This window comes from Molossus molossus, unplaced genomic scaffold (assembly GCF_014108415.1).
Source record: "Molossus molossus isolate mMolMol1 unplaced genomic scaffold, mMolMol1.p scaffold_m16_p_1, whole genome shotgun sequence".
In the NCBI taxonomy this organism is placed as follows: Eukaryota; Metazoa; Chordata; class Mammalia; order Chiroptera; family Molossidae; genus Molossus; species Molossus molossus.
The window spans coordinates 49,090,374-49,197,545 of NW_023425344.1; the positions used below are offsets into that span (position 1 = coordinate 49,090,374).

General features: G+C 36.9%; 1 protein-coding gene across 1 annotated transcript; it reads right to left on the minus strand.

Annotated features, from left to right (window-relative positions):
* Positions 1-11,763: 11,763 nt before the first annotated feature.
* Positions 11,764-88,745, minus strand: LOC118624523 (transmembrane protease serine 11C-like). Its single transcript, XM_036252895.1, has 10 exons — positions 88,690-88,745; positions 79,766-79,881; positions 55,038-55,156; positions 51,107-51,174; positions 45,104-45,267; positions 27,261-27,299; positions 22,187-22,358; positions 19,731-19,990; positions 18,065-18,207; positions 11,764-11,925 (listed from the first exon to the last, which is right to left on the minus strand). Exons 1-10 carry the CDS (start codon positions 88,743-88,745, stop codon positions 11,764-11,766), a joined length of 1,299 nt encoding a protein of 432 aa, XP_036108788.1.
* Positions 88,746-107,172: the final 18,427 nt, after the last annotated feature.

Genomic DNA, 107,172 nt, shown 5'->3' on the forward strand with positions numbered 1-107,172 from the left:
TTGTTCAGATAGAGTGGGAGGGAGAGAGAGGAAGAATGAGAGAGAGAGAAACATCAACGTGGAAGGGACACATCGAGTGGCTGCCTCCTACATGATCAAACCAGGGCTGGGGACAAACTGCAACCGAGGTACGTGCCCTTAGCAGGAACCAAACCTGGGTCTCTCTGGACCACAGGCCAACACTCTAACTGCTGAGCCAAACTGGCCAGGGAGGTATTATTTATTTCTATCTAAATTAAGTTTTATTAAGACTGTGTTCACATGAAATTAACTTACATCCTATTAATTTTTATATAACATACCATTATTTCATTCATATTCTTTCTTTTTTACATTTAAAAGTGTTTATATAGGAAGCTTCCGGTCAAGATGGCAGTGTAAGTAAACGCAGTATCGCGTCCTCCCACAACCACATCAAAGTTACAACTAAACTACAGAACAACCATCATTCAAAACCGCCTGTAATCCAGCTGAATGGAAGTTCTACAACTATGGAATTAAAGCAGCAGCCACATCGAGACTGGTAGGAGGGGCGGAGGCGTGACAGGCTGGTCCCACACCCACGTGTGGTGGATACAAATCAGGAGGACACCTGGCTGGGAAAGTCCTCCCTGAGGTCTGAGGGGGTCCCGATCCCACACCAGGTACCCAGCTCAGGGTTCCAGTGCCCGGAATAGAAGTCCCCATAACCTCAGGCTGGAAAAACCAGCGGGAACTGAGGCTCAGGGAGGCTGAGGCATCTGGAGCCTCAGGCAGTTCCTTAAAGGGCCCACACACAGACTTACTTGGACTTGCTCCCTCTAAGCTTGGAGGGGAGGCAGCTTGAGGGGCGCCAGGGAAGAACTGAGCTGTTTGGCATTGGAGCAAGGGCTGGAGAGGCAGCCTTCTCCAGGACAGACGTGCTGTCAGAGGCCTTTGTTCCTTTGGTGAGCCCTTCCCTGGGACAGCAGACAGCCGCCATAACTGGGACTCCAGCAACCTGGCTCATACTGGTTGCCCCGCCCTGATGATTCTCTGAGGCCCCGCCCCACCCAACTTTCAGGCCCACCCAAGCTGTTGCCAGTTGCTTAACCATAGGATTGGCCTGTCTTGGATCCCGCTTCAGGTTTTCCTAAATTCCTTCAAATGAGTAGCATCTGGTCTCAGATAGCCCCATACCTCTCGTTAAGTAATACATAAAAACAAACACAGAGAGGCAGCCAAAATGAGGAGATAAAGAAACAGGTCCCAAATGAAAGAACAGAACAAAATTCCAGGAAAAGAACTAAGTGAAATGGAGATAAGCAACCTAACAGATGCTGAGTTCAAAACACTGCTTATAAGGATGCTCAATGAACTTAGTGAGGGCCTCAAGAGCATTAAAAAAGACCAGTCAGAAATGGAGGCACTAACTGAAATAAAGAATAATTTACACAGATTCAATAGTAGAGTAGGTAAAGCCAAGAAGCAAACCATTGATTTGGAATACAAAGAAGTAAAAAACACCCAATCAGAACAGCAAAAAGAAAACAGAATCAGAAAAATTGTGGATAGTGTATGGAGCCTCTGGGACAACTTCAAGTGTGCCAACATTCACATCTTGGGGTTGCCAGAAGGAGAAGAGCGATTTGAAAACCTATTGAAACAATAATGGCAGAAAACTTCCCTAAATTGGTGAAGGAAACAGACATACAAGTCCAGGAAGCACAGAGAGTCCCAAACAAGATGAACCCCAAGAGGCCCACACCAAGACACATCATCATCAAAATGCAAAAGGTTCAAGACAAAGAGATAATCTTAAAAGCATCAAGAGAAAGGCAGCTTGTTACCTACAAGGGAGTTCCCATTAGGCTGTCAGCTGATTTCTCAAAAGAAACTTTGCAGGCCAGAAGGGAGTGGCAAGAAATATTTAGAGTGATGAAAAGCAAGAACCAAGATTACTCTATCCTGCAAACCTGTCATTTAGAATCGATGGCCATATAAAGACTTTCCCAGACAAGAAAAAGTTAAAGGAGTTCATCACCACCAAACCGTTATTATATGAAATGTTGAAGGGTCTTTTTGAAGAAAAAGATAAAATATAGGAACAAAATGGCAATTGAATCTACAAACAAAATGAACAGGCAGAACAGAAACATTTTTATAGATACAGAGAACATTTTGTTGGTTGCCAGATGGGAGGGGGTTTTGGAGAAATGGGTGAAAAAATTGAAAGGATTAAGAAGTACAAATTCGTTGCTAGACTGACAAACCTTAAAGAGAAGGGGGTTGGGGGGTGGGAAGAAATAAACCAAGGAACTTATATGCATAACCAATGGACACAGACAACAGTGTGGGAAAAGGCGGGAGGGAGGTGGGAGTGGGGAGGAGGGGGTCAATGGGAGAAAAATGAGGAACATCTGTAATACATTCAACAATAAATATAAAAAAAGAAAAAATAAATTAAACAAATTAATTAAAGTGTTTATATAAAGTCTCTATTGTTTCTTTCTTTTTTTTTTTTTATCCTCACCTGAGGACATTTTTCCATTTTTTGTTCAGGTAGAGTGGGAGGGAGAGAGAGAAACATCGACGCGAAGGGACACATCGAGTGGTTGCCACCCGCGCGACCAACCAGGGCCGGGGACAAACTGCAACCAAGGTACGCGCCCTTAGCGGAAACCGAACCCGGGTCTCTCCAGACCGCCGGCCGACGCTCTAACCGCTGAGCCAAACCGGCCAGGGCTAGTCTCTGTTGTTTCTTAGAGTGGTTCATTTACTTTTATAATCTTTGATGCTTCTTTTAATAAGCATTTATAAAACATAATCAGTACTAGTTCCTTTAAATTCTGGTATGTCCCCATAAAATCTAGCATGTTAAGGTTTAACATTATTCTTAGCAGAGTTAAATAGATTCCAATTTGATGTTTTCTGTAACAGAGAAAGGCATACCAACATGGTACCTTAGAGCACCACTGAAGTTAGCTTATAAATAAACAGTGTAATGTGATAAATATTTAAATATGTATTATTTTTTCTGAGAAAAGAGTAAAGAAATATTTTCAAAATTTATTTTACTACCCATGCTCCTTTTAGAAAGAGCACAGAAAATTTCTCTGTATTTATAAGATTGAACTATTTCCTAATTTTTACTTAGTAAACTGAAGGGAATAGTGTACCACAAATCTATACTGAATATTCCACCAGGATAAGAATACAGTGACTTACACAATTCTCATTTCGGTACATTTTTTTGTTTTCCCAATTCACATTCTTTTAAGGTAATGTGAAACAAATGGTTACCCCTGTTCTGTAAGTATGTTAAACTTTTGTAAATAAATATTTTGTTTAACAAATACCAATATAGAAATTTTGTGCCAGGAACTATTCTAAGTACTTTGCAGATGTTTAGTCTTTTAATGCTCATAACTACCTTCTGAGGTAAATATTATTATTATCTTTATTCTAGAAATGTGGAAACAGAAGCACAGAAATGTTAAGTAACTTGCCCAAGATCACACAGCTATTAGGTAGCAGACCGAGGGTTTGAATTTAGGTAATTTGGCTTTTAACTTTATGTTTTGCCACTTTATATAAATCTACTCTTCAACATTTCTGGCCCTATAAAACATAAATATTTATTTCAGAGTTAATGAAAATGACAATAATTTTTTAAGACAATTTCTTTTTTAAAGAGAGTTTTAAAAATTGATTTAAAAAAAATTAATATTGTGTCTCAAAATCTTTAGGACTTAAGGTTCAAATAGGGTTGACACCCAGAGATGCTTAAGTTATTTACAAAGTCTTTGAAAAATATTTTTAGTCAAGTAAATGATGTCTACTGTCTTTTATTTGAAATTTTTTCATTGATTGTTTTGCTAGAATGTATAATTTTGAAGTTTATTAGTATTATTTTTCAAAGATAGCAGTGACAATAAGAAGCTTATAACTCTTCTCTTTATATATTTTAAAAATCTTTCCAACCTGCACTTTATATATTTATTTATTTTGTGGTTAGATAATTATATAATTTACAAAGTGATTCCCCCAACAATTCTAGTACTCACCTGGCACCATATATAATATTACAATATTATTGACTATATCCCTATTTTGTAACTACCAATTTGTATTTCTTAATCCCTTCACTTTTTTTCACCCAGTCCCTCAACCCTCCTCTCTTCTGGCAACCATCAGTTTTCTCTCTGTATCTATGAGTCTGTTTCAATTTTGTTTGTTCATTTATTTTGTTCTTTCAATTCCACATATAAGGGAAATCATATGGTATTTGTCTTTCTCTGACTTATTTCACTTAGAATAACACCCTCTAGATCCATCCATGTTGTTGCAAATGGTAAGATTTCATTCTTTTTTATGGCCAAGTAATATACCATTGTATGTACATACCACTTCATCTTTATTGAAGTTGATGGACATTTAGGTTGTTTCCTTATCTTGGTTATTGTAAATAATGCTGCAGTGAGTATAGGGGTGCATATATGTTTTCAAATTAGTGTTTTGGATTTTTTTGTGTATATATGCACCAGTGGAATTTCTAGGTCATAAGGCGGTTCTATTTTTTTTTTTTTTTGAGAAATCTCCGTTCTGATTTCTTTTTTTAAACTTATTTTTATTGTTGAATGTATTACAGATGTCCCCCCCTTTTCCCCTATTGACCCCCTCCTCCTTGCTCCCACCCCCTCCTACCTTTCCCCACACTGTTGTCTGTGTCCATTGGTTATGCATATATGCATTTAAGTTCTTTGGTTTATTTCTTCCCACGCTCCAACCCCCTTCCCTTTGAGGTTTGTCAGTCTAACAACCAATTTGTACTTCTTAACCCCTTCAGCTTTTTCACCCATTTGTTCTGTTTGTTCATTTCATTTGTAGATTCAATTGTCAATAGATATGTATTCATTGCTATTTTGTTTGTTCATGTTTTTATCTTTTTCTTCAAGAAGACCCTTCGACATTTCATATAATAATGGTTTGGTGGTGATGAACTCCTTTAGCTTTTCCTTATCTGGGAAAGTCTTTATATGGCCATCGATTCTAAATGACAGGTTTGTAGGATAGAGTAATCTTGGTTGTAGGTTCTTGCTTTTCATCACTCTGAATATTTCTTGCCACTCCCTTCTGGCCTGCAAAGTTTCTTTTGAGAAATCAGCTGACAGTCTTATGGGAACTCCCTGTAGGTTACTAACTACTTTTCTCATGCTGCTTTTAGGATTCTCTCTTTGTATTTAACTTTTTGCATTTTGATGATGATGTGTCTTGGTGTGGGCCTCTTGAGGTTCATCTTGTTTGGGACTCTCTGTGTTATCTGGACTTGTAGAGTTGGCCCTCGTTTATCACAGTCAATCAGTTCCAGACTCTACTGCAATAAATGAATTTCTGCAAAGTAGGATTTTTTATATATACACAGTGGTACCTAGCCACTTTGTGCTTTGACTTTTGAGGCTATACTATACTATATTAAAGAAAATGCGATAGAATGAAGCTGCGAAAGTTGAAGCACGAAGTGGTGAGGGACAACTGTATGTCTTTTTCCTTCACCAAGATAGGGAAGTTTTCTACCATTATTGTTTCAAATAGGTTTTTGATTTCTTGTTCTCTCTCTTCTCCTTCTGGCACCCCCAACATGTGAATGTTGGCACGCTTGAAGTTGTCCCAGAGGCTCCTTACACTATCCTCATTCTTTTGGGTTTTTTTTTCTTTTTTTCTTTTCTGATTGGGTGTTTTTTGCTTCCTTATATTCCAGTTTGATGGTTTGCTTCTTGGCTGTACCTACTCTACTATTGAATCTGTGTAAATTATTCTTTATTTCAGTTAGTGCCTCCTTCATTTCTGACTGTGGATCCATCATTTCTGACTGGTCCTTTTTTATGCTCTTGAGGCCCTCACTAAGTTCACTGAAGTTCTCACTAAGTTCATTGAGCATCCTTATAAGCAGTATTTTGAACTTAGCATCTGTTAGGTTGCTTATCTCCATTTTGCTTACTTCTTTTTTTGGAGTTTTGTTCTGTTCTTTCATTTGGGACTTGTTTCTTTGTCTCCTCATTTTGGCTGCCTCCCTGTGTTTGTTTCTGTGTATTAGGTAGAGTTGCTATGGCTCCTGTGCTTCCTAGGGTGGCCTGTTGTAGTAGGTGTCCTGTAGGGTTCACTGGCATAGCCTCCCTGATCTCCCGCTGGGCCCTCGAGGTGCACTCCTAGTGTGGACTTTACACCCTTCTGTTGTAATTGAGTCTTGATTGCTGTTGGCACATCAATGAGAGGGATTTACTCAGCTGATCAGCTGCAATGATGGCTGTGCCCACTATTCACTGACCTCTGACTACCTTGGAGGATCAGCTGTGCGAGGGCCCACCACACTGAGCAAGACTTACTTCAGCAAGGCTCTGGTACCCATCTAGTTCATTTCTTGAGCATGTCACTTGTGGAGGTGGTCGGGTGGTGGTGATTCACAGTGTTCTGAAGCTGTCCACTGGGTGTGCTGGCTCTGGGGCAAGGTCAGCTACGGCCTGTGTTCTACTCAGGGCCACCAGGCATAAGCTACAAAGTTATCTGCAGATTGCTGCTTTTTGTGCTGGGCTTGGAGCTACCCAGGAAAAGTCAAGCTGTGAACCAAGACTGGCTGCTTCTAGTGTCAGGCCTGGGGCTACTTAACAAGAAGTATGGGGCTCACTGAGACCAGATGCTGCTTGTTTGAAAGAATTTAGGAAAACCTGAAGTAGGATCCACGAGAGGCCAATCCTATGGTAAAGCAACTGGCAACAGCTTGGGTGGGTCTGAAAGTTGGGTGGGGCAGGGCCTCAGAGAATCACCAGGGTGGGCAAATGTGTGAGCCAGGTTGCTGGAGTCCTAGATATGGCAGCTGTTTGCGGACTTGTGGTGGAAGGGCTCACCAAAGGAACAAAGGCCTTTGACAGCAGGTCTGTCCAGGAGAAAGCTGCCTCTCCAGCCCTTGCCCTAATACCAAACAACTCAGTTCATCCCCATATGTCTCTGGTGTCTTTCAAGCTGCCTCCTCTTTGCTGGAGCCTGGAGGGAGCAAGTCTGAGCGAGTCCATGCGCGGGCCCTTTAAGAGGAGCTGCCTGGGGCTCCAGAAGCCTCAGCCTCCCTCTGCCTCAGTTCCCGCTGGTTTTTCCAGCCAGAAGTCATGGGGACTTCTCTTCCTGGCACTGGAACCCTGAGCTGGGCGCCTGGTGTGAGACAGAGACTCCTCACTCCTCAGAGAGGACCTTCCCAGCCAAGGTACCCTCCTCATTTTTATCCACCACATGTGGGTGTGGGACCAGCCAGTCTGCGCCTCCGTCCCTCCTCCGTCCCTCCTACCAGTTTCAATGTGGCTTCTTCTTTAATTCCGTAGTTGTAGGACTTCTTGATGCTTGATTTTAGGCATTTTTGAATAATGGTTGTTCTGTAGTTTAGTTGTAACTTTGATGTGGTTGTGGGAGGACCCGATACTGCGTTTACCTACGCTGCCATCTTGACGGGAATTCACCTCCATACTGCTTTCTATAGTGGTTGCAACAATTTGCAATCCAAGCAATAGTGCACAGGGGTTCCCTTTTGTTTTTGACATCCTCACCCACACTTGTTTATTAATTTGTTGAGGCTAGCCATTCTGAGAGGTGAGGTAACATCTAATTGTGGTTTTAATTTGCATTTCTCTGGTTAGTGATGTTGAACATTTTCTCATATTTCTCTTAGCCATCTGTATACTTTCTTTGGAGAAATATTTATTCAGATTCTCTGCCCATTTTTTAATTAGATTGTTTTCTTGGTGTTGAGGTGTATCAGTCCTTTATAAATTTTGAATATTAACTTCTTATTGGATATATTATTGGCAAATATCTTCATTCAGTAGGTTGTCTTGTTTTTTGATGGGGTTTCTCCTGTTTATTTCTCCTAGTTTATAACACATTTATCACATATGCAAGGCCTTTATTACAAAGAGTAATTTTATAAATAAGGGTTTGTATCTGTGAAATAGCTGATATAATATTATTTGTCATATAGAATTTTTGTTTGCTAGATTATCAAAAAATCAATAAGGATGAATAAAACTCTATTAAAGCAAATGTCTTTGAATAGCAAAACTTGATTAACTGGTATTCTACAACCAGTTTATGGTTAGATCCCTAGAAATTTTGTTGCATTACACTTCCATGAAAAAGAGACAAATAAAAGAACAAAATAAAGTGATAACATAGGTTTAGTTAAACACAGATTTTATGTCTTAATATCAGTATAGTTACATTTAAATGCTTAAATTACCTGCATCTAACTTTGTAGTATAATACAAGGAAACTTCATGTTTATAATGATGAATTTTGGCAAGATATTCTGAAACAATAAAGTACTAATTGGTTTTACTGTACTGGATTTATTAAATTAGAAAAATACATCATGTATTCTAGGAAAAATACAAGAAAACGGTTTTTCCTAATAATCAGCTAACCTGAAAAGTAAATCAACCAATATATTAAATAGAACTCCATAGAATCAGAGCTGGAAGCAGGGATTCTTTTGCAAGTGATTTCAGAGAGCGCTCCAAGATTAAATTTTCTAATGAGCGAGGTAACACAAGTTAGGACAGACGAAGAAGTGAGGCAAGTGTGACTTCAGCTGAATCCAGTCTTAGCTTGATCCTACAGGGAACACTGGGTGCAAATGGCACCACAGTTGTCTTAAGCTTTTGTGCTGGTGAATAAGTTACCCATTGGCTAAGGACCACCTGTTGGGTGGGAGATGTATAACCTCAGGATCATTGGGGTGGTATTTCCCATAACCTGAGGGCAGTCCTCAGTAGAAGAGGGTAGCTCAACAACGAATGAAGGAATGTCCATGTCTGATAGAAGGGTCTAGGTGGAGGACCAGTAATGTTCATTACAACCTGTATAATCTATTCAAAGAACATTCTAAGAAATAAATGTTTGAGGGCAATGAGTGTTATTTCATGGCATTTAAACTATGTTTTCATTATGAATATATTATAGAAGAGAGAGTACTATGTATTGGGAATCAAGAGATTCCTGTTTTCTTGAATGACCCTCAAGCTTCCTGGGTCTAACTATTATCTGCAAAATTCATAACACAGGTTTTCTTCTTTTGTTTTTTAAAATCCTCACCCAAAGATATATTTATTGATTTTTAGAGACAGAGGAAGAGAGAGAGAGAAAGAGAGAGAAACATTAATGTGAACGAGAAACATCGATTGGTTGCCTCTCGTATGCACCCAAATTGGGGTTTGAATCCGCAACCTAGGCATGTGCCCTGACCAAGAATCAAACCCACGATTTTTTTGGTGTACGGGATTAGGTTCCAACCAACCGAGCTGCCTGGCCAGGGCCATGATACAGTTTTTAAGTTTTCTGTCAGCTTCAAAATCATTTTCTATTATTATGCACAGATTCCTACTCATAAAAATGATATATTTTCATTTGTGGGCTATGCTTTATTTAATACAGTTATAGAAACTATAGTTTCCAAGCTCTTCTCATTCATTTAAAAAATATTTTTATGTGCCAGACAGAGTTCTAGGTGTTGAGAATATAGAACAGGACAGAGACTGTAATATTAAGGAGTTTACATTTTTTTTCTACAATGCAAAATTTTAAGACATGTTATTTGAAATATATGAAAGGGAAGACATTTTTCTTTTAGAAAAATAGTTAATTTAAATCTATATTAAAGCGTCCTCACAGTGAAAAGTTAAAAGAGAATGTGATAATGTTATCCTTTTCTCTAGCACTGAAAATGACATAGCATGCTCTTTTTTTTTTTTTAAACGAGGATCCATGAAAACAAAAATGAATAAACTCTCTAGAAAGATGTGTGTGTTTGTTTTGCATTGTTTACTTAGTAAAAAGTCTTGTTAGTGAAAATCGCTGAGGAAACCAGTCATTTGGGCTTAGTCTCTGAGATCTTCTGAGGGGAACTCAGCAAATTATGCCAGAAAGAGTCTGAACAATGTTAAATGTATTTTCAGGTGGCATAACAAATATAGCAGACTAAGCAAAAGAATTCTGAAAAGCAGCAGTAAGAGGAAAAATGAGAGAAATAATAGATCAAAGTGAAACTATTAATCTGTAGTAAGCAATCTAATAAAACTAGGTTTTACCTTACAAAGGAGTCTCTATAAGACACAGATGAGTGAAATCACAAAGATGCTGAAAGAGATGCCAGGTAATTCAGATGGTAGCAGTCACAAAGGCATGGGGTTTAAACAGGTAAAAGAAGAAACCAACTGAGATATGAACCTTATAACTTTATTAAAACTTACTGTTTTACCAGTAAGGAGGGATTAACTGAAAAAGTAGACTTGAATATACACTACTTGTAGTGTTATTTGTATCATATTTAACTTACCTATTTAATAAACTTAGTAATAACTTATTTATATTCAATGTATTGAGTTTTCTCTATTATTTGAAAGTTCTCATCATGAAATCTTGCCAATACTATTAAAGCAGAAATCCCTGAATCTGAAGAGCCTCAGTAGTCATGACACTGTTGTTGGGTGGAGGGTGGGGAGGGCACCATTATAATAGACATTACCTATTGTTTTGTCTCTCTCTTTAGAGAAGAAAAGGCAGTCTATCATTATATAATATATCGTTATGCAGGTTGGTTGACTTAAACCAGCCCTATTTGGAAGTGGCCTACTTCGTAAATGTGCTTACCAAACTAATACCTGTCTTTCATGTCAAATTATTTTTTAAAATAAAAGTTAAGTGTTTGTACTTTTTTCCATAGGAATTTTATACATTTTCTGTACACAAAGAAATTAGGTAAAGAAGAGGACTGGTGGCTTAAATCATTAGTCCATCATGCTTTTCCCCCAAGATACTAAAATATACCTAGTATGACATTGCTTTATGCAAGAAACTGCAATTAAGACAATAAATACATGAAGGTCTAGAATCTTTGTTGTGAAGTAATATAATTTTGAATAAAATGGTATTGATTTAGAAGATAGCTAGGATGTTTCTGAGTAGGAAAGTGAAGTGGAGGCAAAATTTCCATATTATTTATTTTGGCTGATAGTTTGCATTCTTGAGGAATTTTCAGAGTTTGGAGACATGGAATCGGGCATTATTTGCATAGTCTATTTAAGACTACATAATGCCTGAGGATAATTTTACTGTTATGTGTGTCTATGTGAGAACCATCTTCTGGCCTCATTTCCATATGAAAGAAAATTAGGGACAAATCCACAAGCATCAAGATCTATTCAATGTACCCCATGGGATTATCGTGCTGTTTTGTGTCGCTCAAGGTGAGGAAGCCATAAATAGGAACCAGGTTAGCACTGGCACAGACTAGAAAGAAAATAGGTAGATTTTTCTGGGAAGTTTTTATCGGCAGTATCACTGCAACTCACTAGGCTACACCCTACCAATGGTTTATCTTGTGGAATCCACGCGCTTGTCAGCAGGGCATTATTTGTACACTCAGGAGGAAGTTTATTGTGAACACCTGTTCTATGATTTCTCAAAGGAACTGGATCTGCAAATCAGCAGTGGAGACCTCCTTAGCAAACTGCAATCCTTATTTACTCATAAATTGTCTCCAGTCTGGAAAGGGGTGAAAGAGAAAATTGTATGTCTGTGCCATTACTTTCACTAAACCTTTGTCAAAATCTAATACACAAAAGTTTTCATAGTTCTAAAATGGAATATTTTAAAATTTGCAATATTAAATATGCATAAAGTTATTCATAATTAAATACAGTTTGGGAATTACAAGCACTTACAAGTATATAATCATCAAGCTTTCATCTACAAAGAACTTATATACTAGATGCCAGTTTTGGACATGATCCAGTCTCGATAGTATGCCACTTGAGTGTAGACACCAGGCTTGTTTGGAAGAGCACATTCATCTCCCCAGCTTACTATACCAACAAGGAACCAAATGCCGTTATGATCTGCATGAACCAGAGGTCCACCAGAGTCACCCTAGAAAGAAAAAGAATATATACAATTATATAATTTAAGGATGAGTACTGCTTATTTCAATATTAAACTGATTCTAATCTTAAATATTTCTGTGTTCTGTAATCATTTATTTAAATCAAATATATCAGTCTATGTCTTTGGATATAAAATACAAGAAGGGAAAACAAGTGTGATCAATTTTATCTCAGTTATTACCTAAAAGAGATATTGAAGATATTGTTGCTTATACAATCATCAGTATGCTGAGGAGTTCTCTGATTATCTCCCAAAACTCTCCTATTTTTAGGCAGATGCTAGGGAAAAGGAAGGTTTTTATTTACTCACCACCAGCACTAGGCTATTGCTTTTCTATTTCTGTGTAAACATCCCTCCAATTTTCAGAATTGTTTAATTTGGCTAAATTACCCTCTATACTCCTTATGGTTTTATCTACTGATATTTAGGTAGTTTTCCCAGAATGATCGACACATTTGCATTTGGATTTTCCTTTGCTCTAATCCTTCACATCATCCTGGAAAATTTCAACATCTCTTGGATGAAACCACGGTCTCTTGGTTTCCTTAATTCTGATCATCTAAAGATACTTATTAAACATTTCCATGTCACTTCTGGACAGGGGTGGAAAGGGGGAAAGGGTAAAATTTTCATCACCTGGAACTGCTCTACTTTTGAAATACCATTTTTCAGCATTATGATTGCATGTACCTGCCCCTTCACTGTTCTCATTCCACTACTTTTCACGCTACATCTGCTCTTCAACACCATTACAAATGCTAATTCTTTTTTTTTTTAATCCTCACCTGAGGACATTTTTCCATTTTTTGTTCAGATAGAGTGGGAGGGAGAGAGAGAGAGAGAGAAACATCAACGTGAAAAGGACACATCAAGTGGCTGTCACCCGCACAACCCAATCAGGGCTGGGGACAAACTGCAATGGAGGTACGTGCCCTTAGCGGGAACTGAACCCGGGTCTCTCCGGACCACAGGCCAACGCTCTAACCACTGAGCCAAACCGGCCAGGGCAACAATGCTGATTCTTTACTGGCAGACCACCAATCAAGATGTCCAGCTCTGATACACTAGTAGAATCCAGGCCATTTGCTGATATCTTATATAGTTACTAAGAATGTAAGAGTAACAGCACATGAGCAAATAAATTACCCAGCATATCTGATCTAAGATAGACTAAAACTGACTATTCATATTTTTACCAATCTGTCATTTGCTATAATTTTCAGAGGCAATATATTAAAAATACTTGTGTTTATTATGAAGTATAATTAAATAAATGTTCCCTAGAGAATCTGTAAATCCTAGTTAAGTTTACACTAGCTTGCTGCTTTTTTTATCCTCTCCCGAGGACATTTTTTGTTCAGAAAGAGCGGGAGGGAGAGAGAGGAAGAGAGAGAGAGAGAGAAACATCGAAATGAAGGGACACATCGAGTGGCTGCCACCCGCACGACCAACCAGGGCTGGGGACAAACTGTAACCGAGATACGTGCCCTTAGCGGGAACCGAACCCGGGTCTCTCTGTACCGCAGGCCTACGCTCCAACCGCTGAGCCAAACCGGCCAGGGCTACACTAGCTTCTTAAGGGCCAATCACAGATACCTATGAGCCTAGGGCAAGACACATAGAGGTGTTCAGTAAATGTATTAGTAAATGAATAAAGGGACTTAAAATAACTGAGTTCAGCTATCAAGCCAGGAAAAAGAATGAATCTCATGTTTACAAGTGATATGAAATAATAAAATTCTAATATAAGCAAGTTGAAATCCCCCTATTCACACTGAAATTATTATTAAAATGGAAATTAAAAGAATAAAAAAAAAGAATGCCAATTCTTGACTCCTTCCTTTTCTCCATTTTTTTTTCATGTGACTATATTCCACAATTTACCCATTCCAGTTTTTTTCAGCAGATTCTCAGTTTCTTACCTTCCCATCACAACCAGGGCCAAACAATACACTGTGAATGAAAACTGCAATACAAATGTACATCCTCGAACCAGGACCTCACCTCAGTATTTATGTGTCCCTAGCCACATTCCCTTTTCATTTTTTAAGAGCAGCCAATTCAAACATTTTTCATTTCACATATTAAAAAATCATTATTTATTTTTTAATTATGAAAAATATACCTAACATAAAAGTTACCATTCTAACCATATTTAAGTATATAGTTCTATGGCATTAAGTACATTGATATTGTTGTGTGGTCATTGTCACCATCCATCTCCAGAGCTTTCTTCACCTTGAGAAATTAAAATTCTATGCCCGTTGACCTGTATAACTCTCCACTGTTCCCTTTCCCCAGCTCCTGGCAACTACCGTTCTACTTTCTGTCTCTATGAATTTGACTACTTCAAGTACCTCATATGAATGAAGGAACACAGTATTTATCCTTTTGTGACTGGCTTATTTCACTTAGCATAATGTCTTCAAGCTTCATTCATGTTGTAACACTTTCCTTCTTTTTAATGTTAAATAACATTCCATTATATGTATGTAAACCATGGTATTTTTTGCATGGTGTGTGTGTGTATGTGTAAACATACAATGTTTTGTTGACACTTTTCTGCATCAGTGGACATTTGGATTGCTCCCATCTTTTGGTTATTGTGAATGTTTCTGCGAACATGGATGTACAAGTATCTATTTGTGTCCCTGCTTTTAATTCTTTTGGGTATATACTCAGAAATGAAATATTTGGATTGTATGATAATCTATTTTTAATGTTTTTGAGAAACCACCATGTTGTTTTCCACAGAGGTTGTGGCATTTTACATTCCTACCAGCAGTGCACAAGGTTCATTTCACAATTTTTAAAAATTTAGTTCCCTGACTCTGAATCTAATGTCTTAGTCAAATTCATAGAGTAAGTGGAGTCACAGGTAGGAATCTTTCCATGTCTAGTCTTTGTCCCTTTTGACTTCCCAGATCACCTACATCAGCCCACATCTGTATCTAATCTCTTTAGAGTAATAGATGTATTTAATTCTTTCCAAGACTAATCTCCCTATCTTGTTCTATAAATAATCTTTTCTTGTTTTTTTTTGTCTTGCCTTCCTGAAATATGACAATCTTTTTTGGATCTTAAGACCCCCTCGATTGCCCTAATTGTCTCCCTTTTATAGCTAAGCAATTTAAAGTAGTTATATTTAAGTTTCCATATTCTCATCTCACTCTTAATTTAATTCTAAATGGCTTTTATTCCCACCAATGCACCTTCCCAAACTTTACTGATAAACAATTGTTGAATTTGATGGGTTCTTTCCAGAATTTACCTCATTTGACTTTTCTATGGCATGTGTCACTATAAACTATTCTCCTTTTTCTGGTTCCTAGACTCCTGTAACATCAATTTCTTCTTGTTTTTCTGATCTTTATTTTCTTTTAGTGTCAGCCCATTAAAAGCAAGTATAACTGAATTCTATTACTTAGGTGTTTCTTATTTTGCACACTTTACCTGATCAATTGAATTTATGCTCACAAATTTAACTACCTCCCAGATGACAATGACTTTTCCATATGTATCTCCAGCCAGAAGTCTTTCCTGAGCTCAAGGTTTTTATTTTCATTGGTATACTGGACATATGTACCTGGATATTCCAAAGGCACCTTAAATTTAGTGCACTCCAAACTGAACGTTCACCCTCCTCAAACCTGTTCTTTCTCCTGTACACCTCTCCAGTTGCTTAGGGAGAAATATGGAAGTCAGCATTATATTGCTCCTTTTCTTTCTTCCTCACCTATAATCCATCCCACCATCTTGTCTACTCAACTGTTACTGTCACATTGGCTCTCCATTTCTACTGTGTCTTAGTTGAAGCCCTCACTACCTTTCTCAGACAAAATATTTGAATAGATCACACTATCTCTAGCTCACTGATATTCAGTCTGTCTTCCACTCTGCATATATTGAATTTGGCAAGTGGACAATCATTAGTAATCTTTTTTTAAAAAGTAAAACCTGTATGTATTCTCATTGTTAAAAGTCAGTCAATACAGATAATAATTTAATGACTACAAGCCTATAGGATAGGTACTATTGTACAGTCAAGGGATAGCTACTCAAGACAACTAAGTACAGCTATCATGGCTAGTATGTGGTTGTAACAAGAGTAATAGCCCTTGATATTTTTTCTTAAGCAAAATATTATAATCAATAGTCATATTAGGTACAGCAAATATTTATTGATAACATCTAATTGATAACATCTCAGTAATATCAAATAGCCTAAGAGAGACTATTAGAAGCTATAGTATTTTGTTTGTTTAAGTTGGATTTTTTTTGCAATTTTTTATTAATTTATTTTTGTTACAGGTGTTTCTCCCTTTTTCCCCATTGACACCCTCCTCCCATCATCAGTAATCTTGACTAGAGTACTGTCAATGGACTGGTAGGGCAAAAGTCTGCAAGCAGCTGGTCAGAAAGTGAGTAAACTGAGAATGTGGAAGAATGATGCTAAAATGTTCTTTAGAAATTTGACCAAGAAGGGGAAAAGAAAGATTGAGTAGGATATATCGACGGAGAAACCTAATAATGTGTGCAAAATCTGTGGAAGAGTTCACTAGGGTGGGGCAGTTTGATGGAAGAACTTTCAAACTAATAAAAAGTTCAAATATCTGTGTAGATAGAGAGTGGATTAAGAACACAGGTAAGGAATGAGCTTCAAACAGTAGAAGAAACTTGTTTATTGTAAGCCTAGAAGGTGAAGATAAGTGCAAATATACATCTATCAGGTAAAAAAAGATATTAAAGGAGTTCTCATGTGATTGCTTTCCTTTTTTTTTCTTTCTAGTTAGTAGGAGGAAATGTCATAAATTAAAGAATATAAGGGCATGAATATAAGATACATTCAAACAATGTAATGACATTTTGACATAGCACTAAGAAATATGCATTAAAGAATTCTACAGTGTGTTAAAGATCCAGCTGTGATTATATGGCACCAATTTACAAGGCTACAAAATTTTTTCTAGCTGTGCTAAGTAGCCCACATATAAAAGCAAATAAAGTAGATAGACAGCCCAGTGGTTAGAGATTATTAGGATGGGGTGGAGGAAGTAGAATATGGGGACGCCACTGAGGATGGTGTCAAGGGAATGGTTAAAATAATAAAACATGGATTCTAGAATGCGTAAAGTTAGAAGAGAGTCATGGGGCTGAGAGTGCTGAACCGAGAGAAAACGGAGAGAAACAGAGATTTAAGCTTGTCATGACTTGGAAGAATAGGTTTAGTGGGATAGTAGGAAAGCTGGTAATCTGTAATTAGAGATGATAATTATGTATTGCAAATACTTGTTTGCATGTCTTCTCACTCCTAGAGGTCAGGAATAAAGCTCTATTCACTTTTAACTTTCCTGAGCCTAGCACATGGTCTGGTATATAGTTAGTAGTCAATAAAGCATCGTTACACGAAAGAATGAGTTAATGAAATAAGGGTCTTCCTGGATTTATCACTGACGCTGCCTGCCTAAAGAACTAGCACTTTTGTTAGCTCTATGACTATTGCTTATAAATAGCATCAGGAGGTTTGAATCATATAGAGCATAAGAAAAGGCAGCTTAATGTAGCATTCAGAGTATAGGTTGTAGATCCCAATTTCCTGGGTTTAAATCTCAGTTCTGCCACTTACTGCCTGTGTGAGTTTAGACAAGTTACTTGCTCTCTTTGTCATAGTTTCTATCTGAGAAGTAAGGTTTATAATAGTATAAACATACATAACAGAACTGTCATAACTTGAATAAATTAATATTTGTAAAAATCTTAAGACAGTGGCTGGCACACCCCAAATTAAGAAAGTTCCATGATTTGGTTTTGGACTCACTTGCTTCTCAGTAAAAGAAGACAATTGAACTAAAGTCACCAATATATTCCATGTCATCTCTTTATTGTTATTCTAAGTTGAGTCTCTTCCCCATTCCCACTCAGCTTCTCATAATAGTAAAGGCGGTTTAGTACTTTAGTACTTTAATGGGACCTATCAGAAATCAATATCCTTTTAATTAACTACTCTGGCTATAAAACATACTTAAGCTTTTAATAATTGTCAATCTTCTGGGAAAATTGAACTGGTTAATTGCAAATTAAAAACGACAAGAAAAAATCTTGACAATAGAATAGGCAGATTTACCTGGCAGGCATCCACTTTTCCCTTCAGAAACCCAGCACACAGCATTCCAGGTGTGATCACACCACTATATATCTCTTCCTTGTTGCAGGTCTTATTATCTATAATCTTCACTACTGCTTTTTGGAGTATATTAGGAATTGTTCCTAAAGGAAGAAGAGATTATATAATTTTTGCTAAAGTCAATATTAGTTTCTCTGGCTAAGTTATTAGTATCTAACACTATATACAATTTTCAAATAAATGTAAAACATACATTTTAATTAATTTTTTGTTTGTCCCCTTTCTTAGTAAGAAAGACGTAATGTTAAGAACACAGCAAGCTATTGTTAAAATGATTATATTTTGAAATAGCGTGTCCATCATATATGATGGGATTTTTTTTTCCTTTTGAATTGTTTTGGAATTTTATATGTATTATATGTATGCCTTATAAAACAAAATAAAAAATTCATATTTCAGAAACACACTTTTGATAATCTTTTTTAGATTTTCTGCTATTACTATAATTATGAATCTTAGAATTAATTTTAGGTTCATTTGCTTCTGCTTTCAAATGCATTTATGAATATAACTAGCCACAAAATATTTACATTACTAGGGTTATCAGGATGCACATGTTTAAATGGTCTTTGCCTAGCTTGGCTGGTGTGGCTCAGTGATTGTGCATCGACCCATGTACCAAGAGGTTGCCAGTTTGATTCCTGGTCAGGGCACATGCCCAAGTTGTGGGCCTGAACCCCAGTCGGGGACATGCAGGAGGCAGCCAATTGATGTTCTTTTTCATTGATGTTTCTATCTCTCTCCCTCTTCCTTCTTCTCTCTCTAAAATCAATAAAGAAAAAAAAATTAAAAAATAAATAAATAAAAGGTCTTTGCTTAGTTGTTGCCTTATCACAGAGGGCTACTTATTTCACCCCATCAAAAATGCCCAATCCTCTGTAGTCCTTACTTTTTCTATGATACTTACCTGCACAAAACATGCTGCATAATCTACTTATTAATTATTTTTCATGATTATTATCTATTTTTCTTTGCTTTATGAGGGCAAGAATATTTGTTTATTTTATTTATTAATATATCCAAACCACCTAGGACAGTACTTGAAACAAAGCTGATAATCAATATAAATGTTTATTGAATAAAGGCAATGGAGGAAAATGAATTACTTATTCAAGTAATATATTTGTAAATATATATGTAAATATATGTGTAAATAAATGCTATTGTTAAGGGAAATTATGGTAAATAGCTCTATGAAATTGTAGTTTTTATATGAATGTTGTTGAGGATAATTTTCAATTTATTGCACTTTATCCTTTTTAAAATGATCCAGAGAAAGTATTTCTCAGGTATATTTGTGATTCTGGGTATTGCTTTTTCTTTCTTTCTTTTATAAAAATATGTTTTTTATTGATTTTAGAGAGAGAGGAAGGAAGAGGAAGAGAGAAAAACATACATGGGAGAGAGAAACTCCATTAGCTCCCATATGCCCTCTACCAGGTATCGGGTTGGGAACCTGGGCATGTGCCCTGACCAGGTATTAACTGATGACCTCTTGCTGCATGGGGCAATGCTCAGTCACCTGAGCCACACTGGCCAGGGCCTGGGTATTGTTTTTGAATTTCTAAAACTCAAGGCATGTAATGGAGGAAGGTAAGGAACTTACCATCAGACTTTGATGTTCCCCATCCAGTAACCACCACATCCGAACCAGGTGAGACTGTATAATTAGCTTCTGGAAGACATACTCTTCGAATGTCACTTGTGTATAATATTGGTGAAGACAGATTCACAACAGCAATGTCATGTTCATGTGCAGGGTAATGGTAGTCTTCATGAATTATAATATTCTTGATTTTTTTCTGTGTTTGTGGATCATTTAAAAGAAGCCCAAAACTAACATTCCATCCTCTGGGATTATTGTCCCTAAAGAAAATAGATTTATTTATTAAAAGTTGGAGATGTAGGAGTTAATATCTTATGCATTTTTTTTATTAATTAATTTTTGTTACAGATGTTTCTCCTTTTCCCCCCACTGATTCCCCCCTCCCCCTCCCTCCCTGCCCTGTCCCCAGTTTGTTGTCCATATTCATTGTTCATGCATACATGCATATAAATTCTGTGGTTTATCTCTCCACCACCACCCCCTTTTTTGGGGGATTGTCAGTCTGTATCCCACTTCCGCGTCATTGGGACTACCCCATTCCTGAGACTGTTATGTTCATTATATTCCACAAATAAGTGAGATCATATGAAACTTGTCTTTCTCTGTTTGGCTTGTTTCACTTAGGATGATACCTTCCAGGTTCCTCCATGTCGTCTCAAAAGATAAGAGATCTTTCTTTCTTACAACTGCATAGTACTCCATTGTGTATATGTACCACTGCTTTTTTATCCATTCGTCTACTGATGAACACTTGGGCTGTTTCCAGATCTTAGCTATTGTAAATAGTGCTGCTACAAACATGGGGGTACATATATTCTTTCTGATTGGTGTTTCAGGCTTCTTAGGGTATATTCCTAGAAGTGGGATCACTGGGTCAAATGGAAGTTCAATTTTTAATTTTTTGACGTAACACTATATTGTTTTCCATAGTGGTTGCACCAGTCTGCATTCCCACCAGCAGTGTACTAGAGTCCCCTTTTCTCCACACCCTCGCCAGCACTTGTTGTTTGATGATTTGTTGATGGCAGCCATTCTGACAGGTGTGAGGTGATACCTCATTGTTGTTTTGATTTGCATCTCTTTGATGATTAGTGATGATGAGCATTTCTTCATAAGTCTCTTATGCTTTTAAAAACAATTAGATATGTTTTGAATTTCTATAGTGCATGTAAGCATACAAAAGTGAAGCTATATAAAAACTTAAAAATAATAACATGAATAGAATTTAAATAACTCTGTAAGCTATATTTTCAAAGATAATCCATGGAAACTACATTTTCTTCTTATTTTATTCAGAAAAGACCCAGGTGATTTAGAAAGATCACTATGATAACACAAGATAAAAAGATTAAATATAAAGTGGGAAAGCATATGGGACAGAGTAAACATAGAAATTAAGGAACTATCTAAATACACTTATATAATCACTAAAAATATAAATAGGAAGATATTTCTTACTTTTGCTATTTGTTAAGAGTTTGTATATTATGCACTGAAAAATAGTACTCTGGAACATTTTCAAACTCTCAAGTTTGAGAGGGATTTTTGTTTAAAAATAAAACCAACAAATGCTATATAAAACCAATAGAAATTATTGAAATGAACCATCAAACAAAAGAAAGGAAAAGAAAGGGCAAACTTTTGGTGTTATAATATATCCTTTAAAGAAATAATTATTTAAAATAGGGCTATAATATATATGGGAGGCTACAGGATGAATTCAAATACTTATGATTAAATAAGACCAAATGTAATAATGATGAGGAATAGAAGACCTGTGTTTAATTTGGGATTTAGAGTTTCTTTATAAAATTAAATTAAGTGAATCTAGCATAGTGATTTGCAGCTGAGGGCTATTTTATCTTCCAGGACCCATTTGGTAATATCTGGAGACATTTTTCAATGCTGTGGGAATACTATTGGCATTTGATATGTTCATGGCAGGAATTCTGCCAAATATATTCTTTAAAATTTTTTTTTTCTTTATTGATTTTAGAGATAGAGGAAGGGAGAGGGAGAGAGAGATAGAAACATCGATGAGAGAGAACATGGATTGGCTGCCTCCTGCATGTCCCCCACTGGGGATTGGGCCCACAACCTGGGCATGTGCCCTGTCTGGAAATCAAACCGGCGACCTCTTGGTGCATGGGTTGACGCTCAACCACTGAGTCATACTGCTTGGGCTGCTAAATATCTTTTAATGAATAGAAGAGCCCCCCCCACCCCCCGCCACAACAAAGCATTATTTTATTTAAAATGTTAATAATGCCACTGCTGAAAAATCTGCGTTAACCTGAATATATCTATTTTTAAAAAACTTGATCATTCATTGAGTCATTTTAAGGCTATACTCCATAATATTGAACAGTTGAAGGTGTAGTTGTGTGGTCATATTCTTGAAAGATATGTATCAAACTTTTAGGTACTTGAATGCCTTTATGTAGCCCAGAGCTTACTTTATGAAACAGTGAGCAGCAGTGACAAGCCAGTTGTTACTAATCAGAGTGGCTCCACATCGGTGGACATTGTTCTGTTGAAGGCTAGCTTGCCAGGGCCATTCCCCTTTCTCTGCATCTGTGCCCCCTGCTATCTTGTTGCCAGAGAAAGTTATCGTACGATGTCCACAACCTGCTCAAAATAGAGTTCATTAGCAAATTATGATATTCATATTGCTTATGCATGCATTGCTACAGTAAACAAATTCCCCACAATATATTTCACTGTTAACTATTAATTGAGGAAAAACTCAGACAATCTTGGAGAAGTGAGGACTAACTTACTACTAACTTGAGATTTCCTGAGCATTCAAAATAAATTGACATTTTCCTCCCCCATCCTCATCACTCACATGCACTCTTTCTGGATCTGTGTGACCTTGCCTATTGGAAGAGGTAGGTGAAATTAAATGTTTGAATTTGGAAGATAATAACTGTATAACCAGTTACATTGCTGCATAGGGAGATGTGTGCTTTTTAATTTTATGAGCAGTTGTTTAGAGTAATGATTGCTATGAAACATTCATAAGAAAGTGTGAATGAATGTGAATATGAATGAGATATTTATGAGAGACAGAGTAGACAGAAATGTGTTCATACTCAAGTTACAATACACAATACCTGGGTAAAAGAAATAACACATGAAGATAGTGAACCTTTTTTAGAGTTGTATGTTTCTCTGAACCAGGACTACTTTTATGTCAATTTAGATCCAGAGAAACTGCTAGACTCTTTCCAATAATTGTTTATAATGTATTTATTTATTTTTATTTTTGACAATATCACAGATGTCCCCATTCCTCACCTTTGCCAGCCTCCACCTAGCCCTGCCTATTCCTCTCTCCTTCTGGCCATCACCACACTGTTGTTCGTATCTATGGGGTATGCATATATATTATTTGGCTAATCACTTCACCTTCTTTCATCCAGTCCCCACTCACCCCTCCCCTCTGACAGCTGTCAGTCTGTTCCAGGTAACCATGTCTCTGTATTTTGGTTGTCAGTTTGTTTTTTTCATTGGATTCCACATATAGGTAAGATCATATGGTATTTGTCTTTCTCTGACTGACTTACTTCACTTGGCATAGATTCTTAAGTCTTTAAAGTAAATCTGCAGTAATAGTATGACTTCACTGTTATTTTATTTGTCTGATTCTCTCTGATTCTTTTGACTACCTCATGTTACTCCAAATGGAGCACTGAGTTTATACCTTAACAGTTGATGGTATCTTTTACTAAATATTGTTAGCCTCATTAATACATATTTTTAGAGGGCAGGAACTATATCTTAAAAAAAAAAAAAGTATCTCCATAAGCTACCCAGAGAATCTACTACATAAAAGGAGCTCAACAAATGTTTGTAGAAATGAAGTCTATATAGTTTACTAATCCACGAGACATCTTGGAATAAGCTTGATATTTGACTGCAAAACCCTTCTCTGTAATGTGTTATTTTCCTAAAGCATTTAGAGAGTGCTGAAAACTTGCCATAATCAATGCAGTGGGCACAAATTAAAATAGTGGCTCTTAATCAGGGACACTTTTTCATACCACCCTCTATTCCCAGGAGAAATTTGGCAGTATCTGGAGACATTTTTGATTGTAATAATTGGGGTAGGGGTATTGGTATCTAGTGGGTAGAGGATAGGGATATTGCTATAATATACAGGACTGTCCCTGAAACAAAGAATTATGTGGTCCACAGTGTCAACAGTGTTCACGTTGTGAACCTCTGAGATAGAGAAAGGAATTTGTATCAAGAAGGAGATTTAAATTAATTGGAAAGGTTAGTCTGCTTTACAGAGATGTTATTAATTATATATGACAAGATGTATCTTGAGATAGTCTTTCCTGAGGGTAGAAAGGAATTAGAAGCACAGGGAGGGACATCTAGGCTTTTAAAAGGGCCTTTACTAGCCTTCTGAAGTCCTCAAGTTTGTGTATTGCTTCAGATTCCAGATTGTTCTCTTTGTTGCAACCGGAACCTCATTTGTTAAGGCATCCTCTTCATAAACATCATTTAGCTGAAACAGAGCCTTTGTGGTTGCTATTTTTGATGGGAGAGCTCTAACATTGACTCATTGGATATAACTCCCTTTTCTTTTCCTCTTTCTTTTCACTCCCTAATCATGGTCCCTAGAGAGGATAAAACCAACAATCCAGAACTCAAAGGGTATAATGGTTCCTCCCTATCCTCCTTTCTGTTTGGACAACTCCTACAGGAAGTTGGCTTTTATTCAGCTTCCTCCAGAGGAATATAAAAACAATGATGCTTCTCTGCGAGCTAGGAGAACCTCCCATGGACAACTCTAACTTCCGTGTTTCTGCTGTTACTCAGAAGTTTAATCTAATTTATAATTATATATCAACTGCCACTCAGTTCTCTGTTAAACTTTCAGTTGCCACCTCTGCAATATTATGTTGTTATTATCTTGCTGAAATCTTACAGGGCACCTTGTTGCTTTTGTTAGGTCAAAAGAGGTCATATAGTACATTTCAAGGATTTTGGAATATAATGAAGAGTCTCTGGCTGATACTTTCAGAAACACCAGAGAATCTACCAAGTTCTTACAGCCTTCCTACCCTTCTAATTTTTATTTCAGTACCTATTGCTGCACTTTAAAGACTTTGTCATATACCAAAACTTTAGTTTTTCTTTAACCTTGTTTGGTTTTGCTTGCCAGCCTCTTCCTTCTCCTTTTTTATTTAAGGTACAATCAAAATCTCAGACAGGCCAAGTCAAATTCAGAACACAGGTCTGGATGGTTGTTCAGTGTTGCAGCTGGGAGGACTCTAGCTGCTCTCTTTCTTACCACTGCCTTTATTCATGTCCTAACTGCCTCTCGTCTATCAACATGACAAATTCCTAGTTGTAGATTTTGATTGCATCAGTACTAAATTTTTCATGGGAATAAGTTGTAATAACCTGCTCCTATCACTTTGTCCTGATTAAATAAACAAAAGGCCAACTATGAAGCTTTCAGAGGCAACCTGAAGAAGTACCAGCTGGCCTGGTACTCCTCTAAATGAATGTGTCCTCTAAGCGAATTTGTTAGTTTTTAAAACTTAGATAATAGAATGAATAGCAGGATAGATGTGTGCTGACCCAGTTCACCCAGTTCCCTCTCGCCTCAGCTCCCTCCCACCTCCGTTCCCTCCTGCTTATCGCTAACTGCCTCCGCTTCTGTACACGCAGCTTGCTTGCTCTGCTAAACTCTTGAATGACCCCTGCCCTATATAAGCAACCCTCCCCCTGAGCTCCAGGCTGCAGTTCTCCTCTGTGTAGGTTGGCTGCAGTCCCTGCGCAGGTAATAAAGCTCCTAATATTCAAAACTACTTTGTGTCCGAGTGAGGTTGATTCTCCTGGGTTACAACATAAGTGACTTAAGATGTCTTATTAAGTCACTTGAGGATTGTTCAGTCGAATATATCAGAGAGAAAAGTAATCTAATACAGCTTTGTGTTTATTTTTTGCACAGAAATAATTATGCTGTGACTGAAGGATAGTAAGAGCCACCCAGGTCAGTGTCACCTGGCTCTGCAGGGACACTCCTCTAATCCAGCCTCCCAATCAGTCTCACTCTCCAGATAAGAGCAGTGTTTCTTCTGACAGCCAGGTTGCAGCAATCTGGGGGATCATGTTCCCAGGGCAGCTACTAGAATAAAAGCAGAATGCCTTGGCCAGCAAGGAAGCTGCTTGAATTAAGGCAGCCTACTCCTCAGCACACTAAGCTTGGCTGGTAGGATCAGAATTCCACAGTGAGTTCCTAAACCTGAAGTTTTCATAGGCAGAGTAGGAAATCAAACAGCTGGCATTTATCGAGTGCTTATTATGAGCTCTCTACTCCTTTTTTAAAAAGCATAAATTAGACATTTTATTTTAAAAAAAACTATATTTTCAAAACAATATAACTTAGGGAAAAAGATTAGCATTGTATTATATTTTACAAGTCTGTCTTAATAAAAGATGGCTGAATTCTTCTATCTGCTTCTTGTTTCAATCTATTGTGATATGTTGTTTTGGTCAAACTATATGAAGAAAACCTGGCCTCACACAGATATACAGTTGGAAAAGGGAGGAGCATTTTAATTCTTATAAGTACTTTCCTTGTATTATATTCTTTTCTCTTCACAACAACTTGGAAATAAAGACTTGAGAGGTTGAATTACCTGTATAAATTCATCCAGTGATAAATGGCAGATCAGGGTCTCAAAATGAATGTGTAGCTGACTTTAAATTCTAACTTCTTAATTATCCCTAGATCTCCTTTGCCATTATGGCATGTGATAATGTGGTCCTTGTTTTATTTACTTAAAAAATATTTTTATTTATTTTTAGAGAGAGAGAGAGACAGAAACATTGATGTAACCAAAGATACTCTGTTTACAAAGTACCAAAATTCCACATCCCTGAAACACTGAAGGGCTGCCTCCCACACACCTCCTACTGGGGATGGAGTCTGCTACCTGGGCATGTGCCCTGCCCAGGAATTGAATTGGCAACCTTTTGGTGCATGAGACAATGACCAACCAACTGAGCCACATGGCCGTCACTCTTTTTGTCTGAGTCACCATGTTTCCTTCCTTTTAAGTCCCTTGGCTGACACTCAAACGCTGGAACCCCTATGGATTTACCTCTGAATCAAGGAGTCAATGCTGTAATCAAAGATACTCTGTTTACAAAGTACCAAAATTCCACATCCCTGAAACATTGAAGGGTTGCCCCACACACACCTCCTACTGGGGATTGAGCCTGCTACCTGGGCATGTGCCCTGATTGGGAATTGAACTGGCAACGTTTTGGTGCATGAGACAATGACCAACCAACTGAGCCACATGGCCAGCACGTGTTTCTCATTTTAAATCCATGATGTCAGTTCTTTTAAGGCCAACTACAGTAATCATGACACAAGTTTCTAAAAGCAGGCTTCCCATTACACATTTATGAATACCACATTGATTCTCAAGTGGAGGTCTTTTTGCCATCCAAGGAATTAAGATTCATTAGAAAAAAAATCCTTGTTGATGAACTTACAGGTATTGAGAAGATTTTCTGCTGTTGTCATTTTCATGTCTAAAAGTCAAAGGAAAAGAAAATGGAAATATTCGCATTTATAAACACATTATTTTAATATTAATTAACATGAATTATTTTACTATTGGGAATACATTTTTATGTAGGCATAATTATTCAATCTTGACTATGGAATTTCTGTTTATAGATTAGCATTAAGAATAAAATCTTATTATTCATTTTTCTGTTTCTAAAAAATTCTCAAGTTCCCCATAATAAGTAATTTGATATATTTTGATCCTTTTAAAATTACTAGTCTTTGTGTAATGTTTCAATTATTCTGAACATTTAATTAAGTGTGGCATTTTTCATTCATTTTAGATAACAAAAAATTATTTTTATGTTAATAATAAGGCAGACTTAACATTGTGTACTCATTTCTAGCATCTAGGGAATATTACAGGATGAGATTTACTCCAGACGATTCTGCAAAATTGTGTGCAAAATTCCACATCCCTGCAAAATTGTAAACCTGTTCAATTTATGAGGGAGGTTTTTGAGGAGAGGGTGAACATGTGAACCACGATAATGTCCAAATTTCAGATGTAGAGAACTGTAAGTCCTAGCCATTTCTCTTAGAAAAAAATCTCTAGTTGGTCTATAAATTAAATATTATAAATGATAATGTAGGTTCATTTTATTATGCTCTTGGGTTTCTATAAATCCAGGAAGTAGTATCCAGTTTCATATGTCAATTATAGTTACATACTCTTACATTAGGTTGCAAAACAAAACAGGGAAACAGAATAATCCTTTACCAGAAAGTCAACCTGTCTGAACAAAAAGTCAGGAGCAATTCAGCAGACTATGAGTAGATATGCACCACACCTACTAAAACAGAAAGGTAGCATATTCCCATCTAATCCTTCATAACTGACTTCCAGAGGCTAATTTTTGTTCAGCATGGTACCTTTAGAGTTTAATTTTGAGCCTTTTGTGGTTGGCAAATATATCAAGTAACATTAAGATTTTGGGTAATAAACTCATTTAACTTGACTAGAAAAATGTTAATTCCTATAATTTAAGAACAAATTATTTAGGAACCCTTTTATATTTGCAGAGCATTCCTCTTTCTTTGAGGTTTTATTTATCTATTAAAGGAAAGAAATGTTTCTGACTTATAATTTACTTTTAATAGTTGTTATTATCCCAGAAATTAATAGAATAACTATCACTTGGGTTGGTAGAAGACAGACAGGTACAATGAATGGGGAAGTGATTTAAACTGTCACTCCTTTTGTCTGAGTCACTATGTTTCCTTCCTTTTAAGTCCCTTGGCTGACACTCAAAGGCTGGAACCCCTATGGATTTACCTCTGAATCAAGGAGTCAATGCTGTAACCAAAGATACTCTGTTTACAAAATACCATATAAAGAAAGTGACCAAGAAAAAAAAATAGCATTGCCCCTGCCAAAAAGGAGATGACATCAATGGATAAAACAAAGTAGTTTTAAAAAACAGCTCAGCAAATGTGCATTGGTCTTCTCCCATGGGCCAGGAATCAAAGAAGAATAGACATGGCCCTGCCCTCAATAAACTTATAGTGGAAAAGTTATACAACTAAGTAGACAATTTAATATTATGTGATAAGTGTCATGGAAGATGTCTGTGTAGAAAATAGTGCACCAAGAAAAATCACTAAGCATAGAGTGGTGATAGGTGAATAGAAACAGTTGATGACAGAATTAATCAAGAAATTAATTTTACTGGAGGAAAAATAAACATAATTCACTTACTGTTGAAGATTAGATTTAAAAGTATGCTTAAATGCTCTCTAAATGGGCTTTTGGATCTGTAACTATTTCATATTATGTGCCTTTCTGGGGTTAGGAAGGAAAAAAATGCAACTCTTGTGCACTAGAAAGAATGAGCACTTCCTAAAAGTCTGATATCCAGTGAATATTTTACTCCTTGAAAAAAGAAGTCTGGCTTGGCTGATGTGGTTCAGTGGATTGAGTGTTGCCCATGGACTGAGAGGTCCTGGTTGGATTCCCAGTCAGGGTACATGCCCACGGTTGGGGTTAAATCCCCTGTGGGGGGGCGTGCAGGAGGCAGCCGATCAATGTATCTCTCTCACATCAATGTTTCTATCTCTTTCTCCCTTCCTCTCTCTAAAAAAAGTATAAAAAAAATAGAAGTCTAAAACAAGAATAAACTAAGCTATGTGATTCTGAAGTATAAAGAAGAGTTCGATAGTAGTAGTAGATCCATTTATGATATAAATTTTACATACACTGTGGGTATTAACTCAGGTCAATTTATTACTTTTCATGAGTCCAAATGCTAAATTAGTTAATTATTACTAATTTTCAGATACTTTTCCTAGGGTTCTAGCATTAAAAATATAGAGAAGATCAGCTGAATTCTTATATGAAGTGTATTTTATGGGATATTTTTAAATGTTCATGTGGTAGACCTCTGACAGCTTTAAAACTATAAATGTACATGCATTTACTGAGCCAAAGTAACTATGATAAAATTGTTTTATGACACATAAATGATAACTTTCCATTATGGAAATTCATGTATAATATTTTCACTGAAAAAACAAAACAAAACTCACAACAAAACAAAAAAGCTACTTTAGACTATTAATGTGACTTTTCTGTATTAAAAGGCAAAGGGATAGAGTGTGGACCTTGATTCTGGTTGATCAAAATCTGAATCCTTCACTCACTGTAGGCATTAATTAGTCACCTGGCTGCATATTTAGCAATAAATGGTTTTCCTTAAGCTTCTAATTAGACTGAAATTATATCTATGATTAGATATTAAATTTCATTTGTTGTTCCTCAGAATGATGTACATATCTTCAATATGTTCATCATTTTGACTTTGAAGATAAAATTAAAAAAATATTTTAAGATTTAATTAATTAAAATTTTATGTTGACTTCCGGTCAAGATGGTGGTGTAGGTAAATGCAGTATTGCGTCCACCCACAACCACAACAAAGTTACAACTAAACTACAGAACAACCATCATTCAAAACCGCCTGAAATCAAGCTGAATGGAAGTCCTACAACTACGGAATTAAATCAGCAGCCACATCCAGACTGGTAGGAGGGGTGGTGGTGGGGCGGCGGTGGCAGCGCAACGGGTGGGTCCCACACCCAAGTGCGGCGGATAAAAATCAGGAAGCTCCCGCGGCTGGGAAGGTCCTTCCTGAGGACTGAGGGGTCCCTGTCCCACACCAGGTGCCCCGCTCAGGTTTCCAGTGCCAGGAAGAGAAGTCCCCATAACTTCTGGCTGGAAAAACCAGCGGAAACTGAGGCTCAGGGAAGCTGAAGTGGCTGGAGCCCCAGGCAGCTCCCTAAACGGCCCGCGCACGGACTTATCGGACTCTCTCCCTCTAAGCTTGGAGGGGAGGCAGCTCGAGGGGTGCCAGAGACATACAGGGAAGAACTGAGCTGTTTGGCACTGGAGTTAGGGCTGGAGAGGGGGCTTTCTCAGGGACAAACGTGCTGTCAGAAGCCTTTGTTTCTTTGGTGAGCCCTTCCCGGGGGCGGCAGACAGAAGCCTTACCTGGGACTCCAGCAACCTGGCTCACACTGGTAGCCCCGCCCTTCTGACTCCCTGAGGCCCCGCCCCACCCAACTTTCAAGCCCACCCAAGCTGTTGCCACTTGCTTAACCATAGGATTGGCCGGTCTTGGATCCTGCTTCAGGTTTTTCCTAAATTCTTTCAAATGAGCAGCATCTGGTCTCAGCGAGCCCCATACCTCTCATTAAGTAATACACTGAAACAAACACAGGGAGGCAGCCAAAATGAGGAGACAGAGAAACAGGTCCCAAATGAAACAACAGAACAAAACCCCAAGAAAAGAACTAAGCGAAATGGAGATAAGCAACCTAACAGATACTGAGTTCAAAATACTGCTTATAAGGATGCTCAATGAACTTAGTGAGAACCTCAGTGAACTTAGGGAGGGCCTCAAGAGCATAAAAAAGGACCAGTTAGAAATCAGGGATACAGTTAGAATTGAAGGAGGCATTAACTGAAATAAAGAATAATTTACACAGCTTCAATAATAGAGTATGTAAATCCAAGGAGCAAACCATCGATTTGGAATATAAGGAAGCAAAAAAAATCCCCAATCAGAACAGCAAAAAGAAAAAAGAATCCCCAAAAATGAGGATAGTGTAAGGAGCCTCTGGGACAACTTCAAGCGTGCCAACATTCGCATCTTGGGGGTGCCAGAAGGAGAAGAGCGAGAACAAGAAATCGAAAACCTGTTTGAAACAATAATGGCAGAAAACTTTCCTAACTTGGTGAAGGAAACAGACATACAAGTCCAGGAAGCACAGAGAGTCCCAAACAAGATGAACCCCAAGAGGCCCACACCAAGACACATCATCATCAAAATGCAAAAGGTTCAAGACAAAGAGAGAATCTTAAAAGCAGCAAGAGAAAGGCAGCTAGTTACCTACAAGGGAATTCCCATTAGGCTGTCAGCTGATTTCTCAATAGAAACTTTGCAGGCCAGAAGGGAGTGGCAAGAAATATTCAGAGTGATGAAAACCAAGAACCTACAACCAAGATTACTCTATCCTGCAAAGCTGTCATTTAGAATCGATGGACATATAAAAACTTTCCCAGACAAGAAAAAGTTAAAGGAGTTCATCACTACCAAACCGTTATTATATGAAATGATGAAGGGTCTTTTTGAAGAAAAAGATAAAATGTATGAACAAACAAAATGGCAATGAATACATATCTATCAACAATGGAATCTACAAACAAAATGAACAGGTAGAACAGAAACATTCTCATAGATGCAGAGAACATTTTGTTGGTTGCCAGTTGGGAGGGGGGTTGGGGGAATGGGTGAAAAAGGTGAAGGGATTAAGAAACACAAATTCATTGCTAGACTGACACACCTCAAAGGGAAAGGAGTTGGGGGGGTGGGAAGAAATAAACCAAAGTTTTCGATTTCTTGTTCTCTCTCTTCTCCTTCTGGCACCCCCAAGATGCGAATGTTGGCACGCTTGAAGTTGTCCCATGCTTATATGCATAACCAATGGACACAGACAATAGTGTGGGAAAAGGTGGGAGGGGGGTGGAAGTGGGGAGGAGGGGGTCAATGGGGGAAAAATGTGGAACATCTGTAATACATTTTACATCCAACAATAAAGATTTGAAAAAAAAAAAAAGGAAAAAAAGAAAAATTTTATGTTGATTAAACTTAACCACTTGTATATGCAGTTAGTAGTTTTTAAGGTAGAGCTGTGCTCTGACTTATTTTTACCTTTATGCAGATTTTAAGAAACATGAAAAATCAGAAATAAATAAATAAATAAATGAATAAATAGAGACAGATAGATAGATATAGATATATCTATATATATATTTTAATCCTCACCCAAGGACATTTTTTCCATATTTTGTTCAGATAGAGTGGGAGGGAGGGAGAGAGGGAGAGAAACACACATCGAAAGGGACACATCGAGTGGTTGCCACCTGCACAACCCAACCAGGGCCAGGGACAAACTGCAACAGAGGTACATTCCCTTAGTGGGAACCGAACCTGGGTCTCTTTGGACTGCAGGCCAATGCTCTAACCACTGAGCCAAAGTGGCCAGGGCAGAAATATTTATTTTTATTTGGTAATATATATGCATGTCCTATGACTTAGCCATTGTTGATCTTAAGTTTTGGAAGCAGTACACAAGACTACTGTAATAAAGAGAGGACAAGATGAGTACTGAGGAATATATTTAGATAGCTATGTTGATATAGTGAGCAGTGGACAATGTAAGTGTCTTATTTTTTTGAAATATAATCCTTATGTTTCTAAGAGGCCCTTTTGAGAACACACGTTAGACAGGAAGTTAATATTTAGGATTAGCACTTTCAGTTTGGGAAGTTTCTAGTTTGGCACTCCTGGGTACTTTGTGAAGGTCAGCATTTTGATGACATGGCTCTGGTGTTTCATCCAGCAAAGAATACTTTGTATTCCTTTCAGTTCATGCCCATTGCTTTCTCTGAGACCCAGCTGAAGAGGTAGCTTCTCCAAGAAATTTTTTTCTTATCTCCCTTTTCTCAGTAAATACCTTAGCTTCATGTTCCCTTGCCAATTAGCATTTAGTAGTTTTTAAAGCAACAGTGACTATTACCTGGTAATATTCACTTGTTCATTCTGAACAAATTAAAATTTTTTTTGGAACTTAATTCAAGATGCTTGTTTTAAATGTTTCTTTCCTATCATTGAAAAAAAGGATTTCTTCTGGGAACTATACTATTTAAAAAACTGCATACAATTAAAAATATTTAGGTAGTGGTTAATAGACACAATTACAACTCTAACTGAATTTATAGACTTATTATGACAATTATATTGTTTTTGAAGTTGCACAAGGAAGCTGTCATTAAATGCAAACCAGAGCTATTCTTTTCTTACTCAGAACACACAGAATTCTTTTGTATTTCTTTCTTCTTCTTCTTTTTTTTTTTTTTTGCATTTTTATCTTCAGATAGAGCCAGAGGGAGAGAGAGGACAAAAGAGAGAGAAACATTGATGCAAGAGAGACACATCCACTGGCTGCCACTCATATGACCCCAACTGGGGGAGGGGACAAACTGCAACTGAGGTACGTGCCCTTAGCAGGACACGAACCTGGGACTGTCTGGTCCATGGGCGCCGCTCTAACCGCTGAACCAAACCGGCCAGGGAGAATTCTTTTGTATTTCTTCAGAAATTCTACATAAGAGACAGATGTAGAGGGTGCAAAGAAAGGAAAAGCTGGTTTGGAGGAAATTTCTAAGTTCTTTAAGTTTAAATTTTTATCTAGCCTGAGTTGACAGACATGGTAGAAATATTTCTTTCTTTTTAACATTGAACTATTAATATTTTGAATACATTTTCTTGCTGTTAGTGACTTTTATGAGCTTTAATAGAAGCTCTTGGGTGTGTATCTTATCAGAAAAATAAATCATCTTAAGAGGAAAAAATTAAAATTGACATTTATTATATGGTACTATTTAACATGTATTGCAGAGAATCAGGAAAGAAGTAGTCATGTAAAAGAAGAATCAGTGTTTTTTTTCCTAATAGCTTTAGTACCCTCACAATCTTATATAAAGTGTTGATGAGTGTCAAAAGATTTCAGGCTGTTGAAATGGAAGATGAAATACCAATATGTTTTAGTAGGAGTAACTCTATACTGCTATAGTTAAGAATCATAAAAAGATTTCCATATTTCTCCAAGCCATTAAAAAAACTCACACTGTGACTCATTTACATAATATTTGTGAGGACAGTAACCAGAGATCTAGGAACATGAGAGATAAGGAGCCAAATTCATCAGGACATTAAAGATTTAATCCTAAAATTTTGTGTGTATGTTTTTTGTAAGGTAATTAAAAATGTCAACATTTAGTTAGAGGTAATAGTAGATTTAGATGCAGTTGTAATAAATAATTTTTATGTACCCTTTACCTATTTTTACCCAAAGGTAATATCTTGGAAAGATGCTATAAAGGCAATATCTTCAAAACTCTGGTACAGTATCATAATTAGGATATCAACATGGATGCCGTTAAAAAACAACATTCCCATCACCATAAGGATCTGTCAAGTTGCCCTTTTATAGCCATATCTGCTTCCTCCCATCCTATTCACTCTTTAATCACTGACAACCACTAACCTGTTCTCCCATTCTATATATTTTTAAATTCCAAGAATGTCATATGTTCCTATGAATAATATAATTCAGTATGTAACTTTTTGGATTGGCTTCTTACACTCAGCGTAGGTTTCTAGAGATTCATCCAAGTTCTTTCTATTGCTGAGTAGTATTCCATTGTATGATATAACTGAATTTGTCTAACCATTTGTTAAAGGATATCTGGGTTGTCAGCATGGCTATTAGGTATAAAGCTGCTATAAAAATTCATGTGTAAGTTTTTGTTTTTACTCAAGTCATCATTTGTCTAGGTTAATGTCCAGGAATGTAGTTGCTTGGTTGTATGATAGTTGCCTGTTTAAGTTCCTAAGAATCTACCAAATTTTCTAGAGTGGATGTACCATTTCACATTTCCATAGGCATTGTATGAATGACTCAATTTCTCCACATCGTTGCCAGCATTTGGTTTTATCATCATTTGGACTCTCCCTTTCCTCATCTTTCTCTCTCTCTCTATTTTTTTATTTATTTATAATTTTCACCTTCATTATCACTTCCTGGGAATGACTATCATATTTATGGTTTTAGACCCAAGCTTCCCCTAAAGGACCAATCCTTTATTTCCAAATGCTTGATAGATAACTTTTCCTGGAGATATATATTCTAATACTCAAACTTTAAGCTAGTCATATATATTTGACTCTTCCATTGCTTCCTATTTCGCTATGAAGTTATCACCCTGCTAATCACTCAGTCTTAAAATTTGGTCGTTATACTCAGTTTCTTTCAGTATTGTGGTTGCTAAATTCTGTCAGTTCTGCAAGTATAATCTCTTTGACCTATGTCCATTATTTCTAATATTATTTTTACTATGATATTTCAGGTTTTCAGTTGTTCATATTTGGACCATTGCAATTTCTTCCTAACTGATCTCTCTGTTTAAAGACTACCCTCTGTTCCTTTTACACTATACTATTTTTTAGGTAAAATTTTAGAAAACAAAGATTTGACTATGCGTCTTTCATGATTTAATAGATTTTATTGAACCCTTTATTCCTACCAAAGTGTAAATTTTTTAAAAAAAAACCTCACCTGAGGATATATTTCTATTTATCTTTAGACAGAGTGGGAGGGAGAGAGAGAGAGAAAAAGAGAGAGAGAGAGAAACTGATGTGAGAGAGACACATCAACTGGTTGCCTCCCCCACGACCCTCACCAGGGCTGAGAGGAACCACAACTGAGGTACGTGCCCTTGGCCTGAATGAACCGCAGTCGAACCCATGACTCATTGGTCCGAGGGCTGCCACTCTACAACTGAGCCAAACAGCCCAGGGCCAAAGTGTAAACTTTTTAACCTAAAACTCATCACTCTTAATTTTGATTATGTCGTAATTGTGGCTTCAAAAACTTAGGTCCCTGGGAAATGAAAGGAAGCTAGGACATATTTGAAAGGAGGCAGAGAAATTGGTTTTGCTGTATGTACAGTTGACCTTTTAGGAGTATGAGAGGCAAGTGAGGTTTCCAAAAACCCATAGCAAATTTGAACTTGCATGAGCTGGTTGCTGATTGGCAGTGCACTCTGGCAGGTTGTGTTAGGCTGTGTTCTCTAGAGAAACAGAACCTATTATTTATTCACTTATTATGAGGAATTGGCTCACAAGCAATTATAGAGGCTGAGAATTATGATCTGCCATCTGAGAGCTGGAGTCCCAGAAATGCCAGTGGTGTAATTCCAGTCCAAGTCTAAAGTCCTCAGAATTGGACTTCCAATGGTGCAAATCCCAGTTCGAAGACAAGAGAAAACCAACCTTCCAGCTTAGTCAGCCGGAGAGAAAGAATTCACTCTTGGTCTGTCTGTTTGTTCTATTAAAGACTGTCACCGGATTGGTTAATTCCCAAGGCAATCAGCTCTACTCACTCACCAATTCAAATGCTAATGATGTCTGGAAACATCCTCACAGACACATCCAGCAATCCTGTGGCCCAGTCAAGTTGACACATAAAATTATCTATCACACAGCCCTGGCAAGTCTTCTCAGTGGTTAGAGCGAGGGCCCACTGTCCACAGAGTCCCAGGTTCAGTTCTCAATAAGGGCAGGTACCTTGGTTGCGGTTCGTTTCCGCCCCAGTTGGAGTCTCGTGGGTGGCAACCAATTGATGTGTCTCTCTCACATCGATGTTTCTTTCTCTTTCCCTCCTGCTCTATCTGAAAATAAATGCAAAAAAATGTCCTCAGGTGAGGATAAAAAAAATTCTATCATACAGATGTATCTGAACCCAAGATGGGTGATGCTGCATATCAATCAAGACAGTAGTATCTGAGATCCAGGTGTTCAATTTCATGGGTACAAGACCCAAAACATTTTATGGGGAGGTGGCAAAAAATAGCTAGCCTAGCTATTCAGACCCCAGCCCTCAGGGATAAATTTCTAAGAACAACAGTTTTAGCAAAATATGCAAATGCACAACCACAAATAGCCGAAATAACGGTAGTTGTACAAAACCATTTAAATTGGAGAACAAGACTGGGAATTTAGTCAAGAAGTATCAATAAAAGAATATGACACAGAGAGCATATGGCAGAACTTAAGGACTCATCCTAGGTATACTGAATTTAAATTGACAAGATCATTTTAGAACTCCACTGAATAAAATCTGTTGGTGTCTGGTCTATTAATAGCCTGCCTATTTTGGTCTGCAGTCCCAGATACTTTTTGTATGTTTAGAACTTAGTCAACTCCAGATGGATCTAAGCAAGTAGCTGAGGCAATTAACTGAATTAGCCCACTGTATAGAGTATTTTAGTATTAATAATTTAAAATTAATGCCTGACTATAAAAAATAACTATTATAGCCCTGGCCAGTTTGGTTCAGCGGTTAGAGCATTGGCCCATGGACCAGAGAGTCCTGGGTTCGCTTCTCGCTAAGGGCACGTACCTCGGTTGTAGTTTGTCCCCGGCCCCAGTTGGGGTTGTGTAGGTGGCAATCACTCGGTGTGTCTCTCTCACATGGATGTTTCTTTCTCTCTCTTCCTCCCTCTCTCCCTCCTGCTCTGTCTGAAGATAAATGCAAAAAAAAAAATTAAATAAATAAATAACTATTATAAAATTATAATTTCTTTTCTCTCACACAGGTTAGAAAATTAAAATGATTAGCTTAAAAGATGATTCTTAGTTCACTGATATTTTTGTGGCTATGTCTTGTGTACCGTATTGATAGTGAGTCCTTTAATGCAAGGACTATCTACTAATATTAAACTCTCTTAAAGTATCTGAACAGTGGCTAATATGTAGTTGTATGATTCAATATTTTATAATTCAAACTCTAACTCAAGGTTGTATTTGAAAAATACATAAAGAAATATTATTTTAAATAAATTTCTGGCTTTATTGAAAGATAGTTTGAAATATCAATATTTCAAATAGTGCTCCACATCTCTAAGGAGACTGGGCAACATTTTCTCTGAAATAAAGCCAAGAATCAGGAAGCAAGGGCATCTGAGTAGGCAAAAGATATATATATATATATATATATATATATATATATATATATATTCAACTCACTAAAGCTTATACAATTAAATAAGAAGGCCCGACACAGGCTAATTTGAAGGCTATTTTCTAATTTTTTATATGTTATTATAAAATGTTTAGAATGAACTTGCATTTGAGGAAGGTAGAAGAAGATAGAGAAAATAGAAGTGACAGCAAGAACTCTGCTTGACGTTGAAGTATGAGAAAGAAATAAAATATAAGAAAGAATATGAGAGCTCAAAACCCCAAACATTGGGGACGTTTAGTGAAGACACCGATAACCCTACATTTCCCTAAATGCCCTGGGGTACTACAATATCTACTATATACTGATGGATGTCCAAAGTAATATCAGAAAAGTAGGTGGTAAGTTTGAGAAAGATTCTTGTAAAAATATAATTTTAAAGGAAATTTTTATATTTTATTAAAAAGAAAATATAAAGTATTCAAAAATTTGCCTGTTTATAAAGAATTATTTATAATGAATCATCAGTAGTCAAGGTCTTATACTACTTAGACTATTTTAAGAAACATTTTGCTAATAAAATAGGTTTATAGAGCTGAAGATTGGTTCTTGGTTAAGAAAGGACACTCTGGGCAATAATATCCTTTAAAAAATTGTCCTCTGGGATTTATCAAAGAGTAATTGGTTAGTCAATTGCTTAAAGCATGGGACAAATGCAGCCATGCATTTTCTCAGAGTCAAGCCACATGAAAAAGGTGCATTCATCCCTATGTCAGTGTTGGCCAGCTGGCTGCTCCCAAATGAGTGCTAGGCCAGAGCTTTATTCTTCTTCTTGTAAAACTCTTAATGGTGGGTCAGTACAGTCATCTGTGTATGAAGTTCTATGTTATTCTTCTTTCTATTACTTCAACATAATTTGAGTTTTTACTTTAATCAATTATAATTTAGCATAAGTATTTAAAATATTTTTTCATACCTATTCAATAGATGGTTAAGTATACCAGTAAATATAGGCATTGTTAAGGAAATGATGATTATTAAAACAAATTACAGTCATACCCTTAAATATGCCCATTAAAGTTATGAACATGCAATTTATAAGGCATGTTATTTAAAACCCTCGCTTTAGCTTGTGAGGTATTTATTTACTTTTATAAGGAATGACTTATATTTTTCCTTCTAGAGCTTCCAGAAGAGAGCCACCCTGTGGTCATCTTTGCAGTGGTGCAGTTTGTACATGTATCTAGTGTTAAATTTTCTTCTTAGCCTTTGGCTTGAGAGTTTATGGCAGTAATGGTCAAGTGCATCATGCTGTGAGGTAAACTTCTTTGGTGAAATATCACTTGAATTGTTTAACTTGTCCTCTCTCTCTCTCTCTCTCTCTCTCTCTCTCTCTCTCTCTCTCTCTCTCTCTCTCACATCCTTTTAGCATTATAGTTTGAATTACATAAACATTAAGCATCATATGTATGTTTTGGTTTGATTGTTAAGCTATAAAATAGCAAGATCATGTAAGCAGTTATATTATAAAATAAAGGAAAATTGTGTTAACTAATTTTAATCATCTCTATTTTAAAGGACTGATATTATTTAAGCATATGTAAATATAAATTTGGGGGTTTGGAAATACATAAAAAGTTTCCCCATTTACACCAATGGTATTAGGTTGAGAAATTCTCTTTTTGAGAGATTTTTTTCCCCAGGAAACTATTCTTTCATGGGCAAGAAAACCTACACTATTAATGGTTTTTCTAGGTTTATGCTAACTAGTAAATTTGAAAATCTTCTGATCTAGTGAGTTTAGAATTGATGGAGAAAACATTGCTTTCTCACTGATTGTTAGCACATTGGAACATAGTGGCAGTGCCATTTTTCATGGAATTCAGGAGTGAGTGGAAAATTTAATTGCACATTTTGTTCATGGGTCTTAATAAGCAAAGCACTCTTTATATTCTAAATCTGGGGTAGCAATGTCCACTAGTAGTATATGTGTAGCACACTTGCCATCAGCTTCCTCAATTGGTATTCTGGAAAAAAATTAAACTCTAAACAGCTAGAGGGCTTATTTTTATGAAATGAATGAGCTTCTCATTTATGCATCTGGAATAGTATTAACTATATATCATCCTTGGGGGAACTGAAAACATCCACACACACCATTTTTATATAAATATGCTGTCCTTTTCTGGTTTTCAGTTGCAGTTTTGACATTATGGAATTCATTACTTCACCCAACAATCATTCACTGTTGCATGCTAGCCTCTGTGTTAGGCTCTAAAAACATAGTGGTGAGCAAAAATGGAGATGACTTCTGCTCTTATGGAGATTATGATCTGCTGGGAGAGACAGTAAACCAAGAGAGTGCTCTGAAGGAAAAGAATGGGCTTCTCTGGAACTGGCAAAGGAATACAACCTGTACTGGAATTATTGGCCAAATGTGGTGACAAGGATGCAGAGGCCGGTGGACTGAAAAACATTGGGTTTTGGATATGTTTTTGACAAAAAACAGTTTTCAACTGTTCTCATCTAGTAACTGGCAGTCACTGTTCTCTTACTAACTGATAACAGCATTAGGTCCAATCCACATCACACTGTTTATACTGGATAAGCTGAGAAAATATTTGTGAAATAATGGTGCTAATTGTGCCTTTTATTTCATACACTATCTCAGTGTGAGCTTTTTGCCGAGAGGGACAATATTATTTTCCTCTTTGAATTCCCCACAGTGCCTAGCAAAGTGTATAAGTACCTCATAATTATTTATTAAGAAAAAAAAATTTTATAATTGATTTTAACTCTTTTCAGCAATTCTTTAAGTTACATATAGATTTACATCCTTTCTTCATTTATTTAAAACCAAGGACAGAGTATAGAAGATTTGAATTTAGAATGATTGACTACATATTTGGAAAAAGAAGGCAGCTTTTTTTCCCCCACTAAGAACTTTAAATCTGTAGCTAAATTAGATTTTTAGCACAGCTCTCAGTTTTAAATTGATTCATAAAATAGTGTAGAGAATGCACAGAGCACTTAGAATCAGAAGACATGGGTTCAAATATTGGGTCTGCTCATTTATTTTATGACAGGATGAATCACTTTACTTCACTGAATCTTCTTTACCTATAAACAGGATAACCAGACTAGAAATCTCTACGGTCTTTTTCAACTCTGAAGTCTTTCAAACGTGTTCGATGAATAATGCATTTTCATGGGTTTGGTCTGGACCAAAACCAGTAACCAATTTTCAATATTCCTGATTTTGCCACTGATCTGGGATAAATAACTTAACATGTATGGCTGTTATAGAGGATACAAATTCTAAGTGAAATTCCTGTGAAATTTTGCTTTTTAGTCATGATGATCCATGGCAAATTTTTAAAATATCATCAAACGACACCGCTTTTAGATACTAGGTTTGGTATCATTTGCTATGTGCAGAAGAAAATAAAATAAATTTAATGTTAGTATACATAAAAAATAACAGATAGGGCAATATTTTATCCAAATTTCCTCAGTCATAGTCAGTATTCAGTCAATATTTATTCAATAAATGAATAAATAAATTAAGCCAATAATGGATGATTTAAAATTTTTTCCTGGTAATGATTTGGTATTATAACTAAGAATTACATAAAGCAACTTATCTGGGGTAGGTATAATTATTAGGTACTAAAATGTTGATGGACACTTAGTTGATTAACTTTTTATTTCTAAAAGAGCAATAATTTTTATCTCTTGGTTCAACTGCCACTGATTTTCTATATCTCTGAGGCTTATAAAATCTTTGAAATGAGCTATTGTCCTACTTTGAATTCCTACATAAAAAGCACATAGGCATATTCCTTAAGATTCAGTTGGCTGTGCAGTGAATATCCAAGTATATAATTATCAGAATAATAACCATATTGGTTGGGAATATATTCTTCTATGAGGTGTATATATAGAAGAAAATCATCTTGGTTACTATTTATTAAGTGCTCATTCTGTCAGGCACTGTGCTAAGGGCTTTAGATGTATGTGCTCTTTTTTTTTCAGAATAAATACTATGAAGTATACGAACTAAAATCTCCGTTTTAAAGATGACGATGTAAGGCTTTAGGAGATAAAATGATTTGTTTTTGTTGGGAGTTTAGGGGTGGGGATGTGGATTTACTCCTACTGCACTAGTGCTTTGGAAGTTCATTCTCCATTAGAAATGCCTCCAGTTCCTTCCCCCTCACCCATACTGCAGCCTGAGTTTGGGGGGAGAGTAGGGACAGGGGTATTAATAAAAATAATATCAGGTATACTATCTATTATCTATCATCATCTATCTAATTTCTGTCTACATATGGAGACAGATAACTTTCAAATTTACAATCCACATGACATATATTTTGAGTGCTTTTTTTCCCCCTACATACAAACCCAAAATTAATGATATTCTGACCAGTCTTGTGTTTGTTTTTTTAAAGGCATAAGGTCTTTTCAAGGGATAAATGGTGATGCAAAAATAAATACAATTAAATAAAAAAAAAGTGCATTAGGTCTTTTAAATGCTCACAACAATCATATGAGTACTTTTTATTATTATCATCTTCCATTATCATCTTCCCATGATGAGATGGTTAGACTGAAGCATAGAAATGTTCAGTAATTTTCCAAAAGTCACACAGCTAATTTGTAGAAAACCTGAGATTTAAATCTCATAGCAGGACCCGTGACCTTAACCACTATTTTATATCCCTTCTTTCTAGGCATAATGATATAGAAACACTGGTGTTGTATTCAGCCATTCATTGTAACTAATATCACTGGCCAGTAAAGGAAGTTGTGACTTTTTCCTCTGTGTTAAGCAGCTTGCATGAAAATGAAATCTACAACACTGACATACTCAGAAGTAGGCTTTAAGTAACTGAGCTGACCAGGCAACATAAGAGGGTCAGGCTATTCAATAAGATGCTGTGACAGCAACCTTGACTACCCGTGGGGTTGGGGGGTTGGAAGATGGACATTTTTTAACCTTGTGTTAGGCACTCTCAACCTTGTGTTAATGCATTCTTGGAATCCTGGGGGTGGAGGGGACCTGGCCCACCCAGCTGTATTGGGTACTTCATTTGCATGGGAATAAGGGTTTATCTTTTGGCTTCAAGGTCTCTTTCTGTAAAAAGCAAGAAACAAAGCTAGGGTGTATGTTTGCAGTAATGCCATCTCAAGGAAATAATTTACTTAAATCCATTTGTGACCTGGGGGTACCAATCTGCAAATAAATGGGACTGTGTCCAGAGATTGAGAGCATTTGCTACCTTGCAAAGCTCTCCCCCACCCCAAGCAGCGTGTACTTGTAGTTTTATTGGGTTGCACTGATCCCAGCAGGCCGAGAGATAGCAACTACCTAAATAGATCTTCATAGATCCCTAGGCCAGAGAGCCACGTATGTGGCTATGAATGAAGATTCCCTTTCCCTTTCAGTAAATGCTGTCTTGAATGTGAGGTTTGTGTCAACTTATTTTATTGTAGTTTTGGAGAACTGGCCCAGTTGGTTGCTGGGTTTGATCCTGCACCTGTGGACCCCTTGTCAGTTTCAGGAGACATCTACCTTCTGATGGAAGGTGAGAAAGGAGAGAGAGGCAGTTTCTAATGAACAGGTAGAGGCTAAGACAATACCAAAGCTCTGTCCATACTTAAGTGTATTACACTTAATAGTCACTGCTCTTCTTAAAATTGTAGGATGGCAGTATAATAGTTAACACTACTGAGAAAAATCATAAATCTGGAAAAGACATCCAGAAAGTCTGTTTTCCTGGTATCCTACATAATTCTTAAAGTGTGAAAAAATACCTGGAATATAATGATGTTTAACTTGTGAGTTCATGATTTTAGCAAATGAGTTTCCTAAAATATATCTTTGTTGGCAACTTCTCTATAAACGGAAGAGCTGTTTCATTTCTCTGTATTCTTTTGAGGTCATGACACATAGGAGAAGCATGTTCAGGTTTTGCTTTTTGAGCCTTTTGATGTTCCATGCAAATGAACCCTTGGTATAGATCCCTGCCTCCCCGCAACACACGTAAACATTTAGTCCTTTTAATCCTTCCTGTAGAGATAGGAATACTTTTCTGCCCTTGGTCAAATTTGTTGTACCAGAGAACTAATAGCCTAGCTTAGCTGTACTAACTGTTGGCTGTACTTTTATCAAGACCAGAGAGACACTCATTTCCTGGGAATGGTGGGACATTTGACCCTACTTTTTAGAAGCTGCCTTATACAATAGTGTGAGAGACAAAGTCCATTAAAAGCCTATAAAGAGGTAAGTTTGATGTTAAAGTGATTCAAACTCAATTCTGGAATTTAGGAGTCTATATTCTTGAGACATCCAAAAGAATGGAGAAATCACGACTCATAGATCAACTCTTAATAGTTTAAGAGTTAAAGGCTGCCTTGTGCCTCAAAGAAATGTTATTTGTGATCCTGATTACTTTTTATAAAACTATCATCAAGTAAGGTTTAATTTCAATAATATAAGGATGATATTATATCAAGAAATTGATTAAAATGAACCCTGAATACTTTAACAGTGATTAAAAGCAATTATCATTGTATATAAATATTTTAAAGAGAGAAATGTTTCATTTGCATAATAAAATACCATATTCAAATTAAAAGTTGAAAATTACTCTATACCATACAGAAAAATGCTTACCTGAAAATTTAAATGAAGGAGAATCTATATGTAAAGACCCAGTTTCACCATTTAACTTCTGATGTAAAATGGTTTCAATCCTATCCCGATATTTTGCTGCTTTATTTTTATGGCAGAATATGAACTTCAGCACAGCATGTATTACCACTTTCCCTTTGGCTCTGCTGCAGGACAGAAGCAGAAAAATAAATTATGCTTTTATTACTCAGCCTCTATCATTCTGAACTTTGTTAAGCAGAGCTCCTAGCAGCTCTTTCAGTTTCTCCCAAGGGCATGGACATGACACTTTCTGGACATGGTGAACAGTAAAGACAGTGTGATTGAGACTCAGGGGATCTGAGGTTGTGTTCTAGATTCACCATTTGCCACTTCCTTGACTATAGCAAGCTGTTGGCATTCTCTGTACCTAAATGTCTTCATCTCTATAATGGGGATGGTAATATTTACTGAGTTATGTTAACACAATGTAAGATATGTATATGGAGGTATTTTGAAACTTTTAGAGTACTGTGCAGAAATTATTTATCAACATAAATGTATCTATGTATTATAAATCCAGTATGGATTCTGCATAAAGGGACAATAACAAAAAACAAAATGAAATGTAACAGGTAAGATGAGAGAATCACTTTTTATCTTTTCTCTCTTTTTTGTGGAGACAGAATTTTCAAGAGTAGATTAATTCTCTCTCTGCTGGAAAACATGAATGAGCAAAAAAACTAGACTGGATTTATTACATTTGTAATCCTGACTTGAAGATGCAAATAACTAAAATAAAGTAAAAACAAATAAATAAACAAACCAGAAATTTAAAAAGGTGTAACTACCACTGACTTGATGGACTGTCTCTTCTGCTCTAGTCTCTGTTTCTGTACCACCTCACCATTCTAGGTATTTCTCTGCATCTGTGCATTTGAAAATTCACATCTGTCCCAAAGCTTTATAAGACACAAGAAAGATCCTGAAAACATCTACTTCTAAACCTTCATAACACTCATGAAAAACATACCATGGCCAAGCCCCAAGATTATAAATTATTATAAAGACTTATTATATTAATATTTTTTTCCAGGATAATTCTAAATTAAAGGATTAGTTTATTTTGACTTCCGGTCAAGATGACGGTGTAGGTAAACACGGTATCGCGTCCTCCCACAACCACATCAAAGTTACAATTAAACTACAGAACAACCATCATTCAAAACCGTCTGAAATCAAGCTGAATGGAAGTCCTACAACTACGGAATTAAAGAAGCAGCCACATCAAGACTGGTAGGAGGGGCGGAGGCGGAGGGGCTGGTCCCAAACCCACATGTGGCAGATAAAAATCAGGATACCTCGGCTGGGAAAGTCCTCTCTCAGGACTGAGGGGGTCCCCGTCCCACACCACGCACCCTGTTCAGGGTTCCAGTGCCCAGAAGAGAAGACCCCATAACCTCTGGCTGGAAAACCAGCGGGAACTGAGGCTCAGGGAGGCTGAGGCGACTGGAGCCCCTGGAAGCTCCTCTTAAAGGGCTCGCGCACGGACTTATCGGACTCACTCCCTCTAAGCTTGGAGGAGAGGCAGCTCGAGGGGCACCAGAGACATACAGGGAAGAACTGAGCTGTTTGGCACTGGAGCGAGGGCTGGAGAGGGGGTTTTCTCCAGGAAAAACGTGCTGTCAGAGGCCTCTGTTCCTTTGGTGAGCCCTTCCTTGGGGCAGCAGACAGCCACCATATCTGGGACTCCAGCATCCTGATTCACACTGGTTTCCCTACCCTGGTGATTCCCTGAGGCCCCGCCCCACCCAACTTTCAGGCCCACCCAAGCTGTTGCCAGTTGCTTAACCATAGGATTAGCCTGTCTTGGATCCTGCTTCAGGTTTTCCTAAATTCTTCCAAACAAGCAGCATCTGGTCTCAGCTAGCCCCATATCTCTCATTAAGTAATACACAGAAACAAACACAGAGAGGCAGCCAAAATGAGGAGACAAAGAATAAGGTCCCAGATGAAAGAACAGAACAAAATCCCAGGAAAAGAATGAAGTGAAATGGAGATAAGCAACCTAACAGATGCTGAGTTCAAAACACTGCTTATAAGGATGCTCAATGAACTTGGTGAGAACCTCAGCGAACTTAGTGAGGGCCTCAAGAGTATAAGAAAGGACCAGTCATAAATGAAGGATGCACAGTCAGAAATGAAGGAGGCACTAACTGAAATAAAGAATAATTTATACAGATTCAATAGTAGAGTAGGTAAAGCCAAGAAGCAAATCATTAATCTGGAATATAAGGAAGCAAAAAACACCCAATCAGAACAGCAAAAAGAAAAAAATATCCTAAAAAATGAGGATAGTGTAAGGAGCCTCTGCGACAACTTCAAGCATGCCAACATTCCCATCTTGGGGGTGCCAGAAGGAGAAGAGGGAGAACAAGAAATTGAAAATCTATTTGAAACAATAATGGCAGAAAAATTTCCTAACTTGGTGAAGGAAACAGACATACAAGTCCAGGAAGCACAGAGAGTCCCAAACAAGATGAACCTCTAGAGGCCCACACCAAGACACATTATTATCAAAATGCAAAAAGTTCAAGACAAAGAGAGAATCTTAAAAGCAGGAAGAGAAAAGCAGTGAGTTACCTACAAGGGAGTTCCCATAAGACTGTCAGATGATTTCTCAAAAGAGACTTTGCAGGCCAGAAGGGAGTGGCAAGAAATATTCAGAGTGATGAAAAGCAAGAACCTACAACCAAGATTACTCTATCCTGCAAAGCTGTCATTTAGAATTGATGGCCATATAAAGAGTTTCCCAGACAAAAAAAAGTTAAAGGAATTCATCCCCACCAAACAAGTATTATATGAAATGTTGAAGGGTCTTTTTGAAGAAAAAGATAAAATATATGAACAAACAAAATGGCAATGAATACATATCTATTGACAATTGAATCTACAAACAAAATGAACAGGCAGAACAGAAACATTTTTATAGATACAGAGAACAATTTGTTGGTTGCCAGATGGGAGGGGGGTTGGGGGAATGGATGAAAAAGGTGAAGGGATTAAGAAGTACAGATTCATTGCTAGACTGACAAACCTTAAAGGGAAAGGGGTTGGGAGGTGGGAAGAAATATACCAAGGAACTTACATGCATAACCAATGGACACAGACAATACTGTGGGAAAAGGCGTGTGGGTGGGTGTGGGTGTGGGGCGTCAATAGGGGAAAAATGAGGAACATCTGTAATACATTCAACAAAAAAGATACCAAACAGCCCTGGCCGGTTTGGCTCAGCGGTTAGAGCGTCCGCCTGCGGTCCAGAGAGACCCGGGTTCGGTTCCCGCTAGGGGCATGTGCCTCAGTTGCAGTTTGTCCCTGGCCCTGGTTGGCCGAGCGGGTGGCGGCCACTCGATGTGTCCCTTTCGCGTCGATGTTTCTCTCTCTCTCTCTTCCTCTCTCTCCCTCCCACTCTATCTGAACAAAAAAAAAAGGAAAAGTGTCCTCTGGTGAGGACAAAAAAAAAAAGATACCAAACAAACAAAAGAATTATTTTATTTTTATATCACCCCTTATTTATGTTTTAGGGAATGTGTACATATGTTCTTTCTTTGAGTGCTATATATGAATTATTTTATTTTACTTATATAGTAATTACATGCAAATTTATTAAGTAATCTCACCGTGTCTGCTTTTATGCAGGTGCAATGCTAATTTTTTTTTCTTGTCTGATCAGTAGGGACAAACCCTTTATTTCTTATGCAATAGACAAGGACATATTGTAGTACTTTGTTTATTTTAAAGATTATTGTCAAACCATGGATGTCACTTTGACTTTATCTTGTGTCAAATAACAATCCAAAATTAAACTAAATATAAATGTATGGATTCTTAATCTGACATCATCAGGAAAAAATAATCCTCTTTTCTACTGAAACAATGAAGTAAAAGTTATTTTAATTTTACCTTCTCTTGACTTATAGTTTTATATGATAAATGTTTGTTTTCCTTTATATTCCCGAATTTTCAATTCATTCATTCATTCATTCATTCATTCATTCAACAAACGTGTTTTAATTAGTCCAGGCAATATGCCAGACATAGTTCTAGGTACCAGAGCTATATTAGCTCATATAAGACCACAAGGTCCCTGCTATCATGCTAGTAGGAGAGACACATAAATAAGAAAACAAAGAAATAACATAATCTTCATGGTAAATTCAATGAAGAAAATAGAGCAATGACTTGAAGGGTAGGGGTAGGAACATTATATCAATTCTCTTTGAATCCAGAGCCTCATGACAAGGAGTGAGTCATGCTAAGATCTGAAGGAGGAATGTTCCAAAAAGAAGGAACATCAAGTGTAAAAACCTTGACCAAAATAGCCATAACATTCCCCTTGGTTTTATTAAATGTTTGACAGGCTTCTTCCTGACTCTAGGCCCCTGATTGCCACCCTTCCCTTTTTTTGATCAGTTACTTTAGAAAACTTGTAAATGTAAATTCTTTCTCTGCCCCTTTGAATTATAAGTCTTTTAGTAGGCTCTTGCAGTTTAACCCCAGAAATGTCTTTCTCAAGGACCTGAAAGCCATCTCTTTGCAAAGTAACTATCAAAGGCAGTAGCCCCTCTATCAGTGGGAAGGTGAAAGCCTAACCTTGGTGGGCACCTTACTCCAATTTGTAAAACCATCTCCTGTCATGAAGACATGAATTTAGTTTTCTTTGGGCAAAGCCAGTGATGCAATTTTGTGCGCTTATTGGAAAATAACAGCAGGTCAGTAGTATGAATATAAAGTCATGGGTGAAGACAAGGGTATGAGGTGAGGTCAGAGAGAGGTAGGGCTAGGTCAGGCAGGGTCATGTGAACTCTATAAGGAGTTTGGAATTAGTAGGAAATGATGAGATGATATTAAGTAGGGAGATTATATGCTCTTCTAATTCACTTTGACTGCTGTGTGGAGAATGGATTTTAGTAGAGCAAGTGTAAAAGCTGAAGATTAGACAAATTGATGAAATAATCTAGATATACCTGCTTGGGTTCAAACTACAGTTTTATTATTTATTAAATGTATGACCTTTGTAAGTTACTTAACCTACTTCTACATCATTTTCCTCATCTGTGGAATGGGAAACTAATATATAAAACCATACAGGGTTGTTATCATGCTAAATGGGTTAATATATAAAAAGTGGTCTGGGGTTCAGAACATGAATTATTTAAAAAATAAACCAAGACAGTTTAATAGCACAAGTTCTAGTTTTAAGGAGAGGTAGATTTCAAAGCATATTAACATTTCTATTTGTGTTTGTAATTATTTTTTTCCTGTCTATTGCATGTTATCTATTCCTTCCCAGTGTTGGGATAAACATCTGCACTGCTAGAAAACAGGCGTGGAATTGGATTTTTAAAGGGGCAGGAAGACAAGGTAGAAGAATAAAGCTGGTTGGGTGTAAATACGTGTGCTACCCTGCGGGAGTGTGGGACAACTGCGAACAGCGCAGCCTCAGTTTCGGTGTATTGTTACCATGTGGGAATGTGGGCTCTGTGTTGCCAGATCTTTTGATTTTTCAACATACTGAAAATTCTTTTTTATGTGAAATTTTCTAAGTTTTACATTTAATGCACACTCAAGCTAGATTTGGGCTGTTAACTACTAGTTTGCCATTCTGGGTCAAACATTCTACATGTGGCTCTCTTATCTTACCCATTCTTTCCTTAGCTGGAAATCATCTCCTGATTTTAGATTTGCTTTTTTACTTTGTGTCTTAAATAAAAAAATAAACCCATTAAATCTTTACTTGAAACTCACAATAAGCTGAAACTTTTGATTCTGGTTTAATAATTTCTCAATAGACTTTGAATGACTTTTTTTCCCCACATTTAAAAATGCTAATGGTTTTAAGCCCCCAAATTCAAGTTTGTTTCAACCTTTTAATTGTATACCAAGCAAATATATTCTATAGAGTATGAGATAGGAGAGAGGAGGACAAAATTTTTTTCTCTGTGACTCTCAGGCTATTTTATGTACCTTACTTGGACAACATGAGATTTGACATACTGTCTTCTCAGTTTGGATCCATGAAATGTTTCATTTATCTGTTAAAAAGTAAAATGCATAATGATTATGTTTTATTTTTATTTTATTTTTAAGTTTTTATTGTGGATAACTTCAAACATACACAAAAGCAGATAGAATAGTGTAGCAAAACCCACATACCCATCATTCAGCTTTATCAGTTATCAGTAAATGGCCAAACTGGTTTTATTTTACTACTACCCACATCCCACAAATGAACTAATTCTTTAATATCATTAAATACACGGTATTAAAATTTTCCCAGATTATGAATCATTTAGGAAAAAGATGCAATGTGTTAAATATGCAGCTTTTTGAAAATCACCTTATACTGGCTCAGTTCATTCATGTCTTTAAATAAAAAAATTATGTGGCACAATGAGACAAAAATATTTGATCCTAACAGTAGCATGATATGTCAAAATATTCATTTTTAAGAGGTAAATTTAAAAGACCAACTAATAGATTTTATCTTCCATGTTCAGTCTTTTATTGAACATCAATGTCATTAAACTTGACAGAAATGTCCCCAGAAAGAGAAGATGTTTCTATATATTTTTGGTGCTATGGAAGTCTCCTTTCATGCCTGGCCTGTAAAACATCTTGCCTGCTATTTCAGCTATATGCTACTGATGGGTTCAAAGTGGGATATGCAGAAATCTCTCAGAGAAATTTTATGAAAGAATCATTTTCTCAACTTCTCCTGATCTCAACCTAATGGATGATTTCCTACTGTAGGACCTTGACAGAGCACCAGACAACAAATTGTACTGCCAATGACTTTTATTTTGCAAGAACAGGCCCTCAAAAACTGACTCATAATTGGAATTGCAAAGATTTAATATATATTTTTCTTCTTGCTCTGAAGCAATTGGAATATGTTCATGTAGTAAATAAATATCTATTGAAATAAAACTATGAAGTAATTAGATAGATACATTCTTTCTTAGAGATATAAAAGAGGAAACAGATAATAAGCAGACAATGGAATAAATATGTAAATATGATAATGTGAGATAGTATTAAGTGATATAAAAAATGTAAAATAAAATAATGTGATGGAGTCATTCAACAGTATTAAAATGATCAAATCAGGTCTCTTTGAAGAGGTGACATTTGAGTGAGACCTGAAAGATGACAAGTTGACAATCAAAGGGAGAATATTCTAGATGGAGAAAACAGAATGAGATTGGTATAACTGAGAGATAGAAGCAAAGTTGTGACACAAGTAAAATGAGCAAGGGAGAGAGTGTATAAGTTGAGGTTATCCATGTAGCTAGGGACAAGATTATAGAGAGCCTTGTTGGCCATGGTAAGAAGTTTGGATGTAATCCCTAAATATAGTGAATGGAAGAATCTTGACAAGATGATAACTAAACTATGTCATATTTCTCTTCTATTCCCAGTTCAATATATCTGCCTCTCCTGGGGTTGAGTGAGTTTGGGTTTAATGGGAGTCTTGGAAGCAGGGAGGTGATGAACTTTCTTTTCCATGGGTCAGAGAAGGACTGAAAGAGTAACCTGAGAGCCTGTGCAAAGATAGAATCACAACACACCCTAGGAAAAGTTTGGCCAACAGAGGTTTGTGGATCCAAGGGATTATGTTGACACTGGACTATGTGAGTGAGTTTCCATAGCCCCATTGTGGCCAAGAGGAAACTGCAAATGATGCTGAAGACTCCTTGCTCCTGAGACTGAGCTAGTATGGTGGGCAGAAAATGAGGAGCTAGAAGACTTTCTCATGGGGCCTTGGTATGGAGAAGGCATGCTGCCCAACCTTCAGCCTATAGGATTTAACAACATCTCATCTTTCAACTTGTAGAACTACCTCCACCAATATAACAGTGGCCTCAATAAGCCAACAAGGAAAAATGGTAATGCAAATAAAGGAGTCTAGCAGCCAGAGAAAGGAAATAAAACAAATTAGGTGCTCATCAAAACAGAACAGGAGGAAGAGAAAGCAACCTAAACAACAACGGCTAAAAGCACACATAAGAACACTTAGCATAACAAAAGAAAAGACTAAAAATCTAACTTTCAAGTTAAAAACTTTAATAGTCAATTTAAAAAGATGATTATCATTCTTGAGATACAAATTTGTGGTCTAGAAGGCCAAAAAATCAGAATACCTCAAATTAGAAAAAAAAAAAAAAACTGGTGAAAACAAAACAAGTAGAACATGATTCCTGAAGTGGCTATAAATAATAAGTGTATGAAAAGAGAGAGAGAGAGAAAAAAGAGATGGATGACATATAATAATTATAACAAATAATAGGAGAAGATGATTCTGAATTAAATAAAGATCAAAACTAGTTGATTCAAAGGGTAGACTGACTTACAGGCATATTTGATGTACCTGGGGAATATGCTTGAATTTTAGATACAAAGAAAAATTTCTACAAATTTATATGTAGAAAAATATATGTATTGATAGAAAAATAGAATCAGAAATTTGATTTGTAACATTTGAAATTGGAAACTGGTGAAAGAAAATCCTCATACTTTGAGATAAGAAATTTATAACTCAAGCATCTCATTCTCAGTTAAGATATCTCAAATTAGAGGAAAATAGATATTTATAGATATGCAAGAATTTAGTAACATATTATGTGCATAACACAACTGAGAAAAATACAGGACTGAGAATTCTAATAAACTAAGATAAAAATCAGAATTGAGATTTCACTTAGAGGAGAAGATTAAGAAGAGAAGGAACCAATGGTAAGCAACAAAACCTGGGATGTGTGTGTATGTGTTCAATACAATGAACATATAATTTCAATGGTTGAAGTGGAAGAAATATACTTTAAGAAAGATTCTAATAATAGTTTAGAACTTGAAGTACTATCTCAAAAACAAAAAACCAAAAACCTAGTTATTAGGAAGAGGAAAGGACAGCAGAGGAGGGAGAGAAAATAAAAGTGTCAAAAATTCTTATCAGGAGTGGGGAATGGCAAAGGGACGAGAGGATAGAAGTGAAAGTATGTTAAAGGCCTTCTTTTCTTGGGTTGAGGGTTAGGTAAAGAAAATAATGTTTTGATGGGACTAACAGTTTTTTAATATAACGGTGGAAAATATTTATGTAATTTTGAGTTCCAGGAAGGATAAATTAACTGTTGACTAAGTGTATTGAAGTTTTCAAGAGGAAAACAATGTAAACAATGTAATAGAAAGCAATTTAAATCAGCAATAATAAAAAAAGGAAGCAAAAAATATTTACTTAAAGCAAAGTGAGGAAATAAAATCAAATTATTACTTGTTACAATTAATAAAAATAGACAAAAGTTTGTCATGTAAGACTCTATTAAGTTATGTTTAAAAAACAAAATCTAGTTATCTATTATTTAAAAACATCATACTTACAACTAAAAAGATGAAAGACTGTTCAAAATTAAGGTATGGGAAAAAATACTATATAACTAATGTGTAACCCAATATAGAATCCAAAAATATATCCTATAATATATGGGGATTCATGATAATAACAAGGATGGCATTTGAAATCATTGGGATGGACTGGATTATTTAATGAGTAATGCCAGCCCAACTAGCTATCTATACCTAAAATAAAGAACATTTGGGCCTCTAATTTATACTAAAACTATTTCTATGTAGATTAAAATATAAAAGTAAGGGGAAAAAAATTCCCTAGGAAACTGAATACACTTATTTTATGGGTTGTGGAAAACTTTTGAATCAAGACAGAAAATGACTTTCTGAAAGGGCTGACTATCCTAAACTAGAACCAAGGTAGTGAGTGGTAAGAAATAGTGTGAATTTATTAATTATTAAATTACAAGTTGGAAGGTGAGTTCTAAGATTCTGGAATTTCTAGGAGCATAGCATTTAAAAAGACAATGCACAGAAACACATTTTAACTTACCAAGGACACTATCTTTTTATTTAGGTCCAAATATTCTTGTGAATATGGTTTTTCAAACTTGCTGTTATAGTCAATGTCATTGACTTTAAAGCTAATGTGATAGTACAAAGATGTCTTCCCTGAGGAGAGAAAAGAAAAAATAGTTTTGACGGCTCATTGTATAAATACTTTTATTATTTTTTAAATTTACTGTTTTTCATAACTATCCCCTCTATGCCCTCCTCCACCTTCATGCCCCCCCCACCCCCCAGCAATCAACAATCACCACAGTTGTCCATGTCCATGAGTTCTTTCTATCTCTCTCTCTTTTTTCATCCTCACCTGAGGACATTTTTGTTCAGATAGAGTGGGAGGGAGAGAGAGGAGGAGAGAGAGAGAGAGAAACATCGATGTGAAAGGGACACATTAAGTGGCTGCCTCCCACCCGATCCAACCAGGGCCAGGTACAAACTGCAACTGAGGTATTTTCCCTTAGTGGGAACTGAACCTGGGTCTCTCTGGACTGCAGGCCAACACTCTAACTGCTGAGCCAAACCGGCCAGGGCTCTTTTTTTCTTTTTAACTCAATTCCAACCACTGCCCTCCCCCCGAGAGCTATTTGGCTGCTGGTGATGAGTCTGTCTCTATGTTGCTTTGTAGTTTAGTTTGTGCATTAAATTCTACATATGAGTGAAATCATATGGTACTTGTTTTTCTCTGACTGGCTATATCACTTAGCATAGTTCATTGTGTAACTACTTTATTCTTTTTTAAAAAATTACATTTATTGTTGAAAGTATTATAGATGTCCCTCCTTTATTCCCCCATTGACACCCTCCTTCTTGCACTGTTGTCTATGTCCATTGGTTATACATACATGCATATAAGTTCTTTGATTTTTCTCTTCCTGTCCCCTTACCCACCTTCCCTATGAGGTTTGTTGGTCTATTCCCTACTTCCATGTGTTTCTGGATCTATTTTGTTTGTCAGCTTATTTTTTTTCTTATGTTCCACAAATAAGTGAGATCATGTGATACTTGTCTTTCTCTGACTGGCTTATTTCACTTAGCATAATACTCTCCAGGTCCTTTCATATTGTCTCAAAGGGTAAGAGATCTGTCTTTCTTACAGCTACATAGTATTCCACTACTTTTATTCTTTAAAAATTTTTTTCTCTAGTCTTTATTTTATTTTTTATTGTTAAATGTATTACAGATGTCCCTCTTTTTTCCCCTATGGACCCCCTCCTCCCCACTCCCGTCCCCTTCTGCCTTCCCCACACTATTGTCTGAGTCCATTGATTATGCATATATTCATATAAGTTCTTTGGTTTATCTCTTCCTGTCCCCCCAACCCCTCTTCCCTTTGAGGTTTGTCAGTCTAACAACTAATTTGTACTTCTTCATTCATTCACTTTTTTATCCCATTCCCTCAACCCCTCCCCCCTGGCAACCAACAAAAAGTTCTCTGTATCTATGAGTCTGTTTCTGTTCTGCTTGTTCATTTTGTTTGTAGATTCAATTGTTGAAAGATATGTATTTATTGCCGTTTTTTTATTTATTTATTTATTTATTTATTTATTTATTTATTTATTTATTTATTTTTAATCCTTACCTGAGGATATTTTTCCATTTTTTGTACAGATAGAGTAGGAGGGAGAGAGAGAGAGAAACATCGACGTGAAGGGACACATCGAGTGGCTGCCACCCGCACGACCAACCAGGGCCGGGGACAAACTGCAACCGAAGTACGTGCCCTTAGCGGGAACCGAACCCGGGTCTCTCTAGACCGCAGGCCGACGCTCTAACCGCTGAGCCAAACTGGCCAGGGCTTTATTGCCGTTTTATTGTTTATATTTTTGATCTTTTTCTTCAAAAAGACCCTTCAACATTTCATATAATACTGGTTTGGTGATGATGAACTCCTTTAGCTTTTTCTTGTCTGGGAAACTCTGTATGTTCATGGATTCGAAATGACAGCTTTGCAGGATAGAGTAATCTTGGTTGTAGGTTCTTGCTTTTCATCACTCTGAGTATTTCTTGCCACTTCCTTCTGGCCTGCAAAGTTTCTTTTGAAAAATCATCTGACAGTCTTATGGGACTGTCACTAACTGCTTGTTGGTCACTAACTCCTTTTCTCTTGCTGCTTTTAAGATTCTCTCTTTGTTTCGAAACTTTTGCATTTTGATGATGATGTGTCTTGGTGTGGCCTCCTTGAGTTCATCGTGTTTGGGACTCTCTTTGCTTCCTGGACTTGTATGTCTGTTTCCTTCACCAAGTTATGGAAGTTTTCTGTGATTATTTTTTCAAACAGGTTTTCAATTTTTTGCTCTCTCTCTTCTCCTTCTGGCACTCCCATGATGGGAATGTTGGTGTGCTTGAAGTTGTCCTAGAGGCTCCATGTCCTCATGTTTTTGATTCTTTTTTCTTTTTGTTGTTCTGATTGGTTATTTTTTGCTTTCTTATATTCCAAAGTGACGGTTTGCTTCTTGGCTTTACCTGCTCTACAATTGATTTCCTGTAAAGTATTTTTTATTTCAGTTAGTACTGCCTTTATTTCTGACTGGTTCTTTTTTATGCTCTTGAGGACCTCACTAAGTTCTTTGAGCATCCTTAAAATCAGTGTTTTGAACTCTGCATCTGTTAGATTGCTTATCTCCATTTTATTTAGTTCTTTTCCTATAGTTTAGTTCTTTTCTTTAATTTTGAACATGTTTCTATGTCTCCTCATGTTGGTTGCCTCCCTGTGTTTGTTTCTATGTATTAGGTAGAGTTGCTATGTCTTCTAGGATTCCTAGGGTGGCCTCCTATTGTAGTAGGTACTATGTAGGGTCCAATGGCACAGCCTCCCTGATTACCCCAGCTGTGCCCTCGAGGTGCACCCCTTGTGTGGACTGCACATCTTTCTGTTGTATTTGAGTGTTGATGCTGTTGGCACATCAATGGGAGGGATTTACTCAGGCTGATCAGCTTCAAAGTTGGCTCTGCTAACTGCCCACTGACCTCTGACTACCTTGAAAAACAAGCTGTGGAGGGATCCATCACTCAGAGCAAGACTTACTTCAACAGGGCTCTGGTACCCACTGAGTCCACTCCTTGAGTATGACACTTGTGGAGGTGGTTGGGTGGTGGTGCTTTGCCATGGTTTCAAGCTGTCCACTGGGTGTGTTGTCTCTGGGGAAAGGTCAGCCACTGCCTGTGTTCTGCCCGTGGCCACCAGGCATAAGCAACAAAGTGATCTGCATTTGGCTGCTTCTTGTTCTGGGCTTGGAGGTGCCCAGGAAAAGCCAAGCTGTGAACCAAGGCTGGCTGCTCCTAGTGCTGGGCCTGGGGCCACTTAGTGAGAGATATGGGGCTTGCTGAGGCCAGGTGCTGCTTTTTTGAGAGAATTTAGGAATCTGAAACAGGAGCCAACACAGGCAATTCCTATGGTAAAGCCACTGAAAATAGCTTGGATGGCCCTGAAAGTTGGGTGGGGAAGACCTGCAGTGAATCACCAGGGTGGGGCAAACATTATGAGCCAGGTTGCTGGAGTCCCAGGTATGGCACCTGTCTGCCAGCCCTGTGGGAGAAAGCTTCACCAAAGAAACAATGGCCTCAGTCAGCAGTCTGTCCAGGAGAAAGCGGCCCTACTGCTCACCCCATTACCAAACAACTTAGTTTTTCTTTGTATGTCTCTGGCGCCTTTTAAGCAGCCTCCTCCATGCTGGAGCCTGGAGAGAGTGAGTTAGAGTAAGTCCATGGGCGGGCCTTTAAGAGGAACTGCCTGGGGCTTTGTCAGTCTCAGTTCCAGCTGGTTTTCAAAGCTAGAAGTTATGGGGACTTCTCTTCCTGGCACTGGACCCTGAGCTGGAGTGACTGGTGTGGGACAGGGACACCTCACTCCTCAGGGAGGACCTTCACAGCTGAGGTGTCCATCCTGATTTTTATCTGCCATGTGTGGGTGTGGGACCAGCCAGTCCTTGTCTCAACCCCTCCTACCAGTCTCGATGTGGCTTTTTCTTTAATCTCGTAGTTGTAGGACTTCCATTCAGCTCGATTACAGGCAGTTCTGAATGATGTTTGTTCTGTAGTTTAATTGTAATTTTCAAAAAAATTTTTAATTAATTTATTTTTGTTGCAGATGTCTCTCCTTTTTTCCCGATTGACACCCTCCTCCCCATCCCCCCACCCTGTCCCCAGCTTTGTTGTCCATGTCCATCGATTATGTGTATATGCATATAAGTTCTGTGGTTTATTTCTCCCCCACCTCTTCTGAGGGTTGTCAGTCTGTACCCTACTTCCATGTCTCTGGGTCTACCCTGTTCCTCAGACTGTTATGTTCATTATATTCCATGAATGAGTGAGATCATGTGATATTTGTCTTTCTCTGCTTGGCTTGTTGTGCTTAGGATAATGCCCTCCAGGTCCCTCCATGTCGTCCCAAAGGATAAAAGATCTTTCTTTCTTACAGCTGCATAGTACTCCATTGTGTATATGTACCACTGCTTTTTTATCCATTCATCTACTGATGGACACTTGGTCTGTCTCCAGATCTTAGCTATTGTAAATAGTGCTGCTACGAACATGGGTTACATATATTTTTTCTGATTGGTGTTTCAGGCTTCTTAGGGAATATTCCTAGAAGTGGGATCACTGGGTCAAATGGCAATTCAATTTTTAACATTTTGAGGTAACACCATATTGTTTTCCATAGTGGCTCACCAGTCTGCGTTCCCACCAGCAGTGTACTATAGTCCCCTTTTTTCCACACCCTCGCCAATGCTTGTTGTTTGATGATTTGTTGATGGCATCTATTCTGACAGATGTGAGGTGATACCTCATTGTTGTTTTCATTTGCATCTCTCTGATGATTAGTGATATTGAGCATTTCTTCATATGCCTCTTGGCCATTTGTATGTCCTGTTTGGAGAGGTGTCTATTTAGCTCCTCGGTGCATTTTTTAATTGGGTTCTTTGTCTTCCTTTTGTTGAGTTGTATGAGCATTCTATATATTTTGGAAATTAACCCCTTATCTGATGTATCATTAGCAATGATGCTCTCCCATACAGTGGGTTCTCTTTCTATTTTGATGGTTGTTTCTTTTGTTCTGCAGAAGTTTTTAGTTTGATTAGTCCCATGTGTTCATTTTTTCCTTTGTTTCTGTTACCTTAGGTGATATATCAGTGAAAATTCTGCTACATACGATGTCTGAAATTTTGTTGCCTACATTTTCTTCTAGGATTTTTATGGATTCACGAGTCACATTTAAGCCTTTCATCCATTTTGAGTTTATTATTGTGTATGGTGTAAATTGATGGTCTAGTTTCATTTTTTTGCATGTAGCTGTCCAATTTTCTCAACACCATTTATTAAAGAGGCTGTCTTTACTCCATTGTATGCTCTTGCTACCTTTGTCAACTCTTAATTGAGCATAATATCTTGGGTCCATTTCTGGGTTCTCTGTTCTGTTTCAGTGGTCTATATGCCTGTTCTTGTGCTAGTATCAGGCTGTTTTGATTACAGTGGCTTTGTAGTATAACCTGATATCTGGTATTGTGATTTCTCCTACTTTGTTCTTCTTTTTCAATAATGATGTGGCTATTTGGGGTCTTTTTCGGTTCCATTTGAACTTTTGAAGTATTAGTTCTAGTTCTGTGAAATATATCATTGATATTTTGATGGGGATTGCATTGGATCTATAGATTGCTTTGGGCAGTAAGGACGTTTTAATGATGTTAATTTTTCCAATCCATGAACAAGGTATGTGCTTCCACTTTTTTATATCTTCCTCTATTTCTTTTTTCAATGTCCTGTAGTTTTCTGCAAATAGGTCCTTTACTTCTTTGGTTAAGTTTACTTCTCGGCACCTTAATGTTTTTGCCGCACTGATAAATGGGATTGTTTTTTTAGTTTCTCTTTCTGTGAGTTCATAGTTGGTGTATAAGAAAGCCATCAGTTTCTTGATGTTAATTTTGTATCCCGCTACTTTGTCAAATTCATTTATTAAGTCTAGTAGATTTTTCATGGAGTCTTTAGGGTTTTCTATGTATAATATCATGTCATCTTCGAATAATGACAGTTTCACTTTCTCCTTTCCAATTTGATGTGGTTGTAGGAGGAAGCGAATACCATGTTTATCTATGCCGTCATCTTGACTGGAACCTACTTTTATTCTTAAGAAAATCATGTGAAATGTAATATTTAACATGACATTTAAATAATCTTGATTTCTAGTAACTGCTGAAATAAATTTGACAGAAGAATGTTTATTATATTATAACTTCACCCAAGAATGTCATCAGAATTTTTAATGTAAAATTTCAGTGTGCCAGCTTTCATGTTTGGGCAATCTGGAGACAGATATGTTACTATGAAATGAAATTATATGAAAGCATAAATAGTTATTTTAGTTTCTGTGATGATCACAAATTACATTTAAGAAAATCAGTGGAGGCCCACATTTAATAATTTATGAAGTACCCAGGAAATGAAAATAAATAAAGAAGAAAGTAAAATGAGGTATGAGTTATAAGTACTGCAAAATAAGTAAAGAGAACAAAAAAATCAAACCTACAACTTTTTAAAAGTAAAGCAAAGGATAAAGTTGAGGGTTAGATTGTACTGTGCTATTTTATTTATTTTAAAGAATTGTTACAAAGCAATTTCTTGCAAAGCTATAATTTTTAAAAATTAAATTTATTACGGTGACATTGGCTAATAAAATTATAGAGATTTCAGGTGTACATTTCTACCATACATGATCTTCATATTGCATTGTGTGCTCACCACCCAAAGTCAAATCATCTTCTGTCACCATGTATTTGACCTCCTTTACCTTTTACTACTCCCCACCTCTCTTCCCTCTAGTAACTATGATACTGTTGTTTGTGTCTATGAGTTTTTTGTTCTTGCTTGTTCATTTGTTGCTTTCAGTTTTATATCCCACATATGAGTGAAATCATATGGTTTTGAACTTTTTCTGTCTAATTTATTTCATTTAGCCTGATATTCTCAAGGTCCATTGTGTTGTTGCAAATAGCAATATTTCATCTTATGACTGGATAGTCTTCCATTGTATATTATTTCATTTAGCCTGATATTCTCGAGGTCCATCCGTGTTGTTGCAAATGGCAATATTTCATCGTATGACTGGATAGTATTCCATTGTATACACAGGGTGGGACAAGCATAGGTTTAGAGTTATAAGTACATAAAACACAGGTGTATTATTATTTATTTATTATTGTATTATTTTCCATATGAACAACTGTAAACCTACTTTTGCTCCACTCTATATGTACCACAGCTTCTTTATCCAATCATCTATTGAAGGACACTAAAGTTGATTCCATGTCTTAGCCACTGTGAATAATGCTGTAATGAACATAGGGGTGCATATGTCTTTGCAAATAAATGTTTTCAAATTTAGGTAGACACCCAGAAGAAGGGTTGCTTGGTTATATGGTAACTCTATTCTTAATTTTTTGAGGAACCACCAGACTGTTTTCCATAGTGGCTGTATCGGTTTAAATTCCCACCAGCAGTGAATGAGCATTTCTTTTTCTCTATAATCTCTCCAACACTTGTTACTATCTATCCTGTTGATAATAGCCATTTTAACAGGTATGAAATAATATCTCATTGTAGTTTTAATTTGCATTTCCCTGACAACTAGTGACATTGAACATCTTTTCATATATCTGTAGGCCATTTGTATGTGTGCTTGGGAGAGGTGTCTATTCAGATCCTCTGCTCATTTTTTATTTGATTTATTTATTATTTATTATTTTTTTATCTTTAATGTTGAATGTATTACAGATATTCCTCATTTTTCCCCCATTAACCCCCCTTCCTCCCCACTCCTGCCCCCCTCCTGCCTTTCCCACACTATGCTCTAAATCCATTGGTTATGCATATATGCATATAAGTTCTTTGGTTTATTTCTTCCCACCCCCCCAACCCCCCTTCTCTTTGAGGTTTGTCAGTCTAGCAACGAATTTGTACTTCTTAATCTTTTCAACTTTTTCACTCATTTCTCCAAACCCCCTCCCATCTGGCAACCAAAAAAATGTTCTCTGTATCTATGAGAATGTTTCTATTCTGCCTGTTCATTTTGTTTGTAGATTCAATTGTTGATAGATATATATTCATTGCCATTTTGTTTATTCATATATTTTATCTTTTTCTTCAAAAAGACCCTTCAACATTTCATATAATAATGGTTTGGTGGTGATGGTGATGAACTCCTTTAGCTTTTCCTTGTCTGGGAAACTCTTTATATGGCCATCGATTCAAAATGACAGCTTTGCAGGATAGAGTAATCTTGGTTGTAGGTTCTTGCTTTTCATCACTCTGAATATTTCTTGCCACTCTCTTCTGGCCTGCAAAGTTTCTTTTGAGAAATCAGCTGACAGTCTTATGGGAGCTCCCTTGTAGGTAACTAACTGCTTTTCTCTTCCTGCTTCTAAGATTCTCTTCTTGTCTCGAACCTTTTGCATTTTGATGATGATGTGTCTTGGTGTGGGCCTCTAGAGGTTCATCTTGTTTGGGACTCTCTGTGCTTCCTGGACTTGTATGTCTGTTTCCTTCACCAAGTTAAGGAAGTTTTCTGCCATTATTATTTCAAATAGGTTTTCAATTTCTTGTTCTCTCTCTTCTCCTTCTGGCACCCCCAAGATGGGAATGTTGGCATGCTTGAAGTTGTCCCAGAGGCTCCTTCCACTATCCTCATTTTTTTGCATTCTTTTTTCTTTTTGTTCTTCTGATTGGGAGTTTTTTGCTTCCTTATATTCTCAATCTATGGTTTGCTTCTTGGCTTTACCTACTCTACTATTGAATCTGTGTAAATTATTCTTTATTTCAGGTAGTGCCTCCTTTGTTTCTGACTGGTCTGATTTTATGCTCTTGAGGCCCTCACTAAGTTTGCTGAGGATCTCACTAAATCCATTGAGCATCCTTATAAGCACTGTTTTGAACTCAGCATCTGTTAGGTTGCTTATATCCATTTCACTTAGTTCTTTTCCTGGAGTTTTGTTCTGTTCTTTCATTTGGGACCTGTTTCTTTTTCTCCTCATTTTGGCTGCCTCCCTGTGTTTGTTTCTGTGTATTACTTAATGAGAGGTATGGGGCTAGTTGAGACCAGATGCTGTTTGTTTGAAAGAATTTAGGAAAACCTGAAACAGGATCGAGACAGGCCAATCCTATAATTAACCAACTGGCAACAGCTTGGGTGGGCCTGAAAGCTGGGTGGGGCAGGGCCTCAGGGAATCACCAGTGCCGGAGCAACCAGTGTGAGCCAGGTTGCTGGAGTCCCAGATATGGCGGCTGTCTGCTGCCCCCGGGAAGGGCTCACCAAAGGAACAGAGGCCTCTGACAGCTCGTTTTTCCTGGAGAAAGCCCCCTCTCTAGCCCTCACTCCAATGCCAAACAGCTCAGTTCTTCCCTGTATGTCTCTGGTGCCCCTCGAGCTGCCTCTCCTCCAAGCTTAGAGGGAGTGAGTCCGATAAATCCGTGCATGGGCCCTTTAAGAGGAGCTGCCCGGGGCTCCAGTCCTCTCAGCCTCCCTGAGCCTCAGTTTCCACTGGTTTTCCAGCCAGAGGTTATGGGGATTCTCTTCTGGGCACTGGAACCCTGACCCGGGTGCCTGGTGTGGGACGGGGACCCCTCAGTCCTCAGGGAGGACCTTCCCAGTCGAGGTATCCTGATTTTTATCTGCCACATGTGGGTGTGGGACCAGCCCCTCCGCCTTTGGCCCTTCTACCAGTCTTGATGTAGCTGCTTCTTTAATTTTGTAGTTGTAGGACTTCCATTCAGCTTGATTTCAGGCAGTTTTGAATGATGGTTGTTCTGTAGTTTAGTTGTAACTTTGATATGGTTGTGGGAGGATGCGATTCTGTGTTTACCTACATTGCCATCTTGACCGGAAGTCTCTGCCCATTTTTTACTTAGACTATTTGTCTGGTGTTGATTTTTATGAGTTCTTTATATATTTTGGATTAACTCCTTGACAGAGGTGTTGTTTGCAAATTTCATCTTCTATTTGGTAGTTGCCTTTTTGTTTTGTTGTTGGTTTGTTTCACTATGCAGAAGGTTTTTAGTTTGATATAGTCCATTCATTTATTATTGCCTCTACTACCCTTTCCTTTGGGGTCAAATTAATAAAATATTCTCTATGACCAAGGTCCATAAGTTTAGTACCTATGTTTTCTTCTATTTAATTTATTGTTTCAGATCTTATATTTAGGCCTTTGATCCATTTTGAATTAATTTTTATGTATGGGGACAAACAGCAGCCTAGTTTTATTCTTTTGCATGTGGCTATCTAGTTTTCCCAGCACCATTTATTGAAGAGTCTTTCTTTTCTCTATTGTATGCTTTTGGCTTCTTTGTCAAAAATTATTTGCCTATATACATGTGTGTTTATTTCTGGGCTCTCAGTTATGTTCTATTGTTCTGCGTGTCTTTTTTCCTGCCAATACCATGCTGTTTTGATCATTGTCATTTTGTCATATAAATTGAAGTCAGGGAGTATAATACCTCTGCCTTTGTTATTTTTTCTCAGGATTGCTTTGGCTATTTAGACTGTACTATTTTATTATTTTTTTTTTAATCCTCACCCGAGGATATTTTTCCATTTTTTGTACAGATAGAATGGGAGGGAGAGAGAGGAAGGGAGAGAGAGTGAGAAACATCGACGTGAAGGGACACATCGAGTGGCCGCCACCCGCACGACCAACCAGGGCCGGGGACAAACTGCAACCGAAGTACGTGCCCTTAGCAGGAACCGAACCCGGGTCTCTCCGGACCGCAGGCCGACGCTCTAACCGCTGAGCCAAACTGGCCAGGGCGAGACTGTACTATTTTAATACATCAAATATGGTAGAAATTAAAAAAAATTAACTCTGCTCAGGTCCTATTGTACCCCTCTACTTCACAGACTGGGAGGGCAGAGAGAGAGAGATAAAGACAAGAGACAGAGAGAGAGAGAGAGAGAGAGAGAGAGAGAGAGAGAGAGAAGAAATAAAGGAGACAGAAAAGAGAAAAATATGGAGGAGTAAAAGCATTTTGTAACACTCTGAGAACAATCCTTCATGTCAGTGAAGTTATTTATTTGGAGAAAATATTTTCTGCACAGTCACAAATAATCAAAGAAATATAAGGTAAAACAAAACAGAATTTTTCTTAGATTAAATTGTCAAAGATGAGAAAAATGATAATACCCAGGCTGGGGTGTGTATACTTAGACAAAATACACTTTAAACTAAAAAACAGCAACAAAAGAAAAAATGAATATACTGAGAAACATACAACCTTCCAAGACTGAATCATGAATAAATAGAAAATCTGAACAGACCAATAATGAGTAAGGAGATTGAAAGAGTAATAAAAAAAAAAAAACCACAACAAAGAAAACCCCAGCACCACATGGTTTCACTGGTGAATTCTACCAAATATGTAAAGAAGGTTTAATGTTAATGCTTCTCAAAATTGACTAAAAATGGAAGATCAGGCCAGCATTTTCCTGATACCAATGCTAGATAAGAACATTACAAGAAAACTACAAATATCCCCGATGAATAAAAGTTTAGAAATCCTCAACAAAATGCTAGCAAACTGTATTTAACAATGCATTAAAAGGATTATACACATTGATCAAGTGGGATTTATCTTTGTGATGCTAGGATGGTTCAACACATACCAATTAACAAATATAATACCTCAAATTAATAGAATGAAAAATAAAAAATCATATGATCATCTCAATAGATATAGAAAAATCATCTGTCAAAATTCAACATTTTTTTTTTTATCCTCACCTGACATTTTTCCATTTTTTTGTTCAGATAGAGTGGGAGGGAGAGAGAAAGAGAGAGAGAGAGAGAGAGAGAGAGAGAGAGAGATCAACGTGAAAGGGACACATTGAGTGGTTGCCACCCACACGACCCAACCAGGGCTGGGGACAAACTGCAACCAAGGTACATGCTCTTAGCGGGAACCGAACCTGGGTCTCTTGGGACCACAGGTCAATGCTCTAACCGCTGAGCCAAACCAGCCAGGGCTCAACATTCTTTCATGTTGTAAAAATGCTAAACCCATTAGGTCTAGAAAGAACATACTTCAACATAACAAAGTCCATGTATAACAAACCCATAGCTAACCTCATACTCAGTGGTGAAAGGTTGAGAGCTCTTCCTCTAAGGTCAGGAACAAGACAAGAATGCCATATTTTACAACTTCTATTCAACATAGCACTGGGAGTCCTAGCCAGAAAATCAGGCAAGACAAAGAAATAAAAGGTATCCCAATGGGAAAGGAAGAAGTAAAACAGATTATATAATCTTATATGTTGAAAATTCTATAGAATCCACAAAAACCTTAGAACTGATTGAATCCAGTAAAGTTGCAGGATAGAAAATCAACAAACAGGAAGCAGTTGTGTTTTTATACATTAATAAAGAAACACTTGAAGTAATATATAATTGTATGGTGGTGATCATTTCACAATATATAAAGGTATCAAATGAACTCATTGTACCCATTCAACTTAAATAATGTGATGTGTCAATTATTTCTTTCTTTTTTTTTTTTTTATCCTCACTTGAGGACATTTTTCCATTTTTTTATTCAGACAGAGCAGGAGGGAGAGAGAGGAAGGGAGAGAGAGAGAGAGAGAGAAATATCGACGTGAAAGGGACACATTGAGTGGCTGCCACTTGCACGACCCAACCAGGCCGAGGACAAACTGCAACTGAGGTACGCGCCCTTAGCAGGAACCGAACCCGGGTCTCTCTGGACCACAGGCCAATGCTCTAACCGCTGAGCCAAACCGGTCAGGGCAATTATTTCTTAATAAAGGTGGAAAAAATTGCAAAGATTGCTCGAATATTGTATGATTTGTTATTTTTTAAAATTAGAATATCATGGTTGAGAATCTTAAGCATTGAAGCAGTTTTTGGTTATATTTGTTTGACTACTAAATAACTTTCAAACACTAAAGAGGAAAGCCATTGTCTAGCTGAAGAGCACCTATCCTAGTAGAGCACCGAGCCCTTAATTAGAAGTTAGAGTGGTAAACTGAGTAAAAGGTACTGTTGCTTTCGGAGTAATTAACAGACTATTATATTAAAGGATTAGCTCTTCCTCTTAAAATGCAACCTAGACTTTGAGCAGAGAAAAACATATGGCTTAGGATCTCTTCTAATTGTTATTTTCATTGGTTTTATTCTTCCTAGCAGAGTCATATTTTCAAATAATCAGTCACATTCTGGGCAAGGGTTAAGAGCTCCAGGAATAGCTATATCCTGAATAATTCTCCTCTTTGTATTTTAATATATTTTTATTTTATTTTTGATTTTCAAGTGATTTTTAAAAATTAAGATATAATTGACATAACATTATGTTATTTTCAAGTGTTCATCATAATTGTTTGATATATGTATATATTTTGAAATGATCACCACAGCAAATCTAATTGACATCCATAGAACTGATTTTTATCTATGTTAAAGCTCAAGAAGCAAGACTTAGATAAGTGGCCCTTGGCCCAGGCTTCCAATTAGGATAACATGTGGAGTTTTAACAACTACCATCACTTGTGTCCTCTCCCACAGAGTCTGTCTATTGGTCTGGTGGGAACATCAATGTTATTTTAATTAAATGCTCCAGGTGATTTCAAGGTGAGGCCAGGGTTAAGTATGAGGACTTCTGAGTATGAGTTCAGCCTTTGGTTGAAAGGGATATACAGGATCTGCTCTACATAGATTTGGTAGAAGCAGGTCAGTGGAGCCCACATAATCCACACTGTAGCAACATTGTTTTTGGCATCTGTGAGATGGCAGGGTCCCTGAAGACAGGAATAGAGAAACTCAAAGTTTGGTCTCCATGTAGAAGCTCATTGTTCCTGAATCTCTCATGTGACCAAGGACAGAGAAGGATGAACATTCCTGCATTTCATGGCTCCTCTGCCTGTGGCTGTTGTGGTAGCAGGTGAAGGGTCTGTGCCAAAGACTTTAAAGGCATGTTCTCAAGATGCAGATGTAATTTTCCCATATAATCTCACCTGAGGAAAAAACTCAGAGAAGGAAGAGGAAGAAAAAGAAATAGAAGGTTCTCAGGTAAATGTTGTGTCCCAGGGCTGTGCCCTCCTTCTCTTCTAAAATGCCATGGTTTTAGAACATGAAAGCATTTACATCTGTACCTCCAGTGCTTCTGCTTAGCAAGTTGTTTTTCACTCCCTTTCCCCCTCTTCTTTAACTATGATAGGTACATTTAGCTCCTTAGCACACTTCTCCCCTGATCCTAGAGCCTTTTCTCCATTCAGACTTCTGATATGCTTTGAGCAATTCCCACCATGAGCAATTCTTTGCAACTACTGAAAATATTTCTTTGTGACAGATCAACTAGGAAAGAAGGTATCAATATCCAAGATTCCTATATGGGATCAAGTGGCTATCCTGGGATATCAGTGAAGAAGAAGAATGTAGTATGAGGTCCCTTCTGAATGTTCCATTAGCAATCTGTAGACTAGAATTAAGAAGATGCACATCTAAACAGGATGGTATTAATAGCTCAGAATAACTCAGAAATTGCTAAAAAAGAAGAGTAATTAAAACAGATGGGCTCTCTAGAATGTTACACATTAACTACTTAAATACACTATTACAGAAAATGAGTGCTCTATATGGCTTGACCTTTGAATAAAGGTGATGTTTTTCATGATTAAATTTAGCTACAATTTACTTGTTTTGCTGGCCTATAATATCACAGCAGTTATGTGTCCTCTGGCAAACATCAGGCACCTGATATCAATTTGTCCCATTGCAGCTGATGTTAACTTGATTCACTTGGTCAGGTGCTCTCTGCCAGATTCTTCTACTATTCCTCTATTGATTTTATTTATTTACTTTTTTATAGTCCTTGTTTTCTTTATTGCATTTATTGGAGTGACATGGGTTAAACAAAATCATACAGGTTTCAAGTGTACAATTCTATAATAACATCATCTGTACATTGTATTGTGTGTTCACCACCCCAAGTCAAATCTCCTTCTATCACCACTTATCCCCCCTTAGCCTTCTTCTACCTCACCCAACCCCCTTTTCCTTCTAGTAATCAGCATATTATTGTCTGTATCTATGAGGTTTTGGGTTTTGTTTTGTTTTCGTTTTAATTTTTTTTATTAATCTATTTTTGTTACAGATGTTTCTCTTTTTTTCCCCATTGACACCCTCCCCCCCATCCCCCCAACCCTGTCCCCAGCTTTGTTGTCCATGTCCATCGATTATACGTACATGCATATAAGTTCTGTGGTTTATCTTCCCCCCACCTTCTGAGGGTTGTCAGTCTGTACCCTATTTCTTTTTTTTTTTTTTTTAATCCTCACCCGAGGACATTTTCCATTTTTTGTACAGATAGAGTGGGAGGGAGAGAGAGAGAGAAACATCGACGTGAAGGGACACATCGAGTGGCTGCCACCCGCACGACCCAACCAGGGCCGGGGACAAACTGCAACCGAAGCACGTGCCCTTAGAGGGAACCGAACCCAGGTCTCTCTGGACCGCAGGCCGACGCTCCAACCGCTGAGCCAAACCGGCCAGGGCTGTACCCTATTTCTACGTCTCTGGGTCTATCCTGTTCCTCAGACTGTTATGTTCATTATATTCCACAAATAAGTGAGATCATGTGATATTTGTCTTTCTCTGCTTGGCTTGTTTTGCTTAGGATAATACTTTCCAGGTCCCTCCATGTCATCTCAAAGGATAAGAAATCTTTTTTTTCTACAGCCGCATAGTACTCCATTGTATATATGTACCATAGCTTTTTTATCTATTCTTCTGCTGATGGACACTTGGGCTGTTTCCAGATCTTAGCTATGAAGAAATGCTCAACATCGCTAATCATCAGAGAGATGCAAATTAAAACAACAATGAGGTATCACCTCACACCTGTCAGAATGGCCACCATCAACAAATCATCAAATAGCAAGTGTTGGTGAGGGTGTGGAGAAAAGGGGACTCTAGTACACTGCTGGTGGTAATGCAGACTGGTGCAGCCACTATGGAAAACACTATGGTGTTACCTCAAAAAATTAAAAAGTGAACTGCCATTTGACCCAGTGATTCCACTTCTAAGAATATACCCTAAGAAGCCTGAAACACCAATCAGAAAGAATATATGTACCCCCATGTTCTTAGCAGCACTATTTACAATAGCTAAGATCTCTATTGATTTAAGAAAGAGAGGAAGGGACAGGGAGAGAGAGAGAAACATTTATGAGAGACAACATTGATTGGCTGTCTCCTGCATGCTCCCCACTGGGGATTTGGCCCAAAACCTGGGCATGTGCCCTGAACAGGAATTGAACCGCAACCTCTTGGTGAATGGGTTTGTTCTCAACCACTGGCTGGCCTCCTCTTTGTATTTTAAAAATATTACTTAGAGGAAATCTAAAAATGTTAGTTAAGTAAGTGGGTTTTGTTGAATGTTCTTTTTTAAAAAAATTAATTAATTAATTAATTTTTGTTACAGATGTTTCTCCTTTTCCCCCCACTGATTCCCCCCTCCACCCTGTCCCCAGCTTTGTTGTCCATGTCCATTGTTCATGCATACATGCATATAAGTTCTGTGGTTTATCTCTACCCCACCACCCCCTCTTCTGGGGATTGTCAGTCTGTACCCCACTTCTACGTCTCTGGGACTACCCCATTCCTCAGACTGTTTTGTTCATTATATTGAATGTTCTTTTTAAGATGCCATTTGTCCTATGAGAAATATAATGTTTCTGTGTGTGGTCAGGATTATACATATATTGTGGGTTTATAATTAATTGATATGAAAGTCAATGCACTTCTTCCTGTATAGTTCCACATCTAGCTCTTTCTCACATTTGCTCAAAACAGTCTGGTGTCAACTGACTCCTTCCATTCTTGGCTGCTGTTATCTTAGATGATGAATCACCTTAAAGATTTTCTGTTTGATTTTTGGCTCCTATTGTCCACATTTCAGACTTGCTGAAAGTAGTTCTCCAGGCCAGGATTTCCCAAATGTTCCTCCAGAGAGTCAAAGGGATGCCTTTTATAGAATCTGAGTTAACAGACTAGGCACTGAAGAAACACTCTATGAAAATAACCTCACGAATTTATCATTTAGGCCCTTGAAAGGAAGAAAACAAAGAAATAAGTTTGAATTTGAGAAGGAATTGTTTCTGCCAAGACTCTGATGTTTTTCTTTTTATTTCCTATTTCTTGAAAGTGAAATTGCTATTTTGAGGGCTAACAGATTATAGTTAGCATGGGAAGATTTGGAAATATTATCCTGAAAGAGTAGTACTGAGAAAATCAGTAAGAAAGAGGAACTTTCCCCAAGTGTATTCAGAAACCTTACTGGCAATTCCACCTGTCAATTTTCTCACCAAATGAAATATCATTTTAACCTCCTGAGGAAAAATAAAACTGTTATTTATTGATATCCTTTCTTCTCTTTTCCTATGGTGATGCAATTTCTGACTTTGAACTGAGCAGATGCTATCCAAAAATAAACACGACACTCTCCTACCTCTGTTACATCTAGGAATGATTTAGTGCATTTAGGTTTAAGAAACGGAATGAAAGGGAAAGTGGTATGTGCCAACTTCTGAGATATTTTCTTATTGAGAGAGGGCATGCGCTTCTCCTTCCTCTTTTACCATTTGTCTGACTATAGATGTGATGGTCAGAACTGGCACAGTCACTTTGAACATGGAGATGATCTGGACAAAGTAGGTCATGGTGGAGCAAAGAGACAGAAGGAGCCTAGGTTCCTGCCATCCTGAAGTGACGTACTGAACCGGGGACACTGACCTCAACTTATTTGTATCTGAATCTTATGTGTATCTGTCTCCCTCCAGATCAGTGGTTCTCAACCTTGGCTGCACATTAGAACCACCTGGAAGCTTTGTAAATGACAATTTCCACTCCAGACAGCATCTTTGACAGTGGGCTTGTGTACACGTAATTTTAAAAAAAGCTCTCCAGGTGATTCTAAAATGCAATCCAGGTTAAGATTCAGTACTCTGGGTCAGGGGTCAGAAAACCATGAAATCTAGCCTGCTACCTGGTTTTAGATGGCCTGTGAGCTAAGAATGGTTTTTGTATTTTTTTAAAAGTTGAAAAAAAGTCAGAAGAAGAATATTTAGGGATATGTAGAATTATGTAAAATTAAAATTTTAGTGTTCATGTATAAAATTTTATTGGAAAACAGCTACATTCATTTATTTAGGTATTGTTTACTCTAGCACTACAACAGTAGACTTGAGTAGTTGTAATGGAGACTGTAATGGCCCACCAAGAGGAAAATATACAGTGTCTGGGCTTTTTTGTTTTTTGTTTGTTTTAGTTCGTAGCATACTTTTATTTTTTAAAACTCATCTTTATTGTTGAATGTATTACAGATGTTTCTCCCTTTTTTCCCCATTGACCTCCTCCTTCCCAATCCCATCCTCTCTAGCCTTCCCCACACTATTGTTAGTGTCCAATGGTTGTGCATATATGCATAGAAGTTCTTTGGTTTATCTCATCCCACCCTCCCTCCCCCCTTCCCTTTGAGGTTCATCAGTCTAACAAACAATTTGTTCTTCTTAATTCCTTCATCTTTTTCACCCATCCACCCAACCCCCACCCATCTGGTAAGCAACAAAAAGTTATCTGTATCTATGAGTTTGTTTCTGTTCTGCTTGCTCATTTTGTTTGTAGAGTCAATTGTTGATAGATATGTATTAATTGCCATTTTGTTGTTCATACTTTTGTTCTTCTTTGCCTTCAAGAAGACCCTTCAACATTTCATATAATACTGGTTTGGTGGTGATGAAGTCCTTTAGCTTTTTCTTGCCTGGGAAACTCTTGATGCGTCCATCGATTCTAAATGATAGCTTTGCAGGATAGAGTAATCTTGGTTGTAGGTCACTGCTTTTCATCACTTTGAATATCTCTTGCCACTTCTTGCCTGCAAAGTTCCTTTTGAGAAATCAGCTGACGGTCTTATGGGAGCTCCTTTGTAGGTAATGAACTGCTTTTCTCATGCTGCTTTTAAGATTCTCTCTTTGTATTTAACCTTTGGCATTTTGATGGTGATGTGTTTTGGTGTGGACCTCTTTGGGTTCAACTTGTTTGAGACTGTCTGTGCTTCCTGGACTTGTATATCTGTTTCCTTCACCAAGTTAAAGAAATTTTCTGAAATTATTGTTTCAAATAGGTTTTCAGTTTCTTGTTCTATCTCTTCTCCTTCAGGCACCTCTATGATGTGAATGTTGGCATGCTTAAAGTTGTCCCAGAGGCTCCTTACACTATCCTCATTTTTTTGGATTATTTTTTCTTTTTGCTGTTCTGGTTGGGTGTTTTCTGCTTCCTTATAGTCCAAATTGATAGTTTGCTTCTTGGCTTTACCTACTCTACTATTGATTCCCTGTAAACTATTCTTTATTTCAGTTAGTGCATCCTTCATTTCTGACTAGTCCTTTTTTATGTTGTTGATATTATCATTTCATTCCTTGGAGGTCTCCTTAAGTTCCTTGAAGGTCTCACTAAGTCCCTTGAATGTCTCACCAAGTTCCTTGAGCAACCTTATAACCTGTTTTCTGAATTCTGCATTTGATTGATTGCTTATCTCCATTTTGTTTAGTTCTTTTCCTGTAGTTTTGTTCTTTTCTTTCATTTGGGACATGTTTCTTTGTCTCCTCATTTTGGCTGCTTCTCTGTGATTGTTTCTATGTATTAGGCAGAGTTTCTATGTCTCCTAGGCTTTGTAGGGTGGCCTGCTGTTGTAGGTGTCCTGTAGAATCCAGTGGCACTGTCTCTGTTATCTCTTCAGCTGGGCCCTCAAGGTGCACCCCTAGTGTGAACTGTACACCCTTCTGTTGTAGTTGAGTCTTCATTGCTGATGGCACATCAATGGGAGGGATTTACTCAGGCTGATCAGCTGCAAGGACTGGCTGTGTGCACTAGCCACTGGCCTCTAACTACCTTGGAGGATCAGCTGTGTAGGGGCCCACCACACAGAGCAAGACTTACTTCATCAGGGCTCTGGTACCCACTGAGTCTACTCATTGAGTGTATCACTTGTGGATGTGGTTGGTTGGTTATGTCTCAATGTTGTCTGAAGCTGTCCACAGGGTGTGCTGTCTCTGGGGCAAGGTTAGCCACTGCCTGTGCTCTATCCAGGGCCACCTGGCATAAGCTACAAAGTGATCTTCAGATAGCTGCTTCTTGTGCTGGGTTTGGAGGTGTCCAGGAAAAGCCAAGTTGTGAACGAAGGCTGGCTGCTTCTAGTGCCAGTCCTGGGGCCACTTAAAGAGAGGTATGGGGCTCACTGAGACCGGATGCTGCTTGTTTGAGATTTGAGGAAACTCTGAAGCTGGATCCAAGACAGGCCAATCCAGTGGTAAAGCCTTTGGAAACAGTTTGGGTGGGCCTGAAAGTTGGGTGGGGGGTGGGGCCTCCAGGAATCACCAGGATGGGGCCAACAGTGTGAGTCAGGTTGCTGGAGTCCCAGATATGGTGGCAGTCTACCTGCCCTGTGGGACAGGGGCTCATGAAAAGAACAATGGCCTCTGCCAGCATGTCTGTCTAGAGAAAGCTGTCCCTTCAGCCCTTGTCTGGAGGCCAAACAGCCCAGTTCTTCCCTGTTCTTTGGTACCCCTCAAGCTAACTCACCTCCGGGCTCAGAGGGAGCAAGTCTGAGTAAATCTGTGCATGGGCCCTTTAAGAGGACCTGCCTGGGGCTCCTGCAGCCTCAGCCTCCCTCTGCCTCAGTTCCCACTGGTTTTACAGCCAGCAGTTATGGGGACTTTTCTTTCTGGCACTGGGACCCTGATCTGGGTGCCTGGTTTGGGACAGGGACCCCTCACTACTCAGGGAGGACCTTCCCAGCGAGGTGTCCCTCCTGATTTTTATCCACCAGACGTAGGTGTGGGACCAGCTTGTCCACACCTCCACCCCTCCTACCAGTCTGGATGTGGCTGCTGCTTTAATTTCGTAGTTGTAGGATTTTCATTCAGCTTGATTTTAGGTGATTCTGAATGATGGTTGTGTTGTAGTTTTGTTGTAATTTTGATATGGTTGTGGGAGGAGGCAATACCGTGTTTTCCTACGCTGCCATCTTGACTGGAAGTCCCAGTATCTGGTCTTTTACAGGGAAAGTATGCTGACTCTGCTTTCAATACTGAGTAATTTTAGTGCAAGGACTAATGTGATGCTCTAGAAGCTTCCCTACATTACTGTCATCCCCCCATTATAGTTCCTAGCCTAGTACATGCCATTAAGTACATAGCAGTCACCCAGTAAATGCCTTTTGAGTTGAATTGGTGTATATTTTCAGATGCTCTTGTTCTCTCTCCCATTTATCTGTCTGTCTGTCTGTCTGTCTGTCTGTCTGTCTATCTATCCATCCATCCATCCATCCATCCATCCATCCATCCATCATCTATGTATCTCTTAAAATGTTAACTAAATAGAAAATATGACATTACCATTATATAGAGTCATGTGAAGCAGAAAAAGGTAGGTATTATGGAGTGAATATTTGTGCTGTGCTTTGGTTTGTCAAACCATCTTGTTTAAGTAATTACTGTCCCAAGGGAAAGAGTAATTAGTGAGAAGATGGTTCGTTGCTCCCAGCTTTGGAGACTGGCATAATGAAACTAGAAACTCTAAAGTGATATTGAAAGTTTCATTCAAATAAGGAGCACCATAAGGCTGCTTCTACATGATGACAAAGCATCTGGATAAAAAGTATACAATTTAGGTAGTCAGAAAGAGATTTTGCTTGTTTAGTGACAAATATATATGTTCTTAAACATATCTTTCTGATTTAATTTTTTAAATTTATATAACATATAATGGCATCAGCTAGGCAGACTTATGTTGAAAAACCATTTAATGACCTTTAAAAGGAAAAAGAAAAAGAAAATCTAGGACTTAGGAAGTTCTATCAAAGTATTTTACACTGTCTCAAGTGATTCTATTTTGTTTCTACAGGTATATTATGACTTCTGAAAACTTGTATTATTAACAAAATTTACTCATTGTTCTGACTCAGAAGTATTTACTTTTGGATTGTTTCTCTTAATTATAGAAGTATTTATAACCCACTAATATTTCTAGTTTCTGAGAAATAGGTATTACTATGACTAAATCCAACAGTGAGATCTTAAATATATTAGAACCCAATTTCATTCTCACATGATGAGTTTCCTCTAGGCCCACTAAAACTATCTGTGTAGAACTGCCACAGAATAAAACAAAAGTGGTGAATACACACACACACACACACACACACACACACACACAAATGTATATAAACAGGTATTTCAAGCAAGTATATTTTATAGGATATAACCATAAACCAATTTTTAAAGTTCTTTAGTAATAAAAAGTGCTATGGTTACTATTAATCGCAAAATATCTCCATTCAGAAATTAAAATACCCAGGTCTGTATAAGAATCAAAATTTGAACTTGATATGAAGTTGAGAGTTCTCCCCACCCAAACTTCCTCTCCCTTGTCCTGCTGTTCCTCTCCTACTTCATTAACTAGATTTGAACCCCTCCAGGTCCTTACTTGAATGTTCTGGAATTTGGCATCTAGCTTTGGTGTTCTAGGAACATAGCACATGTTTAAAACTAAGGCCCTTCTAGTTTTTACTGAACTTGGAAATTTGCTTTCCCTCATTGCTGGGCATGTCTCAACTACAGTTCCCTTACATGGACAAATGTAACTCTTCCAGTTAAAGTCTCGTTCTTCCTCAGCATTTAGATAGCTGGAGATATTTCCCATTCTTTAACCTGAAATCTGATTATCACTCCAGGTGGCCTCTTGGACAGGACCTAAAATGATGGGGCTTTTTTCTGAGTGGTCTAGGTCCATTCCATAGGAAACATTTATGTATTATTTGTCTCAAAGACTGTGGTTGTTCAAACTGCCCAAGGGCACCACATCCTCTTCACTCTGCTAAACAAGCTCCAACTCACTTGTCCTTTAGATATTCCAGGTGTGAGCCATACTTCAGTCCACTGTGTTCCTGAATCTGTAAGGGTCTTCTCTGAGTCATGTTGGTCTCTCATTCAAAGCCCATCTCTCAGCTTGATGTGAAGGGGAAGTCACTCTTCACATATCGGGGTAGTTATTAGAAATTACCTATCTCCAAAGCTAACCTCTTCAAATATCATTTTACTGGCACGTTTACACTCTTGATGAAAGACAGCAAGTTCTGTGTCTGTGTCTTGAGTGAGCATCTTTTGTTCAAAGGCTTAAGGGCATGTGCTATAACTATGACTCTTGGTCTGTCAGGGTAGCAGCTGGCATTACAATCTACCTAATGACTATGTTTGCACAAGCAATCAGTCTGAGGCTATGGAAGGGTGTGTATGGAAAATGAAGCAGAGACAGTAGTAAATGCTTAGTTTTGGGGGAGATGGCCTCTTTAGTCTACTGTGTACCACTTTATTTCATTTTAAATCTTTTTCTCCTTATAAACTGAAATAGATGTTAATTTAGCGAGACAACCTCTTTTCTAAATGTATTTTTTTTTTTTAAAAGAGAAAATACTATGTTTTAAAGCAGTGGCTCCCAACCTGTGAGCCAGGAATTATATAACATAGGGGCATGGTGGCAGCAGAGATAATTCTAGGGGAAAATATTTATATACATACCAGGCATTGTTCTTCTGGATGTAATAAACAATGTTTCTTACACATATATGTATTACTGATTTTCAAACAAAGGTAGATGTAATTAATTAAATACACGTTTGTTTAAAAGCATTACTAAGTGTACAGTACTTGTTTATTGTATTTTCTTATTCAACAAAGTAATTATTATCTTGGGAATGTAGGAACTTTAATTTATTTTTTAATAAATAAGTCCTCATTCTTGAAAAGGTTAGGAAAGAGTGGATGAAAGAAAGTAATAAGCACAGGACACAAAGAACTTGGCACAAAGAGTAATTTTAAAGAAAAATCAAACTTCAGGATTCCATACTTTTTTCTATTTTATGAAAAATATATAGAAAAATTTGTACTGTTTCTTTTTTTCCACCCCCATTAATGAAAAAATACTCTACTTTTCAGAGAGAATTTTATTAGAAGAAAACATTGCATATAGAGAATAGTTATAGGTTTTGGAATAAGAAAGCTTAGCTTAGAATTCTAGATTGTAGGCTTTTTTGTTTGTTTGTTAACTCATTTATCTCTTCAAAAAGTTACAAGTTCAACAATGAAAGACTATGACTACTTTATTGATGTACTCCCAGCATCTAAACCTTTACCAATAATAGTAATAATAAAAAAAAGCATACCAAATCTCCGCGTTCAGAATGTCCTAAGCCAAAGTTTTTTTTTTGTTTTTGTTTTTGTTCAGGTAGAGCGGGAGGGAGAGAGAGGGAGAGAGAGAGAGAGAGAGAAACATCGACGTGAAGGGATACATCGAGTGGCTGCCACCCGCACAACCAACCAGGGCCGGGGAAAAACTACAACCGAGGTACATGCCCTTAGCGGGAACCGAACCCGGGTCTCTCGGGACCGCAGGTGGATGCTCTAACCGCTGAGCCAAACCGTCCAGGGCCTAAGCCAAAGTTTGCTAAGAACAAAGATTGCAGTAAATGTTATTAACCATAAGAAATTATGTCTGCCAAATAATCTTATCTTATTCCTTTCTTTTACTCATTCTCAAAGTTCCTAACTTCCCAATAATGGGCAATTAAATCTATGTGACTAGAAAGCCAGATATCATGAGTACTTACCATAAGGGATGAAATGAGCAATGAGTCCGATGATTGCTGCAGCAGCCACCGTTATTATGACACCCAGGGTAATCTTTCCACACCTTGTGAGTCTCATTTTGGTGTTTGACTCTGTTCTTCTGAACCAAAAGAACAGGAAAGCAAGTATTAATATGAGTAAGATATAGAACTCTCTCAGAAATAAATACGGATTTGATAATAAGTGTAAAAGTATATTATATTTCAATAATTATGGATTCAGTAGACTGCTGAGCTTGGAAATCAACATGTAGAATAAGTGAATATAATATTTGGCCTACTAATTTTTTTTTTTTTTAGCACATATGAATAATAATAGTAGTACTAAATTCAGAATTCATTTATTCAGCAAATATTTTCAGATGTCCTACTATGTGGTAAGCAGAGCTGAAGAAAAAGAAACCTCTTTTCTTATGGTGCTTACATTATTCTGAGGGAAGACAGACAGTGAACAAAGAGTATAACTAATAAAATTCATAACTGGTAAAATAATATTAAGCTCTGTAGGGAAAAAAGTAGAGCCAGGTAAAGAAAATCTGAAATGTGGGCGTCTGTGTGAGATGGTGTTGGTGTCAGGATGCAATATTAAATAGAATAGTCAAGTTAGGCCTACTGAAAGGTAAAATGTAAGCAGACTTTAAAACAAGCCATGTGATTTCTGGAATGTTTCATTCAGAGGAACAACTTGGCAAGTGGGCTTTGGGAGGGGAATGCTGGTATGTTGCCAGAGCAGTGTGGCTGTAGCAGTGAAGGAGGGGAGGAGTGGTAAGAGACTGGTCAGAGCTACCAAGGCCCAGCTCATGTTGGAATTTGTACATCATTTTAATCATATTGGCTTTTTCTCTGAGTGAAATGGGAGTATCAGAGGTCTTTTGGACAGAAGACTATGATGATCTGGTCTAATTTCTTAATGGGACCCCCCTGACTACTTTGCAGAGAATAAATGATAGGGAATAAGGGTGGAAACAGAACAATAATATAGGAATGATTACAATATTCCAAGCATAAAATGATGTTGGCTTGAACCAGGGTGGTAGAGGTGGAGAAACTGAAAAGGGGTTGAAGTTTGGATATATTTTGAGTATAGGGTCGATAGGAATTCATGTGATTTTCCAAGGAACTGGTCCATTTTGTCTAAGTTGGCAAATGTATGCATATAGAGTTGGTAGTAGTGCCTTTTTATCCTTTTAATGTCTACAGCTATATATAGACTCTGTTCAGTTCCTGATATTTAATTTATTTCCTTTATTAGTCTTCCTAGAGATTTGCCAATTTTACTGATTTTTTTTCCTAGAACAATTATTTTATTTTATTGGTTTTTTTCCTACTGTTTTTATTTTATTAATTTCTACTCTTCATTATTTCCTTTCTTCTGCTTGCTTGGGGTGTATTTTGCTCTTTTTCCCCAGGTTTTTGCAGTGGGAGCTTAGATTATTTATTGATACCTTTTCTCTTTTTTAATGCATGTTTTTAATAAGGAATTTTCCACCTCAGCACTGTTCTACCCATGTCTCAGAAATTTGATGTTTTATTTTCATTTTAATGTATTTTTAATATTTCCATTAGTATTCCTCTTTGACCTATGGATTATTTAGAAATGTGTTTAGTTTCCAAGTGTTTTGAGACATCCCTGTTATCTTTTTTTTTTATATCATCACCCAAGGGTATTTTTCCATTTATCTTCAGATAGAGTGGGAGGCAGGGAGAGAGAGAGAGAGAGAGAGAGAGAGAGAGAGAGAGAGAGAGATATCTGTGTGAAAGGGACCCATCGACTGGTTGCCTTACACACGACCCTGATCAGGGCCAGGGACTGAACCATAACCGAGGTACGTGTCCTTGACTGGAATTAAACCCGCGACTCTTTGGTATGTGGGCTGACGCTCTAACCACAGAGCCAAACTGACCAGGGCTCCTTGTTATCTTTTTTTTTTTTTATCCTCACCCGAGGACATTTTTTTCTATTTTTTGTTCAGATAGAGTGTGGGAGGGAGGGGGAGAGAGAGAGAGAGCGAGAGAGAGAGAAACATCGACGTGAAAGGGACACATCGAGTGGTTGCCACCCACACGACCCAACCAGGGCCGGGGACAAACTGCAACCAAGGTACGTGCCCTTAGCGGGAACCGAACCCGGGTCTCTCAGGACCGCAGGCCGACGCTCTAACCGCTGAGCCAAACCGGCCAGGGCGCTCCTTGTTATCTTTTTAAAATTTGATTTCTAATTTGATTCCATTGCAGGTGAAAAATGTACTATATATGATTTGAATTCTTTTAATTTTTTTTTTTTTTTATGGCACTGCATATTATCTATCTTGGCATATGTTGCGTGGATTCTTAAAAAAATGTGTTCTTCCGTTATTGGGTGAGGTTTTCTATAAATGTTGATTATATTTTGTGGTTGATAGTGCTGCTGAATTATTCTATATCTGTTGTTTTTCTCAGTGGTTGTTTAACATTTATTGAGAGAGGGTTGCTGAAGTCTACAATGTAACTTTGAATTTTTAAATTTTTTCTCTCAGTTCTTTTGATTTTTGTTACACATATTTTGCTGATCTTTTGTTTGATACATATACTTCTGGGGTTGCTATGTCTTCTTGGTGGATTGACTCTTTCATTATTATACAGTGTCCCTCTCTGGCAATTTTAATTGCAGTGAAGTCTACTTCTTTATCTGATATTAATATAGCCAGTCCTGTTTTCCTTTGAATAATGCTTCATAACGGGTCTTTATCTATCCCTTTACTATTAACCTGCCTTTATTATCATATTTAAAGTGAGTTTCTTATTGACAACATGTGATAGGGTTATATATTTTTAATACATCCTGTTAATATCTGTCACTGGTATATTTAGACTATTTACGTTTAGAGTGTTAATATTTTAGGGCTCATGTCAGCCTTTTTAATGCCTCAATCAAAACAGCCTTCAGAAGCTCTGGGGGCTTATCATTATTATTCACATACTCATAGAGTTTTTTATAGGCATTAAATGGAAGCACTAGAGTAGGAAAATAACAATAATAAAAAGTTTTAGAATAAATTACCATATTATTTATAAATTGGGAGGCAACTTTATTCCAATATATCTATGTTTCTACATGGTTAAATAATGTTTTTCTTTGGCATAATCAGAGGAAAATTCTCTTTAGAAGTTAAATAATTTGTGTTCATGTTTATTGAGCATAGCACTTTCTATGTGCATAGTATCAGACTAGGGTTGCCATGATGTACAAGATTACTAATGTTAAATGTGAGAACTGTAGAATTATTTTTGTTTTATATACTATTATAAATACTGTACTAGTTTGTAAGCGTTGCCATAACAAAAGTACCACAGACTGTGACAGAAATTTATTTTGTTACCATTTTGGAACTAGAAGTCAGAGATCAAGGCGTTTGGCAGCTTTGATTTCTTCTGAAGCCATTCTCCTGGGTTTACAGATCACTGTTGTCTCCCTGTCTTTACATGGCCTTCCCTCTGTGCATATGTGTGCCCTAGTTTCCTCCTCTTGTAGACACCAGTCAAATTTGATTAGGGCTCACCCTCATAACCTCATAACTTAATTTCCTCTTTTAAGACCTTATCTCCAAATACTACAGTCATTGTGAGGTTTGAGGGGTTAGGACTTCAACATATAAATTTTGAGGAATAAAATCAGCCCATAATATATATTTTTATATTTTATATATTAATATAATATAAAGTCTTTATATTTATATTTTATTTTATATATTTTGTATACTATATACACACACAATATTGCACATAAATTTGTAAATATATTTCAGGTTTTTATATTGTTAATTTATATATAAATATACACAATCAACATATATTTAAATGACTATACTAAGTATTGATCAGTTTGAAATACCTATATTAATTTGATTTTTATTTGCAAGCAGAATTAGATATCTTTTAGGAAATTTATTTTTGAGTTAGTTAACAGTTATTCCCTGGATAGGTGATATTTCCTGAACAGATAATAATTAACTAGCTTCCAATGCAGGTAAAATTTCCAACTCTAACTCTTTTTAGCAACTTCATTTTACTTTAAAAAACTTTGACAATTTAAATATATTTTGTCCAAACTATGTTGGTACCCTGCATATAAAATGAATGCCTTTTTATTTCTATAGAAGTATGATGTTCTGCACTTTTTGGGTCAATAATAAAATTTTTTTTTAAAAAAACCTAAAAGACATCTCACTATGTAAACATTTAGAGGAAAACACTTTTCCAAAATCTGACCAACTCACTTATTGAGTCTAAAATAGTGTTGGAAATTTTGGGAAAGATAACTGACAAAATGACATAGTAAAACCCTGGTAACTTAATTTTCTATAGATGAATATATTATTCTAAAGCAATCTTTTCCATACCCACAGGTATATGTCTGTATTATTTTACTCAACACAGTTTTCCAGGGAATAAGCTTCAAAGAAAATGTGATAAATGGAGTGTGAAACTTGATGTAGCAAATATTTGAAGTATATTTTCCTGTTCATCTCAACCAAGTTCTTCTAATAGATTAAACGATATAAAAATGCTGTGTTTGTATATAAAAAAGTTGAATATTAGAAATTTTACAATATTTCAGCCTATCAATACACAGGTAAACTTAATTTATTGTTTCTCCTTCTTATTTGTCTAGTAGATGATATAACAGTGATTCTTTTTCTTTTTTAAACTTTATTACTGAATGTATTACAGATGTTTCTCATTTTCCTCCCATTGACCCCCACCTCCCCACTCCCACCCCCTTCTTGCCTTTCCCCACATTGTTGTCTGTGTCCATAAGTTATGCATATATACATATAGGTTCTTTGGTTTATTTCTTCCCACCCCCACCCTCTTTCCTTTGAGGTTTGTCAGTCTAACAACCAACTGGTACTTCTTAATCCCTTCACCTTTTTCACCCATTTCCCCAGCACCCCTCCCATCTGGCAACCAACAAATTGTTCTCTGTATCTATGAGAATGTTTCTGTTTTGCCTATTCATTTTGTTTGTAGATTCAATTGTCGATAGATATGTATTCATTGCCATTTTGTTTGTTTATATATTTTATCTGTTTCTTCAAAAAGATCCTTCAACATTTCATATAATACTGGTTTGGTGGTGATGAACTCCTTTAGCTTTTCCTTGTCTGGGAAAGTCTTTATATGGCCATCGATTCTAAATGACAGCTTTGCAGGGTAGAGTAATCTTGGTTGTAGGTTCTTGCTTTTCATCACTCTGAATATTTCTTGCCACTCCCTTCTGACCTGCAAAGTTTCTTTTGAGAAGTCAGCTGACAGTCTTATGGAAAGTACCTTGTAGGTCACTAACTGCTTTTCTCTTGCTGCTTTTAAGATTCTCTCTTTGTCTTGAATCTTTTGGATTTTGATGATGATGTGTCTTGGTGTGGACCTCTTTGGGTCCTCTTGTTTGGGACTCTCTGTGCTTCCTGGACTTATATGTCTGTTTCCTTCACCAAATTAGGAAAGTTTACTGCCATTATTGTTTCAAATAGGTTTTCAATTTCTTGTTCTCTCTCTTCTCCTTCTGGCACCCCCAACATGCGAATGCTGGCATGATTGAAGTTGTCCCAGAGGCTCCTTACACTATCCTCATTCTTTTGGATTTGTTTCTTTTTATGCTGTTCTGATTGGGTTTTTTTGCTTCCTTATATTCCCAATCTATGGTTTGCTTCTTGGCTTTACCTACTCTACTATTGAATCTGTGTAAATTATTCTTTATTTCAGTTAGTGCCTCCTTCATTTCTGACTGATCCTTTTTATACCCTTAAAGCCCTTACTAAGTTCAATGAGGGTCTCACTAAGTTCATTGAGCATCCTTATAAGCAGTATTTTGAACTCAGCATCTGTTAGGTTGCTTATCTCCATTTTGCTTAATTCTTTTCCTGGAGTTTTGTTCTGTTCTTTCACCTGGGACCTGTTTCTTTGTCTCCTCATTCTGGCCATCTCCCTGTGCCTGCTTCTATGTATTACTTAATGAGAGGTATGGGGCCAGCTGAGACCAGATGCTGCTTGTTTGAAAGAATTTAGGAAAACTTGAAGCAGGATCCAAGAAAGGTCAATCCTATGGTAAAACAACTGGCAACAGCTTGGGTGGGCCTGAAAGTTGGGTGGGGTAGGGCCTCAGGGAGTCACCAGGGAGGGGCTACCAGTGTGAGCCAGATTGCTGGAGTCCCAGATATGGCAGCTGTCTGCCGCCCCGGTGAAAGGCTCACCAAAGGAACAAATGCCTCTGACAGCAGGTCTGTCCAGGAGAAAGCTGTCTCTTCTGCCCTCGCTCCAATGCCAAACAACTCAGTTCTTCCCCATTTGTCTCTGGTGCCTTTCCAGCTGCCTCCCCCACACTGGAGCCTGGAGGGTGCAAGTCCGAGTAAGTCCATATGCGTGCCCTTTAAGAGGAGCTGTCTGGGGCACCTTCAGCCTCAGCCTCCCTCAGCCTCAGCCTCCCTCAGCCTCAGTTCCCACTTGTTTTACAACCAGAAGTTATGGGGATTTCTCTTTCTGGCACTGAAACCCTTAACTGGGCACCTGGCATGGGACGGGGACCCCTCCGTCCTCAGGGAGGACCTTCTCAGCCTAGGTATCTTCCTTTTTTTATCCACCACACGTGGGTGTGGGACCAGCCTGTTGCTTCTCTGCCTCTCCTACCAGTTTCCATGTGGCGTCTTCTTTAATTTTGTAGTTGTAGGATTTTTATTCAGCTTGATTTCAGGTGACTTTGAATGATGGTACTTCTGTAGTTTAGTTGTAACTTTGATGTGGTTGTAGGAGGATGCAATATGGCGTTTACCTATGCTGCCATCTTGACCGGAAGTCCACAGTGATTATTCTGTACCAGAATTTGTTTACCAGAGAGTACTGTGGACTTTGTACTTCCCTCCAATGTATATATAGTTCCTAGAATGGATATGCCTGGCTTTTTGGAAGTGGAAGGAGCTTTGCAAATCACCATTCTGGTTTCCTAATTTTAAAGAAGGGAAAATTGTAAAACAGTATTTTCTCTTTAGGCCATTTCAAATCTAGGGAAGATGTGGATTCCAGGTAATGATTTCTTCTGTGGTTATTATTAGTATATTTAGGGTTTGGTACTAGAGTTCAGATTAGGGTTTACTCCTCATCTCTAGAAGAAAAATGAAATCAGATAGGCCACTCTAACTTGCATCTCTATGTACTTTACAGCCCAAATCTAAGATCACGACAGTGACTTATCCATTTTAATTTGTAAATGTAAAATTATGATAATAAATAAAAATTAATTTTAAAGGCAGGTAAACTAAGTATTTATTTCTTTCATTCTTACCTGAGTTTTCTATGATACAGATATTTTTCCTACTTGCAAAGGGTTTAATTGATCTAAATTTTTCCTGTGTGTGTGTATATTTCTAATTCAAAAGGAAAATTCAACTTTGTTACCATTTAGATTATTTTCTTTAAAATGTTCTCTAAAAACAGACATAAGTTCCATTTTTCTCTAATTGTTACTATATGGAATATTGGTGGAAAAATAGACTACTTATTTATTCAAGAGAATTAGATCTTGGGATGGAGTTAAAGTGAGAAATAGAAACAACTTGTTTTGATTTTGGCAACTTGCCTTACTTTTCCAAAGTGTTATGTTTTTTCACCAAATATATCCTGAAGCCATTTAGGTATGCTAATGATTAGATAATAAGGATATTGAGGATTATGGAGAGATTTCAGAAATAGTGGTTTTGCTGGGGAGTTGTACTTAAATAAGTATTAATTATTTCAAAGGACAAAACCAGGGTCTGATTTCTAATATACTGTTTACAGAGCAAAGGGAGCATAGCAAGTTAATATAAAGGATGTAGAACACATTACTTGGAAGCCAAGATTAAATATTTTTACTAGCTTTTTTGTTAATTAAATAAAAGCATTAACAATAAATTTGATGGAAAAGAATTTAGAGGTTCTCTTGTAGCTGATTAAGCTAAATATTAATGTGAATGTGTAAAATAACATTATTCAAGCTATTTATCAGAAAGTTACATCTCAATATGATACTCTTTACTTAGAGTCTAGTTGTTAGCAAGATATCAAAATCAGAATAGTCATCTAAAATTTTTATTAAAAATATGAGTCAGGCTCAAAGGGTTTATCAAGACATGCATTTAGCTGAAGTCTAAGAAAGACTGTAATGTGTATGTGAACATTTATATTTGTGAGTTAGTTTGATTACATTAAGAATAATAACATAAAAATTATGTGCCCATCTCTGTGTGCTATGTAACCAGTAAACACACTTCCTTGAGGCCAATTGCTATCTGGGCATATAGCACTGCCCACGGAAGGAAGAAAATCCTCTCTTCTTGTTGCTATTCCTGTTTCCGACTACAATAATGTTAAATCATACCACTAAAACTGTGTAGCAGTGAAGCATTGCAGTGTTTCAATAAATAAAAATTAAGACCGAAACTCTTGTTTACCACTTCCTATAGGTCAAATAGTATGTTATGAGCACAAGTATTGTCTCTACATCAACATACAGTATTAGAAATAGATAGCTTTGTATTCTTTACATTTTCTAAGTGAAATTATCCTTCTTAAAAGTAAAATCCCCCAATTTTATTTCAGCAATTTCAGCAATTATACACATACTTTTAATGAATGGTCTAATTGTGATGGATAGATTTTTCACAAAAATTCACAAGCAAGACAGATTCTAAGAATTAAAGATTATCAATCTTATTCATTATTGTTTTTCCTTTGTTATTTATATTGCTCTTACTTACATAAAAAGTTGAGAGTACCCTTGTTTTTAAGAACTTTAAAATACAAATGAAGCTACTTTAATTTGGTCCCTTCAGAAAGTGGACCCAAGGAGCAATGGCAGGCCATCCTGCCACCCACCCTTGCCCCATTAAGCCCACCTGTTCTGCAGGGATATCCATGCCTGCTCCCTCCGCGGAGGTTGCTCCTTTGCCATCTTCTCCTCGAGTGTCACGCAGCACAGTCATTCTCCATCTATTTAGCTTACGAGATCCTGTGACTTTTATGTGTTTTATGATAATAGTATAATGATAAAACTTAACAGTCACTCAACTTTTCATCTTCAAAGTGCTTTCTGAACAGTTGCTAATTAATTTTACCTTAGTAAAACATGAACTGTATAGGTGCTGCTCCATAAATAATAATCACATGACCCAAGTGGAGGCAAAATTTAAAACTCTCAGTTGTTGTGAGTGAGCAAGCAATAGGGTTACCTGATCTGAGAAGGACAGGGAGCCTTAACCCACCCAGTTTTTGCATTTTGTGAATTAGGAGGTAAGCGGCTGCTTTTTTTCACTCCTTTGAATCCACTTCCAAAAATTTTGGTAGTTTCCTTATTGCTTTTTGGTGGAAGGCCAATGGCTGTCCAAGCTCTAACCCTCCATTAGGATCTGAATGCAATCCAACTCATAACTCTCTTGACTCTTTCAACCCATATATCATCCTTTGATGAATTCCTTCCTGAAAATTTTACAGTGACCCTAATACTAGTGCTCATTAAAGAATTTTTCATTCTCTGAAATCCAAAGGGTGTTGATTTTTAATTAAAAAAATAATAAAGGTTTAACCAGTACTTTTTAAAAGTTTTGGATAGCATGGTGGTTCTTGGCAGCCAATTTAGATATTGGTGTGAAGACTAGATAGGACACATCCTAATATTTCGCCACCTAGAAGAGAGAATTTGTCAGGGACCAGAGACCAGTAGTAAGGAAGAATCGAGTTACACTGGGAAAGAAGGCTGTCTTGGATATTAGTCTTTGTTGAAGAGACTCAATCTTATTATATGATCAAGTTGAATCATTATTCTACCTATGCAGTCTTCTTTCTGCCCAGAACATGTAAGAGGAAAGATAATCAGAAAAAATTATATTTGCACCAAAACAAAAAATAATCATCACGTCAGTTCTTGTACCAGTTATTAAAAATACCTTGATTAGATATATTTACATTCCTAAAAAAATTTCTATTTAATTGTAAATATTTGAGCATTCCAGACTCTATGCTTTTACCTTTTTCTTCAAAATATCTAGTTTGTTCCCATTCTCATTGGTCTGTGTAAATCCTACTTAGCCTTCCAAATTAGTGTAATCCTTACTTTCTCTACGTGGGCTTCTCAAAATACACTGCTTTATCATCTGAAGCTCACAAACTCATGGGATATTCTACCAAAATCTACATAGAATTTTGGGTACATAAGACCAGGGATCGAATATAAAACCCCAGAGTTACTGTCTTAGAATGATCTTTGGTGATCAAGAAACAGAACATTTTGATACAGGATACCTCCTTCCTTCATTGATATATATAAATGTGTGTATATATATATTTTTTCTTGATATATATTCTTTGGTATATAATATAAAATCTATGGTATATTCAGACAATAGAATATGATTCAGCACTGAAAAGAAATGAACTATCAAACCATGAAAAACATGGAAGGAACTTAAATGTATATTACTAAGTAAAGAAGCCAATCTGAAAAGGCTGTATACTATACGATTCCAACTGTATGATATTCTGGAAAAAGCAAAACTATGGAGACAATAAAATTATCAGTGGTTGCCAGGACTTGGGGGTGGAAGGGAATAGTAGGAGGGATGAATAGGCTAATCACAGAGGGCAGTAAAAATACTCTGTATGATACTATAATAATTGATATAGGTCATTATACATTTGTCCTAATTTAAAGAAAGTGCAAAAACAAGAGTGAACCATAAAGTAAGCTATGGACTTAGGATAATTGTGATGTGTCAGTGTAGGTTCATCAGTTGTAACAAATGCACTGCTCTGGTGAACAAAGTTGGTAATGGAGAAGACTATGCATGTGTGGGGCAGGAATTTATGGGAAATTCCTGTCTCTTCCTCTCAGTTTCACTGTCAACCTGAAATTGCTCTTTTTAAAAATCTTAATTGTTGAAAGTATTACAGATGTCTCCCCTTTACCCTATATTGACCCCCTCCTCCTGGCTCCCAGGACCCTCCTGCCTTCCCCACATTATTGTCTTTGTCCACTGGTTATGTATATATGCATATAAATTCTTTGGTTTCTCTCTTCCTGCTCCCCCCACCCCAACAATCCCCCTTTTCTCTGAGGTTTGTCAGTCTGTTCCCTACTTTGATGACTCTGGATCTATTTTGATGATCAGCTTATTTTGTCCATGATAGTCCATAAGTAAGTGAGATCATGTGGTATTGTCTTTCTCTGACAGGCTTATTTTACTCAGCATAGTACACTCTAGGTGCCTCCATGTCCTCTCAAATGGTAAGAGATCTATCTTTCTTACAGTTGTATAGTATTCCATTGTGTAAATGTACCACAGCTTTTTTATCCACTTGTCTAAAGTCTTAAAAAATGTATTGCACACCTACTCTGCTTTGGCACTATGATAATTATAGAATTATAAATAAGTCCTAAGGTGAATACAATCTTACAATGAAGGCAGTCAAATAAACTAAATAAATTGGTGATTAAAACATATCAAAATAAACCCTCGATAGAGCATTTGTGGAGCATTATGTGAATGTGGAAGTGAAACCGAATCCCAATGTTGTGGGAGGGAGTAAGAGAAGAGTATTCAGAGAATGTGATATCTAACCCAAGACCTGAAGGATGCTCAGGAATATAATATTTCGACAGGTGAGGGTAATAAATTAGCCCAGTAAAAAGCAAGAGAGCATTGCAATTTTGGGTGACTGAAAATTATCCCCATGTAATTTGACCAAGCTGTAGAGGGTGCAGTAGTGTGTGTGTGTGTGTGTGTGTGTGTGTGTGTGTGTGTATTTGTGTTTGTGTAGGGAAGGGAAGCTGATGAAAGATAAGTTTGGAAAAATAAAAAAAATGTCCAGATTCTATAAGGCCTGCTAGGCTATTTCAAGAGTTTGACTTGGCTTTAAAGCAATAAAGTGTTTAAATATGTTTAGATTGACATGAAGAGTTTAACTATGTTTAGATTGATATGTGGTTAAAATAACTCTGACTTGTTATGTGGAAAAGAGATTGGACTATGGAGTTGGAAGAAAACAGCTAGAAAGTTTTTACTCATCCAGGCGCAAAAGCTTTGAATAAAGGTAGTGAGCCGGAAATTTCTAGTTCAGTTAAGAGACTCAATATCATTTAATGACTGATTGAATGTGGAGGGTTATGGAGTTGAGGACTCAAGAACAACATTGATGAATGCTTTCATGAAAGTGCAGTTTTGACAAAGGCACCTATGTTACCCTGCTGTATAATATAGCAAACAATGAGCTGTGTGATAGTGAGTCACTTCCAAGCTTGTTAAACAGCTCTAAGTAGTGTTGATAATTGAATATGAACCTAATTAAATTTATTTAGTGTATATTCTGCTTTGGCATTTTTCTATTCAATATTTTATTTTATTATTATTTTTTACATCCTTACCCAAGGATATACTTTTTAAATTGATTTTTAAAGAGAGAGGAAGGCAGAAAGAGAGAGAAACATTGGTGGGAGAGAGAAACATTATTTTGTTGCCTCCTATTTTTTTTGTGTGTAAATTTTATTAATTTATTTTTGTTACAGATGTTTCTCTTCCTCCCCTCCCTGTCAGCGTTGTTGTCTGGGTCCATTGGTTTACGCATACATGCATATAAGTTTTTTGATTTATCTCATCCCTCCCCCACCTCTCTGAGGTCTGCCCTGACTGGGGATCAAATCCACAACCTAAGTATGTACCCTGACTGGAAATCAAACCCGCAACCTTTTGTTGTATGGGACAACACTCCAACCAACTGAACCACCTGGCCAAGGCTTCTATTCAATATTTTAATAAAAAATTTAGGAAAAATATTTTTGTAGGAGTAGCTAAAATGATAGGGTCCAAATCAAGATTCAAAATGGTACTAACAAATTAAATTGTAAAATTCTAGAAAAAATAGATGATGTATAAATAATGTTATTTGTATATTAATTATATGGTTTTGCAGTTAAGTTAAAACATAATATAAGTACAGAATGAGGGAAATATTGTTTTTCGGAAGAGCAAATCCCCAGTGATCCAACTGCATGATGCTGCTGCTTTAACAGCTTCCCCAGCTGCTGACCTTAGTAACAGAAGTACACTTTCCAAATCATGAGAAATAGTATTCCCACTGTTTTCCATGATGATTGGACCATAACTGGAGCACTATATGTAATGCTGAGTGCTGTTGTTTTGGAATAATAATGATAAGATAATGCAAAACCAGAGGAGAAAATCTGAACTCATGATTTTGTTGGAAAAATGAGGCATAATAGTTGAGATAAAATAGTTGAGACACCATCATGTTGATCTACTTTGTGAGATTTTCCTTTTTGTGAAAACAAAACGTGTTTAGCATAACATTTTGTAATATTCTTTTTTATAAAATTTTTTTAATTCCATCTGATCCCATGACGCTTTTCCTCATGTCATTGTCACACAGCATTCTCAGTTTACTGTCATCAAGTAAAGCATGTGATAGCAGATGTAAAGTCAATTTCAAATAGGGTTCTTTAAGCATCTTGTGGAATCAATATCTTAAAAACAACAACTTTGTTTATTTTTCATCTGAAGAGTCTGTCTCTTTGATCAGAAACAGATCTCTTACACAGGGGGAGTCGAGGATACCAAAAATGTTCTATTTCTTATAGTAAATGCATTTGTACTCACTTAAAAATATTCTCTTAACTCTATAGCATTATATTATATACTTTTTGTTCATACTGTATTATTTACCATACATAAAATATACTCTTATTTTAAGCTGATGCCCACCTTATGCTACAGAATTGAAAACAATACTTTAGTGTTCAGAGCAAGTTTTTACCTCACCTGACCAGACCACATAAAGTTTTGTGGACTGGAAGAGGGGGCAGAGAGAGGAAAGCACTAAAGTGAGAGCCCGAGAAAAGGTCCTGTGACCCCTCAACCCCTCTCATACTTCTCCCTCAATTCAGGATCAGTTATGGAGAGTAGGAATAGTACAATTCAAATAAGTATGGAGGGATCTGAGAGTAGAGATGTCTCATGAACCCTTTCGCATTTAAAGTGGGAAAGTGACAACCTTGCTGAGGTCCGTGTGCCATCATGTTGCTTAAGCCCTTGAGTAGAGAGACTTCACAGTGTATTGAGGTAGAAACTCTGAGGCAGCCTGGTTGAATTTGATAGGAACTGAGAGTAATGGGGGATGGTGATCCATTTATTCTATGCCTCTAAGAAGTGTACAGAAAGGAATGTGTGAGGAAGCTGGCTGACCTGTTCGAGACTGTGCCAGGAGTTAGCAGCATAATCTGTTGAGTCCGAGTCAGAGACAAAATGAGAACCCATACTTCTGAGAGGACAGGTGTGGAGGGCTGATTAAGCCTGCAGCCCAGAAGGGGCAATATGCCTCTCAGGAGAGGGCAGCCTGGATGTATGGTGACTGTATATCACCCCTTCCACCCCAGTGTTTTGGCACTGTGTTAGCTCAGTCACGTGAAACTTAGAAAAGGGGGAGGGACATGGCATCTTGCCCGAGAAAACCCCAAACTGTCTAAAGAAATCCTGAAATGACTGTGTCTACCAAGAATAGCGTGTTTAGTTGCCACCATTAGGCATATTGGGGGAATTTAAAGAGAGATGTAATTAAGAAAATTATTTTTTGAGGGGTGGCATACTCTAGTTTATGGTTAGAAGATATTATCATACCAGCTAGAGTAGCAAGTTTGAGTATGAGCTTTAAAAAGAGGTAGTTTTAAGTTTTCAAAAAAAAAAGTTTTCATAAAGGTTTTAGTTTGAAAGCAATGAGATGTTTAGAAGTATCAAGAAGAGACAGGATGATAGCTTTAAGAAATTATATAAAAATATCATTGAAAGGTTATGCAAAAGTTACAACTCTAAGTTTCCTTTTAAATTCCATAATTTCTGTTTGAAATTTAGACATATTTCATGTCTAACATTTGTGATAATGTATACTAGAATACTTTCAAAAACTAAAAGTATAGTTAACTCTTGAACAACAATGGGAACATTGACACCGCCACACTGTCCAAAAATCCACATGTAACTATTGATTCCCCCAAACTTAACTACAGTTGGCCCTTTACAACATGGGTTGTAAACAGTATTGTTGACCCTTGAACAACAGGAGTTTGAACTGCCAGATTCAAATATACATGGATCTTTTCTGATAAATACAGTTGGGCCTTTGTATTTGCAGGTTTGGCGACCATAGATTCAACAAATCACAACAGAAAATGGTATTTTCTCATCCACAACAGTAGTTTCCCAACCTTGGTTGGTTAAATTCACAGATGCAAAGCCTCACTGTAGTTAAGTTTTTGGAGAGTCAAAAACCAGCTATCTGTGAGTTTCCACTGCTCTGGGATTGGCATCCTTAATTTCCATGTTACTAAAGGGTCAACTGCATTTTCAGTCTGCAGTTAGAAATCTATGCTAGAGTATTTGAAAATTCCGTTTTAGATTCTTGATTGATTGAATCTGCAGATGTGAAACTTGAGAAAATGAAGGGCCAAATGCATTGAAAAAAATTGGCATATAAGCCAAGATGTTCAGTTGAAACCTATGTTGTTCAAGGGTCAACTCTATTTTACTTTTTTCTTCTTTTTCTTATTAACAGCTCTAAGTGCCCACTTTAAATTTATCATTAAAAATCAACCGCCCTGGCCAGTTTGGCTCAGCGGTTAGAGCATCGGCCTGCGGTCCAGAGAGACCCGGGTTCAGTTCCGGCTAAGGGCATGTACCTCTCTTGCAGTTTGTCCCCGGCCCTGGTTGGTCATGCGGGTGGCAGCCACTTGATGTGTCCCTTTCATGTGGATGTTTTTTTCTCTCTCTCTCTCTCTCTCTTTCTCTTCCTCTCTCTCCCTCCCACTCTGTCTGAACAAAAAAAAAAAAAGAAAGAAAAAATGTCCTTGGGTGAGGATAAAAAAAAAAAGATAAAACAGAGTACAAAATTACCTTATATATTGTTGGAGGAGGTCATTGAGAGGAAAAGACTATAGGTTGAGTCATGAGCTGGACTCCAGCAATCAGAGGCTCCTCACCCCTTCCCCTGTCCTAGGAATGAAAGTTCTGCCTATGATTCCTACAGTGGGAGCCATCTTCAAGGGCACCACCTTGAGAGAACAATGTGTGTTGAGACCATCTGAATGGAATATGTTACTGAACTCAGTTAAGAGATAAACTTTTAAGATTCTGGCAGGTGAGTGTGGAGATTTTATATTGCTGCCACTCAAACCAAGCCTCGTAAGTTCTCTTGCTAATTAAACCTGCCACCTACAGTTCTGGAGTGGTTTCTGTCTTTTGTCCCTCTTCGCCCGCTGTGTACAGGGGCCAGGTTGTGATTCAACAGTTATGATTTTAAACCAAGTAAAATTATATATATATTTTGATGAGAACTGAAAGAAAATATGAGAAAGTGAAAATTGATTATTGTTGATTATTGGCAGGGTCACTGATTTTTTTTAAAGCTTTTAATTCCTTACTATTCTCATAACATTGTTTACACAATTCATTCCTTTAAAATGAAGAAACTTTGTTTTGTTTTTAGGCTTATTCATTTAAAGTCACATAACATTTCATGTGAAAGCTTAAAATAGATATCCTTTAAAAGTATAAAATATATGTACTTTCTTATCCAGTTTTCAAGTATAAAACATTAAATGAATAGAAATTTTATAAAAATCACAAAGGATAAAACAAATATATTTCAATGTTTAAAAAGGCACTTAGGAAAGAAGAAATTTTATTGGTTTTAAAACATAATAAATAAGCTATTTTAGAGGACATTTTTCTATGTAAAAATATTTATTTAGGGTACTAAATAATTAATTTAAAAGGTAATCCTGGACTATATGAAATTCATAATTTGAGAAACAATGTTATGGATTTTGTTAATGAATATCTATGTGTATACTCATTATTGATAATACATAAACCATTTTTGTAAAAATTGTCTCACTCATAAAAACTAATATTGGTTAAATTCTCTAATTATTCTTACCTGAGAATACTTTCTTTTATATTTTATTTTTTTTGGTTAAAGTGCATATGATTGTTTTTATGAATATATATAATTCCTTTAAGTTCATAATTGTATGTGTTTAAAAATATTTGAGTCTGTCTGTGTGTCTCTGTATGTACCTATCTGACCCATTAGCACTATAACTTTTAATAACAAAAGGTGCATGCTAAAAAAAAGTATTTGAAAAAAGTTTAGTAAAGTTTAGAACAAGTGCATTCTAGATTTTTCCAAGTGTATTTTGATTTTGGAAGTCATAAAAAATGACCACATATTAGATAAAATTTCCTGCGGTGACAATTTTCATCCATTGTGAGCAAAAATTTAATTTTCCTTTTAAGGTCATTAAAATTTTTAAACTTTCATTTACTCAACAAACATTCATTGAATATTTTTTATCTGTTATGCATCGTGGTGGGAATTCGGAGATCAAAGTCAACTATATTTTAACTTATTGAAAATTTATATCCCATAAAGATTTTGTGAAAAGTTTATATACATAATATCATTTATATCATTCAATATTATTGAGTTCCATAAGTAAACCTAACCTGTAAACACACACATATAAATTTTGCTTTCTTAAATATTAAAAACTTATCTAAACACTTAAAATCCAGTATGTGAAAATGTGAGATTCTATTAAACTTTTCCATATATATATAATTTAAAATATATATTTACTTTTCAGTAAATACTTTCTTTTAATTGGTGGATAATTTCAAGTGTTCTTGAGGCAAACATTATTATAATGAATATTCTCAGATTTTAGGTGCTTTAGTATTTATTTCTCCAGCTTCTTTGCCTCATTTACAGAATCTTTTTATTTGGTTCACTTTACACTATTATGAAAATTTTTTTGTACTTTTGCTATTAAAATTTAAGAAGATTTACAGGAGCATAATAAATATCACATTTTTGGGATGCGGGTTTTAAGAATCCCTCTAGAGAGGTCTTTCTTATTAGAAAGTTATTCTTATTTTCTAATTTCTAAATGTTTGCTATCAAGGAGAATTCTACAATTACATGTTTTTAAACTAGCATTTATGCTCCAGATTATATGAAATTATAAGGAAACCAAAGTCTCACTTACCTCTGGGTATCTAGAATTGGTGAAGAAGAATCTTCATTCTAATCTCATACTATGGGTAAGTGTTTCTGTAAAGTTAAGGGCATTTCGTTTTGCAATAGATGTTTCCTGAGCCAGGTTTGAAGAAGAATGAATTTATAGGCAGTTTATATAAAACAAGTTTGACAAGTCTTCTAAATAGAAAAGGTTTAGAGATGAGATTGTAAAAACCTTCAGAATTTTAGAAGAAGAGTTGCCTTGTTCTGATAAGAGCTATAAACCAAACAGGGATTTTTTTTTTTTTTTTACTGGAATAATATAATTATATAGACCATAAAAATCTGTAGAATAATGTTAAAATTCTTTTAGAAATTGATCCAAGTAGGTAGTATAAACACATCTTTGGAGCTGTTATTGTTTTTTTTTTTTTTTTTTTTATCCTCACCCGAGGATATTTTTCCATTTTTTGTAGAGATAGAGTGGGAGGGAGAGAGAGGAAGGGAGAGAGAGAGAGAAACATTGACGTGAAGGGACACATCAAGTGGCTGCCACCCGCACGACCAACCAGGGCCGGGGACAAACTGCAACCGAAGTACGTGCCCTTAGCGGGAACCGAACCCGGGTCTCTCCGGACCGCAGGCCGACGCTCTAACCGCTGAGCCAAACTGGCCAGGGCGTTATTTTTCTTTTTTTTTTTTAATAACTATTTTATAACTTATGATTTTGACAGTTCACTTAAATGTATACCTTTCTCATTGAATTGCTCTGACCCTCAAAAATAGGGAGAAAGTGACACATTTAGGACTGAAAAGAAACAAGGTTGCATCCTAAGCCTGTTGAGGACCAACAGAATGTCAGGGAAATCATCCCCAAAGATGCATAAATCATCACAAGAGGAGCAAAAGGCAGAGTTTTTTAGGTGACCCATGATGAGTATGAGTATGAGTAGTATTAACTTAGGACAGCATTAGAACTAGAAAAAAGTTTGGGAATTGTAGATAGTGTTTGATTCAGTTAACCACATGTGTAGGAAACGCCACAGTAGTTTAAAAACTATGGTAGAACACTACTTAAAGCCCAGAAGCGTTTACCAATACCCTTCACACCTTCATCCCATGTTCCCTCCAGCATCTCTTGTCATTGCATTGATGAGTCTGGAAGCTTTTGTTTATTTCCTCCAGAGGAGTCAGTTATCCATTGGTGGCAGTAGCCAGAGGAAGTGCAGGGGATGCATCAGGTCCTAGGAACTGTCAGCTCTTAGAGCTGGAGGACTCAAGGCCCCAAACAGAAAAACATTTTATTAAAAGGAGGAGTTTGGTGAGATTTTAAGGAAGGAATAATTAGTACAAGCTGAATGAAATATTGAAGAGTTCTTTCTTGAGTCTTTGGAACGCTCAGAATTGTTTATCATTGAACAGTTGTTGAAAAAGTGTGGCACAGACTTTGGGAGAAGCCAGTCTTTCTGCCCCTGCACAGACACCTCCATCATTCCCAAGCATTGGAAGTTTAGGAAATCTCTGGAGGTAGCATTTGTGGCCTGGATGTGGAACATAGGTGGCTACAGTGGTGAGGCTGATATATATGAGTGGCTTCATGAGCACAGGATATGGGCATATCTGAGACTGGGAAAGAAAGGAAAATAGGCCAGATTCTATGTGGTACTTACAGATGGAAGCCACATGGTTCAAAAGGTTGCATATGATCAAACTAAGAGTGAGAATTTGTGTAGAAAAAGATGGGTAAGAACATAAATAAACTTACTAAATCATCTGTGTGTCATCATTCTGCAGGTTTCAATTTGAATTAGAGCCAGAGGACATTTTTTTTTTTTTTGGTAATAAGGTAATAAGAGATGCAAGTACATAATAACCCTTGAAAATCTGATTCATCAGAACATGGTGATTCTCATAATGCAGAGGCTACTCGTGAGAACACGACTATCATTGTACTGTGGAGGAAATTGTATTTAGAGAGTCTGAATCTTAGGTTGAAAACTCATAGGGTTGGGAAAATACAAATAATATTTATATGTAAAAAAGTAAAATTATGCCCTGGCCAGTTTGGCTCAGCGGTTAGAGCGTCGGCCTGCGGTCCGGAGAGACCCGGGTTCGGTTCCCGCTAAGGGCACGTACTTTGGTTGCAGTTTGTCCCCGGCCCTGGTTGGTCGTGCGGGTGGCAGCCACTCGATGTGTCCCTTCACGTCGATGTTTCTCTCTCTCTCTCCCTTCCTCTCTCTCCCTCCCACTCTATCTGTATAAAAAATGAAAAAATATCCTCGGGTGAGGATTAAAAAAAAAAAAAAAGTAAAATTATGCTAACAATTAGTGTTTAAATGATAAGTACACGGGTTTCAGAATGTGAAAACCTGCCTGGAAATCCTAACTCTGCAACTTACCAGTTCTGTGATCTTAGACATTTATTTAACTTCTCTGAACCTTAGGGTTTTCCTTTTAAAAATAGTTATAATAACAATATCTGTCCTGGCATTATTACATAGGGGTGAGGAGGTTAGCAAATGCTTTATAAATATCAACTATTTATAACTGTCATTCTTATCATTACTCTTATTATTTCAATGATTAGGTTTTTGATCTATAAGAAAACATGATTTTTTGTATGAAATTTTAGTTTATTCTTTTAGTTATTGGCCATGAGAATTTTTATTACATAGCGTTTACTTCATTCCTTAACATGTGAGGCATATATCGTATGCTTGAGAGCTCAACAAATGGTCTTTCAAGGGAGAATTAGCATCTATTTATAATGACTCTGTAAAACAATCTCAGGAGTTAAATAGTCAGCAATATGAAGCAGATATAGCTGTGTCCACGTGTATGAACATATTGGCAAAGCAGTTGGTTGGAAATGTTTTTTTTTTATCCTCACCCGAGGACATTTTTCCATTTTTTGTTCAGGTAGAGTGGGAGGGAGAGAGAGGAACAGAGAGAGAGAGAGAGAAACATCGATGGGAAAGGAACACATCGAGTGGCTGCCACCCGCACAATCAACCAGGGCCGGGGACAAACTGCAACCGAGGTACGCGCCCTTAGCGGGAACCGAACCTGGGTCTCTCCGGACCGCAGGCCGATGCTCTAACCGCTGAGCCAAACCGGCCAGGGCAGTTGGTTGGAAATGAATGAGTCATCTATTCTTTACTGAGCAAAAGCCATGTCTTGGCTGCCTGCTGGTGGGAAGCAACTTGACTGATTTTATCATATATTTGAGTATTGTTAGGTTACAATTATAAACAACATTAGTATCAATCGTCTTTGCTTGGTCCACTGTCATATATTATTTTCCTAAAAAATTTTAGGAAAAAAGACAAGTTTTGCTTCCATGGTTTCTATTTATCAAAAACAAGCACCCCCAGTGATGTAGAACACTTAGTGAGGAAATATGTGTTTTAGATTAAAATAAATTTTTTTAGCTGGAGCATATCTTCAAAATTGGTCAGGTGAAGAGACTGAGAGCAGTTTATACTGGAGTAACCCAGCAGATCAGCTTATGTGGGAGTATCCTAGCAAAATTGACAGTAAAAAGAGATATTCTTATAAAACAATTTTATCTGGAGCAAGTTTTAACAGATGGGATAGAAGATGTTTTATACAATTTATAGGTTTAATAGTAGGGTAGGCCTGAAAATATTAACTACTACAGTTTCAGTATATTAATGTTAGAATTTGTTGAAATTGTCTGCTTTATGAGTTCTACCCAAATGAGTTTTGTAATCATGTAAAAAAGCTCACTTTGTAATATTGTAGGTGTGCTTCATTTTTATAAAAGAAAGACATCCGGAAGGCATTTTTATGAGAACTTATTCCCCCCCCCCCACTAACTTAAGGATAGCACTTTGATCTGGATGTGTAAAAAGAGAGATTTAATATTCACTTAATAAGAAAATATAAATGTTGCTAACAAGAGAGTGTGAACTTTGGAGCTTTCATGCTTTAATCCTTCCTGATCTGTTTTTTTTTTGACCTGAATTCTGAAATGGAGCTCAGTGCTATCATTGAAAAAACAGACAGCCTTTATGAAACTACCCAGCCATACTGGAGGTAACCGAGATCCTTTACCTGATAGGACTGGAACCTCCACGTGGGAGACAAATTTGTACTTTCTGCTCCAGAGTGGCCCTTCCTTTCTGAGTGATTTAGATCTTTAGAAAAAGACAGCTTACTTACTATCATTGACATTAAACAGTAAAATAAAACAATTTTTTAGACTGCATAGCTGGGGAAATAAATTGCCTGATTGTATACCTTCAGAGCAAGAATTCCCACTTAAATTTTTTTTTTTGGCTGGCTGTTATTCTATTTAAAAAAATTTTTTTTATAATAACCAAATTTTATATTGTCTATTTATACAAAATGCTCACATTTCCCCATTTACCTGAAGTAAAACCCTATGAAGTAGGGAATATTATCCATGAAGCTTTACAGAAAAGAAATTGGAAACATTGGCGTGGCCCACCATGGTCCTTCCATAGACCCGTGTGCATGGAAGAGTAGTATGAGTGGCTAGTGAGAGGTGGTGGGCAGTGATGAAGAACTTTGGTCTGAATCAGATAACCAGCAATTGAGTTGTCTTCTGCCTTTTCCTACTGTGTGAACGTGGTTACATCAATGAACTTCTCTGATCTTTTGCATGGAGTTTAAATAAATTTTAAGGAAAATACTACTTCAACTAAATGTGACCATTAGATCATATTATGAGTTGAGTTTATTTCCTTATTCCTTCATTTTCTAAAAATGGCAACATGCAAAAAATGTCTGATGACAATGTGAAAATACAGGGGTGGGCAAAGTACATTAATAATAATAATAAATAATACAATAATTAATAATACAAGAATAAACTGTGCTTCGCATACTCACAACTGCAAACCTACTTTTGCTAATGCCTGTGTTATCCAGCTCTGGAACATAGGTAGTTACACTAACAGTCATCATTGCTGTTTATGAAATTTATCTTTATATTGTTGCCATCTAAAAATTAATCCGTAAAGCTCTGACATAATGTTAAAGTTTTCTTTAGTGTGAATACTTGCAATAAAACTGACTTTTTAAAAATTATGGGTCAGTTAGACTCCAGAAAACTAGATGAAGTAGAAAGTTTAGGTAAGATTCTGGCATTTTCCTCCTGTTAGTGGAAACATATAAATATCTAGTAATATTCAAGAGATTTACTAAATGTATCTCTTCTGAACATGTATTAGTATCTCAAAATTATAGAGTTGGTTACTGAAGTTGATAATTTTTTTCCCAGTTGCAAATCAAATAAAATAAGAGCTGGTAGGACACCCAGACTATTTTTCATAACTGGTAGAACCAAAACAGGAAACTAAATTGCTATGGTTATAAAAAAATGGAAATATTTAGAATATTAAAGGATCCTTGTTTCAGGACTTTCCCTGTGAAAGCATTGCAAATTATCAAGACTGCAAAATGTGAATCTTAATTTTATATCCTTCACAGAGAGGGAATAAAAATGGAAAGGTAGAAAATTACCAGCAAAGAAAACCTGATCCCACTTCTAGGAATATACCCTAAGAAGCATAAAACACCAATCAGAAAGAATATATGTACCCCCATGTTTGTAGCAGCACTATTTACAATCGCTAAGATCTGGAAACAGCCCAAGTGTCCATCAGTAGACGAATGGATAAAAGAGCTGTGGTACATGTACACAATGGAGTACTACGCAGCTGTAAGAAAGAAAGATCTCTTATCCTTTGAGACGACATGGAGGGACCTGGAGAGTATTATCCTAAGCGAAACAAGCCAAACAGAGAAAGACAAGTTTCATATGATCTCACTTATTTGTGGAATATAATGAACATAACAGTTTGAGGAATGGAGTAGTCCCAGAGACGCGGAAGCGGGGTACAGACTGACAATTCCCTAAAGAGGGGGGAGGTGGGGGAGGGATGAACCATAGAACTTGTATGCATGTATGCATGAACAGTGGACATGGACAACAATCTGGGGAAAGGGCAGGGAGGGAGGGGGAGGGGGGAATCAGTGGGGGAAAAAGGAGAAACATCTGTAACAAAAATTAATTAATAATAAAAAAAAAACACAAAAAAACCCCCTGGGACCATTGATTCCCTAACTATTTTCTAAGGGCTGTTACAAGTATTCTATTTAAACACACACATACCATTTTATTATCTAAAACATTTTCACTTTTATTACTGCAAATACAATTTTTTAACATTCTCTCTAAATCATTTGAGCTTGTCTCTTGTTACAAAATAAAATTATATGTATCTTTTTACCTTATCCTCAAAAACTTATAGTTTAAGAAATTTACTAATTGTGGAAGAAATAGAACCTAATACTGGAATAGAACCATGCACACTATAAATATTTAAGTATATTAACAATGTTAGCATTGATAGGCAATCCTACCAGATGTATAAAAATCTGAATAAAAACAACTATTAAAATATTAATGTTGATCATGAATAGTAATAAAATGACTTTCCTGCTATCCAGAATGATACATATTTTTAAAAAAAGAGTTTCATATATTTTCTTCAAGTCGTCTTTCTTGAATGACCTAACAATTATTGATTGCTTCTTCTCACCATGCCACACTGAACTTCTTACTATTCTTCAAACCCACAGACTTGTAGTCACTTCAGGACTTTAACTTTGCTTATTCTTCTGCCTGACTTCCTCTTTTTTTAGACTACTATAGATTACTGCCCTGGTACATTATAAATGCTTAAAAGCTATTGATAAATAAATGAATGGATGAAAGAAATGAATGACTAATTGAACAGATGCATTTTTCAGAGGAAAAAGCCTTTATTAATGTATCAAATGTTTTATTTTCTGTTCCATTAGTAATTTCAGTCTAATTTTTATGTTTGGTAGTAGGTTAAATTCAGCGGTAACCCTGGAAAAGCCATGTGAGCTTTGTTTGCTTTGAAATGATTTCTTTAATTTCATGCTGTTGACTTTTTCTCTGAAATAAATTTCTATTTAATTTGAATTCTGATTGGATTGATTTCTTTATTCTAGATGAGTTGTCTCATGGTTGAGCACCAGATTAACCAAGCAAACAAGGGTTCCAATACTCTGAAATTACTTTCTCACCGAGCTCTTATGCTCCCTCAGAGTTACTTGTGTATCATGGGGAGAATCTTAGATACAGAACATAGAAATGATCAACTTTTAGGCTTGACCCATTCCAGAGGTCTCCCAAAACATCTGATTAACTATCTCCTATGACAAGGGACTGGACTGTTTCTTTAAAAGACAACTGATTCTTTTTAGAAATAAATCACTAGAAGTATGTGGGGGAAATTACCTGTTTTCCTCATTGGAGAGTAATCAAGCTGATTAATTAGAAATGGAATGGACTAGGTTTTGAGATTTGGATTATGTAGACATGGAAAACATAAAGAGAAAAATCGATTTTGGACCTGTTCAGACCATTTATTGTTCAGCAAACTGGAAAATGGGGATTGAATTATGTAAATTAGAGCCTATTCCAGATTTAGATGAATAATCTAAGATTTTAGCTCCCTTCTCTCTAGCCACAGAGTAATTGGCATGGTTCATGGCAAACTGATGCTTTGGAAGATTCACTTTTGATATTATGATGAATAATTTCCCCGTCTTCTAGGACCTCCCTTTCTTTTGTTATTCTGTAATAAATACCCTATTTAAAAAAATATTTTTTCTTTATTGATTTTAGAGAGAGAGGGAGAAAGAGATAGAAACATCAATGAGAGAAAACATTAATTGGCTGCCTGCCACATGCCCCCCACTAGGGATTGGGCCCACAATCTGGGCATGTGCCCTGACGGTGAATTGAACCCGAACCAGTGACCTCCTGATGCATGGGTCGACACTTAACCAGTGAGCCACACTGGCCAGGCATAAATATCCTGCTCTTTATCACTGCATCCATTATGTGATATGTTTGTCAACACCACCATTCTCTGGGTGTCTTAAGGGCAAGGGACTGTGTCTTGTTTATCTCTGTTTCATCAGTATGTATAGAAAGCCTGGAACAGTAGGGCTTACATTTTTTTTTTTTTTAAACTATTGATCTACACTTTGTAATAAAGATCTCCAAATGCAAAAAAAGAAAAAAAAAAAAAAAGACCAATTGTTTGCTCTAATCTTTCTTGGATCATTCTGACTCTTTTGTTAGTTCTGTTCACTATTTTAAACGCAGAAGGATTCAGTTAGTTTGCTATTTTTAAAAAAAATTTTTAGTATTGGTTAGTCTATGTGTTTTCTATATGCAAAACATGATTCTCCCTGGTATTTCTAACTCTTTCTGGCACTGAATTAGGGTGCTAGAAAGTTTCTGCTAGAGTTTCAGTAAATAATTGGATTTGCTTTATATTCTTCTAAGTAAGTACTATCCTTTATATAGCTTTTGATATGTAGGAATAAATAAAAATATATTTATGATTATATGACAGCATGTGCACATATACACACTCTCAAACACACCAACACAGGCACAAAAACCCAGTCCCCTTGGGGCATACTCTAAATTACCAGTTTAATGTTGTCCTCACAGGGTGCAGCAAGGGAGTGTCCAGCTGGACGCTGTCTCAGTTATAGAGCTTGATTATAAGGCAGCAAAAAGTGCCAAGCCTTTAGAGTCTAGTTGGCATTTTTCTCATTGGAGAACCAATTAAATAAATTGTTTTGGCTTAGCCTTCATAAATCATAACTTCCATGAACACTTAGGCAGGGAAATGATTTTTAAAATTTATTTGAAATAATGTAAACCAACACTTTTAAAAAAAATAGATTTCAATGAGAGTTGGTTAAAATTTCAATTTCTTAAAAGTAAATGACTTCAATGTAGGTCTCACAATTTTACATGCGGAAATACTAATTTTTCATCACAGTGCACATAGTTGTTCCGATACCCAGGTGTCCTAACTTAGCTTTTGGTAGGAGGAAACCCTGACACAGAGATGATAATGCATAACAACACTTTAGCTGTGCTAGGATCGCATAAAATTTCAGTAGCATTCATGATTCAGACTATATAAATTGCTGTGCCATTGAGTTTTAATGTATTTACTTTAATTTATGTTTGTGTGTGTGTGTGTGAGAGAGAGAGGGGGGGGGGAGAGAAAAAGTTCCTCTAAGATCATTTCTAATTGAAATTAAGCTTTCTCTTTGTAAACCAACTGTTCACATTGTTTCCTTATGATTATTTATTTATTTTTATCCTCACCTGAGGACATTTTTCTATTTCTTGTTCAGATAGAGTGGGAGGGAAAGAGAGAAAGAGAGACAGAGAGAGAAAGAAA

What these genes read in the sequence shown, in the direction of transcription:
- LOC118624523 (XM_036252895.1), bottom strand. Translation starts at nt 88,745, where the DNA reads ATGGCAAAGGAGCAACCTCCGCGGAGGGAGCAGGCATGGATATCCCTG. An exon ending in TGCTCATTTCATCCCTTATG is followed by an intron (nt 55,157 to 79,765) that starts GTAAGTACTCAT and finishes TTCTCTCCTCAG; the next exon opens with GGAAGACATCTTTGTACTAT. An exon ending in GGGAACATCAAAGTCTGATG is followed by an intron (nt 18,208 to 19,730) that starts GTAAGTTCCTTA and finishes TTCTTCCTTTAG; the next exon opens with GAACAATTCCTAATATACTC.